The 144,179-nt window shown below is 40.3% G+C and overlaps 8 protein-coding genes across 12 annotated transcripts; 4 read left to right on the forward strand and 4 right to left on the reverse strand.

The window, feature by feature from the left end:
- Positions 1–22,570: 22,570 nt before the first annotated feature.
- Positions 22,571–28,253, reverse strand: LOC124288555 (EF-hand calcium-binding domain-containing protein 1-like). The gene is made up of 5 exons (XM_046725107.1): positions 28,127–28,253; positions 26,558–26,850; positions 26,063–26,225; positions 25,144–25,218; positions 22,571–23,663 (listed from the first exon to the last, which is right to left on the reverse strand). Exons 2-5 carry the CDS (start codon positions 26,843–26,845, stop codon positions 23,548–23,550), a joined length of 642 nt encoding a protein of 213 aa, XP_046581063.1. The 5' UTR covers positions 26,846–26,850; positions 28,127–28,253; the 3' UTR covers positions 22,571–23,547.
- A 1,806-nt stretch (positions 28,254–30,059) lies between these two features.
- Positions 30,060–39,583, forward strand: LOC124288507 (protein SPO16 homolog). Its single transcript, XM_046725029.1, has 6 exons — positions 30,060–30,276; positions 30,697–30,823; positions 31,286–31,387; positions 33,352–33,430; positions 37,085–37,202; positions 39,163–39,583. The coding sequence occupies exons 1-6, from the start codon at positions 30,177–30,179 to the stop codon at positions 39,288–39,290; spliced, it is 654 nt and encodes a 217-aa protein (XP_046580985.1). The 5' UTR covers positions 30,060–30,176; the 3' UTR covers positions 39,291–39,583.
- A 2,939-nt stretch (positions 39,584–42,522) lies between these two features.
- Positions 42,523–62,884, reverse strand: LOC124288505 (RUN domain-containing protein 3B-like). 2 transcript variants are annotated; one of them, XM_046725027.1, is made up of 10 exons: positions 62,695–62,884; positions 59,424–59,539; positions 58,888–59,024; positions 56,109–56,194; positions 51,856–51,945; positions 51,345–51,425; positions 50,357–50,495; positions 50,064–50,221; positions 48,634–48,786; positions 42,523–48,088 (listed from the first exon to the last, which is right to left on the reverse strand). In XM_046725027.1, exons 1-10 carry the CDS (start codon positions 62,775–62,777, stop codon positions 46,969–46,971), a joined length of 2,163 nt encoding a protein of 720 aa, XP_046580983.1. In that variant the 5' UTR covers positions 62,778–62,884; the 3' UTR covers positions 42,523–46,968. The 2 variants fall into 2 exon arrangements, with proteins under 2 accessions (XP_046580983.1, XP_046580982.1); XM_046725026.1 differs by having other exon boundaries at positions 50,357–50,513.
- Positions 62,885–63,289: 405 nt separating this feature from the next.
- LOC124288506 (zinc phosphodiesterase ELAC protein 1-like) lies at positions 63,290–73,497 on the forward strand. The gene is made up of 9 exons (XM_046725028.1): positions 63,290–63,507; positions 65,305–65,420; positions 67,150–67,344; positions 68,641–68,735; positions 69,711–69,806; positions 70,442–70,541; positions 71,415–71,595; positions 71,760–71,854; positions 72,439–73,497. Exons 1-9 carry the CDS (start codon positions 63,429–63,431, stop codon positions 72,553–72,555), a joined length of 1,074 nt encoding a protein of 357 aa, XP_046580984.1. The 5' UTR covers positions 63,290–63,428; the 3' UTR covers positions 72,556–73,497.
- Positions 73,498–75,218: 1,721 nt separating this feature from the next.
- On the reverse strand, positions 75,219–78,527 carry LOC124288554 (perlucin-like protein). 2 transcript variants are annotated; one of them, XM_046725105.1, is made up of 5 exons: positions 78,385–78,527; positions 77,730–77,821; positions 76,742–76,835; positions 75,598–75,829; positions 75,219–75,316 (listed from the first exon to the last, which is right to left on the reverse strand). In XM_046725105.1, exons 1-5 carry the CDS (start codon positions 78,437–78,439, stop codon positions 75,292–75,294), a joined length of 498 nt encoding a protein of 165 aa, XP_046581061.1. In that variant the 5' UTR covers positions 78,440–78,527; the 3' UTR covers positions 75,219–75,291. The 2 variants fall into 2 exon arrangements, with proteins under 2 accessions (XP_046581061.1, XP_046581062.1); XM_046725106.1 differs by having other exon boundaries at positions 75,594–75,829.
- Positions 78,528–79,249: 722 nt separating this feature from the next.
- On the reverse strand, positions 79,250–84,583 carry LOC124288579 (perlucin-like). The gene is made up of 5 exons (XM_046725131.1): positions 84,468–84,583; positions 81,855–81,946; positions 81,439–81,533; positions 80,782–81,016; positions 79,250–79,341 (listed from the first exon to the last, which is right to left on the reverse strand). The coding sequence occupies exons 2-5, from the start codon at positions 81,917–81,919 to the stop codon at positions 79,317–79,319; spliced, it is 420 nt and encodes a 139-aa protein (XP_046581087.1). The 5' UTR covers positions 81,920–81,946; positions 84,468–84,583; the 3' UTR covers positions 79,250–79,316.
- A 40-nt stretch (positions 84,584–84,623) lies between these two features.
- Positions 84,624–92,094, forward strand: LOC124288577. Of its 2 annotated transcripts, none has more exons than XM_046725130.1 (7): positions 84,624–84,650; positions 85,281–85,403; positions 85,639–85,648; positions 87,866–88,035; positions 88,664–89,239; positions 90,147–90,284; positions 91,148–92,094. In XM_046725130.1, exons 2-7 carry the CDS (start codon positions 85,316–85,318, stop codon positions 91,258–91,260), a joined length of 1,095 nt encoding a protein of 364 aa, XP_046581086.1. In that variant the 5' UTR covers positions 84,624–84,650; positions 85,281–85,315; the 3' UTR covers positions 91,261–92,094. The 2 variants fall into 2 exon arrangements, with proteins under 2 accessions (XP_046581086.1, XP_046581085.1); XM_046725129.1 differs by having other exon boundaries at positions 84,625–84,775.
- Positions 92,095–121,708: 29,614 nt separating this feature from the next.
- LOC124288535 (demethylmenaquinone methyltransferase-like) lies at positions 121,709–135,613 on the forward strand. Of its 2 annotated transcripts, none has more exons than XM_046725059.1 (6): positions 121,709–121,845; positions 131,309–131,422; positions 131,782–131,913; positions 132,380–132,518; positions 134,228–134,320; positions 135,099–135,613. In XM_046725059.1, the coding sequence occupies exons 2-6, from the start codon at positions 131,315–131,317 to the stop codon at positions 135,305–135,307; spliced, it is 681 nt and encodes a 226-aa protein (XP_046581015.1). In that variant the 5' UTR covers positions 121,709–121,845; positions 131,309–131,314; the 3' UTR covers positions 135,308–135,613. The 2 variants fall into 2 exon arrangements, with proteins under 2 accessions (XP_046581015.1, XP_046581016.1); XM_046725060.1 differs by having other exon boundaries at positions 131,312–131,422.
- Positions 135,614–144,179: the final 8,566 nt, after the last annotated feature.

Genomic DNA, 144,179 nt, shown 5'->3' on the forward strand with positions numbered 1-144,179 from the left:
ACTCCAGATCCGCAACCAAGTGTAACATGTGACGGCTTTATTGAGCATAGAGAACAGATTCCCGGAGCGGCAAAGGTTACGACAGCAATATAGTGTACATACTTGGCAAATGTAAATCACAGCCCTGTGAACTTTCCTTTTTTATTAACCAATATTATGGCTCCTATTTCAAGTGTTTTCAGGGATTTACTCGTGTGATCATCCTTGAGTGAAATTGTCTATGGCTGTTCCATTAAGCGTCCATCACAACATAATGAGTCGACACGAAATAACAGACTGGGTCACCGTAACTTTGTCCAGATGAGATTCAATCCCAACGCCATGGAGACGATTTGATATTCCATTTGATATACATCACCCAAAGGTTTGAAGACGAGATGAGTTGAAAGGAAATTATGTATCAGTTGTAAATGGACGTTTTACAGAATAGTTTTTAGCGATACATGAAGTGGTTTTGGCAACTTTCTGGGAAACGAGATTGATAATATGATGCTGGACTAGGGAGACTGATGAAGGATAGTGTAGAGGCTATTGATTGCTTTAGCTACTTTGTCTAGGATACCGCCATTTATTGAACGGTATTTCAGACTATTTGTTTTTTAATGATGACGGAGGTGTTGTTTTTCAATATAAATCATGGTAAAAGCTTTGTGGCTGAGGTGGGTTGGAGTTGTAGTTTTAATGATAATAGATATGTGTTTTTTCTATATATATGTGTTAAATGTGGACTGGTTTTGATGGCATGGTGAGTTTTAACGCTGCTACAATTGAAATATTGGGATTACAGCAACCAGGTGAAATGAAACAAATGACGATTTCTTGCAAAACTCATTATCGAAACAAAAAAACTAACATTTGCAATATGGCTGTAATAGTGCTTATCGTTTATGTGTCCTCGTGTTGTACGATGGCAGCTAACGTTTGGTCAGTCCAGATACGTGCAGAAACAACTAACGTTCGTGACTGGGAAGACCAACCCTGTACGTGTATGTCTGTTTGGAGTGAAACCGCCTCCGTGGTGTAGTGGTTACAGCGTCCGCCCAGAGAGCGGAAAGTCGCGGGTTCGATCCCCGACCGCGTCATACCAAAATACGTTAAAATATAGTACTTGTTGGTCCCTGGCTGGCGCTCGGCATTAATGGGTACAACAAGGACTGGTCGGCTCGGAGTCGGTACAATGTGTCTGAGTGGGGTATTCATGCTTCACTGCGGCATGGTATCTCAGTGGGCTAGCACTATAAAACCAGCTTGAGTCTTGGCTAGTACAAGCAGCCGCAAATACACATACACACGCATGCACGTCGTCATATGAGCGAAATATTCTCAAGCACGACGATAAACCCAATTTCACCTCACCTCACCTGTTTGGAATGAACACCGAAAACGAATTTGTGAGGTTGAGTGAAGTGAGGTTCAAAACAAGTACAGTTTCTCACCCTGCGATCTTCAAAGCACGATTTCACGTGAGTGTCGCATTTCCTCATACACACATACACTATAATGCTTTGATAATCACACCTCGTGTGTCCTCGCTAATCTCCAGCTTTAGCAATCATATCACGCGTGCCCTCCTTATACTACAGCGCTGACAATCATGCAGTCATACCTTGCATTTCCTTGCCATATAACATCTACAGAGAATACTACCCGAGGTCTCATTACATACGCATTATATGATTATATGAAACGAGTGTCCTTCCTATGGCATCTGAACAAGCGAAATTTCATCCCGCATTTCCCCGCTATACTGCAGCATTGACAATCATACCACGCATTCCGTTGATATACATCTTTAGCAATCACACCCCGTGTATGCTATAGTCTTGACAAACATACCACGTGCGTCCTCAATATACGACAGATTTATTAATCATACCAAGGCATGCATTTCCTTGCTTTATTAATTTCACTACGACTTTCCTGGCCATAGTACAGTTTTGCTCATCATATACAGTACAACCAGAAATTATTGAGAATTTAAAGATTGTAATTTATTTTTTTTAATTTTTTTCACTCACTACTCACGTATTAAATGTGAATATTAGCAGAACATAACTCCAGATTCAAAGATAGGTGAACAGTAATTAGTATTTTGTCAAGTCACCATGGGCAGCAATGCAGGCTTCAATGCGGCGGGGCATACTACTGATCAAAGAAGTTAGAAAGTCGTGGTCCATGCTGTCCCAATATCGGACCACCTCTTCTTTCATTTTAGCAATATTTGTCAGATTTTTCTTATTGACACTTTCCTTCATAAGTCCCCAAACATTCTATTGGATTTAGGTCAGGCCCATAGCTTGGCCAATCTAATAATGTCATATTTTGGGTCCGAAACCAGGCCTGTGAATGCTTTGAACGATGTTTTGGGTCGTTGGCTGGAAAATCCAAAAATTTCTATAGAACACGTGAGCAGATGGAAGAAAATGTCCTTCGAGAATATCTGTGTACCGCTCACTGTTCATATTCCCTTCAAATACACAGAGGGGCGTTGTCCCTAACACAAGTATGCCACCTCACACGTTCAATTTCGGACTGTACTTTGGGCGCTGGTACAAAGGTTTTTCAGTTTGTTTGGTCCAGAATTTCAGTGTATTAGGAAACAGCCACACAGAACTTTCGTCTGAGAAAATCACATTGTCCCAGTTAAAATTTCTATGCTGTAAGCACCAGTTCAACATTCGCTTCTTTTGTTCAGGTTTCATGATCGGTGATGGAATTCCTCGACTTTTCTGCCAACCCATTGCATGCAGCTCACTTCGAATTGTCTCCTTACAGACAGCCACAGTTCCTCTATCAATCATATCCAGCCTTAAGTTTTCTAAACTACTTCCTTTGTTTTTAGAAACAAGAATACCAAGACGCCTCCTGTCACTGACAGTCAATTTTCCTGCGCCTCCCTGGTGCTCAATGCCATATCCATTTGCAATATTTTTCAAAACACGATAAACAGTGGACAAAGGGATGCCTGTTCTACTTGAAATCACTTTAGCTGATCTGATGTCCTTGTTATAATACTCTAAACTCAACTTCCTCTTCTCTAAATCATCCATACTGAGGATCACTGAAAATGTCGTCTGCTGGCAAGTAAACAAAGGGGGATAACTCTTCACAAACTAATGAAAAAGGATTAACGGAGTTGTCTCTCTTGAATGAAACCACGCAATTGATAGCTGGTCAAGGTTATATATACTAGAAATCCAATTAAACATATTCCAAAAATTCTCAATAAGTTCTGGTCATACTATACTTCACCTTTCTCCCGCTATGCAATTATCGTTTTATTGCTACAACGCAGCATATCAACGCTTTCAGAATCGTGTTACAATCCTTTGATGTAGAGTTCTCGATTACTAAAAGATAGCCATTGCTCACGACATATCAGAGTTACGTTTCAATATTTGAGCGTCAAACCGACATTTTTTCACACCCCAGCACGGAGAGACCTATCGCCATACAGGATCTGCATACTGAGTGCCATCACGGTGTCATGAGCTGGAGCGTACGTCGAATGAACAATGACCAAATTCTATGTAAACACACAGGATTAGGTCAAGAAAAACATAAAAGACAATACAATAGGTGCAGTTCGTTTTGACAATATTAATATATCAGGCCCTTTCATAAAATGTCTTAATGGTATCGTCCTGTTTCTTGATTTGTTGGAACTATACCCAGACACGGGGCGAGGTTAACCAAAGTGGTTAACGTCTAAACCACGGCTTCCATTCGGGCTGATATATATACTTTTGTCAATTTGAAATATAAGTGGGTGTTTATTCATTGTAAAATTGACAGATGTCTCTGTTGCAATCTGAATGGTTGTAAATCATTAATAGGAATTTAATCTTCATTTGCGCTGTGCATGAATAACATTTTTATCCTCAAAAAGTATCTTTTATCCTCAATCCAAACATTGCAAAACGTACCATTACAATTCCCGCCATCCCCTAATCGTAGAGCTACTATCAGTTTTATCTAACGTTCCAACAATAACTTGAGTTACCTGACGTTTCAACATGTGATCGGAAAACTCATTACTTTGGGTTTGGACATAGGTGATATATGGAATAGCCTACTGGCAATCTGTCCCTCATGGCATAACATTAAAAATCAAACCCAAGTTTCGAATAGCAAATATTAATTCCCTGGGGACAATTCCACGTTGCTCTCGAAACAAGATCCAAACGTAGGGCTATTTTGTTATGGCACAGCCCTACGTTTATCGATCCACCGTGCCGTGAATTGCATTTTTTATTACTAACATTCGAGAACAGTCTGGGAAGAAAACGCATCTACATTGTGTAACGTGAGGTCGATGATCAACAAAGCAGGTAATAAAATACCGCCACAGATTAACTGTACCAAGAAGTAGCGTCTAGAAAGTCTGCGATAATATGATTTATGAGCCATAGACATCTCAAACCGTCGGCTATGTATGAACACGTTCTGGAATAGACATATAATTGAAAAATACCTTTACGATTTTTTCTGTCTAAAGGAAGATCTCTCCAACACACCCTTATGCTTTTATCTAAAATTCGACGCTTTACCGGAAAGTGGACAATCCCGTGTTGAAAGTGGCCGAGTAGTACATACAAGTATGGGGACATGAGCACCATTTAGATGGTAGGCGACTGGAAAATGCTTACTGATCCGCAATTGAGCAATTTGAAAAAATCATTAAATCCAATTAAAGGTTCTATAGAGGAGAGAAGAGGTTGCTGGGATCCGCTTTTTGTTGGTAAAGTGCCAGGTTATGATTATTATTCTTGGTTTACCACTATACCCATGCTCGACGAAAAGCATTACTTCTGACATTCCGCCCATATCTAGCAGACCCAACATTACATCTCGCAAAGGGAGATTAGGGAATTATGTACAAACAAATAAATACCTTTTGAAACTGAAATGAAACTATAAATGCTGAAGATATTCCCAGTTCTCTTTTCAACTGGATTTCCGAGAATCCGTACAAGGAAAGTCTTAGGGAAATTGCTTAGAGAGTCCAGCAAATTTAATCCTTAATACAATCAGGAAAGGCCTTTCATTTTTATTTACTGTGGGTAAGTTGAGACAAGCGGAATTAAAACCACGTACAATCTCTCAGACGCAAAGGATCTGCTTGACATATTGCGTTCTCAGAAAAGAACCAATTTCTATTTTGACAAAACATTTGATTTGGCTAACTTAGGAAAAACTTCATTCCTTGATCAATGTGGCTTTTGTTACAAAACGTGCTGACCACTGAAATCTTGCTTCGTGTCTCAAAGATGAAAGGAAATATTGACTTAGAGATCAATACGTGAAATGCCTAACGTCTTCATTGATAAAATCTGTGAAACATGGGGCTATAAAACATTAAACGAGAATCAGACATCTCCATGAGCAACTGAACAATGAATGTAGGAGATCACTCAAATGTCAATATAGTTTTCATATTTAGACATAAAGATTTGGTGCAACCAAACATCCTTAAAAACACTGTATGACCTGAAGGATGACTTCTGAGGTGTCAGCTTAGCAACAGGAGTCAACGATTTACAATGTTCAAAAGCGTCTAAAGTTCAAGCGTTATTTGTTTGGGGTTGCAACATTCAAACGCTCGGTAAAGGTTTCTAAACCTTTTAAGCTAGTGTGGAGGACATTTCAAATTTGAAAGTAATTAATAAGGTTTCTGATGCATTTACTTTCTTTGAGTTGTACCATATGTTCCCATTTCTTCAGTTGAATACTTGACTTGCCTTTGCATGTGTATGTGACTGGTGCCACTAACAGTGATTTATAAACACATGATCATGATTCTATTCTATTCTCATGAATGGTGCAATCGCCTCTGGTTTGGGCAGAAATTATTTGAGGCTAAGGAAAGGGATTTGTTGCAGACGTCTTCTCCACGTTTTGCGATTTATAGGGTTTTTTCCAATTCGCCCATCTTAATATGGATGCGATAGGGCGGTATAGGAGTGGTAGTTCTAGTACTAGTAACAGCTTCGGTCTGGCTAAAGGAATATGATATGCGGATGTTGTGAAGAACTCTTTTGGAAGATGGCGACACACCAGAAATTACATCACCACTAATGTATTCATGCGTTTCGTGACATGATTCCAGAACATGAACATTTGCGCTTCCCTCAGTGATCTGAATGTTTGATACAGGTCTCTCACAATATGACGGAACAGGACACTTTTGCGTCTACTTAACATTGGTTGACTACCTCGTCAATGGCCAACATAATGTTGATGGGGTGAGGAAACGTCGTGCGAACATCAAGGCAATGCGTCTGGGGAAACATAATGGCTCTTATTCCACCTCGTACCTGTGCATATGCTGGCTGTTCTCGCCTTGGCTACAACTATCCTTTACTGATGCTTTGAAATTCATGAGACATCCTCCACATTTGCTATCGTGAGATGTACGGCTATTGCCAATTGTGAAGACAGAACGGCCTGATAATGACTATACTTTTGCTGTGGACGACACTTTGGAGCACCAGAATCAAGCCTTCTACACCAGCAGAACCAAAGCAATACATCCCTGTTGGCAGAAGGGTGTGTTTTCGAAGGGAAAAACAATTCCTCAACTTATTTCTTCAACAAGGCCATCCCAGCCACCCCTCATACCTCATAACAACCACTCATGATCAGTTGCATGTTATACACTTAATTATTCCCAGGCAGTTGTGGTGATGCTGAAATATTGCTGACTTGTGTAACACGACATTCAAACCCTTGGTACTGTGCTCATATTCTGTCCTCGATATCCCAAACTTAGTAAGGTGTGGTTCCAGGGATCCAGGATTTCATTACATACTTTCATAAACTTCATGATTATAATTATACTCGTTTTGTTTGCTCTTTCACGGTGTCGAGTTTCTCACTGAAAGTTTCTTTCAAATCTGAAGAGCGAAGTCGGTTATCTCACATTCCTCATCACCCCTGGGATTGCCAGCCACTGATTGGATGCCTCCTTACACCAGTGATGGCATTTAGAAAGCTTGTGTGTGGTCGTGCAACCATCTAGACTAACGCTTGAAATCAATAATAGAATCACACCAATATACTGATGCTTTTCGAAGAGGCACGGTAATTTCTTTGTTCATTAATGAAACAAAAGTAGAGTGTTTCCATTCGAGCGCAAAATGAAAGCTCTTCAAAGGCATGGTGGTGTTTCCTCAGTCATCGGAGCAGTTTGTAAAAGCAATCTTGGTTCTTTTCGTGACTGTTTTCATCATTATTTTCATAATTTCTTTCCACGCGTTTAGATGACAGCGTAGTTATGCTTGTAAAGTCATGACAACCATTCCCCTGAAATAAATGTTGCTGTCACTATTTTCTACAGTCCTGTATCATCATGGTACAAGGTGACAGTGACTTCATGCTCAAGTTTAGCAATGTTTGCTCAACATAGACATTACAATGCGTCGACGCTATGTGAACACATAGTTACACAAGGCGCGTGCTTGCAACGCTATGTGAACACACACTTTACACAAGGCACGTGTCTGTGAAGCTATATGAACACACACTTTACACAAGGCACGTGTCTGTGACGCTATATGAACACACACTTTACACAAGGCACGTGTCTGTGACGCTATGTGAACACACACTTTACACAAGGCATGTATCTGTGACGCTATGTGAACACACACTTTACACAAGGCATGTATCTGTGACGCTATGTGAACACACACTTTACACAAGGCATGTATCTGTGACGCTATGTGAACACACACTTTACACAAGGCGCCTGCCTGTGACGCAATGTGAACACACACTTTACACAAGGCGCCTGCCTGTGACGCTATGTGAACACACACTTTACACACAAGGCGCAATGACGCTATGTGAACACACACTTTACACAAGGCGCCTGTGCGGTATGTGACACTTTACACAAGGCATGTATGCTATGAACACACACTTTACACAAGGCGCCTGCCTGTGACGCAATGTGAACACACACTTTACACAAGGCGCCTGCCTGTGACGCTATGTGAACACACTTTACACAAGGAGCCTGTCTGTGACGCTATGTGAGCACACCCTTTACACAAGGAGCGTCTGTGACGCTATGTGACGCTGTGACGCTTTGTGAACAAACACTTTACACAAGGCACGTATCTGTGCCGCTATGTGAACAAACACTTTACACAAGGCATGTATCTGTGACGCTATGTGAACACACACTTTACACAAGGCGCCTGCCTGTGACGCTATGTGAACACACACTTTACACAAGGCATGTATCTGTGACGCTATGTGAACACACACTTTACACAAGGCATGTATCTGTGACGATATGTGAACACACACTTTACACAAGGCGCCTGCCTGTGACGCTATGTGAACACACACTTTACACAAGGCATGTATCTGTGACGCTTTGTGAACAAACACTTTACACAAGGCATGTATCTGTGACGCTATGTGAACACACACTTTACACAAGGCACGTGTCTGTGACGCTATGTGAACAAACACTTTACACAAGGCATGTATCTGTGACGCTATGTGAACAAACACTTTACACCAGGCGCCTGCCTGTGACGCTATGTGAACACACACTTTACACAAGGCGCCTGCCTGTGACGCTATGTGAACAAACACTTTACACAAGGCACGTATCTGTGACGCTTTATGAACAAACACTTTACACAAGGCACGTGTCTGTGACTCTATGTGAACACACACTTTATACAAGGCACGTGTCTGTGACGCTATGTGAACAAACACTTTACACAAGGCATGTGTCTGTGACGCTATGTGAACACCCTTTACACAAGGCGCCTGCCTGTGACGCTATGTGAACACACACTTTACACAAGGTGCCTGCCTGTGACGCTATGTGAACACCCTTTACACAAGGCGCCTGCCTGTGACGCTATGTGAACACACACTTTACACAAGGCACGTATCTGTGACGCTATATGAACAAACACTTTATACAAGGCACGTGTCTGTGACGCTATGTGAACACACACTTTACACAAGGCACGTATCTGTGACGCTATGTGAACACACACTTTACACAAGGCGCCTGCCTGTGACGCTATGTGAACACACACTTTACACAAGGCGCCTGCCTGTGACGCTATGTGAACACACACTTTACACAAGGCGCCTGCCTGTGACGCTATGTGAACACACACTTTACACAAGGCACGTATCTGTGACGCTATGTGAACACACACTTTACACAAGGCACGTGTCTGTGACGCTATGTGAACACACCCTTTACACAAGGCATGTATCTGTGACGCTATGTGAACACATACTTTACACAAGGCGCCTGCCTGTGACGCTATGTGAAACACCCTTTACACAAGGCATGTGCCTGTGACGCTATGTGAACACATACTTTACACAAGGCGCCTGCCTGTGACGCTATGTGAACACACACTTTACACAAGGCACGTATCTGTGACGCTATGTGAACACATACTTTATACAAGGCACGTGTCTGTGACGCTATGTGAACACACCCTTTACACAAGGTATGTATCTGTGACGCTATGTGAACACATACTTTATACAAGGCACGTGTCTGTGACGCTATGTGAACAAACACTTTACACAAGGCATGTATCTGTGACGCTATATGAACACACAGTTTACACAAGGCACGTATCTGTGACGCTATATGAACAAACACTTTATACAAGGCACGTGTCTGTGACGCTATGTGAACACACACTTTACACAAGGCACGTATCTGTGACGCTATGTGAGCACACAGTTTACACAAGGCACGTGTCTGTGACGCTATATGAACAAACACTTTACACAAGGCACGTGTCTGTGACTCTATGTGAACACACACTTTACACAAGGCATGTGTCTGTGACGCTTTGTGAACAAACACTTTACACAAGGCACGTATCTGTGACGCTTTGTGAACAAACACTTTACACAAGGCATGTGTCTGTGACGCTATGTGAACACACACTTTATACAACGCGCCTGCCTGTGACGCTATGTGAACACACACTTTACACAAGGCATGTAACTGTGACGTTATGTGAACACACACTTTACACAAGCCATGTAACTGTGACGCTATGGAAACACACACTTTACACAAGGTATGTATCTGTGACGCTATGTGAACACCCTTTACACAAGGAGCCTGTCTGTGACGCTATGTGAGCACACACTTTACACAAGGCGCCTGCCTGTGACGCTATGTGAACACACACTTTACACAAGGCGCCTGCCTGTGACGCTATGTGAGCACACACTTTACACAAGGCACGTATCTGTGACGCTATGTGAACACACACTTTACACAAAGCACGTGTCTGTGACGCTATGTGAACACACACTTTACACAAGGCACGTACATGTAACGCCATCTGAACACACACTTTACACAAGGCACGTGCCTGTGACACTATGTGAACACACACTTTACACAAGGCGCCTGCCTGCGATACTATGCGAGCACATTCTTTACACAATTTGCTTGTCTGTGACGCTATGTGAACACTGAACACTTGTTTTTACGCAAGGCAGTATCAATCTGTGACGCCTTATGAATACATGCTTTAAAAAAGATGCTTCTTTGTGACGCGACAGGAACAGATATATTACAAAATATGTGCTCTTTACTCCATGTGAGCACCTACTATGTTCATGATACTTGTCTGTGAGACGGTGTAAACACATATGTCACACAAGGTCTTTTCTGTGACGCTTATCAACACATACCTCACACAAGGTGCTTCTGATACAACATCAACATTCTATGACGTTACATGAAGATAAAACTGGGGAAGGGTTATTCTTAAGATGGACAACACGTGACACAGAGGTTCCATATGAACTCCGGGAACTCAGTGAGCACACATGGTAATGTCAATGCCGAATGACTTGCCAGCTGAAGATCAAAATACAATATTTAAGGATATTTAAGGAACAGATCATTCAATCAAGTGTGTAAACGTATTACCGAATACAAATCTCCCATCTGCTAATTGTCACAACTGGCTTCGCTTATATCTATCTAAGTATGACTGGCAGGGGCAAGACAAAACTATATATACACTATTTGTCATGATTACTCCCAACTTCTAAATACCTGTAAAACTCCTATACAGTAGAGTTATTGTCATTTATTGGTAGTATGCCACCACACGCGTCTGTCCAACTACTGCATGCAATCAGCTAATCCATTTATACAGGCAGCGACATTTAGGTGAGAGGTAAATAGATTGCTAAACCAGCGAGTCGTCATGTGCCATAGTTTCTTTAAGACAGCGCGTCAGTTTCTCATTACAGAAAAAATCCCTTCAGTCCTTAACAATGTTAACGGTGTTCGTGTCAATTCAGGCAAACTTTTTTCGTCTCTTGGGACTAACACTTCTGTTTTTAAAATATCTTGGGCAAAAACATTCTACAGTTTTACAAGTTGACGTCGAGACGATTTCTTTTGTAGCACAAAACATCTATACAGCGAAGACGATCGTTATAAACGTCATGAATGTTTACAAGGTGTTTTAGCTGAAAAAGTTGTATCTTCAATCACGTGTATACAGTAGGCACTACAGAGACGATTGATGCCAAAACCATTCGGTGTAACATTGTTAAGTGTGTTTTCAAATTAAAAACCTAGAGAGCGTCTGTTGCATTTGTACAGATTGGGTTCATCAAACGCGAGAAAAAATGTGATTTGGGCAGCTGTCAATGCTGGTTCATCTCCAACCATGAGAGATCTCTACAGCTTCAGTTTTTGTCGTAGACATGTGTATCTGTTGAATAAAATACACGTCCTCCATTTCAGGACCAGGAACTGCATTTAACATTTAAACCTTATAATGAGGTCTGTGATATCGCATAGTAAATTCATCTGAGTAATCAAACGGCAAATTATATTCACACTAACATAACGGACCATTTCTTCAAATTCTGGTGTAACTGGATCACTGAGATCAAATTTAAAAGTGAGAAATGAACGCAATGTCCTGCTTTAAAGGGTCCAGCAACACATGGACCACTGCGACACACAGTAGCTGTCATCACAATTCAACTCCACTGTAACAAGAATATTCACTTCATTTAAAAATCCATCCATCTTTTTTGGTTGTTACTGGAGACTTATGGTAATCCAGTTTCACAAGGGAGAAGGAAATGACCGAGTTCCTTGCCTAATACCAATAGGTGTCATAGCAATTGACTGCGCCTGTTACAGATTGTGGTTACATCTTCCTTTTAAGAGAAGAATTACATAAGCCTTGGAGACTGTATTTTCTCCGTCCTTCGTGTTCACATTCCTTTTAAAAACTCACTGAGTGAGTGTTGTAATAATATAATTTGAACAATAGCTTTCACACATAAGAGTGAGTGAGCACAGTTTTACGCCGCTTTATGCAATGTTCCATCAGTATCACGGCGGGGGACACCAGAAATGTGCTTTACACATTATAGGGAATTATGTGTGGAATCGAAACTGGGTCTTCGGCGTGACGAGCGAACGCTTTAACCACTCGGCTACCAGGCCGCCCCTTAACACATATGGTGAACAACAAGTGATGATGCTGAAATATAGACGGTAAGGAAATCAATGAGTGATTAGTGAGTTGGGTTTTATGCAGCCTTTAGCAATGTTCCAACTATACTGCGGTGCAGGACTCCAGGAAGGCTATTCACTGGTAACCCCGTGGGTACCCTAAACACGTAAATCTTAGGTTTTGGTACGTGTGTGTAAATATCATCCGTGAAGATCCGTGTTAGAATTGGCCTTCAGCAAACCATGCTTGTCCTAAGAGGAGACTAACGGGATCGGGTGGTCAGGCTCGCTGACTTGGTTCACACATGTGCTCGCATCCCAATTGCGTAGAAAGATGTTGATCACTGAACTGTCAGGTCCTCGATTATTTACAGGCCGCCGTCATATACCGGACATTTGGCTGAGAGCAGCAAACAAACAAACAAACAGGTGTGTAAATAGCATGTGCTACCTTTCCTAGTAAATCCAGAGAGATCGTAGCTCAAATGACACGTCTGTGAAACCTATACCTGGTGTTCTCCGTCGTGATAATAGGCGGTACTTGCTAAAAACCGTACCCACTCACTGAAAAGAACACAAATGTTCGGTATGTAAAACCAGTGCACATCTCCACTGAGAAAGTGAATTATAAGTTACAAAGCCAAAACGTGAAAAAATATTCATTTGTTGTGACTATACAATTATCTGTGATGTTCAACAGACACTCGGTATGGTGAGCTGACATATAAAGATCTCCATCATGACATTTGTCGCGGCCAGTAAAAGCAAGTATATGGGATTATACAAGACGGCGACGGGCGAATATCAGATTACCAAGCTCCTCGACGAGTAACGACAGCATAATAGTATAAAAAAACAAAATCCCATGCAAAATGGGAGATATAGGGTTACATGTTTCGTTTTCCGGTACAAGTCATCAGTCTTCAATGGAGATACTGTCAAGAACCAATTAGGACTATAGTCTGGGTCATGTTGGGGTTGGGGTCAGATTAATATTGGTGTCATTTGTCAATAACGGAGGGCATGATTCGCATCCTACTGACCCAATATCCGGGCAGGTACGTTTGGACTGGGATGTAGATCCAACTGGAGGGGGGCATGGTGGGCGAGCTGTGTTAGGCGCTGGATAGTGGTCCAGCGAGTTTGAGCTCGAGCTCACCTGTGACCGGGTGTAAAAACCTTTGAGTCAACTTTGTGCGCAGACTCTTTCAGTGTTGTCACAACCCCTAGTGTACAGTACACAGCCCGCACTTAAAAGAACCCACGAATCCGTTGGTATGTGACCAGATGGTGGCCACATAAATACTTGAAAACACATAGTTGCGGGTACAGCAACGTGTAGTAAACTTAAGTCCAAGTCCACCCCAGGGAGTTGAGATTGATGACACGATGTGCCGTTCATATTGACGTCCAATGATCGAGGGGGAAAATACCAGCGCCTTGAGCATGTACTAGTTGCGTGGATATGTGCGCTATATATAAATACAAATAAAAACAAATAAAAAAACAACACAGACAGACCAGGACTGGGCCCCAGTGTTTAAACTGATGAATCATACACTATCTATGCTGCACCTACTGAGGCGAGTCCGCGTGTCAAGTAGACAAGGAGATTTCAAGATTTCAGCGTAGTCAACGTGGCTGATTTGTGTTGGGCTCTCAGTCATAAATTCTGTTGAGATCAGTAGACAGGAATCCCGATCTACATCGGGAAACCAGGAAAAACGCGCAACAGGCATGACAACCCGTGAAGATCCGGGTTAGAATTGGTCTTCAGTAACCCATGCTTGTCGTAAGAGGCGATTAACGGGATCTGTTTGTCAGAATTGCTGACTTGGTTGACACATGCCATGGTATCAACATTGCGTAGATCGATGCTCATGATGTTGATCACTGGATTGTCTGGTCAAGACTCGATTATTTACAGACCGCCGCCATATATCTGATAAACTTACTCACTCACTCACTCACCCACTCACTCCAGGCATGACATTCAGGATTTGTACGCGAGACCGTATGCTGGTGGCATAGAACCGGGCTTCATCTAATGATCGAGGTACGAGCTGACTGCACGGGATAAAAGGGGGACTATATGTTCCCTTGCTAATTTGAATGTTAATGCTTTTGTTCACTTGTTATAGAGTGACATGAATCATACTTTCATAATGTAACTGAAGATAACTGACTATCGAAATACATTCAGAACTATCTCACTCAGACTATTTACCAGGCAGAATCTCATGTGAATCAAATATACTGGGGAAAAAAACATGTATACGGAAAATATTCTGAAAATATTTTAATTATTCCCTGGACGAATTCCTTATTAATAAACTGGGAAAATCACACATTTGCAAAAGTAGAATTGGTAAAAACATTACAAACTTTGTCAAAACGTTAGAAACCCCATGAAAACCCGGGTTATAATTTATCTTCAGCAACCCATGCTTGTCGTAAGGGGCGACTAACAGGATTAGGTGGTCCTGCGCCCTGACTTAGTCGACACATGTCATCACCATTGTCATTCGGGGTGCGACATTGAAAACAAAGAAACAAAACTTAGCTGAAAACAATCGCCAAAACACTGCATACTTAGGTTCAAAACACTACTAAACTGGCGTACAAAAGAAACTAAACATTTGGTGCTTTGGCGTGGTTTTTAGCATACATTCTTTTGTGTAAACTATTCCGAAAACTTAACAACATATATCATCAACCGCTTGTACCTTTTGATAGCTTACTGACCGAAATTATATTAATAAAACCCGTTCGAAGTATATAAGAAATCTGGGCATTTGAAAACATTAAACTAATTGAAAAAGTTCGTTTAAAACTTATTAAATTGGTAGCAGGTCTTCGAAATTCAACACCAAACTATATGATTTATTGAGGACTTGGAAGGGAACCCTTCTATATCAAAATATGCAAACGTGCTATTCTATTCTGGCACAAATGGCAAGTCAAAATGAACTCCAAAACTGACAAATATTATTTTTAGATTTATCACCAGTAATTTCGCCGGCAACACTGAAAAGCAAATATGGACAACGTTTGCTAAGAAACTATTAAACAACTGTGGATCCCGGAATCGGTGAAATATTTGACAATCCGTTTATGTGTTCTTCATAGTGGTTAGCTTAAATACATTTGAAGAAATATTGAAAGAACAGTTCTTGCAGAACTGGCATAGTTCCATTACTGAAAGTCCGAAAGGTGTGTACTATAAACTGTTTAAAGAAAATGTAAGTTTTCAAAAATACCTCTATCTTCCTAAAAACGTCTGTTATCTAATCTTGAAATTTAGAACAACAAATCACAATTTACCAGTTGAAACCGGACGCTGGTCTGATACCCCAAGAGTGGAACGTTTGTGCAATCTATGTTATTCCCCGGCGGTTGGTGACGAGTTCCACTACTTTTTCATGTGTGAAGCCCTTCTCGAGTCGCGGTCTATATACATGATACATAAAGAGCTCTACGAATGGCCTAATGTGTACAAGCTGAAAAATGTTTATCTAGCGCTAAAGTAAAATATGTGAAAAACTCATCAATATCATCTTTAGATTAGTCGTAGTAGTATGTACTCATGTAAACTAAATTCTGTCATATTTCATTGAAAATCTTACCTTATATTCCTGTCATCTTGATTATATTACCATATGTGAATCGATATTGTACTTTTCTCATGTACCACCGTTGGTGGGTTCTTCGACCATGCCAAGTCATAAGGTGTTCTCCACCTTGCTAATACCGAGCTGTATAGCCCGAGAAACTGAAAGTTTAGTTCTTTGTTAATGCAAATTGCCAGTTTTCAGTGTCAAATGTCTGCGCTATCAGCTGAATAAAACTCAAGATCTTTCAGTCGGTTACCAGAGTAAGCCATTCAATGTTTAACCTTAGAGAACCCACCCATGTGCACTAATGTAGGCTGTCAGCACCCTCAGACAGGTGACAGATCAGTGATAAATATATATATGTCTCCGAGTTTATTTCAGCGGACAGGTCCTGCCATTCTGGGATGAATGAAGCCATTCGACTGCAAGTGTTGTCACGGGGACCGTCGTCTATTCCAATGATTCCGAGAGAAGGTGGACTCACGGGCAAACTGTAGCGTAAACAGGGTTGCGCAACAAAGAGAAAATGACCTGTCTTCGTATATGCGATCGCATATACGAAGACTGGTCATTTTCTCTTTGTTGAATATACGAAGACTAGTCATTTTCTCTTTGTTGCGCAACCCTGTTTGCGCTACAGTTTGCCTGTGGTGGTGGACTTGAGCATGCATTCTTTTGTGTAAACTTTTCCGTAAATTAAAGAACATGTATTTGATCAATCGCTTGTACCTTTTGGTAGCTTAGTGACTGAAAGTGTGAAAAGGTTAGAGCTGAACAAGAAGATAAATTACCCCTGTGTTATGTTTTTTTCTTCAAGGGTTATCTAATTGTCAACGTGCTCGCCGACAGGGGAGCTAGCTGAGAATTTTACGTTGACGAATACGAAAGAACATGTTGAGTCCAAACTTCTTCAGCTGGTTATATAATATACAGAATTCATCAAGAAATAAGTAGAGCAGTGATTACAACATTTCTATGATGGGACAGGCTCGTGAAGATCCGGGTTAGAATTGATCTTCAGTAACCCATGCTTGTCATAAGAGTCGACTAACGGAATCGGGTGGTCAGACTCTCTGACTTGCATGGTTGACACATGTCATCGTATCCCAATTGCGTAGATCGATGCTCATGCTGTTGATCACTGGATTGTCTGGTCCGGACTCGATTATTTACAGAATTCCATACAGCTGGGATATTGCTGAGTGTGGCGTCAAACTAAACTCACTCACTAACTCACTCACTCACTCACGATGATAGGACCAGTCCCGCAAGCAGGGTCATCCTACCAACGGCCGTACATACAGGTGCAGTCTGAGTACCAGGCTGCCTGACAGTATAGACTTGAGCATATATTTAATATAGTTGTAGACAACAATGGACAGACGAAGAGACGACAATGGACAGATAGAGAATCAATAGCATTGCCTATTACTGATTGCTGTGATGGCAGACACGAACGATAGGATAACCTATTAAGGTTATAAATGTCATAATAAAGATTATTGTGGTACAATGTGAAGTCGTCTAAATTACCCAAACGAGATGAAACTCAACACTTTACAAAAGTGAATTAATCAAGCATACAACTTTATGGATGACCACTTGCAATTAAACAAGAAGTGGTCATAAAGTCATATGCTTCATTTCTGACTCACCAACTTCTAGAATGCCGATCAAACAATTAAAGTGAGGTAGTCGAAAAGTGAGTGAGTTAGTGAGTTTAGTTTTACGCCGCACTCAGCAAAATCATATTCCAGCTGTATGGTGGCGGTCTGTACGGTAAAATAATCGAGTCTGGTGGTCATGAAATAGACAATCCAGTGATCAACAGTATGAGCATCGATCTACGTAATTGGGACACTGTGACATGTGTCAACCATGAAGTCTAGATCTACCATTTCTGATAGCCTGACCACCATTGATTCGGTTAGTCATTAATCCCATTTTCTTACTGACAAGCATAACGGAGTTACTGAAGATCAGTTCTAACCCGGACCTTCACGGGTATATTCGAAAAGATTTAATCTTGAAAGATAATGCCTTGTCAAAACAGAGTGCCAAGGGCGTGATTGAGTGAGTTTAGTTTTACGCCGCATTTAGCAATATTCAAGCAATATGACGGCGGGGGACACCAGAAATGGGCTTCACACATTGTACCCATCGAACCGGGTCTTCGGCGTGACGAGCGAACGCTTTACCCACTAGGGTACCCCACCGCCCCCAGAATGCTATGGGGCGACGGTGTAGCCCAATGGTGAAAGACCTGGGTTCGATTCCCCACATAGGTACAATGTGTGAAGCCCATTGTCGTGTCCCCCGCCGTGATATTGCTGAAATGTTGCTAAAATTGGCGGAAAAGTTAACTCACTCACTCACACTACAATGCTATGAAGTCACTCAGTAGCATAATTACTTTATCCACAACCCCGTTATATGTATACACATTATTTACTAGGTGGATTATATAAGTGTTAATACGTAATCCTTACTTTCATCCGTTTCTGTCGTGTCATTGTAGCCCAGATACACTTGTACTATATGCGAGTTCGAGATCTTCCGTGTTAGAATTTTCATAAATAATACAATTTTCATGCAAAACCTTGGGACATTCGCATATCCCAATATTAAACGGAAAAAAGACACAATTATATATCCAGAAAACAATTAAAATGTTTACTAGAGTATCAGAATAAAGTAAGCTCCGTCAAGTCAGTGTGTACATTGATATGGGTTCATGATAATATTCAATTCTGCAAAAGAGTTCTTGGACTGAGCAAGACCGCCTCCGTGGTGTAGTTGTTAGAGCGTCCGCCCGGAGAGCGGAAGGTCGCGGGTTCGATCCCCGACCGCGTCTTACCAAAAGACGTTAAAATATGGTAAAAATTTTGGTCCCTGCCTGGCGCTCGGCATTAATGGGTACAACAAGGACTGGTCGGCTCGGAGTCAGTATAATGTGTCTGAGTGGGGTATTCATGCTTCACTGCGGCATGGTATCTCAGTGGGCTAGCACTATAAAACCAGCTGAAGTCTGGGCTAGTACAAGCAGCCGCACATACCCATACACACGCATGCACGTCGTCATATGAGCGAAATATTCTCAAGCACGACGTTAAACCCAATTTAACCTCACCTCACCTTGGACTGAGCAAAGCTGCAGCGAACAACATGGCTCTTGGAGAATGTGGCAAAACCTACTCACAGCTAACTTATATGACAAAAGCTATCCAATTCTGGTGCAGATTTATCCAATTCTGGTGCAGACTTATCCAATTCTGGTGCAGACTTATCCATCTGGAACCTTCAAGACTCTCTTACCAATCCTACTATATAATTAAATCCATCTCTGATACAGGGCGTTATACTTAGGCTTCTAATATTAGAAATATGCTCTTTAAACTGGGATTTGTGTGGATACAACACGACATGGGAAACATTGATCTGTTCTTATTGGAATTTAAGCATCGACTGAAGGATAATATAATTCAGAACTGGCATACATCCCTACATGACAACTTAAAATGTTGCGACTACAAGATGTTTAAATCTCTCCTTCATGTTGAAAAGTACCTTACATGTGACAGGCAACCTTGTCTCATCAAGTATATAGTTATTCCGTTGCAACAGCTTCGACTTATTAATAGAATCTGGTCGTCATAAAAATATACCCAAGAGGCAAAGATTATGTGAAATGTGCACAACTAATAATACAAAGTTCATCGAAGATGAATACCATGATGAATACCAAGTATCATCATCTACGGAAGACATATATCAGCCAATATTTCTTTGAAAATCCAACTTTGCATAAATTTGCTCAGCTCATGCTATCCACTGAAATAAAAACAATCCAAGCTACAGCTATGTTCCTGTACAAAGTGTTCAACGCACGGCGTGAAACTTATGAACTTTAAAACTAAAATTAATGCATGCAATATACATTATCAATCGATTTCAATATTGTATTTTGGGCCCGAGGCCGTACACTGTATGCGTCTGTCTGTCTGTCTAAACGACAATAATAAAGAACCATAGGCTATTTCGTTAAAAATAATGAATCTTTTAAACATAGCCAGGGGTCTTAACGAAACAGAACTTATGCTGAATGTGAATTGGTACCGAGCGGTGAGCCTACGTCTGAGCGACGTTGACATAGACCAACGACTTATGAATGATTTTACTGCTGCTTCTTTAGCATTTCGCACAGCTATGCCTTGTGAATGAAGGGGTGCTGTTGGGGTAGCCTAAATTTTAGTGGTAACGCCAAAGAAGGTTCCCCACATGGGCACAAAGTTTGAAGCCCTTTTCTGGTGATCCCAGATACTGCTGGATTATTGCTAAATGTGGCGGAAAACCACACTCACTCACGCACTCACTCACTTGAGAGTGAATAAATAAGTGAGTATAATTTAACGTTCACTATCAACTATGTTTCATCAAAATCCGCATCCCACACATTAAAAGGGGCGCATCCGGGATTTTGGAGAAAAGGGGTGCACATAAAACATGAAGTCCGTAGGTTAGGGGGAGGTTTTCCTCAGGGAATTTTTTTTGGGGGGGAAGGGGTGAGGGGTTACACACACACACACACACACACACACACACACACACACACACACACACACACACACACACACACACACACACACACACACACACACACACACACACACACACACACACACACACACACACACACACAAGCCCTCTGGATCCGCTAGAAGGTAAAATCAAGAAATGTATATGGTTAGGTCATAATAAAAAAATAATGTTTTTTAATCATTATGAATTAGATCAGTCAATTTGTCATTTAGTTTGTGTTTTTTAAAGTGTCAGTAAGAAATAGAAATGCAGAACAAATCTTTGATATGTTGCAGATATTACATTTGTTCTTTTAGTCCTCGTAAGACCACAATATCCATTTCCTTGTTTTATTGCATTATGAGATAATAACAGAATTAAATATCGACGAACCTGTCGCTTAATTCAATATGTATCTTATAAATCTAATCATATTTCATCTCATTGGCTCATCTCATTGGGCGGTTAATGTTCACCCAGGGTTCACGTGATGCGCATGAAGGAGTATGCGCATCTTCCAACTGAGAGGAATGGTATAAGAGTCAAAGATCTGACTTTTATGACATTGACAGAAGGCAGTAATGAAACATTATCTCCGTTAAGTGTGACATTGACGTCAAGGAAATCCATCTGGAAAATCAAGTTAAGTTCTACACATCCATAAACTGTCCAACGCTTCTTCAGATTCACCGAATTAAAGTCCTTTCAGGAGACATAATCTAAGACATGTTGTAAGGTTTTTATTTTGATTCCGTTAAATTAAGTTAGAGAATGTTGAAAAAATTATCGGCAAGGAACTCTCCTAACAGTATGGCAAATGTTATTCTGAACTGTACAATTATTAACATGAAAGAAACGTTCAAAATAAGGTACCGTGTATAAGGAATGAAAGGTTTTGCCTCTTTTGTTTGCTTCACTCCTTTTCATAAGACTTCAGGGGCGGTGGGGTAGCCTAGTGGTTAAAGCATTCGGTCGTCACGCTGAAGACCCGAGTTCGACTCCCCACATGGGCAAAATGTGTGAAGCCCATTTCTGATGTCCCCAGCCATGACATTGCTGGAATATTGCTAAAAGACGCGAGAAGCCTAGCTTACTTACTCACCTATTTGCAAGGTTCGCCAATAATGTTCCTGAAATTGGGAGTAAGTGAGTAAGTAATTGTTCCTTACGCCGAAATCAACATCGTTGCAGTCACTCTACATCATCCTGTTATCAGTTCTGGGTCAGATGAAGCAGTGGTTGATAGCATGAGCATCGATCTAGGCAGAGGGAGCATGATGGTAGAAAAATCACCGAAACCACACACGTGGCCTTAGGATCCAATTTCGTACGCTCTTCTTTCCAGCACATTTCTTAAAGACGTGAGTGAGTTTAGTTTTACACCGTACTCAGCAACATACCAACATATCTGTCAGCTGCGACTAAAATATACTTCTTTGGATAGGCATGTTGTTCATTTCTCTTTGCTACAATGTGTGCTCTTATATAGTGCTACTGGGAAGCTACCCATGAAAACCAGGTAAGAATTGATCTTCATCAACCTCTGCTTGTGTTAAGAGGCCACTACCTGGGTCGGGTGGGCAGCGCACTCAGCAACATTCCCCCTCTATGGAGGCGGTCTGTAAGTAATCGAGTCTGGACCAGACAATCCATTGATCAACAGCATGAGCATCGATCTACGTAATTGGGATATGATGACATTTATGTCAACCAAATCAGCGAGCCTGACCACCCGATACCGTTAGTCGCCTCTTAGGACATGCATGGGTTACTGAAAATCAATATTTTAATTCTAACCCTGATCTTCACGGGTATCTTAAAGACGCAAAACCAAGTAAATGCATTACATTCAGAATCTACAAACAAGACGTCATTCAAAAGTGTGTTTATTATAAAATTCACAAAACCAGATGATAGACAAATATGTACATGTATATTCCATATCTGACCTTGACATGTTCTTTAACGAAGAAAGTCTTTCCGAGTAAATAACAGGTGCATAAAAAAATTGGCAAAGTAAGTCCAGCAAAATAACTGCACTCGACCTTGCCTTCGAAATTCACTGTCGAAAAATGCATCCTGGCGTTTTTTATCAATTACTTTATTAACAGATTCTTAATTTCAGAACCGTTCTTTTTTCCTTCCATCCGATTCCGTTCAGAAGAATAAACTTCAAAGTAAGCCAGCAGTGGAAAAGAGTAAATTAATCCTTTGACATATCATAAAAAAATATTTTCAATTCTGTTTCTAATCCACAGTTTCTTTATCACGCCCAGCCAAACACAATTTGAAAGATACAGTTGAGTTTCTTTTAAAAAACACAGAAATTTTAATTTGACCAAGGACTTTTTGAGAATCTGCGAGCCAAGTAATTAAAAAAACGTTTCTAATGGATTCAACAGAAGAAAAAGTTTAAATTGGTGAAATCTTTCTTTCTTGCTTTGTGGTTGGCAATATAAACGAAAAAAGGTTACACAACACAATGACAGCATTGCGTAAGACTTATATACCATTAAAAAAAGTAGGGGATATTCCATTTTGCGAGCATACCACGAATGCCAATGCCAATGCATATGAGAAAAGTAATATATATCCATACAGATGAAACATTTCCAAAGGAGTGGAATAAATTGTCACATTTTCCCTTAATTTCTCTTCATCATATGTTTCCTGCTTGGCTTCATCATTTGCATTTTATCAATCTTAAAATTCCAATATCTCCTACTGTTTTTGGATGGAATAATATATCCAACCGACACAACTTGCATCATCCTTGACCACTCGTCTCTTTCCGGTACAGATGACGGAAACACGCGAGTGGTGACGAACATATCCTGGATTTTGGAATCACAGCTTATTGGTAATATCCTTCTTCAGGGTAATACCCTTCGTTTTGACAGACTGGGTATTTGGCTGCTGTGCGCTCTTGGACCTCCTGTTTACTATGTACTGGCAGTACTGGTCTGAAAACAATACAACAAACATGAATTCGAGAGCCTTGTGTTGCTTTTTCGTTGAAATTAAATTCGTTGTGTATGCATAATATACTGAGGGAAAAAATAAGGGATCATATGAAAGCACAAGTGTTCCTTTATATTTTTCCAGGTTTCTTTCATGTGATACCTTATTTTTCCCCTCAGTATATCACCTGAATATTTCTTTATATTCTTGTAAAGTATCATACTTTTGAAATGCTTTCAAGAAACAGAATTCAAACTAACGTTTTTGTTTTGATAGGCGTAGGTCCAAAACAAATTCGACTTATTGTGTCCGAGTATTTACAACGAGCGGTTCCAGAAGAACAGTAGAATGGTGCCCACTCAGAAACGATTCCTGAGGTTAAGACATGCATATAGGGCTCCCGTTTTAGAAGGTTAATCTTTGCGCAAAGACACGTTAAGTACACGTTAAAGTAAAGGAACCATGATCGTCTAAACGCTGGGTTCGCTGAGATCGTTGCTACACATTGACGTGGAGCCTCAAGTACATACAAGACGTTTGGCATTCCCCAATAGCTACAACAGGGGATCTGTCAGAAGAAATAAGGTTACAATGAACTTGAAATTAATATTCATTTAAAAGCAACCCCATTATAGTCATACGTCCCATTAGTCAGACGTCTTAAAGAAACACATGTGATGGTTGATTGCTCTTACATGTGAACCCTTAGTACCTATGTAGGTAATGGAATGGCCTATATGAAACGAAACAAATTTAGCAAGAATTAGCACTTTTGAGTCATTATCAAAATTCGTGCATATTTCATGTAGGCAAAAATTGTAAGTTTTGTGCGCTTGTTTGGAGTATTCTGAATATACAAAACATAAATTATGCATTTTTCATATTTAACCCTTATCATTAATAGAAATTTCAGGAAATTGCGTCACTACCGTTACGATGAAAAGAAAAAAAATCAAAAACTGATATCATTAATGTACATATATATTGGAATATCTAGTTTTACAATATAACATGGCTAATGAGTTTTATAATTATATATTTATTGCTTAAAAGGGGCCAACAAGCCAAAACATCACTTTCATTTCTGATTTGCAAATATAAAGTAATATGTAGCAAAAAATTCAAAATGAGAGTATAAATTATTTTATGCTTAATTGAAGCTCTACTACCAAACATACTTGCACTACAAGTTCCAAATATAAACAGATAAATCAATCATAATTAAATAAGGAAAATGGTAATGTTATGGTATGTATAGTGGTATTATTGTTGCGGTGACACAATAACGTAGTGACATTTTTTTAATAATAGCCAGTTTTATATGTTTACTTTAAAAGCTGATTTAATGGAATTTATTAGTCAGATATTTCAGGATGTTTAAAGAATATCTAATAGACAAAAGATTTACTTAGATGTCTTTTCATACAGTATCCTGGTACCCCAACTGATGATGAATAAATGAAACACGCATTCACAACTTACAATCGTTATCGTTGAGATCCATCTCGAACACAAACGGTCCTCCATATAGTTCGCCAGATGTGAGGACATTATCTCCTGCAAATCGAAATTATATAATGAAACATTCATATGCATTCATGTACACAGAATTCTATTTGTACATTTGGTGAATGTCTTCTGACTTCAAATACACTGCAAATATCAATATCCCCTTTGACAGTTCTCCAGCATCCTAGGCTTATGGTAGGACGGTTTGTTTGTTTGTTATTTAACGCTACACCCAGCAATACTCCAGCCATATGACTGTCTTTCACTGACGAGTATGGACCAGACAGTCCAGTGATCAAAGCATGAGCATCAATCTTCGCAATCGGGATACGATGACTTGCGTCAACCAATTCGGCGAGCCTGACACATGTCATCATATCCCAATTACGTAGATTGATGCTCATGCTGTTGATCACTGGATTGTCTGGACCAGATTCGATTATTCATTACAAACCGCCTCCATAGAGCGGGGATATTGCTGAGTGCGGCGTTAAACAATTTGCAACAAACCAACCAAACCAAGTAACCAACTCTCCTGAACATGGAGTGAGTGAGTGAGTTTAATTGTACGCCGCACTCAGCAATATTCCAGCTATATGGCGGTGGTCTGTAAATAATCCAGTGATCAATATCATGAGCATCAATCTACGCATTTGGGAACCGACGTGTCAACCAAGTCAGCGAGCCTGCCCACCCGACCCAGGTAGTGGCCTCTTAACACAAGCAGAGGTTGATGAAGATCAATTCTTACCTGGTTTTCATGGGTAGCTTCCCAGTAGCACTATATAAGAGCACACATTGTAGCAAAGAGAAATGAACAACATGCCTATCCAAAGAAGTATATTTTAGTCGCAGCTGACAGATATGTTGTTTATGCATATTATTCCCATACCATTTATGTCGGCAAGTCCGAAGACCGTCTTGAGGTCATTCTGGTCCATCGTATGTCCGGTAACAAAGGCGAATTCCTTGACACTGACCACCCCATCGTCGTTGAGGTCATAGGCTGAGAACTTGTTAGGCATTGGCATGAGATGTCCGCTGTAGTCACTGCCCTGTTCATGTAGAATGTGTGAGTGAGTATGCTTTTACGCCGACTTTAGCTGCAATATTACGGCGAGGGACACCAGACATCGGCTTCATTATACCCATATTGGGAATCGAACTAGAGTCCCCGGCGTGACGAGAGAACGCTGGAACCACAAGGGCACCCCACTAACGAACGCAAGGGGACCACTAATTTTAGATCGTTATAACCACAGTTCGCTACACGTATTTAGACTCAAATATACAGCAAATGGCAGGGACAAAAGAAACAGTTCGTAAAATCCGTCATTTCGTTATAAGCGTGTTCGATACAAACGTAGTAATTGCAAGTACATATTACCTTTCTAATAGAACGCTTTCCTCTGTTGCAAAGTGGCACACATACGAAGGGACAGAAGTACATGCCGACCTTGTCTTCACAGAGTCGGGGACACGCAGTCCTGCAGCCAATGTTCATGGTCTCATTGACAGCTTTCAGACCAACATTAAGCAGATCTTTGGCCATGTTCTTTCCCATGTTTGTAAACTCCCGTCCGAGGTCCTGCCACATACTCCCCAGAAACGCTTGTGCTGATTGGCCAAACACAAGCAGAGTTGCGCCAATCAGGATACTGTTATACAACTTCATGGTGTCTGGAAAAATACAATCGTAAAAAAAGTAAAGGTTTTGGACAGTTCTTAATATTTCTATTACTCGAGCGGCTTAAGACAATACATGCTCACTCACTCAACCACTCCGACTTTGATTCTAAAGAGATATGTCGTACAAGAATGAGGGAAAAGTCAAGCTAATTCAACAATACTACATGACTTGAATGAGTTTGGTATATGGCCGCTTTGAACAGTATTATGGCGGCATAGCGGCTTAATGATCGAGTAGTGAGTGAGTTTAGTTTTACGCCGCTTTTATCAATATTCCATCAATATCATGGAGGGGGGCACCAGAAATGGGCTTCACACATTGACCTATGTGGGGATTCGAACCCGGATCTTCTGCGTGACGAGCGAACGTTTAACCACCAGGCTACCCCCACCGCCCCCTAATGATCGAGTAAGTCCAGCTGAAGCTGGATAGAGGTTTACATGTATCACAAACGAAGAATAATATTCAGGATGAATCGTACATTTGAACCCACGATCAGCGGATCCTGGTGCGGCTAAGAGACGCAGCCCTGAATTGAATTGTAGCTTAGACCATTACCTCACCATTGTAACCTCCCGCATTAGATCTTATTTTAAAAACACACGCATACACTGGCATACACAAGTACACGCATGCAATTGCACAAGGCTACTGTTCTGTTGTCGAAACACCAGTATCCTGATGCATACCAAGTTTTGCTTGTTTGTTTGTTTGTTTGTTTGCTTGTTTGTTTGTTTGTTTGTTTGTTTGCTTGCTTGCTTGCTTGCTTGCTTGCTTGTTTGTTTGCTATGTAACGCCGAACTCAGCGATGGTCAACCTAAATGGCGGCGGTCTGTAAATAATGAAGTCTTGACCAGACAATCCAGTGATCAACAGCATGAGCATCGATTTGTTTGGTTTGTTTGTTTGTTGTTTGATGCCACATTCAGCAATATTCCAACTATATGGCGACGGTCTAGAGTGAGTGAGTGAGTTAAGCTTTACTCCGCACTCAGCAATATTCCAACAATCCAGTGATCAATATCATGAGCATCGATCTACGCACTTGGGATACGATGACATGTGTCAACCCAGTCAGCGAACCTGATCACACGATCCTCTTACGAAACAGCATGGGTTGTTGAAGATCTTAACCCAGATCTTCACAGGTTTTAGTAGGAAGTAGTATAAAATATATTACAGTATATGAATGTAGTTTGTACAATATATACAACAAATCATTTACGATATCCAACAAAGACTTCACGCAGCATCAACAATACTCACTCTGCTTCTGGAGGGGTGTAACGACGTCGTCGTGTATGATGCTGTCCGAGGGTCCCCCACCAGTATATATACACGAGGGGCAGGTGCCCTACAACATGCGTGGGTGGCAGGTCATTGTAAATCCATGGGAAGAAGCTTGCCGTCAGTGACTCACAAACACGCACTCAGGCCATTATGAATTATATCTGTGTTTATGGTAATACGTGAGGTAGGATCAATGGTTACTTCAATTAATATAGGATATACATGTATTCCCCTATCAATTTCAAGATCTTGGATCAATGTTTACTTTAGTTGATAAAGGATATATTCCCCTACCTAATTCGAGAAGTAGGATCAATGTTTACTTCAATTAATATGTGATATATCCCCACTACCATTAAAATGATATTACCAATAGTTTGGATTTTGTTTTTTAACAATGTCAAGCACGCATTTGGTAATTCCGAGAAGTAGGATCAATGTTTAATTCAGTTAATATAGGATATATTCACCTCACCCTTTAGAAATAACATTTTAATAGGGATCTGCTATTTAATGATATCAAACACGCATCTGTGTAAACTATAAATGTGAGTTCATTGTTATATCTCAGTAGCACACTACACAGTACACCTTTATATCATACACTGACAAGTGTCTCCGACTGCCTTACACTGTCATTGGCTAGTTTGGTCATCAGAACCTTTATGACATCGCTTTTTCGCTGAAGATGTTAGCTTTTATGTAAATGTATATTGTTTTGTAGGCAGAGTAAAGAGGACGCGAAACAGTCAGTTTTGTGCCACGGCCTAGTACTCATCCTACGGCACGTCACACCTGTCTAACACCATCTACTTCACCTGTCAGTTTTCGTCACGACGTGACATGGGTGACAAGGTCATGTGCCAACTGTGACATACGAGCATCTTCAAGACCGGTAAAAGAAGACTCACTACTGTTGTTGCGATTATCGCCCTGCCTCCCTCTGAAAATAGTAAAATTTACATTACTATCTGTGGGGAGTAGGTTTGCGGGAAGGAATGTCGATCTTTGTGCTGATTGGTCAAATTGTGTAGTAGCTACACCAATGGGAGCTTTGATTTTAAAAAAGGCTACTAATACAGGTCAAATGTTTAAGAATACAACGCAAAACATTCCGTGATTTTCTTAAAGCTAAAAATAGTGAGGTGAAATGTAAAACGGGATTTTATGTATCTAACAAATAATATGTGTACACATGCATAACAGAAAGTATCACAAACAGTAATGTCGTGTGCTAAACAGAATTGAAAGATAAGCGACACAGCAACTGAGGAACAATTACGTATCATATCACGCTGGTAATTATGTATATTGATAATAATAATAATCAATAATATTGGTTCACTTATAATGCGCCTTTTCTATGTACAAGGCATTGGCGGATCCAGAGGGGGGGTCAGGGGTTCGACACACACACACACACCCTTTTGAAAATCAGACTTAAAACCACATTGAAGGCTTGTATTTGGGGAGTTCAGGGGGTTCAGGGGGTTGAAACAAGCCAAGCCAAGTATCACATGTGTAATAATTTACAGATACACCGATGTATTACTCACAACAGATTATTAAGTTTATGATGTATTATGAAGTTAGGCGGAGACTTTTATATGTTGCAGACACCGATCGAAAAGTTGCTGATGAATCTGTCACATGCAGAATAATTTTGTGTGCGAAGTAACACTGGTCGTAGTGCAACAATCAGGATGAAAGAGATATATTGCTTCATTTTGTGCCTACTACAGTAGAACATTTTTTTTCTAAAACGTAGGCAGGATCATTTGTTCGTTAAACGAATGTCAATAAACCATGAAGCAATTTGGGTATAGTTTAACTGCATGGACGTGGTCGCCAAACTGGGGAAAAGGGGAGATAACTCTCGTTTACTGCCCTTGACAGCGGAAGTGGCAGATCAAACTTCACGCCGTTTCAGAATAACGTCATGTACAATTACATTTGAACGTTTCACTAATCTAACCCTTTACTTCATCTCTCAACTATAGGCGAAGTGATTGTATACTCTTATATTATGGCCGGACCGGTTGGTGCCTGGCCCGTGATTCTGCATCAGTCGCTGGAGAAGAGCGAAATCAGTCGACTTCTGCGACAAAAGAACTTCAAAATTCGAAGTAAGTGAGTCCTTAGTCATTAAGTAATTCCCGTGCGACCATGTTGAGGAACTCTGGGGAGGAGAACGCCCACATATGTATGCGTGTGTGTGCGTTCGTTCGTTCGTAAGTTGTTCAGGTTTCATAGTGCTTTCCTACAACTTATCATGTTTAACATGTCTCGGACACACAGTAGTGACAACAATCCGACCAGTTTTGTTTTATACCCTCAATACAGTGTGCCAGGCAGGATAACAACATTAAATACCATGATGAAGCCAGGGAGTCGAACCACCCACATTTCCATCACTGCCAGACGCTCTGTCCACAAGACCAGACTGACGGTAATTGAAAGTCAGGGATGTGCCTGACAAAAATTCGCGCCTACTTGGAAATCAGTCATATCACTTAACTATAATGTGCATTACATATTCTTTAAAGATTCAGAGAGCGTCACCAGCAACAGCATCATCTTCCCCATGTCGGGTGTTGCTTTTATGATCCTAGACCTCAAAGACGTCATCAGGGACAGCCCCGAAGGCGGCACCAGGACAGAGGTGTGGGAAAGGTGGGGCCGCTTGATGTCATCAATATAGTTTCTTCCTAGCAGCTGATTCTAAATCCGCATGACATATGCGTCAGGTTTATATCATAAGCACAAATGATATAGTATACTTTACTGGTGTGCATAGAAATATAGGCAAGTGTATATAGAGCTTGAGCACTTGTGATAAACGTGTATGACATGTAAAGTGATAAATATATAGAGTCAAAATACAGTAATATATTCATCATCATATGGAAGGGGCGTAAATCTATAATGTAATGCACAAGTACTGACGGTACACCTATTCTATTTTGTATATACATGTATATGCATTTCTTCTAAACTGGAGATACTAATGAGAATTGTTACTCCGTGGTGGCTTTATACCCACTATATACTGTGTTACCCCTGTGGACATGATTCAGTGAATGTTACACAGTGTTTCATGGAATCAGTGTAGTTTTGCTGTTTTCTTTCATCAAGTATTGACAAGTTCGTACAAGTACACCGTCGCTGTTACATCCTGGCTCAAGCTCCATGCCATGCTGAACAGGAACAGTGTGTCTTCTCCGCCATACAAGAGAAGTAAGTGTTAAAATGTTATGGATAATTTAACACTTGTTTGATAAGCACATTTACCCCGACCTTCCTATTACATGGGTCCAAGGTTAATGTCCATGATATGATACGTACATGTTTTATTCTCGGTATCCATACAAAATGATAAACTGCTAAAATATTACTTATTACTCTTTCAGTGACCCCCGAAAGGTCAGTCAAGCATTACCAAAATAAAAATATATCTTTTTCTTTTGAAATTGCTCTTATAGTTATAGTCGAGAAGTTTCGTAATAATGTGTATCACGATACGTATCGTATCATTAGGAAATTAACCTACTGTGTTTTGAAATTAGAGGTAGTATAACGGAATTATGATAGCTCTAAATTTAATTTAAAACCGAACGCATGTCGGTAGTGTGATAAAGGTTAACCTGATTGTATGACTGAGATAGAGTGTTTGATATCTAATTATTGCTACCTTGCAAAATTTAAGAGTTGAGGCGCTTTTGCTGAGATGAGGAGTCCGAGTTGTACAAATTTAGAGACTGTTAAAGTGTGTGCCCTGTCAACTTCAGAATTTCACGCACCTCTACGACTGCATGTGACAGAAGACTCACTGTGGTGCATGGCTCTTACACGCTCATTTGTGTACTTTGTGCTAAAATTCGATTCTTCCCATATCATTTTCAATATTCTGGAAAGTGTGTTGTGATCTAGTGGCTTCCAAGTGGACAAAATTCATATCGTGATACATATGGTATTGTGACGTATGTATGTGATACATATGGTATTCTCGTATATCGTGATGCTTTGTATGGTGACCTATATATCGTATCGTATTGAGACCGTACTGCAGCCTTTCACTCTTACTTATGCCTATAGTGGTTAGAGCGTCCGCCCGGAGAGCGGAAGGTCGCGGGTTCGATCCCCGGCCGCGTCTTACCAAAAGACATAAAAACATGGTACTTGTTGGTCCCTGCCTGGCGCTCGGCATTAATGGGTACAACAAGGACTGGTCGGCTCGGAGTCAGTATAATGTGTCTGAGTGGGGTATTCATGCTTCACTGCAGCATGGTATCTCAGTGGGCTAGCACTATAAAACCAGCTTCAGTCTGGGCTAGTACAAGCAGCCGCACATACACATACACAGGCATGCACGTCGTCATATCAGCGAAATATTCTCAAGCACGACGTTAAACCCAATTTCACCTCACCTCACTTATACCTATAATAAAGTCGTACAGGAGACGTTGGCTTTGACTACGTCCTTCCGATTTCCAGGCTATTCATCCAAGGATGACACTTTGCATACATCAACACCAAATAACAGTATTTTATGGTAAGCATGTTGGCTGTGGGTATTCACTTAACCTTTCCATTTCCCCAACTGACTAGGCTGGAAACATGTATTTGCACGAGCCCTAAAGTCTGATTAGCTGTCAGCCCAGCCAATTCTCTGTGGCAGGAGATATCGATGAACGTGTCTTCTTGTCATGCCGAGAGATGACTGCTATTTACTAACGCTTTCGAGTAACAAACAGCAGTGGTATATTTTACATGGACAACATGTTTTATTTGTACAAGATGTTTGGTCCCGTTATTATTCTGTGTATCCATCATTCAAAGATATCAGTTGCGGTCTCAGTGTTCAGGCCATCCAAACAGCTAGCACACCGACTGTGCTACGTCTAATTATTGACTAGTTGGACCCGTGAAGATCCCGGTTACAATTGGCGTTCTGCAACACATACATTGTATTTGTTGTAAGAAGCGACTAACGGAATCGGGTGGTCAGGCTCACTGACTTGGTTGACAAATGTCATCGTATCCCAAGTGGGTAGATCGACGCTCATGATGTTGATCACTGGATAATCTGGTCCAGCCTCATTAATTTACAGACCGAAGCCATATAGCTGGAATATTGCTGAGTGCAGCATAGAACTAAACTCACTCACTCACTACTATTCATGTGTTTTATTGCGTTTCAGATATATGACGAGTCCTCTACAAATGATCCCAGTCCACACGCCTACAGAGAGCATCCAAGCTATGTTGAACATTGCCAAGGTATTGTCTTATGAGTAGTTGATCTCTTTGAATCGCTAGCAAACTTTGACTGTGGGCTTGAATCCCACGTTCACCATGATAATGTGTTAAGGTTTGGCAGTACCGGAGAAGTGCATGTGAGTTAGTAGACCAGAGGTACAGATAAGCTGCGTATCGGCGTAAATTACGCAAATAATTATGTGAAAACGTAATTCCTTTTCTACAAGTACGCTTGAATGTTTGTAAATACTCTATAAATTTGATCTTACATGCGTACACACAAAAATAGATAAAATAACAGGTATATTGAGAGGGTCTATGTGAGCACTTGAACTTGGCAACTTGCATTCTTTCTTTTCGTATCTCATATTACAGATCAAATATAAATAACAACATGTAAACCAACATTTAAGCTATATTATAGTTTTACAATAAATGGAAAATTGCAAAATGCCCAAATGAGATTGAGCGAGGTGGGTACAATTTATTTGGTTACCCATAGGAAAATTAAGATACCAAATCGAGATGAACACAAGCGAGTACATTACTCAGTGACCAAAAGGTTATCTGTAACTCTGTAGACCTACATTGTTCCGGCGTTCTCTCAAATCAAACTGACACCCAGTGATGTGACTGGAATGCTGTTCAAAGCAACGTTAAGCCAAACTTACAACAAAACTTACTCTCACAGTGAGTGAGTGAGTTTCGTTTTACACACACTCAGCAATATTCCAGCTATATGACGGCGGTCTGTAAATAATCGAGTCTGGACCAGACAATCCAGTGATCAACATCATGAGCATCCATGTACACAATTGGGATACGATGACATGTGCCAACAAAGTCAGCGAGTCTGACCACCCGATCCTGTTAGTTGCCTCTTACAAGCATGGGTTACTGAAGATCAATTCTGACCCGGATCTTCAGGGGTTACTGACACAGAGACAATGGTCATGTAAAGTATGATTAGGGCTGATGAATTTGGTCTGTAAATAATTAAATCTTGGTTAGACCATACCAGTGGTTGAAATTATGATCAACACAGCTGGGATACCATGACATGCATCACCTATTTTAAATATACAACAACAAAAGCTAAATCTATCATATACATGTATAAATTCAATAAATGAATAAATGTAATTTGAAAGATGTTTACTGTTGCAATACAAACATCTTTGGGGCGTGGGGTAGCCTAGTGGTTAAAGCCCTCGCTGTTTACGCTGAAGACCCGTGTTCGTGTTCGAAGCCCATTTCTGGTATCCCCTGTCGTGATATTGCTGAAACATTGCTAAAAGCGGCGTAAAACCATACTCACTCACTTTGAAATTTACATCTCTGCTCCTTAACGAATAATTATTAGGGCTGTGCAATATAAACGGTTTACTGGTATTTACCGGTTCAGACATGAAAACGATACGTATTGCGATACGCTGATTGAAAACCGGTATTTTGACATGCATTCGGAAAACGTCGTAACACTCGGAAATCTTCGGATATTTCCTTGTTTCATTTGTGCCAAATATTATTCACATTTTTATTTTATCATGATTAAAAAAAGTTATTAAAGCTTAATCAAGCATAGTGATTTTGTTGTGTTTTTGCTCTATAAATCAAGCAGTAACTCGATTATAAGTAGTTTTTTGTTTAAAACTACTTCATGCAAAATATTGCAATGCATATCGCAATACATGCTTTCGCATCGCCATATATCGCAATATGAATATTCTCTGCAATACCCACCCCTAATAATTATAATAAGTAGCTTTATGACTAAGCAGTCTCCGACAGTGTTTATCCGTACCGTGTTCCTAGACGAAAGGCTGCAGTAATGGGAATCCTGTTTAATAAAATAACATTATTGACGCACATTTACCGCATCAAGTATAGGTGTCCCCAGGTGGTTTCTAGTAAAAGCTGATGTCGCTAGAAGCTGTGAATGCCTGACTCTGACTAGACTGCGCGTCGTCGTATACCGCGCACACGGGACGTTATCATAACATCAAACTCAGGTTTGTCTGGAAGGCCATCGTTATTCAGCTGGAATATCAAGAACTGCGGCGTTAAACAAACAGCGAAAGAGTGGACTGTTTGACCAAGCCACTTGTGTTGGTACCACGGTCTTCTCTCCATCACAGCCGTAGTCACAGCTTGTAGGCTGTGTGGAGCTGGGATACAGTAACTTATTTACTTCATGTGCCAGTATATTCTAGACAGCATGAGTGAGTGAGTTTAGTATTACGCCGCTTTTAGCAATATTCCAGCAATATCACGGCGGGGGATACCAGAAATGGGCTTCACACATTGTACCAATGTGCGGAATCGAACCCGGGTCTTCGGCGTGACGAACGAACGATTTAACCACTGGGTTACCCCACCGCCCCTAGACAGCATGAAGATCAGGTGAGGACAGATCTTGGTTGTCGTTATACTCAAAAACCCACGCACCCCACTCACTCACTCACTCACTCATGAATCTGTACACCAATGTCCCCCTCTCAGTTAGACACCTAGGGCTGTGGGGTAGCCTAGTGGTTAAAGCCTTCGCTCGTCACGCTGAAGACCCGGGTTCAATTCCCCAAATGGGTACAAAAAATGTGTGAGGCTGATTTGTGGTGTCCCCCGCCGTGATATTGCTGGAATTGTACTAAGAGTGGCGTAAAATCAAACTCATTCATTCACACATCTGAACTCAAACCTTAACAACTCAACAATTATGTCTCCATCGACCAATCCTCTCATTCACCGAACCCGTAGAGATCTGGATTAGAATAAATTATTGGTCTTTAGCAAAACATGCTTATCGTAAGAGGCAACTATTGGTATCTGGTGATAGGCTCACTGACTTGACTGATGGTGTCATGGTATCCCAGCTGTGTACATCAATGCCTATTACATCAATTACTGGGCTGTCGGGACGAAACTCGATTATTTACAGACCGCTGTTGCTATTGTGACCAACAAACAAACAATTACACAGCATTTTCTGCTGAACTTACTACGAGTAAAGACATTGTTCAAGGGCAATAGCTATTTTGATTATTTTTCTCTATATATACAAAGGCAAATAGAACATCAGCCTGGGTGGCTTATGTACCAGTTGGTATAGTGTGTAACTGTAACTGCATGTTACTTTGATGGGTAAAATGTATTCCTTTGTTTAATATAGGAGTACTGGAAAATCTTAAGTGTACATGTAAAGTACTGAATGGAAATTAATTGACTATCAGTAATTTGTGTTTCGTTTCATGTATGCATCACAACATTGATTCTTGTGTAAACAGGTCAATGAACAATAAAACAAGACTTTTTCAGATAAATACGTTTGTAAATGATTCTAAGACCGTACACCATTGCTGTGGTGCGTATTTGCTACGTTTTCTAAATTATTTCCTACCGTATCGTGCATATTTTTTATTCGTACATACGCCGATACGGCCCTTATCTGGAGCCCTGTTCTATATATTAAGCGTATCTTTTAAGCCACTTCGAATTTGAAAATTTGACAGGTATGGAATCCAAGTTCGAAACCTGTACATTGACATCAGGCATGTCAATTGGGATATAGATCTTTTAGAGGTATCGAACGTGACCAGTTATTGAATTGAATATTGATCTTTTGTTCATAATAAATAAACTGTGAAAGAAATAAAATCGAACATGTTCTTTTTTCAGTTATTGTGTAAGCCAATGGGAGAAGTTGTGACAAGGCGATTCCAAGGTCTCCTCACCCAGCAGTTGTCAGGGGACGTCACGGGCGCCGCCCTGACTCAACTGGGCCTCACTGAACCCCGTATCCTTCAGCTTACAATGCAGTGATGGAAGGAGGCTAGACTAACGCCTAATCTCTGGATATATACTCACCCATCAAAAGTTTAGACTCACTAGTGTAAAATGTAGCCACTTACTTCAGTCAACTGTTCTAAACTAGATTTTGCAAAATATTCTGTACAGTTTATGGGTACTGTTTACACATGAACTGACGTATTGTAAAACAAATTCGTAACGTTGAAAAGATTATTGTCATGAGTTCAATAAATGATGAAACTCAGTGAAAATTGGCGAAATCTTAACAAAACTTTACACCAAAACGTAGCTGTTCACATGCACGATATTTGCACATGCTTTTCAGCAATTTGATGCATGAGCCTCGTGCAATTCATCTGCATATAGTGTGTGCTTTAAGTGAGTCTAAACTTTTGATGGGTAGTATATATAATTCTGATAGAAACAAATAATTCATTTCAAGTTGAAAAGGAGCATCATACAGTGTGATGGGAGATTCAGAACCCGAGGAAATCTAGACTTGCCTCATTTGGGGCTTTATCATTGCAGAAAGGTATTGGCGGAAGGGAATATAATGCGGTTCGGGTTCGGGGTCTTTGAGACAGACAAGAAGGAAACCTGTACAGCCAAAGGTGAACTATTTCACGGACTAGAGGTTGTGGCCCTTTAAGGACAGTGTTTCGGTTCCAACACAGACAGATATAATATTCGAGTCTCCAGAATATATACAGTTGTCATTACACGTCGTTAAAGCGTGCAGAGGCCATTCCATCGGGATTAGGGGCGGTGGGGTAGCTTAGTGGGTAAAGCGTTGGCTCGTCACGCCGAAAACCCGGGTTCGATTCCCCACATGGGTTCAATGTGTGAAGCCTATTTCTTGTGTCCACCGCCGAGATATTGCTGGAATATTGCTAAAAGCGGTATTAAGCTAAACTCACTCACTCTAAACGCCATTCAAAGACAAGAGCTTAAATGTCAACATGTTTTACAATAATACATGCCTTCTGACTTGAGTACCCCTCGGTGTGAAGCGTGAAAATAGCACAATATTACATGATGGTTTCTTAAACAACTTCGATCATAAAACGTCAGATTTCAGATCCTGTTAGGTACAGATGTTTCAGGACCACGTGTCTTATTTATGTTTTGTGCACTTATCCCTATTTCGAGTTATTTAATCATTCATTGTTCTCATTTGAACCCGAACGGACTATGTGTACACGAGTCTATAGCACGCGCACGCACAAACCACTTCATAGATGTATTGCAAAGGTATTCCTCTTCCTTATCCTCATCAGAGATTCAGTCTATCCTTATCCTCATCAGAGATTCAGTTTATCCTTATCCCCATCAGAGATTCACTCTATCCTTATCCTCATCAGAGATTCAGTCTATCCTTATCCTCATCAGAGATTCAGTTTATCCTTATCCTCATCAGAGATTCAGTTATCCTTATCCTCATCAGAGATTCAGTTTATCCTTATCCCCATCAGAGATTCAGTTTATCCTTATCCTCATCAGAGATTCAGTTTATCCTTATCCCCATCAGAGATTCAGTTTATCCTTATCCCCATCAGATTCAGTTTATCCTTATCCCCATCAGAGATTCAGTTTATCCTTATCCCCATCAGAGATTCAGTTTATCCTTATCCCCATCAGAGATTCAGTTTATCCTTATCCTCATCAGAGATTCAGTTTATCCTTATCCCCATCAGAGATTCAGTTTATCCTTATCCTCATCACAGACTCAGTTTATCCTTATCCCTATCAGAGATTCAGTTTATCCTTATCCCCATCAGAGATTCAGTTTATCCTTATCCCCATCAGAGATTCAGTTTATCCTTATCCCCATCAGAGATTCAGTTTATCCTTATCCCCATCAGAGATTCAGTTTATGCTTTTCCTCATCAGAGATTCAGTCTATCCTTATCCTCATCAGAGATTCAGTTTATCCTTATCCTCATCAGAGATTCAGTTTATCCAGGATGGAATAGGGAACCTGGCACAGCTGGCGACCGCCTCTCGAGACGATCTCCTCAACTGCAGTCTAGATACAGACACTGCAGACAGAATACTGGACATGTTTCATAAATAGGCCGCTGTGTGATCAGTGATAAGCTGTATTTGTCTCATGTTTATTTAAAGTGGAACTAGGCTCCGGTCAATTGGCAGCCTTGAGGTTAGATTCAAGATCGTCACATCTCACTTAATCTGTCTGCAAGCTTAAATTGTGTGATGCTGATCGATCCGGCTGTCAGAACGTACCATTATTACACGGACACAATGACCTTCATACACAGCACATATTTCAACATCAAGGCGTTGCATGATCATGGAGTGGGGACCTTTCCTCAAGTCACTGTCAAAGTTGTACAGAATAAACGGCTTCCATGGATGAAATATTGTTTTGTGTTTGTCAGATACTGCAGTCAGAAAAATTCCAGCTACGTGGCGGCGGTCCCTAGGTTTTGTGTCTGAGCCAGACAATGCAATGATTGCAAACTTATCATCGATCAACACAACTGATATGAGATGACATGCGAGTCTAACCACCCCGTCCACTTAGTCGCATAGGACTGATGTGGGTTTGCGTGGAATTTATTTTCTGAACTTTTTCTGAGCTCTGTAACGAATGTAGTCATGAATTCGTGGTTTAGGATAAGCCCTAAATGGAAAAATGTTTTGCGACTTACTCTAAGTTTAAGTCCTTTGAAACAGATGAGAACTGGAGGAAGATTTGTATTACATTTTATTGGTGAAAAGCAGACATGTCTTCGAAGAATTCTGAAACCGGTGTTCGCACGCAGTAAAGGTAACTCATTTGAGTTAACACTCGGGCAGATTTGTATTACATTTTTAATGAAAATCTTACCATCGCGGCTTTTATCTGATTTCAAACTTTCCCTATGACTCATTTTCACTTTAATCTTAGTTACTAATCACTCCCGAACACACAGCTTACCAAACAACATCTTCCAGCGGAAGCTCGTCCACTCAAGAACTGTCAGAAACTCTTGCATAAATACAGCTGTAAAGGTTCCCAGTGGACACGACGTCATGGCGTCGATTGGACTTTCTTTCAGGTGTACAGAATATGCATTACGACTTTTGAAACATATGAGCTATTTCCAAGTTAGTATTCTTAAACCGCTTCCAAGTATTTCGAGTTAAAGAGTTTTCTGTGGGATTATTGTATCTATATTCTTGCTTATGGGTTAAAGCTGATACAGCACCGCGTCAATACGGCGCCAGGCTAGCGTAAAAAACCTTGGTTTGACAAAAAGGCTTCGGTGCGTGCTTCCTACGTACACGTATATACAGAAGACAGAATTCCACGACAGTATAAGTACGTCATATATTTTGCAATAGGTCGTCACACATCTAAGTGAGTGAGTTAACATCTTACGTTGCATCAACAATTTTGCGACTCCACACCTGAGAAATCAGATAGTATACCAACCCTTACCATAATTACCAGTCATCACCAGACCCATGTGCCACGTTTGGGGAAGAAATAATAACGGTTCTAAAGTTGTACTCCACAAAAGAGCACCAAGACCAATTTCAGTCGAAGTCAAACTTGTTGCCATAGAAACTTAAAACATTTTACTCAGAAATCCAAAACTACCAAAAGGAACCAATTCAGACCTATCTATGTGCAAAGTTTGGTGAAGAAATAAAAAACGGTTTGTTCTAAAGTTCTGCTCCGGAAAAGAGCACCCAGACCAATTTCAGTCGAAGTCAAACTTGTAGCCATGGAAACCTAAAAAATATTTTATTGAGAAATCCAAAACTACCAAAGGGCACCAGTTCACTACCAGACCTATGTGCCAAGTCTGGTGATGCAATAATAATAATAATAAGTAATAATGTGTATGTTAAGTGTATGAACAATAACACTGACAAATATATACTTGCATGCTGATCTGTCTTACCTTTATACACCTGGGAATGGTGAACTAAGTGCTTTCTGGCCAACAATGCGTGTCCTGTCTGCTGATTCTTTAGATGACTTTATTAATGGTTGATAACAAGCTGGATAAATACGAATTTCCCTGATATGCCTTTCATCTTTATCTTAGAGATGAGAGATTACAGGTAGCGAGTATAACCTGTAACAGTAATGTCTCCCTTGAGAAGAGAGCGGATGGAAACGTTCCGCTGAAAGGCTAATGGTAAAGTCACCCCAACCTTGTCTTTGTGTACTATCTGTATAGTATAAGTGCTATTCAGTTTGTTTTCCCTATTTTCTTTCTGTAACATAGTGTTTTAGAAAACCAACAGCAGCCTCCATCATTATCCATTGGCGTTTCTGTTGGCTACGGGATGTATAACAATATATACTTTTGAACAAATCTTTGGTGTGACCCTAACCTGACATATATATGAGTGAGTTAATGATGTTTTTCGCTACATCAGCAATGCTGCAGCTATTTGCGGCTAAATTGACATATATTGCCCCTGTTCCATCGGATTACATTAATACAGGAAAGTTGTAGATTCGGAAAATGCATCCCTTTGTTGATGGGTTGAAAGATTTTAAAATTAACACAAAGTACATTGATTAAGCGAATCACAAATGTGCGGAATAGGGTCAAGATGACCTTGATAGAAATATTGCAAACAAAGTAAGTTATGTAGATACCTATTTTTAGGTTTATCTAATCTTTCGGATTCCTAGCAACCAATGATAGTGTTATTGGGTCACGTTGTCCGGCTCCATGATAACGTACCCCAATGAGATGAACTGTTGCTTATAGCAGTCAGTTGATTGTCTGGTCGAAGTTGGACAATGTAGAGGCGACTGTAGAACTAGCTACGATATGAATATAACTAAACAATCGGTGCATGTACATATTTGTTTGCTTATTCGTTCTCATCAGATTACCGTTTCACATAATCATCGTTGCATTCTCTATACAACTGAACATAATGAATTAAACGGAGCGGGTAGCCAGGCTCGCCGACTTGGTTGACACGTTTGTGTGTGAAAGAGAGAGTGTAGTTTTACGCCGCTTTAGCAATATTCGAGCAATATCACGGCGGGGGACACCAGAAAGGAACTTCACACATTGAACCCATGTGGGGAATTGAACCCGGGCCTTTAGCGTGGCGATCGAACGCTTTAACCACTAGGGTACCCCACCGGCCCAGGTTGAGACATGTCATCGTACCACAATTGCGTAGATCGATTGATGTTCATGCTGTTGATATCTGGATTGTCTGGTCCAGACTCGATATTTTACAGACCGCCGCCATATAGCTCGAATACTGCTGTGGCGTTAAGCAACACACAAGCAAGCAAGCAAACGCGAATTAAAACGAGATTAGTTGAAAATAGTTTATTATGTTCCAATCGTTAAAATAAAATGTTGATGAAAATGTGGATACACATAAAAGAATATGAGTTTTCAAGAACGAAACAAATGAGCACAAATACGTGATATTACCAGGAAAGCATATCTGACCAGGAATGTTTACATGTATAAATGTACAACAAAAAGTCACCGCCACATTTCCTCCTTCAGGTACTGAGCCATAAGCTGTCCACTAAATAGAAGACATGCGTCTATTAGAACCCGGGTAATTAAATATGATCGTTTATCGCAAGCGTACCCTTTGTGTGACTGTTTTCGGGAATCGGTTAGCTGTCCCGTGTCGGGAAAAACAGAACAGACATGGACATTGAAATCAAGCTGTATGCGACGAATTCCATTTTTTACTTATGTCCATCTCTTGTTGAACAACGAAAAGCCTTTTTACTCAAATATTTCTGTGAATCCCTCAATCTGTAAATTTATTTTTCTCATGAAATGTTATTATCAACCACTCATCCTCAAATCATCCAAATATATAAAACACAGTTTGTGCCTCTTCAAATGTTTTTGAGAATAAAATTCTGTTCTGTTCTTCCAGGGCCCTTATTCTCGAAACGTTCGAAGCCCTAAGAATTCTTAACTTTGTTCGTAGCCAATGTGTTACGAAAAGGGCTTAAGAAGTTCGTAGGGCTGCGAACGTTTCGATAATAGTTTGCCAGGACAGCAGGTCAAGTGCTTGCGCAGAAGCTGATTGACGCCTCAGCTTCTAATAGAGGAAGTACGGTATGGTTTTACCCTTCAGTAAACTTATATCACAGGACAAAAGGACAGGCTTAACAGCGCCGGAAACAAACGTTCAGTGTCAAAGCTGACAATGATTAAACTGATTGTACACCGAGCTTCATAATACCGGTGATCAAACAAATGCATATTCCAATATATACAATACATTTAGCGTCACGTTTAACAGTTATATACATGTCGACACTACAACATTAAATCAGTGACTACACAAGAATCAGCCATTATGAATGTTATGAATAACAAGTGGGTGACTGGTTTGGTGCCACTTGTAACAACGTTCACGACATCAGCTACAGGGTTTACACATAATACGCCTGTGGCTGATCGTGCCTGGTCTCCGTTTAACAATCTAGCTTTAACAAAGAGGTAACCCCACTTCCTATTAACAAATGACTATTTTGTAAGTATTGTTTTCCTTTCAGATTGCTGACATGTTTATTCAACATTTTCTGATGGTTGCCATTATATTTTAATATAATTAAATGACATATCACCCGGACTGGTGCAATTCATAAACGCAGTTCGTCTACTAACACTCCACTTTTGCTCCATTGCCACTACATGTACATACCTCCCGTTCTGTGAAAAAAAACATAATGCCATCAAAATTTTCCAGAATAAGAAATTATCAAAAGGTAGCACTAGACTTGACTGCATGGCAAGTGTCATCATGAAATATTCAATGGTTTTGGAGGTATTCTCTGGAAACGAGAGACATTTTCCTACCCTCATTTTCAGTAAAATCCATCTTGCCATCATGAAAACAAATAAAAACCCAGAAAATCCATAATCACAAAAAGGCACAAGGTCCTTACTAGACTGACCTGTGATGAGTTTCAACAAGATATATTCAAGGGGTTCTGGGGCCACTGACCAGCTATTTCGTCTGACCAAATTGTTGTTGGGTTTGTTTTCAGATCAAAACAATTACAGTGAACATAAAAACATATCACTTCCAAAATTTTACCTGGATGAGAAACAATTAGATCAGATTGTCATGTCACTCTTAGACCTTACCTCATTCTTGTAATACTAAAAGTTAAATATCAGTTTCATCTTTCATAACTATAATATTTATATACTGATGATATATACGGTTACAAAGAAGAAAGCACGAGTTAACCATTTGACTGCAATTGCATGTTTGGATTTCTACACTCATCCAAGAATCTTTGGTGTCTGCATGTAAAGCCTACATCTTACATAATGTAACAGAGCACAGGAACTTGCGTCCATAGGCGCGACCATTTTGGTCAGGTGAAGTATATTATTATGCTGATGAAATACAGTAAAGTATACAAGTTATAGAACATGATTCAGGGAACTTGTACATTTAAGCATGACGTGCCTTAAACGACAAACACTTGACAGCACAAATGACACAGTTACTGTGAAATCGTGCAATCTGCTTTGAGTGTGAAGGATGGAGTGCAATCTGAAATATAAGCAATGTAACTTCTGTATTTGGCTTTGTTTTAGGATATGTAGAGAACTTGTGCCAGTACTTAATCGAGATATAAATGTACAGTCGTGTGAACAAACGAAAGTGCTCTTTCTAAAATAGAACAGCTTCACTTTGCCACTGAAACAAGAGGGGTAACTCCTGACTTAAACACTTTTCTGCCAAATGGCTCCTGTGCTGTGAAACAGAATACTTTAGTAACATGAAGAAAAATTAACTGAAGCCCTTAATGCAAAGATTTGGGATTCAAAATTTTTCAACAAATTGTCCAGAAAGGTTTCTTTGAACAGCCTTGTTTCATCATTTTAATCCTTTAATATTAAAAGTATGTCATCAATTCAAGTCTCAACTTTAAGTTGACATATGGGTACTGGGGTTCAAGATATCTACTCCCATGGAGTATTTCCTCAGGTTGGCATTCATATTGAATATTTGATATGTATTTTTTATATTTATTACTCCCCTTGGCCAAGTCTTTGGTATTTCTTATACCCATGAGATACTTTTACAATAATTCTGCTTGAATGGCTGTTGCAGGCAACCTCTAAATTTTCTTCAATTCATGATGCTACATGTTTGTTACATAAGCTTACAAGAGCAATACACATAGTGAGACATCACTGCCTAATAGGGCTGGGACGGGTCCAAATTTTCTACCCGGTAACCCCACCCCCTATTACCCTAACTGGATACCCGATATGTTAATTCCTGACATCAAATGTGTAAGAAATTGCAATATATTTTTTTCAGCTCGGAGGCTAAAATTTCGAGTTTTTCAATATCTTAGCCATGTATAATATTCAAGCAAAGTGACTGTAATTATGTCTAAATCTTCAAAGACAATACAACCTTTTAATCATGAAAGAATAATATATTACATTGTTTAATCTATTAGTCACATGATCATAGTGGGTCCGGGTATTGAGACGGGTACCCGGGTCCAACTCATTACCCACCCCTCCCGGGTATCTGGGTTACCCATCCCAGCCCTACTGCTTAGTACATTATTCTCTGCAGTTTATGAATAAAATATGCCTGTACTTTATGTGTAAATAGAGATATGAAAAGGTGATCATAAGCTGTAAACTAAACAGTGTTATATTTATGGGGTTTTATAAATTCATGCACACTTGTACGCAAATCAAAGTTAAAGGGTAATTTTTAAAGTATTTTATCTCCATGTCTCAGATTTAGTATACATATTGTTTCAGTAGTCAAAACACTCAAGACAAAGGACAGTGACCTTTAAATAATAGAGTTTGGAAGAGATAATCTAGCCCTTTATTTTTGTTTACGTCTATCTATGTCTTTGGCGTACATCAGACACTATCAACCAAGTCAGCCACTATTACAAGTTGATAATGATTTAGATGTTTTTGCTAAACACCAGTGGTTCTTGAGGACAAAGTTTAAGCCAGAATCAAAACCATGTGAAACCATCTGTATCCAAGATATTAGCAAAAGATTTCAGTGCTGCACCAATGATTTCCTTCAGAAAATGTGGGCCAATAACGAAAAGTGTAATCCTTCTCTTTGACATTTTGACAGCCAACAAGATTTGATGATAAACTCTTTACATCAAGTTGTGATCCCTACAGCGAAACAAGCTCTTTACAGCAATTTATATTACAGTTTTGTATGCAAATAGACGTACTAGCAATGTGCAGAGCTTAGGAAGCCCAGTTTTGAAATGCGGACGTTTAAATATTTTGATTTTGATTTCCGAATGTTTGACATTACTTTCAATGAAAATAGTCGTATTTTGAAATTAAGTACAAGCCCGATACATAAAAACGTGTTTTAAAATATAAATTTGTGCCATTGTTGGTGCATACATTTAAAAATAAATTGCCAAGGTAAGTACAATTAGCGGGAATCATGCAATTACGCAGTCTGGCTGCAGCACTGAGATTGGTTTGAGTCACTAAAATTTTATGTGATATGGCTCACATAATGTGTCACAAGAATACATTACTTTTACGGTAATTTTGTCAAAACCAAATACATCACAGTAAAAGTAAAGCCTGTTTTTCTTCAATACAAAGTTGGTCTGACAAGGGAACTGAAGACGATTACCATAAATATTTGGTCACTTTGTCATGTCATCATGCCGATTGCAATCTTCTTCTAAAACTAATCATACACTACTAATCATACACTACATCTAGTTCACACTTGTCATGTCCGAGTTAAGATGCTTCTTCATCTTTCTGATCATCACAAGCTTTTTCCTTGGCACTCACTGTCTGTCCATTTCCTTGGGAGTCGGAGACAAAGTCCCATTCTTTATCACCTTCAGATGAGCCTGAATCTCCCCCAGGAGACAATGGTGCATCTTTGCCCGTCTGCTCAACTGGCTCAATTTGCATCTTTTCCTCATCCAACTGATTCTCAGGACCAGATGAAACATTTTCAGCAGGGTCTGATGCATCGGTCTCTTTTCTATCTGATGCTTGTTTCTTGGAATCATCAGCCTCTTCATCTGAGTTTTCTTCTTTCTCATGTGGAATGTCTGTTTGGGAATCACTCTGTCCTTCATCACTACCAATCCTCAGATATTCATCTTCTGTGGATTCACCCAAAGCCATATCACTTTTCCCCGAATCCAGAGCCTCTGCCAGTTCAATGCTTGACTCATTGGAGGAAGACTTTTCATTATCTGGGTTTACAATATCATAATCGCTATTACCACTATCAGTCTTTTCATTACTCTCAACTAAATCGCCATTTGAATTATTGACATCAGAAACACAATCATCATCCTCTTTGCTTTCAAGTTTGTCCCCCTCAGATTCAGTTTCTTGATTGTCTGCTGTATCAACTGCCTGAGTTGGCTTCACTCTGCCCTTCTCAATACCTAACGGATCACCTGGCATGTCCTCTGCAGCTAAAGCAGACAAATCACCAGCTTCTTCATCCTCACAAGTATCTAAGGAACCATCCAGATCCACGCAACTGAAGCTGGGGAAAGCTAGAGCAGGTGCCCTCTCCCTGTAGTCTGCCTCCACTTCCGTGGAACTCTCAATGTCAGTGGATTCATGTCTCTGCTGGCCAGGAGCTTCTCGGGAAGGATCAGCATCTTGATGACTGGGACTGTGCAATTCAGTCATTTCTGTATGCTCGGTTTTCCCACTCTGATGAACTGGAGTGTCCATTGGTCGAACCTGGACATCTGTGAGTGACCCGGTCAGTGGGATCATGCTGTGGTTGTCCTCCTTTGCTGTAAACTGACCGGATGATCCTGAAAGAAGACTCTTGTTGTCCTGTTGCTGGACATTCTGAAGGTGACGGGTTGAGGAGATTAAATCACTGGAATCGAAAAAGTTTGTCAATAGCTAAGTAGTTTAACACATTGAGGAGAAAAACATAAGTTCCTGTTTCCGTATATCCATGCCCTGATGTAAGTCCCAAGTTTAAAGTAAAAAAACTTCAAGAACAATTTAAATCAACATAGGTAGGTTACCAATGTGAGAAAAACACAATTTAAATAAGATGTAATATTCCCAATTTAGACAAATATATTTGAAATTGGAATATATTTATTTTATTTCATTGACCTGCCAATCAAAACTTTAAAAAACAAACAGTTCCAACCAGGGATTAAGCCTCGTGATACTATCATGTGCATCATGTTCACAACCGATGTGGTGTAAGTAGATTAGTGCACTCTTCTGGAGTCTCTGAAATCCATATCAATCTCGAGGAGGCTCACTAACATATTCCTATTCTTTAATCCAAAGCTTTACCAGATGTTATTCCAAAAAGGGATAGGTTCATTTTTGTTAGTTGACATAGCATTAATTGCAGAGAGATGGTTAATTGGGAGATGTGAGGTATATGTCCACTCTACTCACAGTTCCCCGGTGGAGTGAGCAGAATGTATCCCCTCACTGGCCATGTCTGCCATCTGGATCTCCCGCACCTGCCTCGGGCCTGGTGGCTGCCTCATGGCCAGCAGCAGGGACAGTCTCTGCTGCAACGTCTGCCGCTCAGACTTCACCGTTGCACTGCAACGAAGTATCATGTGAAAAATGCAACCCCTGAGGTTTCAAAACAATTACTAAAATCAACAAAAAGTTTTTCAGTGATCCCTTTTAAGAATATAGTTGCAGGCAACGATGAGGGCTCCTCGGCTTTAGTTCTATCTATTGTATTTGAGGGCTAGAAATCATCGTCCAAAACGGAGCCAGAACACTCTTTTGACAGGCTGAGCGGATCTTCAAAATACAGCCAGGGTCGCGGGGGTGATGTACCTTTTAAGAAGTTCTGGAGAAGAAATAGTTCCCTCTTTAAAAGGCTGTATCTCAGTTGTTCTTGGGTCTACGGTCAAAACAATTAGTGTTCTGGAATAACCAAGACTTCATCTACCATACTGGCACTTTTTGTGCCGAATTTGCACAATGGTTACTGGACATCAGTTATGGAAAGTTTGGAATGTCTAGAGCTGATGGTTCGAGCTCAGCACATTTTGGGAGCAAACTACTCAGAAAACTGCTGAAAAACATGGCCAAAAAATGAAAACAAAAATAACTGCCAAACGGTACATTTCAGCAACTTGACCCGTCCAGGCAAAATTGTTGGGAATTCGATTGTGCATCTGTACAAGAGATTTGGAAGTGTTGGAAAAATTAGTTCTAGAGATATTTGCAGTCAAACTTTGAAATTTTGGAATTAATTTTGAATTATCTCCCCTTTGCTATTGGGCCTAGAGCCTAGAGAATTTTAAGGGGAATATCTTCACCTCGATGGGCATCTGTGTAATTTTTCTGTAAGCATTGGTTTAGGAGGTATAATGGGTACAAGATAAGCGGAATAATAAATAATAAAAATAATCCGAACGATTACAATAGGTCTCCTGCCTAGAGGCAAGGAGCCCTAATGATCAAAAATAAAAAATACTTTCTAAGAAGGCACCAACTTTTGGCGAAACAATAGGACCTATGGATAACTCACTATCAAGGGAACACAAATTTTGATTTGACAATCTTTTATTGTTAATCTTGTAATATAATTCTGTAAGAGTGTATTCTGTCATAACAAATGGACAAGTACACACAAATGAGAGTAAGATTTATCTCCCTTTGTATATGAAGCCAACGTGTGGTTCCACTGAATTGAAAACCTTTCCAAAAGATAAACAGATCATGATACCTTTGTCCGACTACTTCTCCAAATACAAACTTGTACTATAACAACATAAAGTACTCATTGTAATTCTGGTATTTTTAACTTTATGCTACTTCTTGCCCTGAGTCATGGTAACAACAGTACAAAGGTATCTCACAGCTGTTCCTGGAGCTCCAGCACGACATTCTCCAGCATCAGTCGGTCACGCTGACCCTCTGCCTCCACATACTGCAGACGCATCTCCATCCTCTGGTTGTCAGCAGAGATCTCCTCCACCTGACGCTCTCGGAGACGTACCAGTTCCTCCAGGTAGCCCTGATGAAGAACAACAACAGTTGGATGACTAAGACAATATTTCCTATTTGTCAGATCAGAGGTATCATCCAGAAAAAGTAGGTTGGCATAAAGGAATGGAAACTGAAGTAAGTAACTAATGGCCAAAATGTCTACCTTCTGTTCACAGGCGCTCTTGAACTTGTGTTCCAGGTTCTTGTATTTGTTCCGCCAGCTGGCGTCGTCCACAACGTCCTCGCTCATAATGCTGCTGCTGATGCTGGAGTTGGACAGCTCCCTCATTTCTTCCAGGTCACTAGAAACACTCTCCACACTGGGGTAAAGAGGACACAACTCTCAAAAACATGGCTGAGCCTTTAACATTTACCCAACTTCACCAATTTGAGAATAGCCTTAATACAACATGGAAAGAAACCGATATTCGACCTCTACACAACAGAACCAAAAGAAGGATGTTTCAACGGATGGACAGTGAACCAAAAATGTACCTAACAGAGTAATATATACTGACAATGTTGTAGCCAGGATCTGTGAGTGTGTGAGCTGGGTTTTATTGCAGCTTTGAGCAGTATTCCTGTCATATGATAGTGTGTCAGGTTCATGTAAGAACAGTGTGTGAAATAGCCACTGGCCTGCTAGCCCATAGCTAATAAAAATCCAGTCGGGCCAGTAAATCCCTACATTCAATGGCCCGACAGGCTTGTGAATTTCCATGGGGTCATTTTGTAAATTTATCACTCTCTCAGACTTGTTAAGTTATAACACACTTTTACATCAAGATTGTGGTCTGATTATAATGTTGATAAAAATGTTCTTCATTTTAGCAGCTTCTACATTCACATTTTGGGCTGGTGAATTATTTTGAGGGCTAGTAACTTTCAGGCATAGCTTGCCCGACTGGTTTGCATAATTTGGAAACTATTTCACACACTGTGTAAGAATAAAGCAATAGGCAGAGCCGGTGTCAGACACATGGTGAAACCCACAGGCATGGTGCTGAAACCTAGAACCATAGCAAGGGTCAGCCAGGCCTGGAACACAGTCTCCGACAGGCTTAAGGAATACATCTCTGAACAGCAACCTGCAGCCTCAGACGACTAGGATCAGTGGAAACAGTAATATGATGATAGTCGTAAGAACATACCTCTGGTGGAACTGTAGAAACGGTGTGAAGTCTATTACCAGGGGTCCTAACAAGTCCATGTTCTCTCCCTTCAGACAGAAGCTAAAACCATACCAAGAATCAAATATACATTAAACATGCATATCATGGATATGGAACATTACACCCCAAAGATTTCAAGCCATGTGTGTCTAAAAGATCATTTTTAAATGATTAGGGAAACTTCTCAATTCGGATTGATTAGTCTGAGGTTTCCACCAGAAAAGGGCTTCACACACTGTACCCATGTGGGGATTCAAACCCTGGTCTTTGGTGTTTCAAGCGAATGCTTTAACCACTAGTCTACCCCACTGCCCCTACATTTCTTAAAGTCTATGTGACACAGTCAAATTTTGGACAGAAACACTACAGAAATCAGCTTACAAACATCCACACGTTTAAGAGACAACAGAGACTTCTTAGGCCTTCTTAATTTTCTTTCGGAACGTTCACACAGAATTAAATTCATTCTGTTCATATGCTGATATCTCACCTGAAGTCAATGGTATTGAGTCCTAGGAACACTCCACACAGCATATTGGCATCTTCAGACAGCATTATGGCTCCATCTAGGTAGTGCTTCCTAAACAAGAACAAAGGTATTGTCTATTCCTGTGTCATCTGCAACTAATAGTAATATACATATAACAATGGGAAATATATGCAGTTGTTGGTCAATGTGTATAACACTGCTCTGAAGAGTACCACAGTTCTATCACAGTGTGTCAGCCTAGTATATGTGTGAGTGAGTGAGCGAGTTCAGTTTTACGCCGCTTTTAGCAATATTCCAGCAATATCACGGCGGGGGACACCAGAAATGGACTTCACACAATGTACCAATGTGGGGAATGGAACCCGAATCTTCAACATGACGAGCAAACGCCTTAACCACTAGGCTACCCCACCGCCCCCTAGAAAATGACACCCGAAGTAATGAAAATCTCAGACATTCAACACTTTGGTGAAATCCACAAATCCAGGTTTAATGTTGACAAACCTTGAAATATAATCAGGGTAAACCAGATAGCTAACCCAAGATCATCGTATCCTTGCATGACCAAGGGAAGCAATTCCATATATTGAGTTGCAGTGCCTAATTTGACTAGGTCAAACGTGCCTCCACTGCTGATGAGACAATCAACCTTAATGATTTCATATGGAAACTGTTAAAATTGCCTCGTCTCAAATACACATAACTTTAAGACATTGCTGGTCAATATAATCGGTCAATTGTTCGATCTCGCTTGTGTCAGAGATTATTGATAAGCTTGCAAGAGTAATCAATATTCATATAACAAAACATCAAATTAAACTTAAGAAGAAAGTAAGATTGTTTATGGATAACAACTTCTTTTATTATATATGATGCATCATATATAATAAAAGAAGTTGTTATCCATAAACAATCTTACTTTCTTATTAGTCACCAACTTCTAAATGCCAATCAAACAGATCATAAACTTAAGAAAGTATGTTTCTTATTGTTCTGTGGAACCAAGACACAAGCAGTTTTCCTGACTCGCAAAACATCAATATAAACAACATATTCGTGTGTGTGTCTCAACAGGAAGTACCCTGTATTGTCTTGCTTGTGGTATTAATCGATGCCTGTTTCGTTTGCGATTATGTCTTGTTATTGTCAAAATGGGTTCTGTGGCAGGGTTTTCGATTACAATCTATTATTGACCAAATATTGACCTCTGATTTTACATCTGCATATTGTGAGCGACAACCAGCACTACTTTAAGACCAGGCCCCGATTTCTCGAAACAAACTTAAGTCTGAGTTTTGACATAAGTTAGAGTTTTGACTCAAATTTGAGAAAACGCAAGAAAACGCAAGGAAATGCATTTCCCAGAATGAACTGAAGTGCAGGTCAGTCAAACAGTGGCACTATATGATAAATAGTGCAGGTCAGTCAAACAGTGGCACTATATGATAAATAGTGCAGGTCAGTCAAACACTGGCACTATATGATAAATAGTGCAGGCCAGGCAAACACTGCCACTATATGATAAATAGTGCAGGTCAGTCAAACACTGTCACTATATGATAAATAGTGCAGGTCAGGCAAACACTGGCACTATATGATAAATAGTGCAGGTCAGGCAAACACTGCCACTATATGATAAATAGTGCAGGTCAGTCAAACACTGGCACTATATGATAAATAGTGCTGGTCAGTCAAACACTGCCACTATATGATAAATAGTGCAGTTCAGTCTAACACTGGCATTATATGATAAATAGTGCAGGTCAGGCAAACACTGCCACTATATGATAAATAGTGCAGGTCAGGCAAACACTGTCACCTATATGATAAATAGTGCAGGTCAGGCAAACACTGCCACTATATGATAGCTAGTGCAGGTCAGGCAAACACTGCCACTATATGATAGCTAGTGCAGGTCAGGCAAACACTGCCACTATATGATAAATAGTGCAGGCCAGGCAAACACTGCCACTATATGATAAATAGTGCAGGTCAGGCAAACACTGCCACTATATGATAAATAGTGCAGGTCAGGCAAACACTGCTACTATATGATAAATAGTGCAGGTCAGGCAAACACTGCCACTATATGATAAATAGTGCAGGTCAAGGTCAGGCAAACACTGCCACTATATGATAAATAGTGCAGGTCAGGCAAACACTGCCACTATATGATAAATAGTGCAGGTCAGGGCAAACACTGCCACTATATGATAAATAGTGCAGGTCAGTCAAACACTGCCACTATATGATAAATAGTGCAGGTCAGGCAAACACTGCTACTATATGATAAATAGTGCAGGTCAGGCAAACACTGCCACTATATGATAAATAGTGCAGGTCAGGCAAACACTGCTACTATATGATAAATAGTGCAGGTCAGGCAAACACTGCCACTATATGATAAATAGTGCAGGTCAGGCAAACACTGCTACTATATGATAAATAGTGCAGGTCAGGCAAACACTGCCACTATATGATAAATAGTGCAGGTCAAGGTCAGGCAAACACTGCCACTATATGATAAATATAGTGCAGGTCAGGCAAACACTGCCACTATATGATAAATAGTGCATATGATAAATAGTGCAGGCCAGTCAAACACTGCCACTATATGATAAATAGTGCAGGTCAGGCAAACACTGCCACTATATGATAAATAGTGCAGGTCAGGCAAACACTGCTACTATATGATAAATAGTGCAGGTCAGGCAAACACTGCCACTATATGATAAATAGTGCAGGTCAGTCAAACACTGCTACTATATGATAAATAGTGCAGGTCAGGCAAACACTGCCACTATATGATAAATAGTGCTGGTCAGGCAAACACTGGCAACAAATAGTTCCGGTCAGTCAAACACTACCACTTTTTTGCAGGTTGACAAAATAGTGCAGGTCAGTAGCACTATTTGATAAATCAAACAGTTCAGTCAAATGGCAAAAATAGTGCAGTTCAGTCAAACACTAGTGATAAATAGAGCAGTTCATATGATAAATAGAGCAGTTCAGTCAAACACTGGCATTGGCAACAAATAGTGCAGTTCAGTCAAACACTAGCACTATTGGATAAATAGAGCAGTTCAGTCAAACACTAGCGCTATTTGATAAATAGAGCAGTTCAGTCAAACACTAGCACTATTTGATAAATAGAGCAGTTCAGTCAAACACTAGCACTATTGGATAAATAGAGCAGTTCAGTCAAACACTAGCACTATTTGATAAATAGAGCAGTTCAGTCAAACACTGGCACTATATGATTAATAGAGCAATTCATTGACATGAAATGAAGAACAACGCAGTTGTGTCCAAACAATAATTTCTAATGTTACTACGTCAGTAAAAATATGTCCAATATATATGTTTCCTTATCGTAAATATCACATATATGGGGGGAAATATATAAACATCAAATATATCAGATGTTAAAACATTTATGTCATACTAGCCAACGTATCACAATGTCATGATAATACAATGTATATTCCTAACATATGATACTTATTATACAGAATCACATGGCTAATAAATTATATATATAAATAATACTTCCCAGTGTTAATCTCTATAATTCAATCAGAACAATCTTTGCACTAATCTTGACTTCTCACTTTGTACCTGTTAAATCCTCTTATCTTGAATATAACGCATGCTAATTTAATCAGGCAATTTTCTTATCTATGTCCCAAATAAACAAAGACCATTGTTAGAGCTACATCGAGATACTGTGAGATTACAGTCCTTGTACAAGAACTGATGGACAGAGACAGTAACAATCAGCGTTTTGATGGTCTCGGTGGCATGTCTTTCAAGATCGTGGCAGTAATGTTAAAATAATGAGCTTATCTAAAAGATATCAGTAAAAAGTAACTTGTAAACAGGTTTAACATAAAAAAATTTGCTCAGAAGACATACTGGACACTGTCAGATTACACATCTGGTATGAGCACTGACAGGCAGTGACTGTAACAAGGCATATTAAGTGAAGCTCTGTTACGTCTCGTCTTTCAAAGTCAAGGCAGTAATGTTAAAATTTGGCAGTATTGTGTTAAAACCTTTACTCAATAGACATGGTAGGAATTCTGAGATGATTTCTCCAAAACAATTGTTTGGATCCTCCTTTCAAAGAGAGTGAATGACTGAGTTTGGTTTTACAACACTTTGAGCAATATTCATGCATTATATGCAATGAAATTATGAATGCAGCATAAAACCTAACTACTCAATACTCTACCCTTTTTAGTCATACTGACCTTGTGATGTTCTGTTGCTTGATTGCAGCACCTAAATACTCGGACAACTTCTTCTCCATCAGTGCACATCGAATGAAAGCTCGGCCCTGGAAGAGAATCGAAGAAAATCTGTTTTTTTGCAACCTGTGAAGCCCCTTATTGTTAACCCTACATGCCAAGGGAAGACTGGCTACTGAAAGGGTGCACTCTGTATGCCAAGGGAAGACTGGCTACTGACGGGGTGCACCCTGTATGCCAAGGGAAGACTGGCTACTGATGGGGTGCACCCTGTATGCCAAGGGAAGACTGGCTACTGATGGGGTGCACCCTGTATGCCAAGGGAAGACTAGCTACTGATGGGGTGCACTCTGTATGCCAAGGGAAGACTGGCTACTGATGGGGTGCACTCTGTATGCCAAGGGAAGACTGGCTACTGATAGGGTGCACTCTGTATGCCAAGGGAAGACTGACTACTGACGGGTGCACTCTGTATGCCAAGGGAAGACTGGCTACTGATGGGGTGCATTGCCTCTGTATGCCAAGGGAAGACTGGCTACTGATGGGGTGCACTCTGTATGCCAAGGGAAGACTGGCTACTGATGGGGTGCACTCTGTATGCCAAGGGAAGACTGGCTACTGATGGGGTGCACTCTGTATGCCAAGGGAAGACTGGCTACTGATGGGGTGCACCCTGTATGCCAAGGGAAGACTGGCTACTGATGGGGTGCACTCTGTATGCCAAGGAAGACTGGCTACTGATGGGGTGCACCCTGTATGCCAAAGGAAGACTGGCTACTGATGGGGTGCACTCTGTATGCCAAGGGAAGACTGGCTACTGATGGGGTGCACTCTGTATGCAAGGGAAGACTGGCTACTGATGGGGTGCACTACTGTATGCCAAGGGAAGACTGGCTACTGGCTACTGATGGGGTGCACTCTGTATGCCAAGGGAAGACTGGCTACTGATGGGGTGCACTCTGTATGCCAAGGGAAGACTGGCTACTGATGGGGTGCACCCTGTATGCCAAGGGAAGACTGGCTACTGATGGGGTGCACTCTGTATGCCAAGGAAGACTGGCTACTGATGGGGTGCACTCTGTGCACTCTGATGGGGTGCACCCTGTATGCCAAGGAAGACTGGCTACTGATGGGGTGCACCCTGTATGCCAAAGGAAGACTGGCTACTGATGGGGTGCACTCTGTATGCCAAGGGAAGACTGGCTACTGATGGGGTGCACTCTGTATGCCAAGGGAAGACTGGCTACTGATGGGGTGCACTCTGTATGCCAAGGGAAGACTGACTACTGACGGGGTGCACTCTGTATGCCAAGGGAAGACTGGCTACTGATGGGGTGCACTCTGTATGCCAAGGGAAGACTGGCTACTGATGGGGTGCACTCTGTATGCCAAGGGAAGACTGGCTACTGATGGGGTGCACTCTGTATGCCAAGGGAAGACTGGCTACTGATGGGGTGCACTCTGTATGCCAAGGGAAGACTGGCTACTGATGGGGTGCACCCTGTATGCCAAGGGAAGACTGGCTACTGATGGGGTGCACTCTGTATGCCAAGGGAAGACTGGCTACTGATGGGGTGCACCCTGTATGCCAAGGGAAGACTGGCTACTGATGGGGTGCACCCTGTATGCCAAGGGAAGACTGGCTACTGATGGGGTGCACTCTGTATGCCAAGGGAAGACTGGCTACTGATGGGGTGCACCCTGTATGCCAAGGGAAGACTGACTACTGACGGGGTGCACTCTGTATGCCAAGGGAAGACTGACTACTGATGGGGTGCACTCTGTATGCCAAGGGAAGACTGGCTACTGATGGGGTGCACCCTGTATGCCAAGGGAAGACTGGCTACTGATGGGGTGCACTCTGTATGCCAAGGGAAGACTGACTACTGATGGGGTGCACTCTGTATGCCAAGGGAAGACTGGCTACTGATGGGGTGCACTCTGTATGCCAAGGGAAGACTGGCTACTGATGGGGTGCACTCTACATGCCAAGGGAAGACTGGCTACTGATGGGCTGCACTCTGTATGCCAAGGGAAGACTGGCTACTGATGGGGTGCACTCTGTATGCCAAGGGAAGACTGGCTATAGATGGGGTGCACCCTGTATGCCAAGGGAAGACTGGCTACTGATGGGGTGCAATGACATACAATCAGCTCGTGCAGTGCCAATAGGTGGCATGATAAATACAAGATGCCGGACTTGTTCACAAAGACTGACTGAGTTTAGTTTTACGCCGCTTTTAGCAATATTCCAGCAATATCACAGCAGGGGACACCAGAAATGGGCTTCACATTGTGCCCATGTGGGGAATCGAACCCGGGTCTTCAGTGTAGACGAGCGAATGCTTTAACCACTAGGCTACCCGACCGCCCCTGTTCACAAAGAGAAGACTGACTAAGTTTCATTTGGGGTGGTGGGGTAGTCTAGTGGTTAAAGCATTCGTGCTCGTCACGCTGAAGACCTGGATTCATTCCCAACATGGTACAGTGTGTGAAGCCCATTTCTGGAGTTCCCTGCCGTGATATTGATGGAATATTGCTAAAAGTGGCGTAAAAGTAAACTCACACACTCACTCACTCACTCAAGTTTCATTCATTGCTGGAGTCTTCTTCATAAACTGACACTCAAAACTATTTGAACCTCACCACATCAGTTTGATGCTTATTCTACACAGCATCTATACAGTGATGGCATCACCTCAGCAGATTGAAGCATTCTCTATGGCTTCCATGCTATGAAGATCTTATATTCTATAAGCCATCAATACCATGATAACCTCACCTTGGCAGACGGTGACTTTATATTCTCTATGGCGTCTATGCTTGCTATGCAGCTCTGGGGCACATGTCGACAAGCTGCACGAACATATTCCCAAAAGGAGCGATTGTCCCCACCTCGGTACCAGGTGGTTCTGTAAGCTGTAAATAAAATATTGTAGCAAATATTGGAAACCACAGACAAATCATACTTACATGTGAAAAATGAGATCATCTTAAAAAGTGAGTGAGTATGGTTTTACACCGATTATAGCAATATTCCAGCAATATAACGGCAGGGGACACCTTTAGTCAGGTGATCAATTAGAAGTCTGACCCCCAGTGAGAATGGTCTGTTTTTCAAATCCCAGTTACGGACTCAGACAAAATATACAGTAAATGACAGTTATAATGAACTCAATGGGCCAATATCCATAAGTTTTTATACTGTATAGGTGTTTGAGAACTTGCTCTTACTAACGAGGAGACAAGTATGAAGTTAAGGAAACTACAAACATGAAGGCATTTCTTTAAAAATGTGACTATTGTTTTACAACATACGCCTGATCCTGTGTAGAAGCACTTGTTCCAGAACTGCACAGAAGTTGATGAATTCCTCGCATTCATCGTCAATATTGCTGAAACAGGCCTTGTCTATAAGGCTCTTGACACAGAATCTGGAACAAATACGGAGGATGAAGTAATAATCATAATGACTCAATGATTACTGATTGATTAATTGTTTGATTGTTTATTATTTAACATGCCACTCAGCAATATTCCAGCTATATGGCAGCGGTCTGTATATAATTTAGTCTTGACCGGACAATCCAGTGATCAACAGCACTAGCAACGATCTACACAACTGAGATATGATGACATGTGTCAACCATGTCAGCAAGCCTGACCACCCGATCCCGTTAGTCACCTCTTATGACAAGCATGGGTTGTTGAAAATCAATTCTAACCCGGATCTTCACAGGTGAGTCAAGATTGACAAACTTTATGGATAACAACTTCTTTATTACGAGATTGTGACGTTTCGATACAGATTCTAGTACCGTTGTCAAGCAGGAATGTAACATACATTGGTGGCAAAGTATATATACTGCGTGTAACAAAGAAAACAAGATAACAAGGTAATTAACCAGTTTATGAAATAAGCCAAAAGCCCAGCCAGACATCTGGGCTGGTAACTTCAAAAACTTACCAGCCTGGAAGAGATTTAACCAGTCCTTCTTAAATACTAAACAGACAGTGCCAGTGGACACGTTATCTGAATATTTTTGTCACCCATCTATCGGGCTGGTTAGCGGTAAAATTCGATTGGTGTTTTTGCCATTTTCCATTAATTTTGAAAATATAATAAAGTTTAAATGTTGGTGTTTGTTATTTATATTTGATCTGTAATATGAAAAACGATAAGAAAGACTGCAAGTTGTCAAGTTCATGTCCTGAAATAGAACCACTCAGCATACCTCAATTATTTTATCTATCCACCGGTACGCAAGCTAAGATTTGACATTTTTTAGTGTATGCATGTAAGATCACATTTATTGAGTATATACAAAAATTCAAGCGTACTTGTACGCAATAGACTTAATAGAAATTGAGTTTTCACATAAATATTTGCATAATATACGCAGATACGAAGCTTATCTGTACCTCTGAATAAAAACAAAATAGACTACACTGTACAAAGTTTCACGCTGTTTCTACAAAATCAATTAGCAAAACCTGTGGTGCAGAGAGACGTTTATATTTGTTAAAGACTGGTATTCACATTCCTATGCACAAAGCGCTGAAATACCAGGAAGTGAAACTGTAAGTTATCGTAACAAGATGGAACATGGATGATTCCCAAACGTTAATAAAGAAAAAAAACAAGGGAAAGATTCCAGTTGCAAAAGAGACAGACAGTTTACTGAAGGTCACAAGGGCCTGCAAATATTTGAAACTGCCGGCCCGATACAATAACAACCAGCAATGGGCCTCCGGGCCGGCGATTATTTCGAACGCTGTCTGCAAATCCTTACACAATTCAAATGTGACTTGTCACTGGATAAATTACTGTTGGCACCATTGCTCCTCCAACAAAGCAAGATCTAAACACAAATGATCAATAGCATGCCAACCTTCTATTTCAGTATTGATTTTTAGAAAATAATATCTATAAAGTTTTCCAATAACAGAACCTGATAACTACAAGGGGTATGTACGATTACTGCTCATGAAATGAAAACCGAAAAAAGTTTAAAAAGCATAAAACTACAAGCACAAGATTTAATTAACCAGTCATGGGCGTAAAGCACCAAATGGTTGATAGCAACAGAGACCATACGTCGGTATATGGTCTCTGAAAGCAACTATGTGGCTAACAAACCAGTACACCTGTAACACCCCCTATTGTAAAGATACAGGTTTGAATCATTAGACAGAGGCCCAGATAAGCTGCGTATCCGGGTAAAATACGCATTGAAAAATAATTGTTGCGTACCAATAACGCATTTAAAATGTTAGATACACAAAAAGTTTAAAACAAATGCGTATGGAATATATTTATAAAAATCACTTGCGTAATGAAAAAGACATCGATTGCTATCAAGTTGTACTGTTAGTATAGGACTAGTGTTGTACTGTCAGTATTGGATAAGTGATGTTTTTATGAAATCATTTCCATTATTATTATATTTAAGTTGGTTTTGATTAGGTATGACATAAGGCAGAACATACCTGCTGAGTAAACTTACTCAATGACATAATACTTAGGTGAGTAAAATGACTGAAATATGCACATATTTGAAAGCAGTGGGTAACGGAAAATGAAATACCCACTCAACATTCATAATACCCACTCCAAAAAATTACAGTGGGTACAGTGCCCACATGAGCTAAATCTTATCTGGAGCTCTGATTAGAGATTGAAATGCTCATAGCCTCTAGCTTCTGATCATGAAGACAGATTCTGAAGAAGATCTTTGAAAATTCACCATAATTTCAGGGGTTTAATTATTTCTATCTCCAACCACCAGGTTCTTCATTTGTTTGAAGTAATTGAACCTACATTCAGAGATTGCAACCTAACAACATAATATCATTGCAGGAAGTTATGTCAGTTGCAAGTTTAGATTGAGAGAGACTGAAGAACCACATCGGTCAATATTGACTTAACATTCAGTAGAAAACAATACAGATATTGCTGAGGAATAGCATTTCAAACAAATGTCAGACACTTTGAACAAATGTCAAGTGAACATGATTGTAAACTAACAATTGATCCTACATAAATCAAAGTTTTTATCATCTAATCAAAATAGATGTCCACAGTTCACCTACTTCATTGTATTCTCAGATAAGCATTTCATAAACACTGATAAATAGTAAAACTTTACTGACAGTTAACAAAATATCTACTGTGAACTAAATGTTTCCGATGACTGATCTTATATTCTTATATGATCAAAAATATTATATCAGAGACTGGTAAAACATGCAAGATATAGATGAAGAACAATGTCATATAAAATGTTAGGGACTACCATAGGAATACTGGATAAACATTCGCTTCGCAGCAAAGGCTCCTCAAAATAATGTCACTTGAAATTAATTTCACAAATAATCAGGAAGTGATATTAAATTAGCTACCACGACAGCGTTCAGTTATTTTCGTTTCTTTTGTTCTCCTAACGTGTATCTGATTTAAGATACGTCATCAGAGACATGGATGACTATCACCAGTCTCATAACTCTTATCAATCTAACTCACACAAAATATGATTATGAGACACAATATTTTCGATGTTGATGATGACAAATGACAGGTCACAGTTACCTGCAAACAGAAACGACATTCCGTCTTGCAACCTGGATCTGTCGATTGGAAAGCCTGGTGTTCGTGTTTTTGTTGTCATCCATCGTTCACACCCCTCATTTATCTATTGTTTACAGGTGGCGGGCGGTAAATGTAAACATCACACACAGTGCTCATGTGATCTGAGCCTATGGGTTATGTTTGACCTTAACCTTTGACCATCGCCAATTTAACATACAAACTAAATATTTATTTGTGGGTAGGTAATCTACTTTTTTTTTAAATATATACTAAAAGTATAAAAAAAATAAGTAGCAGGTTGGTTTATGTTTCGAGTAAAAAAACTGTAACTGGACATCTGTCTATAATTGTAATGTATACAATGCTCGGCCAATTAATGTTGACTGGGCTTCTGTCTTTAAGGCGCAAGTTTACAAACAGTGGAAACAATCTAGGCTGGTTTGGTTACTCTCAAACGCTTGCGCTCCCCTCTCTTCAGTAGCGTGTGAAGGCGAAACACAGGACCCCAGTCTAGAAAAGATCCTATTAAGCTCCAAACAGGGATTTGAGATCCAGAGTTTCAAACAGGTGTTTCAGGAACGATAACTCTATTCCCTACATCATTGTTTACATGTGAACATGCTACCGGGTTGTGAAATAGAGAAGCTGGAAAGTGACGTTTCCTAGATACTGGAAAATTGAGTTTAGGTTGAAAAACTTCAAGTTTCATATAAATTGTAAGATCTGATATCAAGATGGAAATAACGTTTCTTGGGACTGCATCAGCATACCCGACACCTTCGAGAGGAGTATCCTGCGTTGTTCTCAAGCATGGTATATAATATTATAATGATGTTAACATGACTCTCACATGACTTCCAATGCATTTCATTTCTCCTCCAGTAAAAGTTTAGACTTTTAGGCTGTTTAGTGACAAGATCATGCCCTCGAGATTCACGGTCATTCTTTATCCAAAAACTTTTCGTTACTCTCAGTGAATATGTGGTTCTAAACGGGTGCCAGTCAAATCGCCCCAGCTACAAAATGCCCCAGCCAATTTGGTCAAAATGCCCCAGATTTTTGGTCAAATCGCCCCAGGTTTGGTCAAATTGCCCCAGGGGGGTAGTCAAAATGCCCCAGTGTATTTAAAATGATTAAATATATGCCATAAATGCATTAAAACATGTTCACTAATTGACATTCAATGCTGTGTTTAGTTAAAGGAAATGTTGAGGCTCGAATGTATGAACATTTCAGGCTATAAAAACATATTCACTAATTGACCATCACCTATCGAGATTCAAATATGTAATTTTGACTTAAATTTCTGTAGCAGATTTTGTCTAATCATACATTCTCGTCTCCAACTTGAATGTAGTGACCTTAATGCGCACAAGTATGAAAGATTTATATCTCTGACATCATCTTGCTCTTGTGGCCATAACTATGAAGACTCTGCTCACTATTTCTTTTCATGTACTCTTTACAACGATATACGTCAAATTATGTATTTTTATACTAAAGGATTTGACCTAAAATCAATTTTGTTTGGAAACCAACGCTGCTCCTCAATAGTAAACAAAGAACTTTTAATTTCAGTGCACTGTTTTATAAATTTAACAGGCAGATTTGATCCAAAATATTTTGTTTATGTGACATATACCATTTAACAATGATAGGCGTTATTTCTCGTTTTTGCAACATTTATATATCATTCACATTGTACATTCATCATGACGAGTTTATTCTTCCTTCCATTGTATCCCAGAGCGGTATTCATATAAGCTTATGCTTGTTTACCAATCCGGTTCCTTTCTTTGGAAATAAATATGTTTAAATAATAAATATTATACCATACTTGTTATGATTACATAATGCCATTTGTTGACCAAAAACTATTTACAGCCATATTATACAAACCTTTCATTTTACTCTTGTAATTCTTTACCAAATAATTGGTATTATAGTGTTGTTTATGTACATGAATATTACTTTTGGTCTTATCAGTTTACTAATAGAATCTTTATCAGAAATATCACTATATAATATTATATATAGAATATAATATGGAAGTTGACAAAACTATGCATTTGTGGCATATATTTAACCAATTTAAATACACTGGGGCATTTTGACTACCCCCTGGGGCAATTTGACCAAACCTGGGGCGATTTGACCAAAAATCTGGGGCATTTTGACCAAATTGGCTGGGGCGTTTTGTAGCTGGGGCGATTTGACTGGCACCCTTCTAAACACTATGAAAAGTTTGTGATTAAACAGATAACATGAATGTTATATCTCCGTAAATGCAAAATATTTTTGAAGCCTATTTATTTAAACATTTACATTATTATTGTAAGTAACTGTGGACAACAGTATAATAATGTTTATAATCATAAATTGGAAAAACTTCCGCCCACTCTATTATCAGCTAGCCTACCAATCATAGACACACATTATTGTTTGTTTAGTTGTTAAAATAGCATGGAACTACTGGCAATGCATATGTGTTATGATTAATATTTTCATCATGTTTACAACATTTTAAATATGAATGAATACAACTGACACTAGTGACAGCGTTTCAGTGTAGACAAATATGTATCTAAAGTGTTTAACTGTTTTCTGCAGATAGCTGGTGCTGGATGTTTGACTGTGGAGAAGGATCACAGATTCAGCTGATGAAGAGTCCCCTTAAACCAGGGAAAATCAGCAAAATATTCATATCTCATCTACATGGAGATCATGTGAGTCTTTATTTCCAGAATGTCTGAATCTCTGTCACAAACTGATGTCATGTACTGTGTTCAGTACTAATCGTGAAAGTTAATGGTTCTTTCATTACCTGTAATGTCAAGCAATGGAGATCTCTGGAGATTTTCTACTCTTTTAATAATCTCAACCCCTATACTTGATTATCTGGATTTTCAAGCGACATTGGGATGCCCTTTCAAATCACTGTTGGCAGAGTAGACGCATTTATTATGTAAACATTCTGCAATCCGATTATCAGCTTATGACTATCTAGTTGGTTCCATTTTAACCATAAGATTTGTAGCCGTTTTCACCAAGTCGAAGTTCCGTTTTGTCCAAATGATGCTGTTTTCTCCAGGTGCCGGTTTTAGCCAGAACCCTATATTATATCTCTGTACTATGGACCCTTTTTGCTGCCATCCCAAGTTTTAGAAACACTGACAATGGGTTAATTATTATCTAGCTGCTGCCTGGCTGTAAAGTGTAACAATTACAAAACTTTTCAGTTAAGACTATCGTTAGCCACTCACAATAATTTCATGGCTCAAAATGTTCTAGATGTACAAGAATTGCTTATGTACAGTTTGTGAATACATTCTAAAGGATTCTAGATATTTATTCAAAGAAGATGCAGCTACAGACAGGAGGGGAAGTTCATTCTTGAGAGTGTGTTTGGATTTTTTTCCTTTTAGCAGTATTATAAATAGACATTGATGTTTATAGTTGATGTTTCAATTTTTCCTGAATGTACTGACATCAGGCCATGAATGATAGTTGGAATCGCTGATATTGGATTATTTTTTAATCACATTGATGACCACTGTGGTTTCCTGTTATGAAATATGTATTAGCAATGTTGAGTTGAAAATTTTCTCTAAGATACTAATAACCATTGTTTATGTTCCAAACTTTGTTCTACATCAAAGGTGTCATGATTGAGATGTCCTAACCCTTGTTGTATCTTTTGTTAGAAGTAAGTGAGGTTCATGTTTGATCAAGACTTTAGTTATGTTATTTCGGTTGAATGGTTGAGGATATGATCCAATGGAGTTTGCCACCTTAGCAAAATGTTTGTGCTGACTGTTCAAGTAGTATGTTGTGTGCAAATCTTGGATTCATCTAAGGTTTGCTAATATTCACAGCCATCTTGGATTCGTCAGATAACTGAGTCACCATGGGACTCTGGTAAAGAGAAAAGCTTAGTTAATCAGCTGATGGTCCTAATATTATCATGGATAAAAAATGTAGGAATCTATGAAATGATGTTCATTGTTTACATCTGACACCTTTAGCAGTTACCTTGGTGACCTGAACATGTAACTGACATAGAATAGGACCATTCTCATTGTTTCCAATTGTCGTGTGCTGGGCTGGAAGCTGATGCAAGCGAGGTAATCAAGAGTGTAATGGGTTAACTCATTTCAGTACATGTACTGGGTGGTGATGGTGGTGGGTTTGTTGTTTAATGCCGCACTCAGCAATATTCCATCTATATGGCGGCGGTCTGTAAGTAATTGAGTTTGGACCAGACAATCCATTTATCAACAGCATGAGCATCAATCTACACAACTGAGATACGATGGCATCTGTGAAACAACTCGGCGAGCCTGACCACCCGATCCCGTTAGTCACCTCTTACGACAAGTATGGGTGGCTGATGACCAATTCTAACCCAGATCTTCATATTCATTTTTGACAAGTTCAAACTGATTTTTTTCACAGTGTTTTGGACTCCCCGGCCTCATGTGTACCATCAGCCAGAACAACGCAAGGACCGAGCCTGTGGAGCTGTATGGACCGCTGGGACTCAGGAAGTTCCTTCGTGTGTCTCTGGAGCTGTCTCGCTCACAGCTCGGGTTTGACTATATCGTTCATGAGCTGCAGGTTCTTGACAGCCAGCTGCCAACTGATTGGATGGTACGTTCAGTTCATTTGACCTGCTGTAGGATGTTGATTGGTGTAATTGATTGCATTGTATTAGTCATGCTGAACAAGAGTGAGTGAGTTTGGTTTTACGCCATTTTTAGCAATATTCCAGCAATGTCACAGCGTAGGACACCAGAAATGGCTTCACACATTGTGCCCATGTGTGGAATCGAACCCGAATCTTTCACGTGACCAGCAAGCGCTTTAACCATTAGTCTACCCCACTGCCCCTGCTGAACAAGAAAAATATCAATGCATAAAATAATGGGCTTTTGCTGGTTTTAGTTAGTGAAACACCACAAATTACTTGCAACTTAATTATTCTCATTTTGACTTCAAAGGATACATGATAAAATCAGATGGACTTCAGCTTCCTTTGTACTAATTATTTTGTCTGCAGTGATATCCGTTGTTTGTTGGTCATGATTGTATGTCAACATTTAAATGTCTCTCAGTATATGAAACCAAGAAGTAAAACATCTGACAAATCTCTGGAATATATAATTATTTCCCAGATTTGTTTCATCAGTACAGGGGCACAGGTAGTGTGAGGCCCAACCAATTTCAGTGAGGGTTGTATGCCTTTGACCTGCCAGAATACTATGGTCTTGATCAAATGCTAGATTTACCCAGGTAACTGCCAGTTGTCTGTGGTCTGTGTTTGCCGCGATTAGGACCTCATCGCGGGGGATCGGCTTATGTACGAAACATACCATTTTGACACTGATTTTAAGGGTCAAGTTTGGGGGTCGGCTTTTCTATGGGGTCAGGTTATCTACGGTAATATATGGTACCCTTAAAATGATCATTGATTTGTAAATACAATATGTTTGCTTTTTGGTTTCTCCAAAGTAGTGCACACATTAGACCTACATTAAACTTGGTCTTTTCTCCCACATTACTACGGACCCGTGAAGACCCATGGTTAGAATTGGTCTTCAGTAACCCATGCTTGCTGTAAAAGGCGACTAACGGGATCGGGTGGTCAGGCTAGCGGACTTGGTTGACCACATGTCATCGTATCCCAATTGCATAGATCGATGTGCAACAATTGATCACTGGATTGTCTGTTCCAGACTCGATTAATTATAGACCGCCACCATGCAGCTGAAATATTGCTGTGTGCAGGGTTAAACAACAAACCAACCAACCAACCCACATTATGTTGACATGCTGTAATTGTATTAATGTTTAGAGCAACCTGAAACACAAATCACTCGTTCATGTACAAAAGTGTATGATAGAAGCTAACAGTGCATGTTGAGATATTGTTTTCTTCTGTGACAGGACTGGACTGTTGACCACACTGCTGATGAAAAACTCCATCCAAACGAGAAGGCAGGTAGACTTATCTCCCCTGATGAAAATGGTGTGTGGCAACTGTGAGTTAGTGACTTGATTCGTTTCACCATGGTAGAGACACAAATATGTGGTAGACACATGGTAGACATGTGGTAGAAATGGGCATGGTAGTTATGTCAGTTTTGTCAATGACACGTGGAAGACTCTGCTTTCAAATGGTCATTGTATACCAGGGCTCCAGATAAGGGCCGTATCGGCATATGTACGGATAAAAAATATGCACGATACGGTAGGAAATAATTTAGAAAACGTAGCAGATACGCACCACAGCAATGGTGTCCGGTGTTATTATCATTTACAGACGTATTTATCTGAAAAAAAGTATTGTTTTATTGTTTATTGACCTGTTTACACAAGAGTAGCAATGTTGTGGTGCATATATGAAACGAAACACAAGATTACTGATAGTCCATTAGCTTCCATTCAGTACTCTAAATGTACACTTAAGGTTTTCCAGTACTCAATATTCAACAAATAAGGAGTATGTACTCCTGATGTTGAAAAACTATCTGGAGCCCTGGTATACAGAGGATAGCGATAGAAATAGAAACAATTCAGTGTTAGACTAAGTGTGGTAGACAGGTGGCAGTGGTAGACATAGGATTGGCACATAGTCAACATTGTAGGGACATGGTAGTCATATACATGATAGACTCAGGGTATTGGTATAAACGAAGCTATCAGTGGTAGTCTCGGGGTAGTGGAAGACATATGGTAGACATATGGTAGACACAGGGTAGTATTAGACTAAATACTCAATAAATGTCTGTTTTTTTATATGTATATGCTAAATCTCATTGCATCATCATGGTAATACTATCAGAACAAGTCTAAAATGACCATAGTGAGTGTCAATCTCTGACTAGACTGGCATTTTGGAGAATTTAAAGCAATATCTGAGCAAATCAAATATTGTATCTTGTTTCAATCATCGCCGTATGTACAATGAGATGAGCCTCTTGTGGAAGCTCCAGGGTATGACTTATGTCCTATAGGTTCAATGATGGGAAGTTCTACGTGCAGGCTGTTCAACTCAAACATCGGGTGCCATCATTTGGGTTCTCTGTACAGGAGGCACCACAACCAGGCAGGTATGAACACTGATGATAGGCTGTCAAGTTCTTGTGTGTATATCTCTTTAGGCTGTCAAGTTCTTGTGTGTATATCTCTTTAGTCTGTCAAGTTCTTGTGTGTATGTCTCTTTAGGCTGTCAAGTTCTTGTGTGTATATCTCTTTAGGCTGTCAAGTTCTTGTGTGTATATCTCTTTAGGCTGTCAAGTTCTTGTGTGTATATCTCTTTAGGCTGTCAAGTTCTTGTGTGTGTCTTTAGGCTGTCATATCTTGTGTGTATAGGCTTTAGGCTGTCAAGTTCTTGTGTGTATATCTCTTTAAGGCTGTCAAGTTCTTGTGTGTATATCTCTTTTGGCTGTCAAGTTCTTGTGTGTATATCTCTTTAGGCTGTCAAGTTCTTGTGTGTATATCTCTTTAGTCTGTCAAGTTCTTGTGTGTATATCTCTTTAAGGCTGTCAAGTTCTTGTGTGTATATCTCTTTAGGCTGTCAAGTTCTTGTGTGTATATATCTTTAGTCCTGCAATACAAGAATAATTAACAAAACAGACATGGCAAATTATTCAGATAACTTTAAGAGTGACAAAATAAATACTACAACACATTTTTTTATGATAATATCACCTGCAATTGCATTTTGAAAATATGTTTGTTCCAGGTTCGATGTCCAGGCCGCCAAGGCTAGGGGAATTCCAGCTGGGCCCCTGTACTCTAAGCTCAAGTCTGGGGAAGCAGTTGTCCTCGAAGATGGAACTAAGGTATTGATGGTGTCTGACATGGCTTATAACCAGTCATAAAACGATGCTCAGTTTCTATGAGGACTGTTATACATAGAGGTGTGACGATACAGAAATTTCACGATACGATACGATACGCGATATCTTGGAACGATACGATTCGATTCGATGCATATCACGATATGCTTTCTTTAGTTATTTTCTTTAAAAAAATCATATTTTAATAGCAAGAAATATTGACATAACCGTCAATATCTAATGAAAATTAACAATTTTAAGGTCAACGATACATGTCACGATACGAAAAATGTATCGATATATTTATCGTCAGATAAAGTATCATGATTATAGATACTACAATATATCGTCACAGCTCTAGTTATACATCAGTCATGCAGCTGTTTATGCCTGTACTGAGGGTAGGAATACAGATTACAGCAGTCAATGCTTGTCATCAGAAGCAGCTGAATGAATCAGCATGGGGTTGTGGTTGGCATGTCATTGTGGTCCCATCATTGTGTCCAAAGTCTGTGGATCAGTAGTCTTCATATATTGTCTGTTTGCAACTGTTACTTACAGACCACCATCTTATTGCGGGAATGATGTTGAACGGTATTGTTAAGCAACAAACAAATAAACAAACACACATAAAAGTGAGTGAGTGAGTGAGTTTAGTTTTATGCCGCTTTTAGCAATTTTCCAGCTATATCATGGCGGGGGACACCAGAAATGGGCTTCACATATTGTACCAATGTGGGGAATTATATAAGCAACAAGTTCATCTTATGTTAAGGCTATCATCTATCCAGTTATAGTTCAGCACTCCCATTAATTTCGGGATGTATTATGATCAGTTATTCTTCACATATTATGCTGGCCCGACTTTTTGTGCAGGTAGACGCTAGTGAGGTGGTCGGACCATCACGACCTGGACGCCACATCCTGGTGATGGGGGACACTAGTGACACCTCCGAGCTGGTCAAGGTGGGGCGAGGAGCAGACGTCCTCGTACATGAAGCAACACTGGAGAACGCTTTGTGGGAGAAGTGCTTGGAGAATGGTCATTCCACTCCAGGTGAGCCTTAGATATTACGATTTTTAAGATTCATCTTCATCTTATGTAGACATGTAATGATATGAGCAGCATAAAACTAAACTCACTCTGATGAACAAGTGGTCATATTTGTTTTGTATTGCAAACTTGCCCTCATTTGTTTGTGTGTTTTGTGTGTCTCCTAGCAATGGCGGCAGAGGTGGCACAGCAGCTGGATGTAGGACAACTCATACTCACCCACTTCAGCCAGAGATACAGGCCGTTATCTTATGATGCCCAGGTTCGTATATGCAGTCAAACCACCTTATCTTTATCTCAGATTTCTCGAATCACTTGTTGTATTGAACTCCCAATCCAGTCTGGCAAACTCCTTGTGTATTTACCAATATTGTAACCAGATATGTCGAAATGGACAGGTCAAATTTTCGGTTATTCCAAAAATGAACTTCAGTCAAAAGAGATCCTGAAATTGTGTGTAAATGTGCCCGAATAAATTGTTGGTCAAGTTTTCAGTTTCTGTCTGGTCCAGGTTCTTGTCCTTACCATGTACTATGTCACCTACCTGTCCAGTGATCGTAAGATGCAACTAACAGGATATCATCATATCCCGGGTTAGAATTGGTCTTCAGTAACCTATGCTTGTTGTAAGAAGCAATGTCACATGTCATCATATCCCAATTGCGTAGATTAATGCTCATGCTGTTGATCACTGGATTGTCTGGTCCAGACTTGATTATTTACAGACTATCACCATATTGCTGGAATGTTGCTGAGTGCAGCATTAAACAACAAACAAACAAACACAAACTGACCAGTGAAAGGAGTGAACAAGTTTCAGTGTGTTCTATTTCTCCATTGTTCCAGGAAGGGGAGGACTCTGTGGTGAAGCTGCTGGAGGAGGCTGAGAATGTCCTGGGGAAGGGCAAGGTCATCTGTGCAGAAGACATGTACACCTACACAGTACCGATGAAGAAGTCTTGATACATGACTAATGACTTACCTCTGTCATAGCATGACCAGTCATCTATAAGTGATGATCTGATCCATTCTGTCTGGAGTTGGTGTCAGTGATAGTGACACAGGCATGTTGTTAGAAGGCCTCTATTGGTGATGTTTGTGATGGTGTCATGATAACACAGGCATGTATGACTGAAGATCTTTATTGGTGATGTTTGTGATTATGTCATTGGTGACACAGGCATGTATGACTGAAGGTGTCTGTTGGTGATGTTTGTGATTATGTCATTGGTGACACAGGCATGTATGACTGAAGGTCTCTGTTGGTGATGTTTGTGATTATGTCACTGGTGACACAGGCATGTATGACTGAAGGTCTCTGTTGGTGATGTTTGAGATGGTGTCACTGGTGACACAGGCATGTATGACTGAAGGTCTCTGTTGGTGATGTTTGTGATTATGTCATTGGTGACACAGGCATGTATGAGTGAGGGCCTCTATTGGTGATCTTTGAGATGTTGTCATTGATGACACAGGCATGTATGACTGAAGATCTTTATTGGTGATGTTTGTGATGTTGATTGTGCCATTCACAAATATAAGTGCACTGATTACTGATTGCTCTCAAAGTACAATTGATTGTACAAAGGCTGTTTAGTGTCATCTTCTGACAGAGATGGTGATTTGTCAGGTTGTCTTACAAGTCATTTAATCTATAGTGTTCCCCCTAGGATTCAGAAAGGACAGGGTAACTTTGTACAAAAGGGCACTTCATAATCTAAAAGGGCAGTTTGGTGAGGATTATTGAAAAAATAACAAAAAAAAGGGCAGAGCGCAAAAATCAAAGGGCAGGGCACAGCGCCCTCCTAAATGTGCCTAGGGGGAACACTAATCTACATGTATATCTTCACCTGTCACCCTTTATCATAAATTATGTCAGTCATGTTAATAAAAACCCAAACCATATTCAACATTTTAAGTGTCATTTTTCTGTAAGGAAAGTCATGCAGGGAGGGCCAAACATGACAGACGGTGGAGTTTGTCTTCATAGTGACACGTAATTCATCTGGTCTGTGTGTCTGCGTGAGCTCACTTCCCGTTATCATGGGGTACGTCGTCTATAATTCACATCAGCTACATGCGTCTACATGTACATTGTTTTGAACGGCATACAGTGAACCAGAAATGATAAGAGACGATGTTCAAAGCCAGTTTGGCCTATACTGGAATATTGCTATATCAGCATAAAACCTTACTCACTCAAATGTATTAATATATTACCTCCCCACTCATCCTGACAAGATCAACAGTGTCAAAAGTTATAATAATTATATCTAATGACCGCACAGCAGAAATTTATATGAGTTTAGCCTAAGTCAAACACCTTCTTGTTTAGCCTACCCCAGTGTTAAGATTTAAGTCAGAAATTGCCAAAACGTAAGCCTAAGCATCTCAATGAATATGACTTAAATATGAGAAAGTGAAAAGCTTTATTTTATTTCAGACTTCAGTTCTTTTATGAATACCGACCCTGGACTTTAGATGCATAATTTTTGTCGCATACATGCAGGGTATGACTCCCCAAAATATCAGCCAGACCACAGAGCTGTTTAGATGTAAAACTTGCGAGCCCTATCCAAAACTTATCTGCCCAGAAAATATCTACATATTTACATGTCTAAATTTTAAAGCGACCGTCGAGCAGGTGAATTTGAGAATCTGGCAGTCCGTGTTGAAAATAACCGGTCCAGGGTGGTCGGGCAGAAGTTATTTCGAACGCTGATACATGACACGCTGGTGATAACAGATGATCAAATTGTTTAGGTGGTCAGGCTGGTTACTTGCTTTAGTATGCCCTCAAGCCCTGACCATATGGATCAGTGCTCACAATATCAACCACTGGCTGCCACGCCGTCATGCTGGAATATTGCTTTGTGCGGTAGTGGTGGTCCGATTAATTGAAATAATCGAAGATTGGTTGCAGTGACTAAACGACCAAGCAATCGATCATGTTTTCTCATAATCGAACACAAACAATTCTGGAACATTTTTTGCATTAACAATATTTTTCACAAGGTTGGTTTTGTAAGTTACATTTCATAACCACTACAAGCTTGTTCCAAGTCATGATTGAATTTATCTTAAAGACTCAAGGAATTTTATGTTCCTAACATACTAGTTAAGTAGTAATCCTTTCAAGATGTGAAATTTGCCACCCAAAAAACCCAAAAGAACTACGTGTTTTTTCATTATGTTTTTTTTTTAACCAAAAAAAAAGAAAAAAAGGAAAATTTCATAATTGACGCTAACCAATTATTTTCGATGATTGATCGGTTGTAATGAAGCAATCATCAATTATGAGGTTTTAACCAATTCCCAACACTAGTTTGCGGTGTTGAACATCAAGCAAATCATATTGCAGTCTGCAAATAATTGCATAATAATACAAATAGTGAACTGTGATGGCGTTGGGGTTTTGATCAATTTATGAAAGATGTTTGTTAAATTGTTGATTGAAAATAAAGTTGACAAAATGTGCCATCACACTGCTATTATTATCTGTATAAGTAATTAATACCTTATATATAGTCGGGTGTGCTGCATTCTTGTTACTCGAATTCTAAATATTTGACAACAAAAATGTAACTCAAACTATTTTATTTAACAAATCGAAGGAAAGAGACAACAAAGTTCAACCAGATTTTATTGAAACATTCAGCGTGTACATTCCCGTGAATACTGTTGGTGAACAAGTTTTCCCTACCCAATAGGATTTGAATCCAACCTGTACAAAGAGGAAAGGTGAAAATGTTTTGAAACATGAAGTAAATCTCAAAAACCTGATATACTGGCCCATGGGAGTTCGGTTTGTTATGCTACGGGCATTACAAGGTGTATTAACCGCAATTGTAAAGTTGCAAAGACAGACTGAGAAGGACATAAGGTTTAATGTGTTATTATGAATATTTAACATGGAATATAGAGGATATTTGGTTTCAGCTACAGACGTGACTGTTTCACGGAGTAAAGAAGGAATATAGAGGGTATTTAGTTGCAGCTACTTACTGTCTCTCACAAAGGAAGTTCATCCGGTCTGTGCAGGGAGCGTCATTCCATTTGTAGTTAGTTGAAAGAAGCGCTAAGCAGTCCTCCGTGACGGAGCTGCCACTGCCGACGTTGTTGGGCTCCCCTGGATTCCAGTTGCTGTACTGTATATGGTCCATAGTGTTTGTCCACATCCACTCCTGGTTTACCAAGAGGTCGGACCCACCAAGCCAAATGTCCAGCGTCAGGTGACCTACAGGTATTACGAGACGGTAACAGATATTACGGTTATAACTGATTTTAAGAAAGAAGGTGAAAATTTGACATTTAGAGGATATGATGGTTTGGTGTTAGCTCGTTTTTCAAACTGAAAATATGATTGTGGAATAGAGCTTCTTACGATACATCGTAGTAGCGATAATCATGATACTTTATCTGACGATAAATATATCGATACTTTTGTTCGTATCGTGATATGTATCGTTGACCTTAAAATTGTTAATGTTCACTAGGAAATGACGGTTATGTAAAAATTTCACTGTTACTTGCTATCAAAATATACTTTTGTAAACAAAATAACTACAGATAGCATATCGTGATATGTATCGAAACGAATCGTATCGTTCCAAAATATCGCGATACGTATCGCATCGTGACATTTCCGTATCGTCACACCTCTATTGTGGAACAATACATAAGGACACTGTAGCACTGAGATCGTTTTGTTTTGAAGTTTGTGCTTCATCGTGAGTCGCCATGGTACTGAGATCGTTTCATGGAACTCTGTATTAAAAATTCAACGTTGGTTAGTCAAAGCAATACAAATTAAGTAACAAATGATAGTTTGAATCTGCGTAATCTTACCGACCCATCGATAAAGAAAGCTTACATTACACTCTGGTAAACACCACTTGTTGGTTTAATTGTTTAAGAAAATATAACACAGCAATGGTGCAATTTCAGATGCAAGGTAAGAATAAGAGGAAAATGTCGTAATGTGATTTCTTCGGTGTTCATTTTGACCAGAGACCATAATATACCGTCGCTGGGTCCCGATCCATGAAGCGATCGTTACCTTACGACCAGTCGTTTTGTCGCACGGGACCCAGGTTTGACAAAACCTACTCCTACCCATTGAAGGTAAAATCAAATTGCAGCTTATTACTATTGTGCAGTCCACTGATGTAGCTCTCGATAAAGTCCTGTTCCTGCTGGTCCGTTATCATTGCAAGTTTCCCTCCGAAGGTTTTGCAGAAGACCTGTAAAATTGACCTCCACGTTGATTTTCTGGCATAAAATGACCGAGCGAACTTTCAAACAATAATAACAATTACGTTCAAAAAGTTCACTCCAAACTGTATGATCAAGATATGCATACTGTTTTATAGAATAATCACTGTTTCCTTGATGTTCCGAAAATGGAAAATAGTAATGTTCATTTACATTGCATTGATTAACTACAATAACACAGATTAACTACTTGACAATTACACAATAAGATTGCATGGCAGATTAATTGAAATTACATTGCATGATAGATTGACTACAATAACATTGCATAGCAGATTAATTAAAACTATATTGCTTGACAGATTAAATAAAATTACATTGCATGACAGATTAACTACAATAACATTACATGGCAGATTAATTAAACACATGAAATAAAATAACTTGGAACGACAGATTAATAGTAATATGAAGGAATTGCCTGTCAGAAGAGATTAAATATACCCAAAAGGAAAGAACTGAGTGATGCTTAACTTTTCTTGAGTAGTACATGTACGTGATCTTGTTTCATTAACACGAGTGGTTATACATGTTCAGTAAAACCTTAATAGACAGGACCCTGTTAGAACGACAAACCTCCAACAGAAACGCTTACATGTACCCGTTGGGATGAAAGTTGATACCAATTATTGATGACAGCTTCTTTTATCACAAAGGAACAAGACTCCAATGATCCGTTTCTCCGGACATATGTTATTGCCGATAATTTCACCATAAAGATACCATCCCCATTAACGAAGCTACATTTAAGCTTCAATACTTGTTTTGGCATTTTCGAGTGTTATGATGCAGATGTCAGTGAAATTGGCTACACTGTCATACAGAAATCCATTGGAACCATGGTGATCAAGACCTTTTCTTACCACAGCCTCGGGCCACGTGGCCGCCAGGGGGAACATCTTGTAGCAGGACTCGCTGTAGACGGCGTACCCGGCGGGACAACTGCCGCCCTGACCTGTGGAGATACAAGTAACAGAAACTACAGAACTGAGACTACGAAGATTACTTTGAGCTACACTGTACTGTATATGCTGAGGGATTGAGGCACTGATATCCCTTTGTGAACACTGTGCTAAAGACTAAAACATCTCTTTACACTTAGATTTCTTTGAGCTACACTGTACTATATACTAAGATATTGAGGCACTGCTATCGCATTGTGAACACTGTGTTAAAGAGTAATGCATCTTAACACTTAGATTACTTTGAGGCACTGATATCGCTTTGTCAACACTCCTTAAATACATGTTAACACTTTGAGCTACACTGTTTTATAGACCGAGTCAGTCAGAATCAGCCTGACAATCTGCTTCTGTTTTGTCCTTATTAACTAGCACGAAATAGCCTAGGACCTAATATTCCTCCCTGGATCAGTCAATCTTTACACGACGATCTCTGTTGAGCCGGTTCTAATGATTTCTAAGTGCCTAATTATGCGTTAACCGAACTGAGATGCCAGTCGATATGGTACATTAAAAGTATACAGCAGAGAGATATTTTATGACAACATGTACCCACCTGTTACGAGGACAAAGGCGGAAACGAAAGCCAAATATTCTAGTACCTTCTCCATAGCTGTATACTATCTCGCTGCTCCTGGGAACACGACAGGTGGGCGATCGTCCTCGACCACAGTTTGTCGTACACTGTCTCACACGTGTATTTGAGTGAGTGGGTGAGTTTAGTTTTACACCGCTTTAGCAATAGTGTAACAATATCACGGCGGAGGGACACCAGAAATGGACTTCACACATTGTACCCATGTGGGGAATCGAACCCGGGTCTTCGGCGTGACGAGCGAACGCTTAAACCACTTGGTTACCCCACCACCCCACATGTGTATTTGAACACTGGTCACACATAAACATGTGTAATAACGTTCAACACATATACTAACTAATTGAAAATCACCGTATTTTCATGCCACGAATGATAGCTTTATCGTGGTAGGAGATTCCATGTGTTTGTTGGTTGGATGGTGAACGCCGAACTCGGAACTTTCCAGAAAAATGTTAGATTGACATGTGAATGCAGTAGCCAAGGAATAATAGAGAAAAGCGTTTGAAGCCAGTTACTGTTATCTCCCGCTTCGGTTTAGATGGAATATCGCTGAAAGCAGCGTACCTCACTCACTCAAATGTATAAAATATGACCCCCTCACGTCCTCACCCCCTCACCCTCCCGCCGGGGATCGTTGCTGACAATATCGACCACTATATTGTCAGATCAAGACTCGATTATTCACGGTTATATGGCACGAATATGTCTGGGTGAGGTGTTAAACAACAACCAATACCATAAAACCAGGTATGCTGCAGTGTCGTAACTTTATTTTCAAAGTTAAAGTAAAGAAGGATGCTTCGTTGAAGAAAAAATAGACAACAAACTTCAAACCTGATTTATTTGAAACTTGTAACAATCAAATGCTTGTGAATACGGTGTGCATGTTCTTACACAAAAGGATTTGACTCCAATCTGTGAAAACAAAACAAAAGATTAATGGTCAATAGGACGTGAAACAGGAAAATATTGTTTTGATCAAAGACTTCGTGTTTGGGTATCCTGATGTTAACAACTTTGTATTAATACATTTAGCCCTTCACCATTATTGGATTTTCTGGTTTGGTTAAGTGCCGCCGTCATGGAGGCGTTGATCTGTAAATACTTCCAACATTGATCGAACTGTGTCTGTGGTAGGGAACACCATGCTAAACCTATTGGCGATCTCCTGGTGTCATCACCGATTCCGTGGTCCATTCACCACTAGTCTGCCCAAATGAAAATTATGTGTCATGTTACGGGTAACGTAACAGCAATGGCAATGTGGCAGTGGTGTACCGTGTTACTGACATTACAAGGTGTCGTTACAGCAGGTGCACTCTGGCAGTTGTGTACCATGGTACGGACATTACAAGATGTCGTAACAGAAGGTGCAATGTGGCAGCTATGTATCATGGTACGGACATTACAAGATGTCGTAACAGAAGGTGCAATGTGGCAGCTATGTATCATGGTACGGACATTATAAGATGTCGTAACAGAAGGTGCAATGTGGCAGTTATGTACCATGGTACGGGCATTACAAGATGTCGTAACAGAAGGTGCAATGTGGCAGCTATGTACCATGGTACGGACATTACAAGATGTCGTAACAGAAGGTGCAATGTGGCAGCTATGTATCATGTTACGGCCATTACAAGATGTCGTAACAGAAGGTGCAATGTGGCAGCTATGTATCATGGTACGGACATAACAAGATGTCGTAACAGAAGGTGCAATGTGGCAGTTGTGTACCATGGTACGGACATTACAAGATGTCGTAACAGAAGGTGCAATGTGGCAGCTATGTATCATGGTACGGACATTACAAGATGTCGTAACAGAAGGTGCAATGTGGCAGCTATGTATCATGGTACGGACATTACAAGATGTCGTAACAGAAGGTGCAATGTGGCAGCTATGTATCATGGTACGGACATTATAAGATGTCGTAACAGAAGGTGCAATGTGGCAGTTATGTACCATGGTACGGGCATTACAAGATGTCGTAACAGAAGGTGCAATGTGGCAGCTATGTAGCATGGTACGGACATTACAAGATGTCGTAACAGAAGGTGCAATGTGGCAGCTATGTACCATGGTACGGACATTACAAGATGTCGTAACAGAAGGTGCAATGTGGCAGCTATGTACCATGTTATGGACATTACAAGGTGTCATTACAGCAGGTGCGTTGTGGCAGCTATTTTTAATTACCATGGTATGGACATTACAAGATGTCGTAATAGAAGTTGCAATGTGGCAGTTGTGTACATGGAATAAATAAGGTATTTGGCTTAAGTTACGGACGTTACTGTCTCAGAGAGGAAACATGGAATAAAGGGGTATTGGGTTTCAGCTTCTGGCGTTACTTACTCTCTCTCACAAAGGAAGTACATTCGGTCTGTGCAGGGAGCGTCGTTCCACTCGTAGCTATCTGAAGTCATAAGCGCCAAGCAGTCCTCCGTGACGGAGCTGCCACTGCCGGCGTTGTTGGGCTCCCCAGGTTTCCAGTTGCTGTATTGTATACGGTCCAAAGTGTTGGTCCACAGCCACTCCTGGTTCACCAAGAGGTCGGACCCACCAAGCCAAATGTCCAGCGTTAGGTGGCCTACAGGTAAAGCAACCAGACTGAGAGTGGAAATAAACGCCGCTTGGAACAGTATCTCGGTAACTGTACGACGTTGACTTCATACAGACAGTTCGGTTTAACGCATTTTGTAGACATTACGGTTACAGTTGATTTTTGGAAGAAGTTGAAATTCTATATATTTTGATGATAGAATTTGTTTGGCTTTAAGTATTCAAAACAATGTAAAGTAAACTTGATATTTTTGAATTAATAGATCGATACGAATCTCAACCTTGCATTACCAACTCTCTGGTAAACACTACTTCTTGGTTCTGTAGCTTCAGAAGAACTGTTACAAGAACAAGATGTTAATATGGTTATGTGATATCGTCGATGTTCTGTTTGACAGAACATCCTTCTTTAAGCTTTTAGTAAGGTTCACACAGTTGGTATCTTATTACTATTGTGCAGTCCATTGATGTAACCCTCGATGAAGTTCTGTTCCTGTTGGTCCGTTATCATGGCAAGTCTCCCTCCAAAGCTTCCTACAGAAAACCTGTAGAAATAAATGCTGGTTATCTGTCATCAAACGATGTTTTAAACATGTCAATAATCATTTTGTTTACCAAGTCGAGCCAAACTTATTTATGATCAAGATTTACGCACTGGGTGTTTCGAGAAAGAAAATAGTAAATTCAAATTAACTATAGTTACATGGCTAGACAGATTAACTACAGTTACCTGGCTCGACCAATTAACTATAGTTATACGTGTTATCGTTTCGAGTGTTATGATGCAATAACTGTCAGTGAAATTGGCTACAATGCCATACGGAAATCCACTGTAACCATGGTGATCTATTGATACATTTCCTTACCACAGATTCGGGCCACGTGGCCGCCAGGGGGAACATCTTGTAGCAGGACTCGCTGTAGAAGGCATACCCGTCGGGACAACTGCCACCCTGACCTGTGGAGATACAATAGGTAATGCCTCCATCTAACAGAAACTACAGACACAAATGTTGGATGATCATACATTGAAATTCATTCTTAATTTTATTTTTCGGTGAACAAATAAGAACATTTGTACAGTGTAGTTTATAGAATTTCACCATAGCAACATCTATACCATCCTCGATAATCTCCAGGGTATACGTTACGATCACTCTCCACTATACCCTGGATGCATCCACGGCTTGGCCCGATGATTTTATTACCTCTCTTGGCTGGCTTTTTGTCCAATCAGGTGTCTACGCTGGGAAGTTGAGCGAACCAATCACAAATCACTTTCGCTTCTTAAATTATCTAACCGTTTAAACTTGGCAACACAATTGATGCAGAAGTACTCTGAAAGAGGTAGAAGGAGTTCTTTTATATATTTTTTGAAAGTTTCAGATCTGTCAATTTGTCTTTATTATTTCCTAAAAATCTGAGTGGCACTGCGAACAAACCTTCGCGGCTGCGGCCGCTATCTTTCTTTGACATTGGCAAGCTCGGATGTAACGGCGGCTTAGCTGATTGCTACTGTGACAATGCGGAGCCAGCAAAGGGAGGTAATATAATTATCGCATCCAGGGTATAGAGGAGAGTGATCGTAACCTATACCCTGGGGATTATCGAGGATGCATCTATACATATATATTAGGATATATTCTTTCATGATCCTTGAGTAGGTAGTCTAAAATGATTTAGCCATTTCGCTCTTCATACTAAACATAGTGATCGATTCCCTACCAATATTGTATTTGACGCCATTAAATACATTGAAGTAGAGGCTTCCAATTTCAAACTGGTTGTATAAGTTATACATGAACGACGAACTAAACATAAAACAGTTTAATCTTGCCCTGAATGCTTGGCTTTACAATGATAACGTTGAGACAAACGACGCGGTTATGATAACCCAGATTTTTAAAAAGTGTGCTGTAAAGAAACTATATACCTTAGGGGTCATGAAGACTAACGCTCAGCCCTTGAATAGATAACACTGATAGTAATAAATAAACCCATTTAAATTGAAAATGAGCCCCAGTCAGGTGGGAGATTCAGAGGAAATCTAGACCTGCTTCATTTACAGACAGACAGACAAGTTTATTCAGTAAAAGGCCACAGGCCCATCATACAGTCATTTGCATATGATATAGATAGTTCAGTGCACATGCTGTGTAAGAGGAACATTTCTAATGCGCTGATTATTCAGGGCTTTAGCATTGGGTGGGGGCTAGGGGGAAATAATGTTGTTCAGGGACTGTGAGACAGACTAGAGGTCATGCTGCCAAATATCGATATTCAATTATACCATACAACTACAGGTATTAAATATAAAAGCTTGACGCAAGAGAAATATTAGTCTGGAATATCTGCCGAAACGTGTTACCGGCAACTGAAATAAAATGAACTGATCACTGAAAAGCAGTGATGACATCAGGTGTTAGCAGAAAAGGGTGATCACATGTTTTAATGACAAACGACATGAAACCATCACGCACGCCAATAAACACAATTAAGCTCTACATGCAGTTGTTAATCGGTATACCATTGTGAGATATCATTGCATTGACACCTGTTTATTTCAAACACTGCTTTCCTTTAGTCTCCAGGCACACTAAAGCATAATAAAGGGTCATGTTGTGGAAGGGTGTTCTTCCGATGGCGACACTGTAACACATTCAGACTACATTGTTAAGCACTGACAAGGAAGATCCAGGGGCAGATACAGCTTTTTGAGAAAAGGGGGTGCACAGTTCATCTATATTTACCCGCTTCCCATCTCTCTCTCTCTCTCTGAGAAAGGGGGCTGCACAGTTCATCTTTATTTACCTGCTTCCACGAGAGCCCCCCCCCTCTCTCTCTCTCTCTCTCTCTCTCTCTCTCTCTCTCTCTCTCTCTCTCTCTCTCTTGAAGTCTACTTGAGGAAAGTTTGCTACACACTGAGACATTGTATCACTGTGTCGTTTTGTCAACACTACACAACAAACTGAGACTAAGAGATTAATTTTAGCTAAGCTGTTCTTTAGTGTTACTAAGGAATGATTGATTGAGTTTAGTTTTACGCCTCACTCAGCACTATTTCAGCTATATGGCGACGGTCTGTGATAATCGAGTCTAGACCAGACAACCAAGTGATTAACAGCATGAGCATCGATCTACACAAGTGGGATACGATGACATGTGTCAACCAAGTCAGCGAGCCTGACCACCCGATCCCGATAGTCGCCTCTTACGCAAAGCATGGGCTACTGAAGATCAATTCTAACCCGGATCTTCATGGGTTCACTAAGAATGAATAACTGTCTCTGTTCTGGCCTTTTTGACCAGCGTGTATTTTTCTCTGGATCAGTCAGTCTTCGCGCTACGATAAATTTGTTCAACCGATTCTGATGCTTTCGATGTGCCTAATTAGGTGTCCACCGAATTTAAGCGTCAATCATATATAGCACAGTGGAACTATGCAGTAGAGAGTCAATTAAATGACGGTATTTACCCACCTGTTACGAGGACAAAGGCGGAAACGAAAGCCAAATACTCTAGTACCTTCTCCATAGCTGTATACTATCTCTGCTCCTGGGAACACGACATGTGGGCGAGCGTCCTCGAGCACATTTAGATATGCAATCATAAATAACTAATCTTAAGTCAGCGCATTTTCATGCAATGGTCGCTTTATCGTGGTAGGAGATTCCATGTGTTGGATGGTTGGATGGTAAAGGCCGCACTCGGAACTTTCCTTTCCAGTGGTCTCTGAGAAGGGAAAAAGGCTGTTAACGCCTTGGGCAAGGGGCACAGTGTACAAAAGGTTTTACAATGTGCTTTCTGGAAGATGGTGCACTTCCGGCAAAGCCGTTAAGATCCGGGTTAGAATTGGTCTTCAGTAACCCATGCTTGTCGTAAGAGGCGACTCCCTGGATCGGGTGGTGAGGCTCGCTGACTTGGTTGACACGTGTCATCGTATCCCAAATACGTAGATCAATGCTCATGTTGTTGATCACTGGAATGTAACAGTAAAAGTAGCAATGGGATGTTCATTGAACGTGTACATTTAGACAGCAATAACACAGCATTCCATGGAAAACATTCCATGGAAAGCAAGCTTCATGCATGGAGAGTGGACATGTAAAGATATTACATGAAACTTTGGTAGGGGTGGGGCAGTCCTGACACGTAATGAGAATTAAGCTGTTGTGGGAATGTAGAAACGAAACTCTCCTCGTCTCGACTGCGGCTAATTCATGTAAGTTTCAAACATTAATCATTTGTCACCGTTCGGCTGTTTCCGTAACCGCTCGGTTTTGTTCCGAAAGAGTACCACTGACTGAAATGGCACACTGTACAACGTATGAACTGCTCTGAAAACAATGGCCGGCAGAGGATGACTGTAAAGACACCTTTTCCTGGAATTCTGGTTAGCACAGATTTAATCAAAGGTGCTGGATATAGACGTTTTTCATACTGAAATCGAAGTTTACATTTTGATGTTTAAGCCGTTACCTGTCAGTTGTGAATAATGCTGTTGTATATAATATTATAAACATATATCTATAATATTATATTTTGTATAACTTTTATAGAATTTATCTACTTCAAATGCTTCGATATATACCTTTTATGTGGTAGTATGATTTATAAACTCATTTAAGTGTCATTTTGTTTTCTTTACAGGTATTTTGTGGTAAGTACTAGTGTACTTTGGTTCATAAGCAAGTTCAAACTTTCAAACTTTCCAGCTTCATATTTTCAATTAGTAATTTTTATTTTTAAAGTTAAATGTTTTAAGAATCATGTAAAAGAACAGAATCGTTTGAAATATGTTATATAACCAACACTAACCTATTTATGACCACTTCCACAAGGATAGCATATGTAATACAGACGTCCTTCAATATTGTTGTTCAATATAAAGTCAGATCATGGGGGTATAGTTTCTATCTCAGTTTAAACATATTCACATTCAGAATCACTTCATTAATTACGTAAACCGCTGGTATAAATCACAATACTATTTCACGTAATTTATTAGCTTTACAATGTTCTTCCATGGTGTAGACTAACATATATGTATAGGTGTACCTGTCCAGCAATGACGTTACATTGTATTTGAAGTGACTATAGCAGTGAATGGGCTCAGCCCAGTCTCAAATAACGCTATATTGTTTACAGTTATTTATTGGTTTCCTTAGCCTCAGACAATAGGGAAATTTATGTATTTCTGAGTACACGGCATTCCCGGCAGGCCTTAAGTGAATACCTCTGTTGTAAAGCGCTGGCGTTTATTGTGTGAATTGGAAATGAGGTGAAGTTTAATGGGATTTAAATACGCTTCCAGAAGTAAACGGGTGTGAAACAGAGAGGGAAAATGAGTGTGCGTGTGTGCTTGCGCGCGTGCGTATGTGTGTGCATACGTGTTCAGACTAATGGCTGCTTTGTAGTGCTATCCGACTGAGATACCATGGTACGGTTGTTAACATAACTCCCGTTCTTGTTTCTATTGCCGAGCGGGTATCAACAAGAATCATCTATTGACGTCTTTCGGTATGAGGTGAGGTGAGGTGAAATTGGATTTAACGTCGTGCTTGAGAATATTTCGCTCATATGACGACGTGCATGCGTGTGTGTGTGTACGTGCGGCTGCTTGTACTAGCCCAGACTGAAGCTGGTTTTATAGTGCTAGCCCACTGAGATACCATGCCGCAGTGAAGCATGGATACCCCACTCAGACACATTATACTGACTCCGAGCCGACCAGTCCTTGTTGTACCCATTAATGCCGAGCACCAGGCAGGGACCAACAAGTACCATATTTTACCGTCTTTTCGTCTTTCGGTATGATACTACCGAGGATCGACCCATACACCTTGACGCTCTCGGGCAGGCACTCTATTCACTATACTATGTAGACTGCCTGCTTGGCGTAAAAGCCGACTCATATTGAGTATTGGGTGTCAGGCTTTGTTGATTTTATGTCACCGTACCCAGATGACGTGGACTGTTGACCATACCACGTCCTGACCGGCTGTTTACAAGACTCCGTTGTACAGGTTGTATATTGGCAGTGGGTAGCGTTATTAGTATGAGTATGACAGAAACAACAATGATAATAATGATTAAAGTTTAAAAACGATTATGATATCAATTTTAGTTTTTATATATAGTGTTGTTTGTAGAAATTGTTGATTAAATCTACTGGAAATAACTTTTAAGAATTAGAAAATGAATGGTATAGTAATTCTTTCTATCTGAGTAGATGACTGACTGAGTTTGGTTTTACGCCGCTTTTAGCAATATTCCAGCAACATCACGGCGGACTCTGAGTAGATGAGATGAACCAGGTGATATTGTGTATAGTATATGGCATGTACTCTTTCTTGATAAACTGAATCAGTAGTTATTTGTGTCGAATAGGAGTATAGATAGATAAATAGATAGATAGATAGATAGATACATAGATACATAGATACATAGATACATACATACATACATACATACATACATACATACATACATACATACATACATACATATATACATACATATTCTGCAAAGCAAGATGGTACATTTTTCAAATTTTGGATTGAAAAAACTAACATTCATGTGCAGGCAACAGTCAATGATGCTTTTCCGGGATTCGGAAATCCATTTGATCTACATGTAATTTTCAAAAATTCAGATGTCAGCACTACGTACCATTCGTTTTATAATGCTAAACAATTTCGCTGTGTACAATGTATTATTAAATACAAAACCGATTCGGGGTGGTAATTGCGCAGGACAATCCAAATGCTCGAAAAGATCCGCCATTTTTATCAAAAGCGGATTTACTGAGACACGACTTATGTTGACCATATATTTCTATAAACGTATCAACTCTGACCTTATTTTCCATCCACAGTCATGATGGACCGTCATTTTGGGTTGATGTAGGGGTGGACGTCGGCTACGCCGCTCTCATCACCGTCTGCTTGCTCATCATGGCGTGCGTCCTTGCCATCGCAGCCTGCTACGTCTGTTCATCACAACGTGCAGGAGCACGGGTTGTACACTTCAACGCTGCTAACCAAGGTAGTGGATGTTCTCTGTTGAAATAAAAGTGATAAAACACAATTACACACCCATAATAAATGTGTACGAAAAGTCATTTTTATTCATCGCTTATCATAAAATAAAATGTGCCGTACATAAAAAAGGCTGTTCTCAACAGAATGACTTTCAGCATTCGGAATTGTTCAGTTTAATCCGTTAGTCACGTAATGGAAAAACGAGATGCCGTAATATATTATTCAAATGCCGACAACCTGTTTGGGAAAAGCTGTTTCTGATATTAATGGTTTGGTATACAATTTGAGCACATACAACAGAGCTTAATGTGAGCATTATTCATGAAAGGGTGAAAAGTGCTGTCAAATGATGTTGTGTAATATGATACTCACCTGAAATGGTGAAACTAGTAAATAGAGTTGCAATATGGATATATCCTATCACCGTCGGTACCAAGTAAGGGAGATTATCCCCTCAAACGTGAATCTCTGAGAGCCGAGGGCGTTTTGAATGTTACCCTCAACTACCCATGTCTGTTACGAGTGACTAGGGATTGTCGTTACAAGGTTAAGGTACATATTAAACATGATTTATCTCAGATATTATTTCGGCTCGAACACCATGTTAACTGCCTATGTTGTCTGCCATATAGTTCTGGTTCAGACTCTCTCCCGACCTCCGTGGACGCTGACCGTGACCTCTGACCCGGAACTCTCCATCCACGGATTTGCCTTTGCTGGTCAAGGCATCACGATTGTCGACAGTAACACCCTAGAACGTAACCGTACCAGACGCCCAGTAACAGTTGGCGCCAAATGGTCACGTGGGGTGTCACATGGTAAGCACGTGTACGAGGTCATCTGGCCGGAAGTCCACAGAGGAGTGTCAGCGTCAGTAGGTGTGGGTACAGCAACGACGCCATTGTTCATCAAGGGCAAGGTCACCCTGGTTGGCATGACAGAGGCTTCGTGGGGACTGGACATCGCCAAGAAGACAATGTTTCACAACTCAGCGCCAGGGAGGAGGTGTCCGCCAAACGAAGAAGACGTCATCCCAGAGAGATTTTTCATGTATGTTGACATGGACCGTGGTGAGCTGGGCTTCGGGTCCAGTAGCAAGTACTGGGGTGTGATGGCTGAAAACATCCACTACCTGAATCAGCCCCTGTATGTGATGGTTGGTGCCAACGTGTCCAAGGCCCGATTGCAAGTCTTCTACAGAGGTTCTGGTGAGGCCATGTTTAGGACTGATGTCGCAGATAATCCTTATTGATGATGTCAGATCTAATGAAACTCGGTCAATATATTGGGAATCGGTATCAATAAAATTCAGATTTTTTACCGTCCTACGATGTCTGTGTGCGTTAAAAGGGACGGTGGGATAGACAAATGGTTAAAGCGACCGCTCCTTACGTTAAAGACCCGGGTTCGATTTCCCACATAGCTACACAGTGTGAAGCCCGTTTCTGGTGTCGCTGGAACATTGCTAAAAGCGACGTAAAACCATACTCACTCACTCACTCACTGTAATTTCAGACCTGAGAAAAAATATGAAGGTGGGAAGTATGACATAATACTCTAACTGGAGGATGCTTTGATAATTTCATTTCTAAATTACCTTTATTTGGAAATCTCGATTTTAACAACTAAAAGAAGTGACGAAACACTTTCCGCATCCATATGAAATCTATGCTAAAATCCGTGTCAATTACTCATACACGCCACGAATGTCTTCGGTGGTACTCTGGTTTGAATATAGATTCAACAGAGCTACAGGGTGAGATCAACAACTATAACAGCGTCCCTTTCTTATATAGATTCAGTTAAGGTGGAGTGAGCTTTTTTAAACAAAAGACAGATGTCTTAGTATGAATGCAACATTCACCCTTCTTGGAAGTTAACAGCCCCATCGGTTGACCTCCCATGAGGGTGACCTCACATCTTCCAGAGGTATCATATCGGTGTACCAGATCTGATGTATCGAGTCTGGACGTCGGGTGGGAAAACATCCTACCCCGTGATAAGGTGATCGTAACTCCAATGCCTTATCATAGACGTACGACAGTCTTCGCCTAAGGTCGTTTTGTACAACAGCACCCGGGGATAGAATGTTTTATCGTTTCTTTCTCTCCACAGCTATGTCGAGTGCGATGCGTAACCCAACTGCTGCAGCAATGACGACATCGACTCCTCCATCATGTTCCAACCCCGACCGTATGAAGCCCGAAGACCTAAATCTACATAAGCGAGCCCTGTATCAGGCTACAGCACTGCGTGAGTTGTGACAGTTTCCTCACCTGACTATGGAATATTGTAAGGGACATTCTCGCGTTCTCGCGATCTGACTGTTCAAGACATTAACGCCAGTAATTTTATGATGCAGCTTACGTTATGATAAAAGAAAACTCAAGTCTTGATAATGATATTTCGTCAGATCAACTATAATATATATTTTTTTAAGAGCATTGTTAAAATTGGTGTTCAGGAACCCATGCTTGTCCTAAGAATTGACCAACAGGATCGGGTGGTCAGGCTCGCTGACTTGATTGACATATGTCATCGTATCCCAAATGCGTAGATCGATGTTCATGATGTTGATCACTGGATTGTCCGGTACGGACTCGATTTTTTCCAGACCGCCACCATTTTGCTGGAATATTGCTGAGTGTGGCGATGATCAACAAACAAGCAAACAAACAAAAACAGTAGCATCTCTGCACTGCACACATCCGAACAACTAACATCTCGCTTTTACTTTTAACAAATTAGGCAAATGTAGTGTCTCGTCACCTGATTGTATGGTCCATGACTTATCTGTCTGGTGAGTTCTTGAATGTTTACAGAAATCGCATGGAGGGAGTAATGCTGCGCGTTGCGTAGCAACAAATACTTATTCACGCAAAAAAGTGTTATTAAATTAATTAGAGTCGGATGCTACCGGTACGACAGGCTTCCGTTTCGGTGGAGACACTGTTGATAGCAAATTGAGATTATCACAAATATTCAATTCAACAAAACTGACAAGATATACCAATGCCAAAAATGGTTGTCACCCCCTTCAATTTTATTAATAGGCTGGGGTGACAACCATTATTGGCATGAGTATATTTGACATTTTGCCATGTACATGTTCACAGGACGTGCACGTGCTCAAGCTTGGACTCACGACTCGGACAACGAGGGCACTGGACCTGAGGACGCCACGTTCCAGCTTCCTCTCTCTCCACCCCCTCCGTACTCCAGATTCTGATTCAAGTGCGACAGTCTCAGGATACATTCATAACCAGTGTCAACATAAAGTAACGTTTAGCGTAGGCTTGCTTCTGATGAACTGTTTAACACTCATGAAATATTTCAAACACACCATGCCCCTTTCATCGGTTACACTGACAGTTTTTGTCCTGGCCAAATAACACTGTTAGCACAAATCAGACGTTCATTATCACCTGGGGCGGTGGTGTAGCCTAGTGGTTAAAGCGTTCACTCGTCACGCCGAAGACCCGGGTTCCATTCCCCACATGGGTACAATGTGTGAAGCCCATTTCTGGTGTCCCCCGCCGTGATATTGGTTGGATATTGCTCAAAACGGCGTAAAGATAAAACTCACTCACTCGTTACCACCTGCATGTGCACAAATTGATTCAGTTACAAATATTGGTTAGTTTTGTGCACCCGTACCTGACATGAATACATTTTCTCAGATGTTCCAGGTACATGTATCCATATATCTGTATGCCACCCAAATCTTTCTTATCCAACAAGTATTGAATTTTGTGAGCACAAATGTGAATACAAGGTTGATGATCATGATGACCGAAAGTAGCCCTTTCAAGTTTTCTACACATAAATATACTGAGTCTCTTTAAAAAGTAGGGGAACTTCATTTTTTAGTTACGATTGAAAACATTGGCAGATATATCAAGTCAATCAATGTTGATATGATAATAATGAATGTTGTTTGTACAGTTATCGCTCTTGAACGATGACTGGTATATGACTGGTATATAGTGTATAGAACACTTACAACTTTGTGATGCAAGATGATTGTCAAAATAAATGGTCGACAGGGATTTATCGACCTTCTTGAAAAACGTCAAAATCAAGAATGACAACCCGTGTACGTGTATGGGGCTACTGTGTTGTGCACGTGCATACCATGCATTGTGTGTAGGGTGGTGATAAAGAGAAATGTGGTGCGTTCATAAGATGTCTGTCTTGAAAGGTTGTTGAAACTTATACTTCCTATCCAAATTGAAAATTCAGGTTCCCCTACGTATTTTGTAGAGTATATTTACAGTTCCTTAGTTTGTATCTAAATACAGCATGAAATCTCTTGCAGTGGATAATGATATAGTCTGAGATATTCTCTTTGTCTTTTGGCTTCTGTAGTGTCTCTGTTTGGTCCTTTAGTAGACTGACTGACTGACTGAGTTTGGTTTTACGCCGCTTTTAGCAATATTCCAGCAATATCACGGCGGGGGACACCAGAAATGGGCTTCACACATGGTACCCATGTGGGGATTCGAACCCGGGTCTTCAACGTGACGAGCCAACGCTTTAACCACTAGACTACCCCACCGCCCCTCCTTTAGTAGAAGTAACTTCATGCATGTTGGCATGCTGCCTCCTTCCCCTGGGATGATATTTTGGTCAACATCCTCCTGATCTAGGTCGGCGTCATGCACACCTGGATATCTTATCCTCATGATGTTATGTAAACACACTGCTGCCTCAACCATGCCCCTCACTACGTCTGGGCCCTGTTGCAAAGTTGTTAGGAGCGCCTGCCATAAGTTTGAAAAGTGACCACAGTGTCATGATAACCTTGAAAATAAGGTCACCCGAATCGACTGGTGTGTGTGTAATCCCCAAATGTAGGCTATCACTAAATCTGTAACAAGAATCGGGACGGTCGGAGGAACGCTGCTGAATACATAGTTCCCCGTTCCGCGGGGACAACAACAAACAAACAAAACAAACAAACAAACCTCATGTAGCCATAACCTGAAATAACACTAAACTAAAGAACATATTTTCTAATTTAGTTTTTATTCTTAAATGGTTCATTGCTAAGTGTGATAGATGCACTTACATCTCGAACATTAAAGTAAATGATTGCACACATTTCCCTATGAGTGAGTGAGTTTAGTTTTACGCCGCACTCAGCAATATTCCAGCTATATGGCGGCGGTCTGTAAATAATCGAGTCTGGACCAGACAATCCAGTGATCAATAGCATGAGCATCGATCAACGCTATTGGGAACCGATGGCATGTGTCAACCTAGTCAGCGAGCCTGACCACCAGATCCCGTTAGTCGCCTCTTACGACAAGCATGGGTTACTGAAGGTTCATTCTAACCCGGATCTTCACGGGTACATTTCCCTATGAAGCTGTACAACTGATTGATGCATAATATTTCAAATCACATGTTGATACATTACTGTGTGCGACCCAAATGCCCATAAAACTATGAATTGTTCTTCGTTGGGACGCTTGTTGGTTTTTATATCATCCCATGTACTTTGTTTGTGGAAAGTGGCTGTTTTGTCGTTTTGTCCACAAGAAAGTTTATTTGTTGTTTAGCTGAACAAATAAATCAATCCTGAAACGAAACATATTGTTTATACGGCATGTTGTAATTTGCTTTGTATTGACTGCACACACCACACCCCTCAACCCGTCTTCCCACACCCCATGACCCGTCATCCCACACCCCCGTCACCCGTCATCCCACACCCCGTCATCCCAGTTCCAACACCCCGTCACCCGTCATCCCACACACCCGTCACCCGTCATCCCACACACCCGTCACCCCAAACCCCGTCACCTAACTTCCCACGTCCCAAACCCCGTCAACTGTCATCCCATCCCCCGTCACCCGACACCTCCGTCACCCGTCATCCCAAACCCCGTCACCCGTCATCCCATCCCCCGTCACCCCACACCCCTTTACCCGTCATCCCATCCCCGTCACCCGATATCCCACACCCCGTCATCTGTCATCGCATTCCCCGTCACCTGTCATCCAACACCGCGTCACATGTCATCCCAAACCCCATCCCCCGTCACCTATCATCCCATCCCCCGTCACCTGTCATCCCACACCGCGTCACATGTCATCCTACACCTCGTCACCCGTCATCCCATCCCATCCCCGTCACCCATCATCCCACACCGCGTCACATGTCATCCTACACCCCGTCACCGATCATCCCATCTCAAGTCACCCGTCATTCCACACCCCGTCACCAGTCATCCCACACCCCTTCGCTCGTTATCCCACACCCCGTCACCCATCATCCCATCCCCCGTCACCCGTCATCCGACACCCTATCACATGTCATCCCATCACCCATCATCCCTTCCATCGTCACCCCATCTACCGTCATCTCACACCCAACCCCCGTCACCCGTCATCCCACACCCCGTCACTCGTCATCCCAACCCCCGTCACCCGTCATCCCACCCCCGTCACCTGTCATCCCACACCCCGTCACCCGTCATCCCACACCCCGTCACCCGTCATGCCATCCCCCATTACCTGTCATCCCACACCCCGTAACCCGTCATCCCACACCACGTCACCGGTCATCCCGCACCCTTTCACTCGTCATCCCACACCCCGTCACCCGTCATCCCATCACCCGTCACCCGTCATCCCACACCCCATCATATGTCATCTCGCACCTGTCATCCCTTCCCTCGTCACCCGTCATCTCACACCCCCGTCACCAGTCATCCCAAACCCCATCACCCGTCATCTCACAACCAACCCCCGTCACCAGTCTTTCCATCCCCCGCCACCCGTCATCCAACCCCCCGTCACCAACCATCCCACTCCCTTACTCCATCGCCAAACGCCCTGTCAGCCGTCACCACATTCCCCTCACCCAACGACCCGTCATCCCACACCCTTCACCCAGTCACCCGTTATCAGCCACCTTTCACCCCATCCTCCTACACCCCATCATTCCACATCCCAACACTCACTCTGGCAACCTACTCATTTGTCCCGACCGTTAGGCCAGGGGATTTAGATCCCCAAAAGGGGGAACCCAAAACAAATTACAACAGAAACAAATTGTTTTGTTTCAAACTCAGACATGCCTGATTAATCACATGCTAAAAAATCTGAAGACCTCAAAATTAAGGTTAATTATTAACATAGCTATATTTTAATTTATTTTAAATGAAATATCCCAAGAACAGTAGTATTGTGTGCTGGCGAATACGTGCCTGACTATGAGGGTGTGGGTTCGAATCTCGGATGGGACTCAACCCAACAAAACTACTAGAATCTGTACTTTACTAAGAAAGTGTAATCCCAAACATAACATATGTTACAGTAACATGGGTGCTTGTTGATTGAACAGGAGCGCCATGTTGATCTCTTTGTTTTGCTGAAGGTGCTGTAGGCGCTGAAGCCGGTAGGGCCATGGCTGCTTCTTCTCGCTAGGTAACTGAAACAATTGTGGGAATGGAACACTGCTATTTCTTGTAAACAGACAAATAAATTACAACCATTCATCACATTGCATTTAATAAACGTCATAAATGATCCCTTCATCTGGCCTCGACATGCTCGAGGATATACATGGCCAGGTGCCCATGTGCATCCTCATGTACAGGAAGTTGTGGCAAGTACCACCTGTAGCACTTAGGCATTGTCTCTGTGTAATCAGCCCAACTCTAGGTCAATAAATGTTAGTAGACTTAAACAATATGTTGGTTGTCGTGAATAAGAATCGCTAGTACTACCTACCAGTAAGCGCTTTAATCAAGCAGAATGTTAGTCACCTGCGAAGCACTGGTTTTCTAGATGAGGATTTGCGATTCATTTCGATGCTACATCCTGAGCACTATTACACGTCATCTGGCTGTAGCTGGGGATGACGGACTCGCAGTTGGACTCGTAAGAGTTGGACTCGCAGCTCCATCTGCCGTCTGACTCCAAGAGTTGGACTCGCAGCTCCATCTGGCGCCGGACTCCAAGAGTTGGACTCGCAGCTCCATCTGGCGCCGGACTCCAAGAGTTGGACTCGCAGCTCCATCTGGCGCCTGACTCCAAGAGTTGGACTCGCAGCACCATCTGGCGCCTGACTCCAAGAGTTGGTCATCAGATGGCGCTTCCATCGCTCCTCCCAGAGTCAGATGGCTCCAGTCAACGCGTCCAGAACCATTCGGTTCCAGTGACCGTTGACAGAACACAGGACAGTGTGGGCAATCCAGTACTCATACTTCGATATCTCTGGCGCGGGTGGCCTTCTTTGGCTCCCAGGAACCCAGACAGGTCTCAGAACCCGCCACGGCCAACACCTCTCCTGGCTGACACTGGTAATGAGTGCGAATGTCTGCTAGACATTTGCGGGAGATGAACTGAGAATGTTTAAAACCCCATCGACATGGATGGTGAAGCTGATGAAGTTCAGACTCCTGCAACAGATAAACTCAAATATAATCCAATCAGAATTTAGCCGGTACGAATGAATGTGTCGGTACAATGAGCTCTGTATGAAGTTGATGTGGTTGCACAACTGAACACTGGTTCCTGATTTGGACTGGTTAATGTTATTTAGTCAGGTACCTCAATGTCATCCACCTAACCCGCTCAGCCAACGCGGCTTCCACAAAAATGGAAGTCTGACAACTGGTAGTCTGGACCACGGACTTTGTGTACCCCTCTGATAAGTGTAAATTGGCACGGTTCCCACGGCCGAAAGCTATGAATACACAATGTGTGCTGGCGATTAGGATGTGGGTTCGAATCCCGGATGGGACTCAACCCAACAAAAGTACAAGAATCTGTACTTTACTGAGGAATCCCAAAATATGACATATATTACATTTTAACACTTCCTAAATGGCATTGTATATTGAGTATTCCATGCTAGTAACTCACCGTCCGTTCCTGTACAAAACCTATGCATCGTGCATTATATCCAAACACGACCATCCGAAAGTGACCGACAAGGGCAGATAACTCTTCACCTTCGACACGCTCTGTTGCGTCTGTATCTGCTGGACGTTCCTCGAACTCGAAACTCCAATTTTAACCAGACTATTGGCACTCATCATGGATTTTGTGCCATGGGGGAAGCCCGTGGAGTTGAAACACGACCTGTACAATCTGTCCTGGCATCCTATGAAAATAAATATTGATAAAATAGCGAGGGCGAGTTGAATGCGGCTGTATATCCTGTTCTAAGATGCCTAGCTGTTAGAACAATCGGAAAAAAAATACATTATAAGACAATAAAGGTATAGTTTTTTGATGACGTAACAATTGAATGACGTTATCCCGTCACTGCGCCATTCTAGTGTGCCCCCTCGTAATCGAACCATTTTACATTACGTCACAATGTAAGCGACGTCACGATGCATGTCAGTTGTCATCGCCTCGTACGGCCTCCTACAGTAAACTACACCGTTGCATCCAGTTTCTTGGTTTGCTGTTGCTTCACGCAGCTAACATCACTGGTGGAAACATTACGTTTATGTTTTACGACGGTTAAAATGTGTCATTTCGACTCACAAGTTTTCAGCGACACGGTAACGTTCGTAATGTTTACATTCCCACAATGCAATTGTGGAATGTCGCTTGACTACTCAACTTCCTCTGGATGTACTGATCTAAACTTACGCTGGTAGTAGAAATGCAACGTTCTTATTGCCCCATATGGTTTACGTTAATGACAGATGTAATTAAAATAATTCAGAGAAGATATTTAATCCGAACGTAAACCGTCATCAAACTGTTATCATTTGTTTTTTTCTGGTAACGTTCGTCTTAACGTAGGGGGGCAGACACATCAATAGAACAGCACGCAAGTTAGCCCTGTGCGAGGATTCTTAATTTAGGTCACCGACACCGTCGTTTGTTTTCTGCCTTAAATTTATCGTAATTATCTTTAGAAAGTATTAAATTTGGCATCTTAGAAAAGAAATACACTTCGCCCTACCACCACGTATAGTGTAATAAAACACACTTTTGCCCTGAACTATTATAACGTTAAAGCACTCGGACGCAAGCGTCCTCGTGCTTAAACTATAATAGTTCAGGGCAAAAGTGTGTTTTATTACACTATACATGGTGGTAGAGCGAAGTGTATTTCTTAAGCAGATAGCGTCACGTGATACGCAGATCCTACTTGTGACGTCATGATACTTTTGCAACTGTGACGTCATGGTAACTGTACTTCAGTTGTGACGTCAAGCGTTTTTGACCTAGAAAGCCACACTCCGGCGCAGTAATGACTTAGCATAGTACTATGGCCGCATAGCAGAGAGCAGTAGAAAGCAGCTGTTCAATATTTGGTAGCGTTGATGGCTAAGAACGGTGAAACAGAATTTTGTTTGATTCTTTCATTCATATATCACAAACAGTTTTTCCATTTAATATGCGTTTTCCGACAAGACGTACATTCAAGGGGAAACGTTGCAGTGTAACCAATTTACGGGCAAAATGGCGTCACACAAATTTTATTCTACACTTTTGCCGAGCTATTACGCATAATTAACATAATGATATAAAATATTTACATAGACAGAACGGGAACTGGCTGAACTTTTACAGTGTGGATTTTGAACATTGTGAGTAACACCGATGCTATTTGACGTACATTTTAGACGAATGTGTGCAGTTTTCACAACGTCTTTCTCAAATAAACTCAGCACAGCGACAACCCACCAGAATCTTGGTCCAGGATGAAGAAATGGCGTGACAGGTGTCATAAGACCCCATGTTGTACCACATTTTGAACGTCACAGAAATCACACCTTCCAGCAAGACAACGCTCGTTCCCACACTGCCAGAGCAACACTGGACTTCCTAAGACAACATGGCATCCAAATCCTACAATGACCTGCACTCAGTCCGGATTTAAGTCCAATAGAACACTTTTGGGACGAGATTCAAAGTAGACTGAATGACCTCCAACCAAGGCCGACAACTGCGGCTGGACTCGATCAGGAATTTCAGGAGTATGGACCCAAGTGCCTAATTCATTCCATGTACAGACGACGCAACGCCGTCATCGATGCCCATGGAGGCCACACGATACTGACTTTGCGGTATATTAGCGGTAACATTGTTGGTGAATTTGTGGGCGTGATTCTCGAACATGTGTGAACCATAATTGTCAAGTTTGAACGCAATCCTCCGTTTTGATTGTTAATTTGAGCGAATTAAGTGTGTGGTTTAAGAAACCTCTATCGGTGTGGCGTTTCTTTTGCGGTTCAGTATGTATACTTTCTTTTTTTACAACGACATCCTCTGGCACTGGACTAACCTGTAAAGGAGTTATTGCATTTCACATGGTGGGCGTTGCATCTCTGGCAAGTATGTTGTAGGTCGCAAGGTTTCTGATTGGTGTAAACTTCATTGCAGTCGCAAAAGAATGTTTTTTCTAATTATTTTGTAGGAGTTTCATCCATCAAGATACACACAAAATCATTATAAAATTGAAAACAGGTTATTCGGGATCGTGAGAAACGACTCTGGAGGGAACACACCGCAGAGAGGGGTCCTTTCTACATGAACTTATTCACTGAAATACACGAAGTGAGGATGAGCAATGGTGTTTAACGTAGCGTGAAAGTCTATTTCTCTAACATAGCAGGGTTCATAAGCGTTAGTGCGTGGCTGCCTGGATATGTGCTGAATTAACAGGGTTTCGTTTCTAATGCTCTTGAAATATATTCTTAGACGAGCTCGTTATTTCCAAAAGGGTGTTTATGCTGTCCCTATCCGCCTACACTACTTAGTGAAGGCCATTCGTCACCACTCGACCCTTTCCGTAACCTCCAAGAAGCTATTTGGCTCGTCCCGGAATATACACGAGTTGGTCACGAATGAGTGAAGGCGAATTGGGATTAGTCGAATTAAAAAACCAACCGTATGGCGATATATTGGGAACTTAAGTGTTTGACTGACTGGTTCTCATTCGCCATACGGGAACCTCAATCGCAATATATTGCAATACAACTTATATGACAATGTACAGCCCTATTCCAAATAACATTGTGTATGTGTATGTAACTACGAGTGGTTAGCATAACCTACCAGTTTACAACAGCTTAAGCAAGCTAATGTCGATGCTGTACTGAACTTGTAGTAACTGAACGAAGGTTGGCAGTTTCAAAAGTCAATAAGTCAAATGCTGCAAAATTCTGACAGGATGTACCACAAAAGTTTCGAAGTGAAACACATGGCATAAGTTCTTACAGTTTATCATCTGAAGCAGGTTCAACTGAAACCACACAATACACAACAAATGTACTTGCATGTAACCCGTGAAGATCCGAGTTAGAATTGATCTTCAGTAACCCATGCTTGTCGTAAGAGGCGACTAACAGGATCGGGTGCTCGGACTCGCTGACTTGGTTGACACATGTCATCGTATCCCAATTGCGTAGACCGATGCTCATGCTGTTGACAACTGGATTGTCTGGTCCAGACTCGATTATTTACAGACCGCCGCCATATAGCTTTAATATTGCTGAGTGCGGCGTAAAACTAAACTCACTCATTTACTTGCATGTCCTCGTGTACCAATCCGATATACGGGGAGCACGGTAATAAATTTAACATGCACACCTCACAACAAAAGGAAGGTCACATTCAAACGATTCTGATTTCAACTGAACAATATATACATTTCCCTTTCATATATGCATTTATGATACATGTATATGCAACGCCTTACTAACAAACTTCGTGGCTAAATCTTGACGTTCACAACAGCTGTACTTGAACATAGCGGAACACATGCACTGTTTGTTTATAGTTTTGTTCAGGTCTGACATTGATTGAAAAAGAAACGACCATGATTCAACTGTTTCAGCAGGGTTTGAAAGTGATGCAAATAACCTGATTATTACCCATATTCCAAACATGACGAATTGATATTGGGAATGTTTGTCTGTCATACAACAGTGAGTGAGTGAGTGAGTGAGGGAGTATGGTTTTACGCCGCTTTTAGCAATATTCCAGCAATATAACGGCGGGCTTCACATATTGTATCAATGTAGGGAATCGAACCCGGGTCTTCGGCGAGACGAGCGAACGCTTGAACCACTAGGCTACCTGTCATAGAACATATCTCATGAGTTCTAGACGTTTGAAATATATTGGACATACTTGATATTATTGACAGTGTTTGTGTACAGTGTAATCTGACACCACTGATGAGTGAATTTCTCATAACGCAAGTACCCGTGAAGGTCCGGGTTAGAAGGAACCTTCAGTAACCCATGCTTGTCGTAAGAGACGACCAACGGGATCGGGTGGTCAGGCTCGCTGACTTGGTTGACACATGTCATCGGTTCCCGTTTGCGCAGATCGATGCTCATGCTGTTAATCACTGGATTGTGTGGTCCAGACTCGATTATTTACAGACCGCTGCCATATAGCTGGAATATTTCTGAGTGCGGTGTAAATCTAAACTCACTCACTCACTCACTCACTCATAAAGCAAGTGGTACGCCAGGATGTGGAGAGCGAGTAATGGTGGTGATATTAGGGTATCGAAACTCTCAATTAACAGTTGTTGTTTTCTGAATCTGATATATGTGCCTATCAGATGTCCCTGAAGATAATACAAGTAACATGCACAACAAGAGCATTGGTTTGGTTAGCGTCTTATCACACTTTACTTTAAAAAGTATACTATTCACACTTTGCTAAGGATCAAATCATGAATTCAACAGAAAACTATTATGTGGAGTCAAATTTGGTTTAAATATCTAAGCTTATTGTAAGCATGGATCCAAGGTTTCAGTATGTCATTGCATCTTGTGGATCCCATACCTGCTGTTGAGATGTGTTGTGTACTTGTCAATGACTCGTTCCATGAGTTGCAAAATGGTTGATTGGTGCCATGAAAACCCTTTTTATGGTTACTCGTATATCAAGTGCATAAGGTTAGCCTAAAGTGAATATTTGCCTAATGAGGGGCTATCATATTATTATTGATCCAGTTTTAAATGGATATTATTTCAAATTATAAATCTACGTTTAAGTAAAGTCTTGAATTTTGTGATCCTTAGCAAAGTGTGAGTAGTATATGTTAGTCCTGTTTATCGGGGGCTCCTGTAACTTGCAAGGACATGTCCTAAGACGATTCATATATACGATTTACTCCACACGCAGTTTAGATTACAGGTCTCGCGTTTCGGTTGGGGTAAAATGTCTGCAAGTTACATGACTTAGGATTACGGCAAGCGTCCTTTGGTTGGTCGTGCTGTGAGCATTCGGGACCTGATTAGGGATTTCGAAAGGTTTTGTTTTTGACGTGATTAGGGAATTTCCCGATTTGACGTACCAGTTACAAACATGTTGTTGCATGCAATTCCCTATTTTGAGTTGTACCACGTGTCCTCGTGGTTATTTTGTCGGGTACATAGTTGGCTTGCCATTGAAAGTGTTTCTAGCGTGTGGGTCAGGGTGACCTCGACATTCCAGTCATCACTGTTTCTGTTTCATCCCTGAAAGGTTGAAAACCTGCAGTCTGACAGATCCATTATGGTAATGGAAAATTATGGAAAATATGTTGTTGCTTTTGGTAACTGCTGAACATTAGTTTTCAACAAGATTGCATTTCTAACTGAGACTATTGTAGTGGTCCTATTTATTACGGTTCCGCCTCATGGGCAATAAGAAAAGCAACACAAAAATTACGCTCGATTTTGTGAAACTCTCGTTAAGTTAGATGTGATGTTTAAGAAATAGCTGAGAAATAGCCGAAGGCTGGTGCAGGGGGTGTAAAATAGACAGGAATTGTGTAGGGATGTTTACGAAACGCACAGACGCCCTTGATTCAAATCTTCAATACCCAGATCTCAGAGGGGATGCTGAGAAAATTTGAATGTTTACCACGGATACATAGACACCCCCTGTGTGGGGTCATCTCCCCTGTAAAAAAGTAGCCATAGTCTTACTCGAAAGACTATGTGGGACGGGACCATAAACCCATACACAAATACTTTTTATCTCCCCTGTAAAAAGTAACCATAGTCTTACTCGAAAGAGTAAGACTATAGAGTATGGGGTCATCCTATATAAGGCAAGCAATCAATAAATATCTATTCCTCAATTTGTAAACCCATAAGATCACATCAATTTAAAATATTGACTTCAGCAAAACAATTTAACGTGTATCTTCTATGATGTCTTTGGTTTTCGTAATAAATGCTTGTTGGGCTTGTTGTATCCCTTGGTTTATTTTTTTTCTCGTTCTCACCGATAGCAGAACTTTTTTGATAAAACTTTGATCGAATCTCTTCTTTCATTTTTTTATATTTTTCGAGTTCACATAGGATCAAACGAAACTCTTCCTCTGAGATTTTATTATCATTGAGTGCGGTGGAAATATGGTCTTCTATCGTGTTTAACTTTGCAAGAATTCTAATTTCATCGTGTTTCTTAGCTTTACGTTTCAATTTGCGGGATACAAATTTAAACACTGACCTAGCTATTCCTGTCACTACAGCTGTTATTTCAAGGCCTAACACCACTGGTGTGGCTACGATGGTGGTCAACAATCCAACTCCTACTGCTCCTAATCCCATGCTAGTTGTCATAAGAGTGGTATCAGCCCCATCCATGTAGTTTAAAGCTCTATTGTATTTTTTGTGTAGCGATGCCCGAATATCACGGTGACGTTTTATTTCACATATCTGTTAAGTCGAAACCCTTCTACACTTCCCTTTATATTTCCTTCTTCATCTATGGCTGGGTATAGCCCCATTTTATGTGTTTATAATATATTTTATAAATTATTTTTTAATTATATGTCATTTAATTTTTGATTAATATATTAGAGGCTTATACGGTTTAGATTATTGTACAGGTAAATGGGTGAGACATTAATAGGTATGTTTTGGTCTAAAATACTAACCCCATCTAGGCTTATTAATGGTATATAACCTTGTCTTATTATGATTCGGCAACGTTTATTCTCGTGTCTTTTAAACCAAATTATTCTCAGGCCGTCTAAAAGTATTCTTGGACTTGACATCTCTGCGAGATATACGTCTATAACTAGCGTGGTGTGTGATTTCATACCATAATTTGAATCTGAAAAAAAATCACGTTGGTAATCGTAAATGCTGCAAATGAATAAACTGGCATTCAAGCCGACTGGAGCTAACATGTTACCAGTGTGCCCTGGTATTCGTAATACTTGAACAGTATTTTCTTTGAAGGGATTAAAGGACGTGAGAAGAATCCCGTTGTTTGTAAATTTGGAAACGAAATCATTTTGATGAAAAAAGATGTAAGGTGAGGTTAGTGTTATTTTAATTAACCATTCAAGCTCTGAAAAATCTGCTAGTGGCATTCGTTCGTATACGTCGTCTTTATAGTATAGTAGGTATGGGGTGTCTTCCTCACCAGGTAAATTGAACCGCTTTGTGTCTCCTAGATCACCGAGTGTTACATTGGGGTGATGACTTACCATTGTTTATATAACTGTTATAAAATAGTTTCCAATTGTTTTTCTGATAATTTCTCAGGTGTTAACTTCAATTCCATAAAATGTATGTTCTCGGATAGAAAAATACTGGCTAGAGATATAGTGTCTTCCACGTTAACGGTGACACCCTGCAGACTGGTGTGTGAATCGTCTCCCACCCGCACGTAAATAGAGCAAACGCGATACTGGTGTTTTTTAACCCACTGGAGTTTGATTCCCTTCACGATCTCAATCTCACTCTGCGTTGGTTGGCCTAGGTAGACTTGGATGAACAGCGTGGAATTCTCCGGTAGATTTTGCAAGATGTTGAGCACGCCGTCGAATTCAGACACCAACTTCAATACCGCGTTTTTCTCCCCTGGTTTAACCGATAGCATGTGGGCTGACATAGCCGAGAGTGGGCTGATGATTATGGTTCCAGTCTCTCTGATGGGACGTAAGCCACGATTAGGGTTCCGTTGTTAACGACTTTGTTGAGTAAGTGGTCTTTGTTTTTCCGTGAATACGTATGGGGAACTTAGTGTGATGTTGAGAAACCAGTTGATTCGAGATGGTAACATCATCCACTTGTCATCGTTAGTGAGCATTAGATAGTACGGTTTGTTTTGATCAACGTTCGTTCTGTCAAAGTCTTCTAAATCGAACAATTTACCACCGAACGATGGGTATATTCTCCATTCATCCTCGTCGTTGCGAACTATATCGTATCGAGTGTTGCTGGCAGATCTTGATGTATCTAGGTTAAAAGTACTACCAGATCCACCGACGACGGGAACTTCAACTCGTTTGTAAATGCTGTTTACAAGCTTTAAAGCGTATATTTTACCATCTATTCCTGAGTCATCAAACCCCCTAGTATCACCTAGGTCTGATAATCCTACATTACTGCATCTTTTTACTCGCATTCCTGGGCCTTGATTGCTTGCCATTATTGTATATGTAGTGTTACGCTGAGGTATCCTATATTTATATTATTATTTTTTGTATCTAAAATTGATATTTTGAATTCAGAAATATTACCATTTATCAATTTTTTATACTGTCGTGATGAAAACGACTCGGTGCGTCCGTCATTGTATTTTTCTGTTTTAACCGGGACAGCCCTCAACAACGTGGAAGGACGTTCACTTTGTACATTATCTGTTGTGCTAAGCTGATCGAGATGAACGCATAACTCGCGGTATGGAACTAGCTCTGGTAACTTCATACCAGTAACGGTAATCTTAGGGTTTATTTCGTCTGGTGGCATCCCTAGTATCTTCGCCAACGGTCGACCGAGTCTCAATTTGTTTGCACTGTTGTTAATCAACACCACTGTTCCGTTTGAGTCATTTGTTTTGAGTTCACCTCCTAAGGGTTTGAAAACTTCATCATTGAGAGAACACACGCTGTAGTATCCATATGTTATTTTACGTAGGAATCCACCAAAGAACACATTATTATTATTGCTGTTGATGTTTGTCCATCGCGGGTAGTAGGTTATATCACATAGTGCTATTTCGAGTTGACCAGACGTGTTATCAATAGCGTGCATAAGTTTAACGGCCTCACCGCTCGTTACACCCGGAAGCGTAATGTACATATTTATATATATTTATATATTATATAATAATATGTATAAACCCGAAGTACGTTACCCAAAAAACGACAACATAAAGTCTTATGACTTCACACACATGAAAATAGTGGTTGACACGGCTGGTTCGTACTCCAAAACCCAGTTTATAGACGTGTTTAAAAATTATAGGTTTTCGGTCACTAATGTTAAAACGGTTCACGATTGGTTTCACAACCCTATGCAGTTCTGGCAGAATCAATTCAATTTTGCCGTGCTGTGTGCGACAACTGGATGTGGTTTGACATTGACAGACACTAGGCGTAATGAGCTAAGTAAATCCGTTTTCACTTTTCACGTATATTACCAGGTAAGGCATATCCTCAAAGAAATCAGCGCCCCGGTCCCACAGGACAAGGCATGGGATGCAGTAAACAATCCGTACGATCGACGTGCGTATGAACGGATTTGTAATGAATTCGAACTAGACCCAAAGACGGATTGGCGTTTGACGGGCCCAAACCATGGGTTGGGTATCCCTATCGTTCACAACATGCCCCTCGTGGAAGCCAGCAAAAAGCTAAAAGAATGGGGTGGTAAAACATATGCGAATGCTTACGTCACGAGTAACGAGTGGAGAGATGATCTCATGTCTTTCGACGACAGCAAGGATTACCGAGTACGGAGGTTCGAGCAGGGTCCGGATGACTGGACAATATTTATGCTGGACACGTCGAATGGTTTTACTCGTGCTGGTGTTATCAGATTGAACGATTCGATTCGAACGTACGTGTGGGCTATTCTAGGGTCTCAATCACAGACGCGTTCTAATATTATAGGTAAGGGAACGGCTTACGATTCTCAAAAACAGTTCGTGGCTAATATTGAGGACGCTATCTCATCACCAGTAGATTTACCTAGTGCTATAAAACGATATCAGGATACGTTGCAATACGCCAGGTCAAAAGTCGACTACGTGTTCGGTGTTGGATTGTACATGGCTCTGAGTGATATGAGTCTGAGAATCAATAAAATAACAGGCTACAACAATGAAATAATCATCGCCACAGCCGACCGAAAATTGGGTGTTAACGCCGACGTCAACGTCTCCCATGTACCACCACCCACGCATACTGGTGAAACGGGTATAGTGGCATCACCCCCAGAGTCTAGGGTTAAGTCCACACCACCACAACCCCAACCACCACAGGTGCAGGTGTCTAATCAGCAGCACATCGACCGTAAAACAGCGCTGGTGGTTGTTGGGATCGCGGTTGGCTTGGATTTCATCTGGTTAAAAATTCCTTAGCGGCCACGTACACCAACCCGGCAACGGCGACGATGAACGCCCAAAGGTTTTGACTGAGCCACGTGACTGTTTTCGAGATAGTGCTAAACAACCACGAGACGATGCTACCCAGGATACCTGGCAGGGCTTCGGCGGCTTTACCGGCGAGTTTAGCCAAGGCTTCCCCTAGTGATTTCAGATGTTTTTTTATCCAGTCTCTGACGTCACCACCACTCGGTGGTGTTGGTGTTCCTCCACCACCAGTCAGCGATACGACCATGGTCGATATGATGAAGCCAAATGCTGTAAGAACGCTGGTAATGGCGATGCCTTGCTCTCGGAACAATATTCTGATCCTTTCAGCCAACGTGGTATCCTCGTTCAGTACTCGATCGATGGTTTCCCGCACACGGCTGATCTGAGATCGAAGCTGTTCTCGATTAGAGGAAGCGGATTCCAATCGGGTCTGTCTCTCATCTTGTAAATTACGTAGTCGTTCTGTGATACGACGCTTAATATCATCGTCTTCAGTTCCGGTGAGTTTGTTTTTTTCACTTGCGATGTGCTCGTCGAGTTCGTTCAGTTTACCCATGTTGTTCACGAGTTCTCCACGTACATGTTTCAAGGCTTCATCTAAGCCGTACAGTTCCATCATTGGAAATTTAAAACCAGGCAATGGTTTGTCCCAGTACATGCCCAACAGTTTTCGATGCTGTCTGACGCTTCTGTAGCACGCTGTGTCATGTCACCTCCACTACTGAGTTCGGACCTGGTAGTTTGCAGATCTTGAACTACCTTCGGAGGAATCTTAGGTTTTGCACCACCATAATCCTGCATGTTTAGTTTATTACGGATAAATTCGGTACCATGGCGACTGGTTAGCGTTGACAAGGAAAGTGGTTTTCTAGTGCGCGTGTTCATGATATCAACCTCCGGTTTATCCTTAAGACGTAGAATGCCCTTATCATCTTTAGTAAACTTCGAACATTCTTCGTACTGATGATCGACGTAGTTTCTATCGTTTTTTAATCCATCGTAATAATCGTCTACTGTTGTTTTAAGTAGTTGGCTGCTCAATGATGAGTTAGTAAACGAAATGTCTTCATCGTAATCAACATCAGCAGAGTCCATAGATCCAAAATCATCCATCGGAATATCGTCCATATTTTTGAAATTATAGTATATTAATATAAATATATAACAATGTCATATGGTAGAAAACTAAATCCTTTTCGAAGATTAAGAGAACCACTAGGCGTCAAAGCCGTGCGTCAGTCGGTGACTATTACAAACAACCCAAGCAAGATAGACCAGAACCAAGTACTGTTGGTTAGATTCCCCAACTTGGGGGAGAACGACGTAATAGTACCAGGTACGGTACGATTGGCATTTAACATCACGTTGAAATCAGACAACGACAAACGTGAGCTAGTGAATAATGTGGGCCGTGCTATAGTAAAGAGGACCTCCATAAAAATTAGTGGTAACGAGGTGCTTAGCATAGACGACAGCGATGTATATTACTGTTACACAGACCTATGGAAAAGTGAGGGAGAACGCGCCAACGACGTGTAGCAGGGAATCAGTAAATCGACAAGGTAACGTATCGGGTACGCCTTCACACAAGACGAGACAGCCAAACTATCGAATAGTGAAAAAGCCATCGCCGAAGCGTATGGAAACAGGTTCTGTATCCCGCTAGACTTTGAGTTGCTAACGGGGCACGCACCATTTTACCAAGCCGCATTAGGTGACAGGTTGGAATATGAACTCACGTTCAATGATTACAGCAAAGTCGTGTATACACCGAACGGTGAAGAGGGTAGTTACGAGATCGATAACATCTCGTTGGAGTTCGACATGGTGACTAATCCTGATCTCGCCCGGCAGATTCGAAATCAGTACTCTGGGAAAATGACCATCCTGTACGATAGGATACTGCGACATAGAATGATATTACGTGACAAGAGCGACACGGTATGGAATATCAACATGAACGTGCCGGCGCGATCGATGAAAGGTATGTGAATCATACCAGTGGAGGAATACGATCCATTCGAAAGAGACAGCGAGAAATATTTCAACCCAGGGATCACCAAAGTGGAAGTGACCATAGAGGGAGTACCTAATCAGCTATTTAGCCATGGAATGAAGGCATATCAGCAGTGGGATGAAATAATGAAGCTACCGGCTATCAAACGAAACTCAATAGTCAACAACGTAGTCAATGACCTGGATCTATCCTCCGTGCATATCGGGGATTACCTAACCACAAAGTACGCGTTATGGTTGGATATGAGATCGACAGATGACGACACTCTACACGGTAGTGGTCGTCGCATCGACAACGGAAGCGAGGGCATAACCATTCAAATAATGAAGAAGGCTCAACCAACTGGTAAATTAAAATTATATTTATATGTAATTATGGATGCGCAACTTAATATAGAGAATGGGAGATTTGTGCAAGCCATCTATTAATTTACCACGAGATCCGCACTGCGCCATAATATGTGGGCAGACGGGTTGTGGTAAGACAGTTTTCGTACTAGATTTGTTGGAGGGGTACTATAAAGACGTATTTGACAATATCATTATCTTATGTCCTACTATAAATATGAACAAGACTTACACGGATAGATCTTGGGTGATGACGGATCCCGATGTATATAAAATCGATCCGGGAACACACCTGCAGGACTATTTGAAAGTTTATCACAACAAATTTAAAGGCAAGCCGACGCTATTCATCCTGGATGACTGCAGCGCTAATAGAGATAACGAAAAAGAGATGTGCTGTCCTACCTAGCGTTTTCAGGTCGACACGCAGAACATAGCGTCCGGGTGCTGACACAAAAATTCAACTCTGTGTTAAAGGATTTACGTTAACAGACGCTATGGGTAGCTCTATTTCACTGCAAGGACAGGGATTCGTTCGAGGAATGTTTGAGAGAGAACGATGTGATGAGTAAACTAGACCGGGAACGGGTTAATAAACAGCTCGCCAAAACTAAACATGCTAAGCTCGTGTTGAAAACCGACCAACCAGTGGATTACCAAGTAATAGTTTAGTAATTTTTAGTAAATTTTAGTAATGTTTTAGTAATTTTCAGTAAATTTTAGTAATGTTTTAGTAATTTTAGTAAATTTTAGTAATGTTTTAGTAATTTAGTAAATTTTAGTAATGTTTTAGTAATTTTAGTAAGTTTTAGTATAAATGTGGGTTTTTGAAGTTATAGTCGTGTGTAACCTAACCTTTATCTCTCTGTATTTAGTGTGGGTTGGTTATTATTTAAAAAAAATTAAAACTAGATTACTATATTATAAAATGGATTGTGATGAATTACTAGAACAGATATTAGTTTCAGATGAACAAAAGGACGACAAGCAGCGAGACAGACTGGTAACACTAGTTGTGGGTGGTAAGGCAAAACAATATTTAGGAGATAATATAACTACTGATAAAATTCAGAAAATGTCAGATGAGGAAATAAATAAATTATACGCCAGGTATGAGTCAAAACTCGGTGCTGAGATGACAAAAGGTATAGGTTCTACTATTACCCAGATTTACACAGGTATAGCGTCATTATTTTTACCCATCCCACCGGAACGTCGACTCTATTTGTGGGAGGACCTAGAGAAAGACCCGTTTATTGTACACGCCTTGAGCTCTATCAGCTGCGTGCTGTAACACAAATACGGGATGTTTTTAGCCCCGGTGACGGCGGCGATTATCACAGCAAATCATTGTCAATTTAAAGAGGAAAAAAATAATAATAATAATATACAAGATGGATACTACCCAGGAAGAAATAACCAAGATTCCAGAGGAGGAAACACCGAAGACGGAGCCAGTGACGCATGTCACAAAGAAGAAGAACAAAAAAAGAGTAGAAGCTGGTAGAAAAAACGCCTTAACCAGACACCATAAAAATAATTGCACATTGTGGTTTACCGTAGGTGGTGTAGTAGCCACTGCTGTTGTTTCATTATTTATGTTATTTAAACCAAAACAAACACAACCATCACAAACACCCCTAGAGGTGATCAACCCTCATATTATGTTATAATTAAAATTATATTTCTATTAATATATATTATGTCTGAGGGAAAAACATTCGTTAATGATGCATACCACGCCTTAGTGGTTTCCGGATTAGCAGTAGGATACGCTCGGTTGACTAAAATGATTATAAAACAACCGACTATAAAACTCGACTTCGACCTGCAGAATATTGCTATGCTTACTATGAATATTGGTATGGCGATGGCCACCAAGGACGTTCTGATAAAACAAGGTATTAGACCTGAAAATATTTTAAAGTAATATATATAATATGGCCACGATAGGAATGATGGTTGGTGGAGCTCTTGTGAATGCCCTAGCATTTTCCGGGAGTAATTATCTATTTTCTAAATTACGAGAGTCAAACGCGGCTGAGGTAGAATCTGAGAGAAAACGACACGATATAGCTGTAGAAAAACTGCAGACCGCACAGGCTGAATACGCTAAGAGACGCATGAAGAGATTAGATTTTATCAATAATCAACTACAACGCGAAAATCATTCTGTTAGAACTTTCAAGGACGTCGACGAAGCTATGAAAGAATACCACGTGCTAACAGGTAAACAACTAGAACCATTAGGCAATGCACCAACGATTTCTCAGTATTACACTTCTTCCGATGGACAAAAAGATCGTGAGTTGGTATTCGTGGCACTGGGTTTAGCATCGACAGTGTTAATTGTGAAACAATTAGACTAATTACACAAATTATTATATCAAAAATGAGATACGCACCATATCTTTGTCAATTGGTTCTTATGGGGAAAACTGAAATTTGTGGTAATAAAAGCCGCATTGAGAGTTATTGCTGTTTTCACCGTAAAGGTTATACTAACTATACTTGTTCGGTGTGTGGTATAGGAGTTAAAGGTCATTACCGATTATGTAAAGCCCATGGCGCGGATAAATTACAATTTAAACTTATTTATGATAAGAAAAAAGACTACATCTGCGAAGTTAAACGTTTGTTAAAGGTTTGTTAATGGTATAAGTATATATTTTTTTTATCACTGTAGTATGAATTGTAATTCCTCACGTACGAATCCTCTACGTGGTCCGTCTTTCAAGAAGTATAGGTTAGGTTCCCCGTCTTTAGAATCCACTCGACTGATATTGTACGTTTTCATAGACCATATAGGATCTGTAGCACGTTTACGGGTGTCTCCCTCGTATTCACCTGGTTGATATAAATATCTAACAAACGCGCGATCTGGAATTTTTTTTTCCTTTTTACGACGGGGTGCTGCTGCCTCTGATACAACGGATTTCATACGGATTGCTTCAACTGGTCTCTTATCAAGTAGTCTTGTTATTTCATGATTCATGAAGTCAACCACCCGTGGAAGTCGTTCTACCCATTCAGTGTTTCTGTTATTAGGATCCGCTAAATCACGTGAATATTGGTGTGAAAACAAACGTTCGGCTATGGAGCGATTGATTCGCTCTACTATAGCTTGACTTCGATGGGCTCCCACCTCACCGCGTCTAACTTCTACGTTATGCTTGGTTAGCAGTTTCGACACGGATCCCATGAATTCCCGGCCTGGATCGACTTGCAATAAATAAGGCCATGTCAGTGAGAACTCCCAGTTGTGAGACACATTAATTAATGGTTCAGTGCACATAGGTGGTGTTTCCACATCCCTACAATGAAAGTGGGATCAGCCCAGTTGTTGAAGAGTACCCACAGGAGTCATTGATGAGTAGATTAATGAAATAGATTATCAAAGATTCTATTTACACAGAAGAAATAGTTCAGTAAATATTTTATTTATTCAGAAGAATATGTAATTATGATAACACATTTTTACTGACTATTATGAAGTTTGAAAGTCATTTTGGTTTAAACATATTTAATTATTATTTATGAAAATGAATTGGGATTACAGCTTATGTTAACACCGCTCCCATGCAACATAAAATACAAAATGAAATGGATGTGACGTCATCGATATTGACTATTGCATAAATATATTTGTAAGTACATATAAATATATACAGATTGCATCAAATACAACTATTCTCTAAGTAGTCATAATTAGAGAGTTACAGTTGTGTGTGTGTCTAACAAGCTATTGTGGGAATATAAATCAATCATGAGAAGGTTGTTGAGTTAATTTAAGTATTTTCCTGAGAAAATTTGAAGCGTTGTGTCTTGATGATATAATCGTGGACAGATTCAACTATTTTCTGGTTTACACAAGGAGTAAATTCTTTGTTTCCGTTCAAAATGGTATCCAGGTTATAACGGGTAGTGCCGGGTAAAAAGGGTTTGGCATATGAGGCAGTTCGACTGTAAACTTGTATTTTAGAGTTATTTCTTAAAGGTCACATGCAACGTAAAACACAACTTTGCAGATTCTGATACCTTTCGGTATGGACTTACCGAAACAAAGCGTCAAAAATGCAAATTCAACTTATAAAGTTGAAAAATAACGCGATGAAAAAAAACGCGCGAAATCGGAGTTCAAACGTTTCACTAATTTTCCCCAGATTTTTTCTGGGGAATACGGGTTTCAACAGCTGGGCTGCGCTCATAGCATGTGCGCAGTGAAATAGGTTCGCGCAACTTGGAAGCGGGCTGTCTGGTGAATACTCGGTGAAGGCTTTGGTGTGAGCTATTTTCATAATGTTTTGTTGATATCTCACAGGCGCGAGCTTTTTATATGTTATGACAGTAAATAAACTGTTTATATAATTTCATTTGTCTATTTCACCACACGTTCTTCTTACCGAGTCACTTTCTCAGTTCGATACTTAAAAGCAATATCATTATTTAGCGTTGACAGAATTTCTAACTGTGATATAGATATGTCGCTGTCACAGACAAAACTCAATGTCTTGTTTTATTGACACCTGTGTGTCTGCCTGCCTGTCTGCTAATGACAATTTTCAATACACAACTGCGATCACTGACCACATGCAATTTGAACTTAACACCAATCAGGCTATACACCATAAACAAAACGCATTGATTTATGGCCCGAGTTCGTTAAACTATATCTTGTAGTTTAGGAGACGGATGTAAATCTGAGTAGGTAAATTAATTTCTCTTTCAAATGATCACGAAGTTACCAACACCAAGTGTTTAATTTTTAAAGACATTTACCTGAGTATGTTAATCAATTTATCTTATAAAGTTTCATTAAGACTTCCACAAGATTCAGTTACATAGCAAATCAGGAATTAGCTAGGGTGAATCAATTCTATCAGACAGGGGAGTATGGTGTGTTTTCTTTGTTAATTACCTACTCCACTGTCTCATAACTGGGAGTCTCACAATTGGGAGTTCTCACAAATGGGAGTAGCGTCCGTAAGCCGACTACGCTTGTATATTCGCTTAAACGCTTGTGCTACTTGATCCGAGTCTTTCGTGGTTAATGGTTCAGCTTCCTTGTAGCGGCTGGCTACGTCTACAGCTGTCAGGGCGTACTTATAGGTTTTACCTCTCACCCTGTCGTGTGGAAGAAACAACAGGTCGGCCTGGTGAACTTGATTAGGTGTATGTATACCGAATTTTCTCCTCGGTATATATTTTGGTGCCGGTAAGTATATTTGCCATATAGCTTGTTTTTGTAACCAGGCTTTGGCTTTTTTTTCCGAAACACGTGCGGCTTTAGATAATTTTGTAATAGCTTCTACCCCTTTCCAATATCCTCGCGGGCTGTAGTAAATTTTCTCCATTATATATATAAATTTACATTTTTTATGACCGTAAGCAAAGGTTTTGACACCATCTGAAGCTATCCATCGTTTTGTATCCATTGGTGATAGAGATGTCTTATTTATAGTCATCCCGTATATCGTGTGCCCGTCACTACGAAGTATGTTCATCTGGTGTTTGAACGTTTTCTTCTCGAACAGGGTCTGTTTGTAGAGGGTATGTTTAATATGTCGTTTCACCACGTTCTTTTTCACACCTTTAGCCTTTCTTATTTCAGCGTCGTCTGCTTTTTTGATAGAATACATCTTAGGTCTCAAACCGACGTATTCGGTGATTGGTGTGCCAGCACATTCATCCTTCATCTTACCTAACACCTTGTTGTTGACTTGGTTATTCATGTGGTGGTCTTTTGGGTAATCGCTGGTATCGTAAAGGTGTATATTGTTTATCATATCCTCGTACACGTCCTCGGTTTGAATTTCCATGAGTAATGAATCCGTATCCGTGTACAACACCTCACACCCTTCACCGTATTGTTTCTTGAGCTCGTTATAGTAGAAGTCATACATGAGATGTTTGGATAGGTCTAGAATGCTCATACCAACATAAACCGGTCGATTAAGTATAATGTGGCTCTTTTTCATATGTATCGCTGCCAAGTCATCATCGAATATAATACTTCTATTGTACGCCGGGCTGGATATCAATTTCCTGAGTTTGTTTTCCTCACTCGACCGGACTAGCTTCACGTTAACGCGTTTTCGTAAATTCTCCATCGTTTTGCCAAATACAGAGTTGTTCATGAGTTTGTACAGGTTTTTATCGAAGTCGCTGGTGGCTATCTTACGTAAATCCGTGTTCATTCTGATGTATGGTTCCATCCACTTGCTTTGATTGAATTTTAGTACCCTATGTATTTTAGTCAGCTTCATACCCATCGACAGATATAGTTGTAAATTGCGATAGTGAATGATGTACTTGGTTTTATTCATCAAGTTAGGTACGAGTTTTTCAACGTTTACCACCCGTCCTGTAGGACCAAGCAAATTTCGTTGGTAGTCAGACATCCATTCCATATTCACCTTCAAACGCTCTGGAGCCAGGGGATAACTGTTGTGTGAGGTGTGTAACTCCTCCGGATATTCTAAATCCACTTGGAGTATATAACCCTTGTTCGATTCCGGTGCGATGCTCATAACATCATCGATCTCAGATGTCCACTCGAAACCACAGGTAGGTAGATACTGGCTCATGGCCCAGCCGTACAGGTTGTTTGCATCTAGATAGAGTAGATAGTTTGTTGGTTTTTTAGGGTTGTAGCCTTTCACATACTCGTTGTTAGCTTTGGCATAACGTTTTGATACCATGGAAATACCACCGCGTAACCCTTTCTCTATGAACAGATGCATATCGTAATCGGTGAATAATTCTAATTTCACACCGGTTTTCTTCAGTAGGGCATCCCACGAGAGCCCAGGACTTGAATAATACCATGCCGGGTCCAACCCGTATTGCTTCGAACACGTTTTTCTGAATATCTCGAAAACATCAGCCAGCAATAACACATCTGTTTTCAAATACAAATCGTGATAATCACCTAGATTCTGACACCCAAGTTTTTCCCATACTTTTTTCGCGTGTTCGTAATCGTCTTGTGTGATAGACGCGTCGGACAGCTTGCTATAGAAGCTGTCAATGGGAGGTAACTGTGTCTCATTAAACTTAGACCAGTCATCCATATATTCATACGGGTAGATACCCTTACGTAGCAGCAAAGCTCGAGTTTCCTCTTCTGTGTAACAATTAGTTACAGCTAATTATAAGTCGTTCAGGTTATTAGCCTTGACCAAGCTGTCTAGAGACGACAACAGAAACTGAACACTATCTATGAATCTCAACCCATTTAGCGAAAAGGATATACATGTATATCTTTCCATATTGTTTGGGATACAGGATATGTTGCCTTTTACCTTTGAAATAGCTTGCATAATCAAGTGTGAATCATACCCGCGAAGATTGTGAAACACCACTGGTATATGAATAAGTTTAGGATTTATTCTTAGCTTCAAGTTACATTCATTGTGAGCCGCACCTCTGTATTTACCAGTAATGTGACAGTGATCTCTAACTGAATCACCATTCAGAGGTTTACAGCACACATGATAATGTGTGCTTTTGTTGTGGGCTTCCCGGTCTGTTTGGGTCATACGCATTGGTGTTTTGTTGCATAGTTTTTTAATAATCTTTTTCTCTTCGTGTTTTAAACACTTTAGAAATTCTTCAGCCGCGTCTGGTCCTCTATAAACAACTGGAGGGTTAGTTTGACCATCACAACGAACGACCACATACCCGAACCCACACGGTTCATGCTCTTGTACTTTTTGTGTGAAACTTTGATTAGTGGATTTAGCTACTGTATCGATTGGTTTAATGATAGCTTCGAAGTCGGCGTAGATAATATATGGTACTGGCATTTGATTTTTGTGGTTGATAAATTTCAAGATGTTGTTTTTTTCTCTCGGCATATCTATTCGTACGGCTGTCTCCCCTACACCTAGGCAATCAACCCTGTGCGAATCTAGCAGATCAGCCCTAGAAAACCCGTGAAGGCACCTTTCACAAAAGTGTTTCTTTTCCTGTGTTTCGATTGATTGTACAACAGTCGGCTGAAATTCTTTATCCATGTGTAGTGATATTTTTCACCTTGTTTGATCATAAATATATTGATCATTTTATGACAATCCTTATACAATAAAGGACTTATCCTGTGTACTATTACGTTTTTACCTTCGTGTCCGAAAACGTTTATGGCTAAGTCTGGATTCTGTTGTTCTATTTTTTGGATCTGAGAGATGGGGGTGGGTTCGTCTATACCTTCCCAATTGAGCCCGTCATCTTCTGGATAACTGGAAAGTCTATCGGAATGTTTTTCAACTGGAAATTTAGCGGATCTTATCGCTATCCTCATACAATTGTTGCCTCGGTTTTTGACGTTAACCATAGCTTGTTTTTTCTTGAAATACTCAGACATGGGTAAGTACGATCCACCTTTCAACGGTATATAGTTTGCTATATCCAGGTAGAACATGTTAATCTTGTCAACAACCTAACCAGAACCCATATTAGTGTAACGTTCTAGTGTTTCTCGCATTTTTTCTAATGATCTGTCTATAGAAGAGTTTATAGTGTCTGGTTGCGTTGTAACTTCTTGATTACCTCTGAAGTAAACATTGGTGTATTCAGTTGTTTCATTCGACTGTTGTTCTCTAGTGTCATGTTTAACGTGAGTTGAAATTTAATACCTCTTAAATCTTTCAGTTCTTCGTTTACTTTGTCAAATACCAATGGTTTTATATCTTCAACGTCTATGTTTCTTTGAACTTCCATCTTCCAACCTCTCAAATATTTACCTACAGCATGCTCAGTAGGCGTGAATTGTAATTCTATAGGTTTTTGTTCTTTCAGTAATTCAATTAACTCAGATTTCCTCATACGAGAATAACCTCGCATTCCACGTTCACGAGCTTGCTTTGTTAGTTCTTTCACAGTAGGTGTTTTTTGATACTTAAAACCTAATAAATCTTGTAATTCATGTTTTCTCATACGAGAATAATCTCGAAGTCCACGGTCTCGTGCTTGCTTTTTCAATTCATGTACTGTAAACATATCATAAAGTTACAAACACAGTGTTGATATTATATGTGAAAACAATTCTCTAAATAGACAAACATCCTTCATGTTAAACATAAGATGATGTAATATATATAGGATTGTGTAATCTAACCCGTAACATACACCTTTCATACATCGAGGGACTTGATACATTTGGCTTCATGAAATGTGACACTCTCATGGTGAGAGAAAAACATAACACAGTCTTCCTCGGGAGATAAAAAGTTATAGGTTTACAAACTAATAGGATACTTATTGATTCCATGCCCAGTGCCACATAGTCTTACTCTTTTGAGTAAGACTATAGCTACTTTTTTACAGGAGAGGTGAAAAGTAGTTATTTTATTGAATAGATACTTATTGATTGCTTGCCTTATATGGGATGACCCCATACACCATAGTCTTACTCCCTTAAAAGTAGCCATAGTCTTACTCTATCGAGTAAGACTATGGTTACTTTTGACAGGGGAGATAAAAAGTATTTGTGTATGGGTTTATGGTCCCGTACCACATTGTCTTTCGAGTAAGACTATGGCTACTTTTTTACAGGGGAGAACAAAAGTAGTTGTGTTATGGATTTAAAAATTAATATGAGTTAGGAATAGATACTTATTGATTCCTTGCCTTATATAGGCTAGTCCCGTACCCCCATTGTTTATACTACTTGGCGTCATGCTAAAAGACGCCACAATGCGAGGAGCGTTGAATAGGCAAGTTAACAACAATTGTCAACAATGCGTTTAAATGCCTGGGAATCCTTTTGATGTGCAATGGAATTTCATTGGAATGGATCTTGGGATGTTTCCTATAGAGAAATACTAGGATGAACTTTGGATGGAATGTCGCCCTTTCATGTAAAAATGTGGACACGCGTTCATGGTCTTGAATTTTGCGCCTGGCCAATCATTTGTGTGTCCAGTCTTTACATGCTGCCTAAAACTTAACTAACCAATCATTTCACTTTACCCCTTCCGCGAACATTTTTTTAAAACGTATGTCTACTCACTGTATTTTCCTTTTTAAACTATGCACTGTATGAATAACACAAAAGATTAATTGGGAATAAGAATGACATGTTTGTATGGATGATCAACTTCTTCATTGTGCTATAGCGACGTTTCGGTGTAGGTACTCATACCGTTTTCAACCATGAGGTGGTGAATATTTGTGTCTCATAGGCGATATGGCCGGATGCTGTTTTTAAATCCCTGGAACAACGAAATGTCTGTTATTGTAACTCATCATGTGACACAGCAATAAACTATATTTCTTCTTCTCCTGATGAGTTGTTTTGAAAACGTGTCTCTTCTCTTATTATATCCACTTACAAAAACATGTTGAAAGAATTTCGTCTTATCCGGGTGAGTTAAAATGTATAGCTCAAGCTGTTTTAGAAAAAGGATATAGCAGTAGTGATCACATAAAATTTAGTTAGTTTATATAACCTATTGGTACCATTGAAGGTAAGGAAAATGAATTATTTTATGCATCAGTAGATTTCGAAGACGCATTCGACTGGTCTGGCGATCATACTATTGGCAAAACCTATTACTATATAACATATATGTCAAATGTTTAAAAAATGTCCATTCCATTTATCAGTCTATCTTATCATGTATATTTTCTCATGGAAATACGAACTCATTCTCATGTAAACCAGATGTACTGGAAGGAGAAAACCTGTCACCTCTTTCGTTTGCACCTTGCCTACAGGACCTTGAAACATCACTTATGGAGTCTTGCAAAGGTTTTAAGTTAAAACTCATAAATTGAAAATGTCATAACTATGTTTTAAATTAACTGATGATGCATCTACAGTCAAATACATAACATCATGTAGATACTGGAGGAATAAATATTACCGTTTCAAAAGCTAAAGTAATGATTTTAACGGACCAAAAAGGGATTACAGAAAGAGTTTTAATGTTGAAGTATAAACTTTAAGAAATGTGGAATCCAACAAATACCTTGGTCTTATCTTCACAGACGGAAATTACATTTGTCATTTGGGTATCAACTGCACCATTTTGAAATCATAGTTGTACCTATTCTTTTTCACACCAGCGCAAAATGGGGATTTGAAAAAAAATCTATTACAGAAATTATTCAACTTCGTTTTAGTAAAAACCTTACGTCACTAAGAAGAGTACACCAAAGTTTATGACATATGGGGAACGTGGAAGATCTCATCTCTTTGAGGGGCGGTGGAGTAGCCTAATGGTTTAAGCGTCCGCTCGTCACGCTGAAGATTCGGGTTCGATTCCCCACATGGGTAGTATGTATGAAGCCGTCGTTGTATTGCTGGAATATTGCTATATGCGCCGTAAAAGCATACTCACTCACTCATTCATCTCTTTGATGTCAGAATCAAAATGGTATCTTTTGGGACTAGAATTCTCACTGGGAAGACATCAAACTTATCTCGTATTATGTATACATTACTTTTTTAATCATATATGATACTCTAATGGGAACATGGGAAAATAAATGGATGTCATTCATGAAACGAATGTTTGACGAACACGGCCTCCAGACCACATGGATATCACAACATATTCAAAATATCACGAATATCTTAACTTAAAAGCTAAACAAAATTATATCCACTGACAATCCATACATTCAAGAGATATACCTTCCAAATATTCCAAGTATAGAACTTAAACTGATTGTTTAATTTTTGAAAACAATTAAAATACATGTAATACAGTTGATGATTATACTTTAGTTATCTAGTGAACATCCAGTCAGAATTTACGGGTTGAAACAGGCAGATGGAGGAACATACCATTCACTGGAAGAAAATGCTAACTTTGTTAATTGTGGGACATAGGTGATGAATTTCACTATGCTTGTAGGCGCCCATGATTTGAAAGATGGAGAGAAAACAGCCTTTTCATAAATAGTGTTACATTCACACGTCTAGCATTCATTTATTCTTTAATAGCCGTCGATTAAGGCCCCTCGGTGTGGTCACTGGAGCAGAAACCATGTCCCGGAATAAGTGGGGCAGAGTCGGCTCGAGCGTTATGAGCTGTTCTTTGCCAATAGTACTTCAGGACGGTTGCCTTCTGTTCCCTTAACGCAGTTGGATTCGTCTTCGAAGAACTTGGTGAGTTGTACTCGTTGCATCCTTTTCCTTTTATAAATGGTTGATAGTTGTTGTGACCACATATCTTGTAACTGCTATTTAGAAATTAACAATTTGCAGTGAGTTGAAGTTTGAATAAGTTTATATGAACTTAATCACAAGTGGAGGGAGCACGCGAGACCAAGACCTGAATCAGTGTATAAAGTATCCCAAAACGAGCTGAATTCGACGTTCCGACGTTCAACGCTATTTTTGTATCATGAAAGACTTGATATTATTGTGTGAAATAGATGACTATATCCTTTATCACTCAAGATTAGTAAAATAAAAAAATTAAATGATACTAAAGATAAAAAATTCTGTTTTGTCTTACATGGTAGAAAATCCCTGACACCGGGATACATGAAAGTCTGTACCCACAAAGGATGGGTGAAAATTACTTTTTTTGCAGTAAGTTGAAGTTCGATTGAGATCATGTGAAAGTTATCACACAAGTAGAGGGGTCACGTGAGAACAAGACTGAGTCAGAGTATAAAGTATATAGCACCCGTGGAGATCCTGGTAAGAAGTGATCTTCAGTAACCTATGCTTATCGTAAGAGGCAATTAACAGGATCGGGTGGTCAGGCTCCCTGACTTGGTTGACACATGTCATCGCATCCGAGTTGCGTAGATCGATGCTCATGTTTTTGATCACAGGGTTGTCTGGCTCCGACTCGGTTATTTAGAGACCGCTGCCATATAGCTGGAATATTGCTGAGTGCGGTGTGAAACTAAACTCACTTACTATAAAGTATATAAAAATATGTACCCACAAATGATGGGTGAAAACAAGCAACCGGCACCTTCTGTTGAAAGATTAATGAAAATACATCCCTAAGACATTAGAAAATTAAAACATATTCAAGATTTAACATTGCGGATATTTTTGTTATTGCTTCGTTGCTGTCGTTACCATTCAGTACATAATTGAGACGAGAACACATGATTCGTGAGACAGAACACATATATTCTTCATACATTAAGACAATAAAGAAAATTGCTAGAGGGATGATGGATGGATCCCGGTATCTTTCTATCTCGACACAAACAGGAGGTCTTACCACGACATAGTTTCCAACGAATCAGAACGTTGCATTGGGACATATGACCAAAGCCTTGAAAAAAGGCTTAAAGGCCGGAGTGCACTCTTAAACAAATCCCATAGGTTTCCAATTAGTCTCCCATTGACTACTCCTCAGCAGTGTAGAAGTTATCTATCCATCGGTGACAAGACTGTGACGGTTATGCGTGCCTGGCAAGTGCCTGGCGATGTCAACAGTCGTAAGAGGCGACTAACGGGTTCGGGTGGTCAGGCTCTCTGGCTTGGTTGACACATGTCGTCGGTTCCCAATTGCGCAGATCGATGCTCATGCTGTTGATCACTGGATTGTCTGGTCCAGACTCGATTATTTACAGACCGCTGCCATATAGCTGGAATATTGCTGAGTGCGGCGTAAAACTAAACTCAGTCACTCACTTCATTACGGACTGATTCTCGGTTAACGGGTTAACTCACTCACTATAAAGTATATAGAAATATGTACCCACAAATGATGGGTGAAAACAAGCAACCTTCTGTTGAAAGATGTAAAAGGCATAAAACTAAATTCAGTCACTCACTCATAAAGCAAGTGGTCCACCAGGATGTGAAGAGCGAGAAATGGTGGTGATATTAGGATATCGAAACTCTCAATTAACAGTTGTTGTTTTCTGAATCTGATATATGTGTCTATCAGATGTCCCTGAAGATAATACAAGTAACATGCACAACAAGAGCATTGCTTTGGTTAGCGTCTTATCACACTTTACTTTAAAAAAGTATACTATTCGCACTTTGCTAAGGATCAAATCATGAATTCAACAGAAAACTATTATGTGGAGTCAAATTTGGTTTAAATATCTAAGCTTATTGTAAGCATGGATCCAAGGTTTCAGCATGTCATTGCATCTTGTGGATCCCATACTTGATATTGACAGGTGTTAATGATTCGTTCCATGAGTTGCAAAATGGTTGATTGGTGCCATCGTTTATCAAGTGCATAAGGTTAGCTTAAAGTGACTATTTGCCTAATGAGGGGTTATCATATTATTATTGATCCAGTTTTAAATGGATACCATTTCAAATTATAAATCTACGTTAAGTAAAGTTTTGAATTTTGTGATCCTTAGCAAAGTGTGAGTAGTATATGTTAGTCCTGTTTATCGGGGGCTCCTGTAACTTGCAAGGACATGTCCTAAGACGATTCATATAGACGATTTACTCCACACGCAGTTTAGATTACAGGTCTCACGTTTCGGTTGGGGTAAAATGTCTGCAAGTTACATGACTTAGGATTTCGGCTAGCGCCCTTTGGTTGGTCGTGCTGTGAGCATTCGGGACCTGATTGGGGATTTCAAAAGGTTTTGTTTTTGACGTGATTAGGGAATTTCCCGATTTGACGTACCAGTTACAAACATGTTGTTCCATGCAATTCCCTATTTTGAGTTGTACCACGTGTCCTCGTGGTTATTTTGTCGGGTACATAGTTGGCTTGCCATTGAAAGTGTTTCTAGCGTGTGGGTCAGGGTGACCTCGACTTTCCAGTCATCACTGTTTCTGTTTCATTCCTGAAAGGTTGAAAACCTGCAGTCTGGCAGATCTATTATGGTAATGGAAAGTTATGGAAAACATGTTGTTGCTTTTGGTATCTGCTGAACATTAGTTTTCAACAAGATTGCATTTCTAACCGAGACTATTGTGGTGATCCTATTCATTACGGTTCCGCCTCATAGACAATAACAAAAGCAACACAAAAATTACGCTCGATTTTATGAAAATTCCGTACATAAGCTCGTAAACGTAAATATATATGATGTTTAAAGAAAGACAGGAATTGTGTAGGGATGTTTAAGAAAGTCACAGACGTCCATGATTCAAATCTTCAACAGAAAAGACTTGATGTCCTAAAGATATTTTGTTCTGAGAATTGTTTGACGGTAAATATGGAAAAAACAAAGGTAATAGTTTTTAAAAAAGGTGGAAGACTGTCGAAGTATGAAAAATGCTTCTTTGATGCTGTACAAATAGAATGTGTTTCCTGGTACAAATATCTAGGTATTTTATTCAGTAGGACATTAGTATGGACCAAGCACATAGAAAATGTATGTCTGCAGGCTAAGCAAGTTTTATTTGGTATTTTTAGATCACTGTCAATGTTTAAGCCATTACCTTTTCACCTGGGCCGCCTTTGTTAGGTGAGGGCCATCTTGCTTGGCTTAGCAACGGCGGCCCTGTGTGGCCGCCGTCGCTAGGTTAAGACCACCATCTTGTTTAACTTAGCAACACATTCAAGTCCCAGTCAAAACCAATCCCCTACCTACATGCATACATACATCAAGTATACTTTTAAAATAAAGGTAACGGGTCTCGGCTGGAGGCACATCGAAGGATGGCTCGGGCTACACCTTCGCTTTTTTTAAGGGGGCTGGGGGGACTATGATCCCATAAATAAGCCTCTAAGCCACATCTGCCGCAAAAACCCCACCATATAACTACTTGCCCATATTTAGGATAAGTCACATGCATGTGGTCCCCTTTTGGCAAGACAATGACAAGTCACAAAATCATGGCAGGACACATGCTATCTGATGAAGATGTTTTGAGATGATGAATGGACCCATGTTCCCAATTATGAAGAAACTTCTCCTGGGTCTGATTCTGATATTTCTTGACATTTAAGTGTTAAAAATGTTACTTTTTCACTTTTTTATTATTTCGAGTGGGTTATCATGTACTTGCCAAACTGACCAGTTCATGAATTTTGATATTCCACCATCAACCCAATTTGAAACGACGTTCATGTAAATTCTTCTATTATGAGTAAACAGATTCATGTGCACTTAGAAACACATTACTTAAAGGTATGTATGCTCTGGATAGCACTGGAGCTGAGATATACAACACAATATGGGTTATATTTTTGGTTCAAATATAATGCCACATTTTGAGGGATGTCATTTTAAACCCACATCCATCTGTGAAAGTGATCTCATTCTTTTTGATTATTTTTTTATTACAAAAACTAACTAACCCTAAATACACATGTAGCAAATATTATCTCACGCATCGCGCGTGGCACGTGCAGTTTGTGCACAATGAACTTATTCACTTTTTGCATGTTTTTTGACACCTGAAGTTCACACATCTGATATTGAAAATTGAAGAACGGTTGATTATTCTCTTGACTCTGAATGTTGTGGAAAACACGTTAATTTCAACCTAAAATTGCGCGTATGTCATGTCACGGCTTACAGAAAATCAGCGTCTCTGCGCTGCGGGTAGGCTAGATACTGGAATGAATGGCCCAAAATCAGTGTATGAAATAAGGCCCGTCCGACCCCCCTAGACGGGCTAGATTTCTGACGGGCGGTCTAAATTTACAGGTAGCCAGCCCGACGGTCTGGTGCAAACTTTAGATGTTCCGTACATCTGAGTGAATTCCTGGTGTCTGGTCTGGTTAAACTGACTGACTGGGTATGGTTTTACGCCGTTTTTAGCAATATTCCAACAATATCACGGCGGGGGACACTAAAAATGGGCTTCACAAATTGTACCCATGTGGGGAATCGAACCTGGACCTTTGGCGTGAGGGGCGAACGCTTTAACCACTAGGCTACCCCACCGCGCCTCTGGTCTGGTTAAAGCCATTTTGGGCTGGTAACATTTTGAAGTTACCAGCCCTGATGTCTGGCTGGGTTTTTGGCTTATTTCATACACTGCCAAAATGTAGTGGCCAGACATTTTGGTGTCCATCTAAACACGATCTCTAAGGAGACGTTTTCAACATAATGGGAACACGCGTGGCGTCACGTCAGCAAGACAACCACATTTGGCTGACCCATCTAATTAAGGAACCAGTTCCAGACTGCCAGATTGACTGCATGGACTATTCCTGGCTTACGTCCAATCAGTTCCAGGACTGTACGTCCAATTTTGCTCCAACGTTACCGACAGGCACGCTTGATTGAGGCAAGATTGAGATGGTGTTTTGTTCACTGACGAGTCGAGATTTCATTTAGACAGCTCAGAGGGCAGTGCAAGGGTGTATAGACGACGAGGTGAACGGTATGCTGACACGTGCGTTGTTCAACGTCGGCCGGTGGTGTAAGCGTTATGATATGGGGTAGGGGGGCACCACATCCCATGCTCGGACACAATCTGTCATTGTCAATGGCAATCTGACAGGTCTGTGACACAGGCATGAGATCATCGGGTCTCATGTGCAGCCGTTCATGCAGCCCGTCCACATGTCGCTCGTGTTGAGACAAATTTCCTGAGACAGCAGAACATTCCAGTACTTCCCTGGCCAGCTGTTTCTCCGGACCTGTTCCCCTATCAAGGGATGAAATGGAGTGACGTTTACGCCACGCCCAGAATCAGCCATTAACGTTAGCTGAATTGGGACAAGCATTGGTTCAGACATGGAACAACATTCCCCAAGCTTTCTTCAATCGCTTAGTGTTGTCTATGCATCGTCATTGTCAAGTCTGCATGAACGCCAATGGTGTACACACACGATACTGAATTTGTGAACTGACTTTTTTGACACCACATCTCTTCAAGGGCGCGTCACGATGCCTTATGTCAAATCATACAGATTTCGATATTATCCTGTCAACAGTTAAACAGTGATTAAGGAAAACACCACAAATCATGTTATTACCTCTTTGCATTAAAAAATGACATAACGTTACTTTCTTCCACTAGTATATTTATTTCCTTTAGAACGACACAGTCATCAATTTCCTTATTAGTGTGAATCTGATGTGGATTAACACAAATACAAATATCGACCTTTGAGCAAGAGTAGGACAAACTTGTTTTGGCATGACAATCCAGTGATCAACAGCATGAGCATCGATCTGCGCAATTGGGAACCGATGACATGTGTCAACCAAGTCAGCAAGCCTGACCACCCGATCCCGTTAGTCGCCTCTTACGACAAGCATAGTCGCCTTTTGTGGCAAGCATGAGTTGCTGAAGACCTATTTTACCCCGGATCTTCACGGGTCGAAATACTTTGATGACCCCTGCCACCTCCTATGGTTCTTCCAATCAACACGCATGACTGCTTCGCCGCTCTTAATAATAGGGTGGTGGCAAAACGAGGAGACCCCGTTCTTCAATAGCCGTCGATAAGGCCCCTCGGTGTGGTCACTAGAGCAGAAACCCTGTCGCCGAGAGAGTCGGGTCGGGGGTTTTGACCTGTTCTTTGCTCATAATACTTCAGAACGGTTGCCTCCTGTCCCCGTAACACGTACACATTTGGATTCGTCCTCGAAGAACTTGGTGAGTTGTACTCGTTGCATCCTTTTCTTTTTATAAATGGTTGATAGATGTTGTGACCATATATCTTGTTATTGCTATTTAGAAATTAAAATTTACATGTAAGCTGAAGTTTGATTAAGATTATATGAAATTAATCACAAGTGGAGGGAGCATGCGAGAACGAGACCTGAGTCAGTGTATAAAAAGTATCCCAAAACGAGCTGAATTCGACGTTCTGGCTCGAGGTATATAGGGAGAGTACGTGCGCGATCAGAGTGCACAAGCAGCTTCATAGGTAGTTTAAACACTACTTTTGTATGAAACACTTGATATTTTGTTTGAAATAGATGAATATATATCCTTTATCGCTCAAGATTAGTAAAATAAAAACTTTAAATAATATTAAAGAAAAAAATTCTGTTTTTGAAAACTCCAGACACCGGGATATATAAAAGTCTGTACCCACAAAGGATGGGTGAAAATTTTATTTTTTTGCAGTAAGTTGAGTGTCGATTAAGATCATGTGAAAGTTATCACACAAGTAGAGGGGTCACGCGAGAACAAGACTGACAAGAGTCAGAGTATAAAGTTTATAGCACCCGTGAAGGTCTTGATCTTCAGTAACCCATGCTTGTCGTAAGAGGCGATTAACGGGATCGGGTGGTCAGGCTAGCTGACTTGGTTGACACATGTCATTGTATCCCAGTTGCGTTGATCGATGCTCATGTTGTTGATTACCGGATTGTCTGGCCCAGACTCTGTTATTTACAGACCGCTGCAAAATAAACATGTGCCTTATAGTCCAAGAACCCTTTCACGACATATTTATAAATAAATGTTTGGATGAGCCTTGCCGACGTATTTCTTCAGGCGTGAATGCCACCCTTCTAGGTGGTTGTTTGTTCTTGGCCCATCTGTGTTGTGGTGGTTCCATTGCGTCATGTGCAGATCTCCCTCCACCCAGAAGTTGGCCATGTAGTCTCCGAGTTGTCGGCAGCGGTCTTCATCAGTCTTTTGCAGTACATATCCATGATATCCAGTCTCGTTTTCTCTTGCTGACTCTGTACATGAACCCGCCAACAACCAAGTAACGACTGCCGCGAGCTGTAGGGATGAATCCCTGATCGAGCTGTGCATTTGCCATTTCGAAATCGAATGTGAATCCTTTGGCCATTCCATAGATATCTATACCAAAGATATGAACAGTGTTCAATATTGGCACTCTGCTAAGTGTTATTGTAAACTTTTCAATCAATTGGAAGTGATATGTGCGACGAGTTCACCTTATCAAAAAATCTAGAGTAGATTATCCGCAACGCTATTTAAGCCTAATCAGAACCTAACCTTCAAAGGAAACCGCAGGTCGGCGTCCTGAGACTAGTGGAAAATCGAAAGGTCGGCGTCCTGAGACGACACCATTTTCACAGCCTGCCTGAATGAAACTTTCCCCCCACTCACAGGCTTGTTTCTGTGGAAACGCACCTACTCTGGCCACCTAACTGATACAGTAGGAAATTCAAATCTGGACTTTAAAAAGAGAAATATATTATAAAATGTGTGTTTTGTTGACTGTCTGCATCCATACTTTTTGCCGTGATTATTCATAACATACTTCTGTGTACTGTGCCTTAATATCATCATAAACCGTAAGTCCATTTTGTGATATTTCTTGGAATATACTTGAATACTGCTTTGCTTTGCATGGAAAGACAGCTTTGTCCAGGCAACGTGGCCATACCCCCATGTGTGTGTGTGTATAGGTCTGAACCCCCGCCTTTTAAACAGATGTAAGTTGGTACGGGTTAGAGAGTCAACAGATCCAATGCAACCTGGGACCCATTTCACAAAGCGATCGTAGCGCTAAGGTGATCGTAAGTCCCATACTTTAACACAGACTCACGACAGTCGATCGCTACGATCGCTTTGTGAAACGGGGCCCGGGTTGTTCTCCTGAGCTCCCCAGCTCCCCATTCTCTGACAAACGTGTATAGCTTGAGTTGGGTTAATCCTTGAATGAATCATGTATTTGGACAGTCAGGCGTCACGGTATACCGACCCCTTACTCTTCTCCGAACAAGGTGAATGTAGGTCATGGCTTACAATGACAATAAAGTGGAGCGGCAATATGTGTGTAGTCAACTGGTGTAGGGTTAGCATCTCATACAATTTTGATCAAACTTCAAGTTGCAGGTAAATCTCGTTTGATAGATAATTTCATTCTAACCAATCACGTTGTGAATCGTAATCACGTGAGATTATAAACCTTGTAGGGTATTAACAACAGGAAAATACACAGGATAAAACAAACTGTTTTAATGTTTAAAATTCTAAGTAACCTAATAAGAACATACCTATTCAACGTAGCTATACCTTCCTAGCTGTCACAATGGGTCCCCACCAACTGTCACTTGAACATAAGAATTTAAACGCTTATTAATATAGCAAGCACATGCAAAGACAAGTAATTTTTTCACATAAAAACAAACCCCATTGAAACCCTTTCGCATATTGATTCCCAGTTGTTGTTTATATTTTTGACATTGTCCTGCATTTCTGCAGAAGGACATGTTACAATACCTATGGTGACTACCTTAAATTAGTTTGCAAATGCACCATCAAGTGACGCCAAACCATAGAGCAATGAGGGCATGCCCCTTATATTAAAATTTTCTATTTGAAGTAGAAATAGTTCCATACATTCAAGGGGCGGTGGGGTAGCCTAGTGGTTAAAGCATTGGCTCGCCATGCCGAAGACCCGGGTTCGAATCCCCACATGGGTACAATGTGTGAAGCCCATTTCTGGTGTCCCCCGCAGTGATGTTGCTGGAATATTGCTAAAAGCGTCGTAAAACCAAACTCAGTCAGTCAGTCCATACATTCAAGGTTTCTTGTGCAAAAAAGGGTTGTAGATCTTTCACAAATATTTTCATCAATTTGAAACATACCATTTCTAAATTTTGAATCAAGAACGTGAAATATGCCTAATAGTGTGTACTAAATACCAGTATTGTTCAATTTATTTTATTTTTTTTCATTCGATTATATAAATAACAATGCATTTGCTTCAAACCGTTTATGATGGTAAAATATATGTCATAACAAATTTGATACGTCATTTGAATATCATACATCTTAGCAGGACATGGCCGGACGTCACACAGATGCAAGGTTTGAATATGGCAGCAGGAAAAAGCTGACACCACAAGATATCGCAGACATGTTCAACGACTATGCTGAAGACTATGAACAGGTAACAGAGGAATTCATTTTTCGAAATCCCTATCAGTCAGGATATTGTTTACATTACTTATGATCATGACTCAAAAGTATTTTAATCAAGGTTACGTCAGTCAAGGACCTGTGAAGATCCTGGATAGAATTTGTTTTCAGCAACCAATGCTTTTCGTACGTGATTGTACTCAAAAGGTATGACATGTAGACACCAATGACCTCACATGCTTGAATATTAATCGGAACAGCAAAAAATGACGTTTGGACAAGTTCAAGTCATAACTCTTTTGCCTTGAAGGGCGCGTATAGTCACTTTCATAACTTGACAAATGTGTTGACGGTGTTCTGTACTTGCTGATGTCTTGTTACATTCTGCAGGAATATTTGAACATCGGTTTGAGATCTCACATAGTTGTCGGAGATTTCATGGCTAAGACTGTCCCAGAAGAAGATAGATCAAAAGTGAAAGTCTTGGACGTTGGTGCTGGCACAGGACTTCTTGGAAATGAGGTAAATCCAGTTGGTATGGGCTATATCAACTAATCTGGTACTAAGAAAAAAGATGGGAATATTTGTTTTGTTTTACTTTGGCAGCGTTTACTGTTTTCATAAATATTAAACAGTAAAACTGCCCTCGACATTCAACCGTAGTATGTATGAATATTGATCAAGTACAGTATATCCAGAGTGTAGAGCAATATCGTCTAAATGTCACTTTAATTATTGTGTCTTTTTTTGAAAGTTGTTATTTGATCATGGACGTTTACTGAATATTTTGCTCTTGGAAAGGTCATTAACAATTTGGTATATTTCACCTTTTTCTCAATTTGTTCAATGGTGCATCATTTGCATGTCGAAGATTTGGTGAAGACAGGACTGCCTATTTATTTAACGCTATTTATTCCTTGTCCCTGTCGTGTGATCTCTTAATAATATTCCTTCCCAAAATACCTGTATCTGACCTAAATATTTCCAGTTAAAGAATCTCGGGTTCACACACATCGACGCATTGGATCCAGCAGAAAAGATGCTGGATGTTTCAAGACGTCGTAACATCTACCAAAGACTGATCTGTGCCTTCATGAATAAGAACAGGAACGATGATATTGACACGGGTGAGAATCAAATTACACATTCTGTGATACCATCACTGCCACAGTAGAATGTATTGTGGAATATTTCTGTAAAAAAACGACCCGTGAAGATCTTGGTTAGGAATAGCCTCCAGCAACCCATGATTGTCGTAAGAGGCGACTAACGTTATCGGGTGGTTAAGGTCGCTGACTTGGTTGACACATGTCATCGTATCCCAAATTGCGTAGATCGGTGATCATGCTGTTGATCACTGGATTGTCTGTGTATGATCTAGAGTGCACAAACTCATTTTCTCGTGTACATGTGCTGCCAGGTTTGAACGAAAAGGTCCGTGCTCAAGGCAGGCTACTCCAAACTCAAAAGTTAAATGCATACCGCTAAAGAAAACAAAGCAGAAATACAGCTGTTAATGTAAAGGCCTGATTTTGGCCTTTACAGTCTGATTATTTACCAAACCAAACAAATCTTAACATAACCATTAGACGTTGATTAGTCACATAACGTAATTTTATACCATGTGTTTTATCAAACTTGAAATGTGCTACGTTTTTTAAGCACTCAAATGTGCATGAAGTCATCGACTCTTTGATGAACGTTGGGTGGGTGACCCTTTGGATTTACTACCCCGAATGTATTTCTCGAACTGTCAGTGCCACAGCCATTCTTTTTGGTTTCAGCGAAGTGGTGAGCACCTGACACCGATGTTTTTTTAGGCCTTCCTCCAACATCAATCTGAACCACCGTGATATATCTGAAATACTGTTCAAAGTGGTGTTGAATCGCCCTCGCTAACTCACTCACTAAGCCGGTTCAGATCGGTGCCAAATCAGTTTCCCTGGACACTCATTTACCCTCTCATAGAGCTTGTCTTGATCACCGCTGTTTGTCTAAAAAAACCGACTAACGGGGTCCGATAGCCAAGCACTGACCTTTGCTAATGCATGTCAGTGCGTACCAATTACGGAGGTCAATGAAATGTCTGGCCAAGACTAGAGTATTTACTAGGGCTGTAACGATGCATCGAACTATCGATGGATTGCAATTGTTGAGTCTCCGATAGCAATTAATCGATGGCAGAAACAAAAAACTATCGATGCATCGATAGTATGTGTGACTATCGATAGTTTAGTAACTGACTTCCGTTGAAATACAGCATGTTTGGATGCAGACTTGCAGCTTTATTGAGTTTGCTTTAAGTAATTACTTGATTTGGCTTCAAGTTTCTTGTCAGTTATTAAAAGAGACTGAAACTACTTCAACTTTGTTTTTATTTCATATAAACTATACATTCATTTTGGAAATGACTTAAAGTGAGACAATTCAAGGAGAAAAACTATTGCAATAGTATTGCAATAGTTGGTCTCAATAGACTATCGTTATCGCAATGGTATGTTGCAATACACTATCGCTATCGCAATAGTTGTTTCCCCCTTCATAGTCACTCCAAGTATTTACAGACCACATAATACAGATACACTGTCGCTGAGTAAGTCATTAAACAGCATACACATATTCGCACTTTCACCCTCGACCACCTTCACTGCGGATCTATTTGTAATTGTTTCCAGTCAAATCACCAAGATGAACAGTGCTTCCCGTCATTAATAAGGTATTTTCAAGATGATGCCCTACCCACGGACAAGTATATGTGTAATATCCTTATGTAGCGCTGAAATATTGATGTAAAGTGGGATATATTTTTCTTGAATAGTGTGTTTATATTTTTTAGATTACTATGACTACATTGTGGCATCGGCAGCCTTTAATGAAGGTCTTGTTCCCAGTGAGGCCTTCCAGGAAATGATACGGATCGTGAAACCAGGTGATGATCTTACTTGAATTTGACTTTACACATAAAATGTAAGACTTTTGTTTTCTACAGTATGAATTTGAAGTGTTATTATCGTAGCCAGAACACATCACTATAAAACCATGTATTAACATTCTGAATAGTTTCAGGATTCGGTTTTGTGCCTGAAAAGTCTGTTAAATCTGGGGGGAAATGTAAAGTATTTTCAAATTATCAAATCCTAATGAATGCACGATTAGCTTTCTTGAATTTTTAGAGCGAGTGAGTTCAGTTTTACTCCGCACTCAGCAATAATCCAGCTATATGGTGGCGGCCTATAAATAATCGAGTCTAGAAAACACAATCCAGGGATCAACAGCATCAACATCGATCTGCGCAATTGGGATACGATGACATGCGTCAACCTAGTCAGCGAGCCTGGCCACCCGATCCCGTTAGTCGCCTCTTACGACAAACATGGGTTGCTGAAGACCAATTCTAACCCGGAACTTCACGGGTTGAATTTTGAGAAATATGGAATATATGTCTTTTCCATTCGGTCTTCACCAAAGCATGCTTGTCGTAAGCGGCGACAATTTGGATAGGGTGTTCAGACTCGCTGCCTTGGTTTATGCATGTCATGGTATGTCAGTTGCATAGAACAATGCTCATCATGTCAATCACTGGATTGCTGTTCCAGACTCGATTATTCACCTACCGCTGTCTTGTATTTGGAATAATACTAAGTAAGACCTTAAATAACAAACAAACCTTCACCAACTAAATAACTCAATTTATTGATATTTTACAGGTGGTCGAATAACTTTCACCGTCCCAACCAAGTTCATCAACAACTCAGACGACTTACGGAACCGGTTACGTCCCCTTATAGACCAGATGGCACGAGAGGGCGTGTGGGAGGTCACTTCCGTTGCACTCGAAGATGGAGAACTTTCTTACACTCACGGTCCAGGAACTATGTTTAGTTTGAAAGTTCTGGTGTCAGAAAAGATATTTTGAGTATTTAGGAAAGACATTTCCGTATTTCAGACTTGTCACTTTCTCCAGTCTAAAGTTAACAGTGTCAGTATGAACAATATCCACACAGGGAACACTAATCAGACGTTTCCAGTAGATATAGAGGTTTTAATCATTTAAATCTAGAAATGTAGACACTTATTACGTATTTGCTTTTGTTACTATATATGCAGTACTGATGACAAGTAGAAGGTAAAATATACAAGTAAATACGCTACATAATTCAACACTGTGTATTAAATTGAATGGGAATCCATCGCACTCACTGATAAAAAAAAAGGTTTGTGATTGAATGTTGATTTTGGTCGCGCTGACCAGAAATAGATTTGTGTGATTTTTATGATTCACAATGATGTCAAGTTGTCACGAGGTCAATGATGTTAGCATAGTCCATTACTTGCGGCATGTGTTCACATGACTTCTTTTGATACCAGCCTCTTAACAAACAATATGCAACGATTATTATCATGCTAAGTAAGTATTTCTGACAATTAATTGTTCCCACATCCGTGTCCTTACGGACAAGTTTTCAACACCATGACTGGTCAAAGTCAAATTTATTTCACCTGTGTATCAAAAATTGATAGTTTTTCAATAAATGCTTCAAACAATTCTTATTCTTTTTTCTTTCATGTTTTGTAACTTCTTGAGTAATGTGGGGCGGTGGGGTAACCTAGGGGTTAAAGCGTTCGCTCGTCACGTCCGGGTTCGATTCCCCACATAGGTTCAATGTGTGAACCTTTCTGGTGCCCCCCGCAGTGATGTTGCCGGAATATTGATAAAAGCGGCGTAAAAACATACTCATTCACTCTTGACTGATGAATACACAATGTCAAATACAACATGTGGAATATTGGGATTATACATTCCCACTAAAGAACAGATTCTTGAAATTTGGGGATTGGGTCCATCCGGGATTCGAACCCACATCAACCTAATCGCAAGCACACAAAGTCAACGATCTAACCCACTCAGCGTCCATTGAATTGGTGTTTTCGTTAACTGAAGTGTAAACTTACGCTCGTGTATCTGAACATATCTTGTCTGTCCGCTCTTCGCTGGCTAATTCCGACGAGGAAGCGGAATCAGCTTGGCTGCACCATGTCTTGGTGGGAGGTGACCATATATTTACGTTTCGGTCATTATCAGTATCTCTTGTGTAAGACTGAGGGGCTACAACATATATTGCATATATAAGGAAGGCTTATAAATATAAATTAATAATAGGAATCCTTTCACAGATGCCTTGATCGGGGAAACCCCAGAAACTTGACCCTTAAAACATAATTTGTTCCCACAAGATAGTCATAGAATACAAGCATCAGAACTGTGTCCAAGAGGAAATGGTTTTGTTGCTCTCATTGACAGTGCGTGGAAATGATGGTAAAACATCTGATGAACTAGCTGGTTTTCGATATGGGTATTCCATACCAGACAACATAGTTGAATGCGTTCCAAAAATACATGTCTGAATGAAAAGAAACATTTTATGTTACCTTCATTGATTTTAAGAGAGTGTTTTCTAGAAAGTGGTCCTCCAAGTACGACATTTCAAGCAATAAAGTAAATGTACCACAGTTTAAAGTGATAAGAACTGGTCTTAGAACTGGTCTTCAGCAACCCATGCTTGCCGTAAGGGGTGACTAGCGGGATCGGGTGGTCAGGCTGGCTGACTCGGTTAACCATGTCATCGTATCCCATTTATGTACATCGATGTTCATGCTGTTGATCCCTGGAGTGGTCAGATTGTCTGGTCCAGGCTCGATTATTTATAGACCGCCGCCATATAGCTGGAATATTGCTGAATACCACACCAAACCAAAAATCCAGGGCAAAGCCCGAGGCATTGATAACTAATATAATCTAACATTTATAAACTGCTTCTACAAGATCCATCATGAATTATAAAGCTGTCATCAAATTGAAGACAGATCAGTGTTCTATTCTGTTGGCGGAGGCTTTACTGATCCCCTTCCCACTTTGATTATGAAACAACATTTTAATATATCTCGTGCCTTCCAGTGCATGTTTTAAAGTAAATATAATACACTAATACCAAGGAACTGTATAGCGGTGCCATCTCACTCTAGTTCTTTATGTGGTCTATATTTTCTGCAAACATGAATTGAACTAGTTTTGGTTTTCGATAATTTAAATCCATTTATGAGTTTTATTTAGACGTAATTGCAGTTACCATTCGATAGTATGCATGTTTTACTATGACAAGAGACATTATAATCATCCACAAAGAGCGATCAATCAATCGAATCGTTTAAAAACCTTTGGCAAACTAGACATTTTAATGCTAAATAATTTGACCGACAAAATACCTCTGTGTGGGACATCCCGATCTGATTGTAATTATCACGTAGGATCGAACCTACGTCCACTACGCTCATTTACAAACTTGGATATAAATTGAGGCAAACGGCCTCGCAATCGTAAATATTTTATAATCCCGTATGTCCAAGTACTGTCGTATGCTTTTTCTAAATAAAAAAGACAGACACTGCCTCTTGTTATTTTTCTATAATGGCATTTTGACAAATGACTCTAAAGGCACTAAATGATCAAAGGTACTTCTGTTTTTACGGAAACCACATTGTCAGTAAGCTCGTTAGTGAAAATGGTCGATAATTTGAGGGATCGCTTGTATGTATGATCACTTTCAGATCTAGGTATTGGGACAATTATAGCATCACGCCACAAAGATGGACATTTGCCTGACGTCCGAATGTCATCAAAAATATTTTGCGGGGTCTCAGAACATGATCCTTGTAAGTGCTTCATGAATTGATAATATATATTATCAGCTCCTGATACAGTAGCGTGCTTTTGTCAATGAGCAGTATAAAGTCAATGCATAGATTTTGAATAAATGAATTAATTTTGTATTTATTCAATTAATGCTCAGTTTTTTTCCCTGCCTTCCTATCGTGTTTCCAGTCATCGTTAAAATATGGTTTTCGTATGTGTGGAACTGCAGAGGACTAAATAGGTTTATGTGCAGGATGTTTTGAACCAACATTATATATATGCATAGATCATTATCTGAAAAGGAACTCGAGTTTTTTACCTTCAAGATTTGTAGTGTGGGCTGTAGCAATTTGAATCACATATAGTAATACAGGATTTTGGGAGTTGGGTGAAGATCGGGGAGTTTCAAAGTGAATATAAAAACAGCATGATGTAAAACTAACGTCTCGCACAGCAACAGCTTGGAGATTCGTAGAAACTGTAACGTGGCTATGGATAGCATTCTGATTAACAAGGACTGAAGATGATCACCCAGTGGTCCTGTCACCTCGAGGTGAAAAACTGATAATATGCATTGAAATGTGGTCAAAAGTATCTGTCTGTTTTAGATATGTTTCCTGCAGACAGAATACTATTGGTTTGAAATCCATGACAAATAGCTGTAATTTATTGAAATTTGTCCTTAGTCCTCTACACACTTCTACTGAACAATATGATTTGAACAACACACCTTTAAGTGGATCAATTGAAGGTCTTCACGGCATATTTTTCGTGGGTGCTAGATATGTACCCTAGAAAGGACGTTTTCAGACACATCCATGTCGTCAAGTAATCCATATTTGTTAATAAATAGTTTAATTTCTATTTTCTTACCCTTTTGGGGCTCTGTCACTTTGGGTTTTTGTAAGAATCTCATACTCAGATGATGTATTCCAGCAGAAAAACTAAAAGATTACCTTTCCCGCCCGATTAGCACATGAGCCACCGCCTTCTGGGCTTATGACTAGAGGCAAATAACGAAAATGAAAGGATGCATTCGAAATTCCAATGTCACAAATCATTTGGCAAAGACTGAAAATCATGTAGTCATTTTTAATTTGCCATAACCAACCGATTGATAGCACCGGGCCCATAGGTGAAGTAAGGGTCGAAGTGTACTGGGCAAAGGAACGCTATTCCAGGAACCAGTGCCATCAACCACCGGAATTCCGTCCTCCACCAACAAATCGGTGCAATCCATAAGAAACAGGTACTCAATTTGGTCACCTCTTACGACCAGCAATGGGGTCTTCGGAAAAATTCCGCCCCAGGTCCATACGGAGGAAGAACGATAAGCGTTACCCAGCACTCAACACGAGTTGGCTGCTCTTCAATCGCTAAATAGTTCTGCATCTTTAGGAGTTAGATTGTGATAAAAGCAGACCACCGTATTGTTTTCCTGGTAATTAGGATTACAATACGATTGACACACCCCTCGAAACTCACCTGTTAAATGATCTTGATATGTGTAGCTCCAATTCGCTTTCGTTCACGCATAAATAACGGGGTGGTTTTGTCTGTCACAAGGACAGGTTTGTCCCAAATATCACGGATTTCATCGTAATTTGCCAGTAGGTTATTTATGAAATGCTAAGCTGCTTTCAAGGGTATCAAACACATCTCAAAGTATTATTTTGTAAACGAAAGTACATAGCAAGTGAATTTGAATGAGTTTGCTGACCCACAGTCATTCTGTTTCACACACAGTCATCCACAGGATCAAGAACACATTCACACTGCACATGGACGACACATGACACCTATTTGAGTGAGTGTGTGAGTGAGTGAGTACAGTTTTACGCACTATCGCGGTGGGGGACAACCAGAAATGGGCTTCACACATTGTACCCATGTGGGGATTCGAACCTGGGTCTTCGGCATGACGAACCAATGCTTTAACCACTAGACGCCCCGAAACCTGTTGGAAGTCGACATTTTTATATGACCATTTACGGTATATCATAGAAGGGTTAAGACGACTAAATTGAACAGACATACACCACTCAACAACTGAATCAAGGTCTAAGATAAATCAGAGTATGGTATGCATACTGCACGAACAATAAGTTTTACCTGAGTTTCAACGGATTTGGAAAACACTACTGATAAGACAATGATTTTATGTAAGGTAATAAATGCGTTTGCACACAAAGAAGAGAAACGTCTGGTCACGTGATAAACCTACACACGTGGTGTGAACACTGGAGCAGAAACATCTGTTATAAACGAGCAGAGCAGAGCAAGCTTCAGAGTTATCAGCTTTTGTTTGCAGAACGGTGAGGTACAGTCCCTGTTGAATTTGCTCTCTAAGCATTTGGTGAGTTGAATTTGTTACATCTTTTCCTAGTAATGAGCTGTAATAGTCCAGTGTATATTGTAGCCTGTTTTAAAAAAGGATATGTGCGAATTTATATATTTTCTCAGACCCAATGACCACTTTATTTGAAATATACATATTCACAATTGTTTTCAACCCCAGCATTGGTTTTCAAAATGAGCACCAGTTGAACATCTTTGTTCTCTATTTTTCTGATCTGCAGCTGAATGATAAAACTGGAGTTTTGTAATTTAAGTCCATGCATATGGTTATTGTAACGCTGTGAAATGTTTAACTCTGAGATAGATCAACCCAACACACACTAACAATGATATTCTCTCTTAGCTGATTGCAAAGCAAATTATATTACCAAATTTATATTGATGAAGTTCATGCCCACATCACACATACCAACAGTCCACTGTGACCAGTTTCACTCTTTCACACGGAACAGGGGTGATTTACAGGGTATTATCATCACATCCATCGGCCACCAGGAGAATGGCTTCTGATATAAGTTGTCATCACATAGATTACAGCATTGACAAAGTTATGTGCTCGAGAGGTCTTTGGATTTTCATGAACATCTTCGAGTGGAGCAATTCGTCTTACACTGGCATCTTTCACTGTTTTTACTGAAGCAGGTAACTGTGTTATCTTATGGACAACCACCATGCCATTTATCACAGAAATTGACAATAATGTATTTGGATAGTTTCAACAGACGCCTCTTCCACTGTATCAGTGTTTAAGCCTGCCGATAATTCAGGATTGCTGACCATTATTTTGGAGGCAACTGATCAATGTTGCCTTGACGTTACATTGTAACGAACATAACGCCACTTGAAGAAGATAATGCTCTTGGTTTCAGGGTGAATCCACGCATGATTCAATGTCCAGGCTTGGTTTTGCGAGGCCCATAAATTGCCCATATGCATTTTGGTTTTGGTCTCTAAAGGTCACTGTTTACTAGACATGTACAATTTGGTACTTGAACCCAAAGACCGACTGCTCCATTGAACCCTTATGATCCCTTCTCTTGATTCAACTCATCTCTAATCTCATCAATGTTCAGGGACATAGGCATGAGGCATCAAGTTATAGAACAGGTCTCCTTAATTGCGGAAAGTATTACCATAGCGGTCATGACCTTGTCCAAAACAGTATGATCTCTCTTGACAACACTAGGTCAGAGTTCATGATGTTCTTTCACTTTGTTTACCTCAAGATCAAACCTCTAAAGCTCACATGTAAGCTCTGTACCAATGGACACAAAGGGGATGTCATTCTTTGAGACAAACGTGTTTCCAAATTAAAGTTCCTGGATATCTGCAACGCATTTGGAACATAGTCGCTTACTTTTCATTTCGCTCCAGTGTGAAAGAAAACAGCGTACACAGTGCTTTCATAACATCATGGTGTATATGCAAAACTCCATTCCAATCAGAGGTGTTTTCAGCAAAGAAAACAAAGGAACCCTTCCTTAGAAATGGCGGTACATGTAAGCTATAGAACTTTTCCAACCGCTGTATGGCAAAATGTATTACCAGCAGCAGAGGAGGCCTGTATATGAGGCAATAGTTGTGTGCACTCAGGACATGTTCCTTGTAGCACGTTGTGCTGTAAGGGCTAATTCAAGAATCTGAGTATTTCCCTTTTCACACGAAGACACGATGTCCTTTAAAGAACTGTCTGGAATAGATAGATTTGCTGGTTCGATAGACATATTTTTTAGGAACTGGATTTGAAATTGTGAAATCTATAGATTCTTTCGTAACGAAGGAACAACCCGAATAGCGTAATGACTACTAAACCAACACGGAAGCGCTGAACGATCTATTTATATTCAGATATGTACAATTATTGAGAAGGCGAAAAAGACAATACATACAACTGAAATATACACAAGTAGTTGATAATTCCTCTAACGTGGATCTGGATTTCACTAGATCTTTTCAATTACTAAATAACAGCTCAATTTTCACAGCAAAAGCAAACGCAATACTAACATCTTTTAAATATATTAATAGACATCCTAAAATAAACAATATATAATATTTTCATACTCTCTTTCGTGCCTTGAGGCTATTAAAAATCTTTCTTGTAAACATCCACTTTTAATTAAAATAATTGAATATATAATGATCTTGCTACTGGCCAATACAACATCGTCCTCTGTTGGTTACCCTAGCCATTTTGGAATCTCAATGACCGATTTTGCTGCTAAGGCAGCACTCAACAAATCTGTGACACCACTTCTTATTTCATACTCTGCTTACAAAGCTACAATTAGATCTTATATCCGTGATCTGATGCAGAAGAAGTGGAACACCCTAGTAGGCATCAATAAATTACACCAAATAAAACCAACTATCGGTTACACCTACTTGGATTGTCAGTCCAGATTTCAAGAGGTCATTATGCGACGATGTCGCATTGGCCATACGCGTTATACACACGAGTATTTGTATAAAGGGTAGGATCCTCCGTTTTATATTCCTTGTGATGAGAGAATCAAGGTCAAGCATGTCCTGCTTGACTGTGTTGATTTTTCCATCAAAAGGGATAATTATTTCAATGTCAAAACATTGATGTATCTTTTTAGCTTGAATTATCATTTAAGTATTGCATTTTTCATTTCATTTTCAGTTATATGTTTTAGATCAAATACTAGTTTTAAATTGAAATCTGTGATAGCCTAGTTGTTTTACTGTCCTTCGTTGACAGGGTTTCATAATTTACCTTATTTATTCTGAAATTATAACTTGTTTTTAGTCACGATATGGCTGAAATATTGCCGATGTGACTATAAAGTTTAACTCACTCACTCACTCAAAAACATGTTCAATATGTGAGTAAGGTAGCAAACATATATGAGATAACAGTTATCCAAACACATGATAAATGTACTCAGTCTCTTGAGAATAAGAATTAATTCTTCGTACACCCGCAGAACAGCGATAATTGCCGAATGGTGGCGGACAACTATATTTTAGGTCTACTCCCATTTGCGAGAACTCCCAGTTGCGAGACAGTGGAGAAGGTAAGGAGCAAAGAAAACACACCTTACTCCCCTATCTGATAGAATGGATTAACCCCAGCTAATTAGGGATTAGCTATTTAACTGAATCTTGTGGAGGTAGCTTAAAAGATAAAGTAATTAACCTACTCAGGTAAATGGCTTTAAAAAATAAACACTTTGTGTAGGTAACTTCGTGATCATTTGAAAGAGAAATTAATTGACCTACTCAGATTTACGTGCTTGAAAAATCTAGCAATAACTGTTGTAACTATAATTAATCCAAATGTATTTATTAACCTGTGACTGCTCTTTCCGATCACCATTATGGCAGGCCTTCAACAAGTAGAATACATCACCAGTTCACGAGGCAGTATTCAGGTGCTCTTTCAGGGTTACCTGTATTACAAGAACAAGCAGCGGCAGACTTGTACCTATTGGAGATGTACAATACGAACGTGCAACGGCAAATGCACTACAGTCGGCGACTATATTCGGAATGTGACTGATCATGACCATCCTCCAGTAGATGTCCAACGCCTCCGTTTTGTGAGCAGCCTGAGAAAGCGAGCACGGGATGAACCAACATCAACTATGCCCAGCATCTACAACGACGAGGTGACACAACTTGATGCAGCGGCTGTTGGAACTCTTCCCTGCTTCCCTTCTGTTGAGAGTGCTCTCTATCGACATAGAAGCCACACCACCCCTAAGCTTCCTCA

This window comes from Haliotis rubra, unplaced genomic scaffold (genome assembly GCF_003918875.1).
Source record: "Haliotis rubra isolate DU_JTF1 unplaced genomic scaffold, ASM391887v1 Scf42, whole genome shotgun sequence".
In the NCBI taxonomy this organism is placed as follows: domain Eukaryota; kingdom Metazoa; phylum Mollusca; class Gastropoda; order Lepetellida; family Haliotidae; genus Haliotis; species Haliotis rubra.

Excerpts from the sequence above, each read along its gene's own strand:
- LOC124288506 (XM_046725028.1), top strand. The coding sequence starts at position 63,429 with ATGGAAATAACGTTTCTTGGGACTGCATCAGCATACCCGACACCTTCG. Across the intron at positions 63,508-65,304 it reads CTGCGTTGTTCTCAAGCATG|ATAGCTGGTGCTGGATGTTT; the intron begins GTATATAATATT and ends TGTTTTCTGCAG. Across the intron at positions 71,855-72,438 it reads CGTTATCTTATGATGCCCAG|GAAGGGGAGGACTCTGTGGT; the intron begins GTTCGTATATGC and ends CCATTGTTCCAG.
- LOC124288535 (XM_046725059.1), top strand. The coding sequence starts at position 131,315 with ATGGCCGGACGTCACACAGATGCAAGGTTTGAATATGGCAGCAGGAAA. Across the intron at positions 131,423-131,781 it reads ATGCTGAAGACTATGAACAG|GAATATTTGAACATCGGTTT; the intron begins GTAACAGAGGAA and ends TACATTCTGCAG. Across the intron at positions 131,914-132,379 it reads CAGGACTTCTTGGAAATGAG|TTAAAGAATCTCGGGTTCAC; the intron begins GTAAATCCAGTT and ends AAATATTTCCAG.
- LOC124288505 (XM_046725026.1), bottom strand. The coding sequence starts at position 62,777 with ATGGATGACAACAAAAACACGAACACCAGGCTTTCCAATCGACAGATC. Across the intron at positions 56,195-58,887 it reads TAAAGTCACCGTCTGCCAAG|GGCCGAGCTTTCATTCGATG; the intron begins GTGAGGTTATCA and ends ATTCTCTTCCAG. Across the intron at positions 50,222-50,356 it reads AGAGCGCCTGTGAACAGAAG|GGCTACCTGGAGGAACTGGT; the intron begins GTAGACATTTTG and ends GTTCTTCATCAG.
- LOC124288577 (XM_046725130.1), top strand. The coding sequence starts at position 85,316 with ATGAACTGCTCTGAAAACAATGGCCGGCAGAGGATGACTGTAAAGACA. Across the intron at positions 88,036-88,663 it reads CTTCAACGCTGCTAACCAAG|TTCTGGTTCAGACTCTCTCC; the intron begins GTAGTGGATGTT and ends TCTGCCATATAG. Across the intron at positions 90,285-91,147 it reads GTATCAGGCTACAGCACTGC|GACGTGCACGTGCTCAAGCT; the intron begins GTGAGTTGTGAC and ends ACATGTTCACAG.
- LOC124288579 (XM_046725131.1), bottom strand. The coding sequence starts at position 81,919 with ATGCCTTCTACAGCGAGTCCTGCTACAAGATGTTCCCCCTGGCGGCCA. Across the intron at positions 81,534-81,854 it reads CCACGTGGCCCGAATCTGTG|GTTTTCTGTAGGAAGCTTTG; the intron begins GTAAGGAAATGT and ends TTATTTCTACAG. Across the intron at positions 81,017-81,438 it reads CATCAATGGACTGCACAATA|GCCACCTAACGCTGGACATT; the intron begins GTAATAAGATAC and ends CTTTACCTGTAG.
- LOC124288555 (XM_046725107.1), bottom strand. The coding sequence starts at position 26,845 with ATGAAGTTGTATAACAGTATCCTGATTGGCGCAACTCTGCTTGTGTTT. Across the intron at positions 26,226-26,557 it reads GAAAGCGTTCTATTAGAAAG|GGCAGTGACTACAGCGGACA; the intron begins GTAATATGTACT and ends CTACATGAACAG. Across the intron at positions 23,664-25,143 it reads GGATCTCAACGATAACGATT|ACCAGTACTGCCAGTACATA; the intron begins GTAAGTTGTGAA and ends TATTGTTTTCAG.
- LOC124288507 (XM_046725029.1), top strand. The coding sequence starts at position 30,177 with ATGGCCGGACCGGTTGGTGCCTGGCCCGTGATTCTGCATCAGTCGCTG. Across the intron at positions 30,824-31,285 it reads AGGACAGAGGTGTGGGAAAG|TATTGACAAGTTCGTACAAG; the intron begins GTGGGGCCGCTT and ends TCTTTCATCAAG. Across the intron at positions 37,203-39,162 it reads ACTGGGCCTCACTGAACCCC|AGATTCAGTTTATCCAGGAT; the intron begins GTATCCTTCAGC and ends TATCCTCATCAG.
- LOC124288554 (XM_046725105.1), bottom strand. The coding sequence starts at position 78,439 with ATGGAGAAGGTACTAGAATATTTGGCTTTCGTTTCCGCCTTTGTCCTC. Across the intron at positions 77,822-78,384 it reads CGCCTTTGTCCTCGTAACAG|GTCAGGGCGGCAGTTGTCCC; the intron begins GTGGGTACATGT and ends GTATCTCCACAG. Across the intron at positions 75,317-75,597 it reads AACTTCCTTTGTGAGAGACA|GTTGGATTCAAATCCTATTG; the intron begins GTAAGTAGCTGC and ends CTCTTTGTACAG.